General features: G+C 41.6%; 1 protein-coding gene across 1 annotated transcript; it reads left to right on the forward strand.

The window, feature by feature from the left end:
* Positions 1–9,004: 9,004 nt before the first annotated feature.
* Positions 9,005–99,746, forward strand: BTC (betacellulin). Its single transcript, XM_002919148.4, has 9 exons — positions 9,005–9,194; positions 10,609–10,712; positions 28,929–29,017; positions 54,403–55,001; positions 80,305–80,403; positions 88,857–88,974; positions 93,782–93,928; positions 96,555–96,665; positions 98,064–99,746. The coding sequence occupies exons 1-8, from the start codon at positions 9,005–9,007 to the stop codon at positions 96,661–96,663; spliced, it is 1,455 nt and encodes a 484-aa protein (XP_002919194.3). The 3' UTR covers positions 96,664–96,665; positions 98,064–99,746.
* Positions 99,747–144,179: the final 44,433 nt, after the last annotated feature.

Consider the following 144,179-nt stretch of genomic DNA (forward strand, 5'->3'; position numbering starts at 1 on the left):
CTCTTGTCTGGTCATTTTTAGGAATTCAATAAATACTCATCGGCTATTTTATGTATTGGTGCTATTTTCTTTTACCTAAGTAAAACATTCTCAAAATAGCATTTGCTGGGAGATACAATTTAATGCATAAATATTCACTTTACACATAGCTTTTTGGGAATGTAACACAAAGTTCTGTTGTCGTAAAGATCTTTAAGATGTGGATGGAGTATATCAGTGCCAGAGTTACAGAGAATCAAGGACAGAAGAATTTGCTTTTCAAAGTCAGATCTTGAAATCTCATGAGTTCTGACTTCAAATAGAGTTTTAACCTTTAAGAAATTGCTCCAACTATCCTTTCTGCTTAAAGTACTTGGCTACTTCCGAAGTTTATAATTCATCAAAATTCTGGGGAACTTGTTTCCTTCTCTTTTTTGATCAAGAAAACTATGCAAAAAAAAAATGATTGTTCACTTAAGTGTGTTGAGCCTGAATTGTTGGCCTAGAATTTCAGATATTAGAAGCCCACAATTTAGAAGTAAGAAGCAAAATACATTTAAGTGGGTCTATTCCCAGGCTTTATAAATTGAGGAATAAAGTGAGAAAAAAACATAGACTCAGAAGATATGTTAATATAATACATCCTATTTATCGAGTCCCTATTGTTTGTTTTTCTCATCGCACAGTTGGTTATGCATATAAATACCATCTAAAGCAGTCCTTTACCCTAAGTTCTTATCGCTCTAATTAACAATGCCACCAATGGAACTGTCTGTGATGATGGAGAAGCCCCGTATCTGAGCCATCCAACATGGTAGCCACATGCGACTGTGAAGGACTTGAAAGGTGGCCACTGCAACTGAAGAATTGAATTTTTAGTTTTATTTAATTTTAATCAATTTCAACTTAGCCGCGTGCAGTTAGTGGTTACTGTAACTGATAGCACAGCCCTAGTCCATTAACTGGTTTTTATTATTTTCATAGTACTAAGCACGAACTGCAATTATCTTTCTAACTTATTTGTTTCCTTATTGTCTATCTTCTCTTCACTAGATTGTAAGATAGAGACTCTCTGTCTTCTCAGCCGTATCTTTATTACCTAGAGCAGAGCTTGGTATATAGTAAGAGCTCCAATTATTTATTGAAAGTATACACAACATTATTGTTATGCAGTGGTATTGTTAGGCGTGCTCTACAGCTGATTAGGGGCAAAGACGGAACACGCTTGTGGAAGTTGGCAGGGCTTTGAACCCTAGACTATCCGATTCGAGCTCAGAATCCTTCCTCTCTACCAATTGGCCACAACTGCGTTCATGACCTTGCTTCAGACCCCTGACAGCTGAGCCCCAAGGATGGAAACTGTTTGGATTGGATTAACGCCAAAAGCTAAGTAGTCCCTTATCCGCTTTGGTTGCTGGCATTCAGTCTAGGAATCTTTCAGGCCTTTGGGTTAAGGTGCTGTCCCAGAAATTCAAATGTACATATATTACCACTGAGGGATAATATTCCAACCTAGGATTTCCCAGAGTGTTCGTACTAGTTAAGGGTTCTGTTGCTCTTTGAGATGTTATGAATCGCTCCGCTCAGGGAGGCAGTGGTTCTGGAAATGTGTTCTTCCTAAAATGCATTTACAATACACATGTAAGATATAAATAAAATACATTTTCTGGCCGTTCTCATAATTTTGAGATAAACTGCTTAGGAAAAAAATGAGTCAAAGGTCCTAAGAAGCTACATGGAGGAACCCCTGAGTTTGGCCAGCGCACTGATGCACGCTGAGGACTTACTAATAAATCTTCATGGTACCGTAGACTATCAGTTTAGATTGCTTGCCTGTATTGCCTGATGAGGTAAACTTACAACACATTTGTAATATTACTGTGTTTACTTTTTGTTAAACACTCATACTATACAAATGTATTTTTTGGTATATATCTGCGAGAGAAACTTTAAACAAAGAACATTCAAACTGATTCAAATGAGCTAAATCTTTCAAAGAGAAAGCAAACAATTGGAACCTCTGCTTTCTTTTAAAAATATTTCATATATATATTTATTATTGAAGTATAGTTGAGATACAATGTTACATTAGTTTTGGATGTGCAACTTAGTGATTCAACAATTCCGTACATCACTTAGCACTCAGCACGATAAGTATAGTCACCCTCTGTCACCACACGAAATTGCAGTATCATTGACCACATTCTCTAAGCTGTACTTTCCGTCTCCATGACTTAATTATTTTATAACTGGAGGTCTCTTAATCACCTTTAACTATTTCACCCATCCTCCCATACACCTCCCCTCTGGCAACTACCAGTTTGTTCTCTGCATTTAAAAGTCTGTTTGGGGGCATCTGGATGGCTCGGTTGAACGTTTGCTTTAGGCTTGGGTCATGATCTCGGGGTCCTGGGATCGAGTCTGGCATTGGGCTCCCTGCTCACAGGGAAACTGCTTCTCCCCCCCTCCCTGCTTGTGCTTTCTCTTGCTATCTCTCTCGCAAATAAATAAATAAATAAATAAATAAATAAAATCTTTAAAAAAAGAGTCTGTTTTATTCTTTGTTTGTTTCTTAGGTTCCACATACATGTGAAATCACATGATACTTGTCTTTCTCTCTGGCTTATTTTACTCAGCATTATACTCTCTAGCTCCATCCATGCTGTTGTAAATGGCAAGATTTTGTTCTTTTTTATGGCTGAGTAATATTCCATAGCGTATGTCTACCTCTGCTTTCTTTAAAAAAATGAGAAGTGTGCTTTACAAGATGAAATGAAGACTTTATTCAATGGCCAAATGCAAGACTACCTGAACCCTGAGAAGCCTCAGTTTTATGTTAACTTTGCTGCAGTATTTTCATTTCCATAGGACGTTCTCATGAAAACAAAATAGAGTTAGGGCTAGGTCTGATACATGCTCAGACAGGGCAATAGCACTTCTAATATTACATAATATGTAACTGCCACAAAATACTGTTTGCATTAAAAAATAACAAAACTAAAAAATTAATGTTTTAACTTGATATATATTGTCTTTTTTGTTAAAAGCATCTATATTATTTAATGTTTATTACATTTAATATGTTAAGTAGTTGATATAAGTTTAATATAAATATAAAATAAATAATTTTATATATTTTATTGGGTTTTTTGTTCTGTTATAAATAAATGCATATGAACTAATTTTACTCATTTCTTAAGGTTTCAAATAAAGCATATCTTTGACCATTTTGCCATCCTTTAATCCTAGTGTGCATTCCATCTTACAAGCCCCTTTTGGTGTTTTGTCAGTACATTAACAGTTTTAAAGTGTTTGATAAGAAGCTTTGCTTTAGCCCTGTGATGTCTAGTAATTCAACAGCCCATATCAGGATTGCTGCTAGCTTTCTCTTGTCAGGAAGCATGACTCCCCGACCAGGATGAGTCTGTTTGGCTGAGAATGAGAGGAAATTAACTAGCAAGCCCTGATTATGGGGGACAGGCCTTGGTGGCATTTCCCAGGGGGGGCCTAGGATGCTAAGTGGGCACATGTGGACACCTGAGGGAGGGCTACAGAGAGAAGTCTGATCTGGCCTAGGTCCTTACCCCCTTGTGAAGTGGCAAGGAGCACATCCAGGCTTGGGGTCATGGGGTGCTAGAGTGGAATATATTACACGAGGTCCTCAGGTGGGGGCTGGCCATCAGTCAAAATTCTTAGAGTGTGTGATGGGTGAAGCAAGAAAAACCAAATTCAATAAGGTCAAAGCTTGGGGTGATTGGGTGGCTCAGTCAGTTAAGTGTCTAACTCTCGGTTTTGGCTCAGGTCATGATCTCAGGATCCTGGAATCGAGCCCCATGTTGGGCGTTGCACTCAGGGAGGAGTCTCTTTGTGATTCTCTCCCTCTCCTTCTCCCTCCCCCTCTGCTCCTCTCCCTGCTCTCTCTCTCTCTCTGTCTCTCAAATGAATAAATAAATAAATAAATAAATAAATAAATAAATAAAATCTTTAAAACAAAGGTCAAAGGTAAGACCCCCAAATTAGAGAGAGCCAAAAGTGAGGCAATTCAATGTAATGAGAGCAAGTTTAGAAATAAAACAGCTTGAAGCTAGTTGGATAAGTGCGCAGGCTTGGGGTGTAATATTTTAACTTGAAATAAAGATGTAGAAAATGGCAGTATTGGAATTTGAACCAACCCCAGGATTTAAGTTCTTTCTCCTCTTCTCATTGTAGAGTTCAAATTCTTTCTCTTTTTCCCACTAAAGGAACCTCATTGAGGCTTACTTGCCTTTTGTATATAATGCTGATAACAGTAGTCTCTATCTTGTAGGACAACAGTGAGGATTAAATGATTATAAAGCCATAAATCAGGGGCGCTTCGGTGGCTCAGTTGGTTAAGTGGTTGCCTTCGGCTCAGGTCAAGATTCCAGGGTCCTGGGGTTAAGTCCTGCATTGGGCTCCTTGTTCAGAAGGGAGTCTGCCTCTCCCTCTCCCTCTGCCTGCTGCTCTGCCTGCTTATGTTCTCTCTCTCTGTCAAAGAAATAAATAAAATCTTTAAAAAAATTTTTTTAAAAAGCCACAAATCATTTGGACCCACATCTGTACAGGTGGTTCTCCATGAATATGGGCTGTTATTACTAAAACAAGGAAAGTTCTGGGTTGTGACCATGAATGGAGCTAGAAGAAGGTAGGATACTGCCGTAGCACCCGTGCGTTTTGGAATCAGTTTTGGAAAGTTACTCAACCCCGGTCTTCATTACTAACACAGAGATAATACCTCCCTCCTTCATTTGCTGTGTAAGTGAAGGTCAGTGATGCCTGTAAAGGCTCAGCAGGCTGCTGCCTGTTGCGAGGTCGAATATCCCTACGTGAGGGCCCATGGCCTGATGACATTGGCTATTAGCTCTAGCGTGGGTGGGCTTAAATATAAAGGATGAAGTCAACACTTCACAACTGTGGCACAGAGCAACACTTGTCAACACAAGTGTTGTGTTGGAAGTCTGTGGCTTGGAAAACTTGCTTTTCAAAGTGCTTCCTGACAATAAGCCAGTGCCCTACAAATGTATCAGATACTTAAGATTGCTAAGGGTAAGATAGCCTCTCATTATTGGACCTGTATTCCTACCACCCCACCTTGATGCAGTCTTCACATTCATTCGGGCTGCATAAAAATAACAATAACACATATTATCAAGGTCACACTTAGGGAGGCCTTCCAGCAGTGTTATAGTTTATTTCAAGTTCCTCAAAAAGGCTGATTTTTATAAAAAATGAGTGGTGGAGACATATGGTCTCTTCCTTTTGATGAGTGCTATTTTTCATTTCTATTTATTTTTGGAAGTTCATGACTTAAAAGGACCTAATTAGTTGGAAAGAAATCATATGCAAAAGTGATGAACAGTTTGCTGGAGACAAAAGTCTTTGTGGTGAATTAAGGGGAAAGAGATGTTATGTTAGACATCAAACTTTAGAACTTTTGCATCTGTGGAAGACACACAGAACTCTACCTTCGTGTACGTAAGAAAATAGAAAATTATAAAGGGTGTGCCATTAGTATACCAGCCCTGGTTGAGGAAATTCACTTGATCCTTTGGATGTTTTCAAATATCCAGCTTGCATATATTTTCTGTTTTTTGATTGTGTATCTAAATCATTGGCTTGAATATTGTCAGTGTCATGACAGCCTTAGAAATAAATTATTGATTTCTTTTTCATGTGCCATAGTTTAATGGTTTAGAATTGATTTCTTTAAGGACTTAAAAAATCATTTTTAAAAAATACCTTTTTCCAAAAAAACCTCATAAACAATGTAAATTAAAGTCATTTTGGGGGCTTTGTAATGTGTCCACCCAACTCGGCAGAACTACATTTCCCAGAACTTGCTGTCATTTATGTCTCTGTTAAGGGGGTGCGAGGCAGAGTCTTGCGTGCATGCAGAGAACCGAAGAAAGCAGCAGCCGTGTCATAGCTCACAGCACTGATGCTGATCCCAGGATTCATCCTTGGTGGGGGCAATAGGTGGGCTTGAACTGTCCCACTGCCCCCCACATCCTCAGATGGCTTCCCAGGCTCCTGGGCTAGTATATGTGTTTAAACCTGTGACGAAGGGCTCTGATTTCTGTAGGACACCTTTGCACAAAAATCAGATGCAAAAAGGTGTCAGTCAGTCCAGGATTCTAGTCTGTTCTCCACCTTACATTCATCTTGCATTCTGACTGCCAGGTTAAAGTCTCATAACAAATCCGTGTGTGTGTGTGTGTATGTGTGTGTGTGTGTGTGCGCAGCATTTACATATATATGGAGAATATATATTTTATATAATTATATATGGAGAATATATATATATATATTTTCCTAGTAAATCTGTTACTCTGTTTGAACCCTCATTGAGTCAGCCCTCCTTGACCCACCCGGGTCCTTCTCCAGAGATACCCACCCTTTCTAATGTGCCATGATCTAGATTTTTTCTGTGCACATAACTAAACATCACAGAGCACACACATGTGTGCCAGGTGCTTCCATTTAATTTAGAAAAAAAAAATGGTGGCTCAGCCGCCTCTCTTCAAGTGTCCTTTCATTGACATCAAGCTGTGCTTATAATTTCTCACTTTTGTTTGCTGAGCTGACAGTGATATTTCTCTTTTTGTTAGCAGTTAGTCTAACTAAGGTTTTCTGTTAGTAACTTAGTTAAAATCTCTCTTCCATTGTTTATTCAGTGACTTCTGCAACCATGGAAAACCAGAGGTCATCTGGATTCCTAGTGAGATTCAAAACTCTCATGCATCTGTCAGCATTCTCTTTTCGCCTAGTGGTTTATAGGACTCCTCTTCACCTTCGGGTTTTGCATTTCCCAGTCCACTTTGTTAGGTCGAGGGTGAACATTCCTAATTTTAGACCAGGAAAAAGCAGTCATTCTTATGTTTCTCACTTTCTTTGATTTATATTGCTTCCCATTCGGTCAGCCTCAATGGAGGTCCATGGTTTGGGGGCAAAATAAAATTACATTATTGAAAATCTAAATTACGTAAGGCATAGTAGTATTGTGGGGAAACATAAGAAATTGTAAGAAATAATCTCTCTTTTCTAGTTTATGATATAGTTAGGAAGATAGGCATACTTATATAAAAACCTAACTCCTAACAAAAGACTTACATGGCAGCTCAAAAAGCTGATGAGATGTCACAAGAGAGTATATAATGAATTGTTACATTAGAGCAGAAGATTTGGAGAAGTTGTCTTCAACTGGTGTTGGGCTGGGGGCTGGCAAAGGGGGATGAGACAGAATAAGGGGAGAAGCTTCTTCCAAGCTCTTCAACTGCCGTTCCTCTTTCCCAGCCTAACCAAGAGGCACTGGTTGAAAGAGAAGTACGTCAAATATTTTGTCCCTTTTTCTATTATTACTATTTTTTTTAGCAAACCAAATTTCTCCCTTTGAATTATTTCTCACCACTGCTCCGTTTCCCTCTATAGCCTCCTCCTGCCTCCTGGGTCTTTTCTCATTTGCTGAAACCCCAAAGAGCACGAGTTTTGAAACTACTTTATTCCACAATAAGTTATCAATCTGTTTGCTTTCTTCTAATTGTATTCTCTTCGTCATGATTATTTTTAAGCTTACTATTGATGCCAAAAATATGTAATGTATGAACTATGTATTTTTATGCAAAAATATGTATACAGAAATTTTGATTTAATTATTTCTGGAGGGTAGCCATGACAATATTTTTTAGGTCCCTACGTGACTTTTATATGCAGGCAGGACTGAGAACCAGTATCCTAAGCACTCCTTGAGAAAGCTGGACCTGACTATTATTGGCTGTTTACATACCTCTTACCTTATTTCCCCAATTAGATCATAACCTTGTCAAGGGAGGGATCCAAGTCTTGTTCATCTTCGTGATTAATGTCTGTACTTAGGGAAAAGGGAGCTACTTGATTAATTCAGGTCTATCATCTATTACCCATGATTCCAAAATCTCAAAGCTCTGAAAATGGAAAAATGTTTCTTAACTCATTTGGGAACAAAATCTGATCTCAACTAAGATATGGACTATTTATATCCCACTTTGTATGGTTATTTGTTTATCTCGCTGTAGGGTGTTAATGTATTTGATTATGGGGTGCTGCCCCAGACTTTTCTGGGAGTGTTGCATATTTTAATACACACACACACACACACACACACACACACACACACACACACATACTGAGCCTCCAAAAAAATTTTGAATTCTGAAATATATCTGACCCCAGGGTTTCCGAGAAGATATTGTAGAGCAGTATTTATTAATGTTCTACCTGGGGATTTAAGAAAGCTGAGATCTTGAGAGATAGGGTAGAATTTAGAATTTAGGCCAGTGCTTCTCAGAACTGAGAGACTAACCTGTGCAGCTTTTAAAACCTAGCAGTGCCCTGGTTCCACTGCCAGAGATTCTGGTGCAACGGATCTGGCGTCAGATCTTTTGTAAACTTTCCAGGTTCTTCTGTTGTGTAGCCAGAGTTGAGCACCAGTGATAGATTATAATACTCGGTTGGGTGCTTGCACACCCTTCCCTTAATCTGAGGTACTTTTTGAATGGCATACAGGTCTTCGGAGATATGCCTCCACCCCTCCACATGGTTAACACGAGCCACTGTCATCCGCAGGAGAGTGTTGAAGTCCTCGGTGGCATCTGCCTGGAAAACATGGGAGAACCACTGATCGAGATATCAAAATAGGGGTAGGGAAGTTCTAGATCCTGAGGCTGGCGTGGATAAAGGGACAAGGACAGGAAAACAGAAAGGACGGAATAGAAAATAGCTTGGATTGACTCAAGGATAGAGCTGGAGGATTATTTAGGTCTTCAATATTAGGACTTTGTATGCTTATTACATGGTCACTAGAATACTTAGATACCTTAAAATGGCCTTTGCCATAGTCACTATTTACATTTTTTTCATTCCTCTGCTTTCTGGCAGTAAACGGGGGTCCCATTTTCAGAGTTCCTGTAGCAATGCTTTCTGTTTCCATGGTGGTCCCAGTGCAAGCGTCTCCGTTACCAGGTGCGGCATCATGATGAAATGCTGTGAGAATTCAGCACGGACGAGGGGGAATTATGCACCGGAGAGGGTGGGGGAGGTGTCTGTGTTGGGTTATAAGTGTGCGGCATGCCAAGGAACACAAGAAGCTATCACACATAAAGCTCTCCTTGGCACGCTGGCCGCTTTCCACCTTTGCGCTTCATGGGTGGAACGTCATTCCTGTGAGCTGTATTGGACACCCACCCTCTTTTAATTCACAGTGGCATGTCAGAGCCGTAAATCATAAGCTTTAAAAACCAGCCTCAGTCATGACCAATGAGTTGGGTTATGTACTGTACATTAGGAACACAGTCAAGCTGTACATACCTCCTGATGGTGGGCAAAAAAAAGAAAACCTGCAAGGAAGATGTCACCTCCCTTTTTGGAATCTTCAAGCAGCGAATAAATGCTGGTCAAAGCAAACAAAGGTGCTTGGCTCAGAGTAAATGCTCAAACACGTTGGCTGTTGCCATTGTTCCTGGTATTGCTGTTGCCGTTCATGGAGGAGTTGGGGAGGCGGGTGGTCTGAGCGGCAGCACTTGATGTCTTGGAGAGTTGACAAAGTGCTCTTCTCAAGTGAGACCAGACCCTCCCCATGGCTGTCACGTTTCTTCGCTCCAGTTTGCCATGGCATCCCCATCCGTTCTCAACTTGGGACTGAGTACATGACCAGGCCTCGCTTAGGCAGGGATGCCTGTGTATTGAAACTTGAGTAGGTTGGTGTTGGTGATTTGAGACGAATGCATCTATAAGACGCACCTTGGTTTGGAGGAAAGGGTCCAGAATCAGGAGTTAAAAGAACCACATTCTTGTTTGAGTTCTGCTGCAGACTAGAGTTGCAGGCATGGGCAGGTGGCTTCGGAGCCTGGGGTCATTCCTTATGGCAAATGGAAAAATCACCTAGACGACTGCTATCATCCTAACCATCTCTAAAGCTATTCAACTATGAGTTCAAAGAAAGCCAAGACGGAACTTAAATGGGAGACTTTGAGGGTTTGCTACCCGAAAGCCTACCCCAGGGGTTGGCAAGTTGTGACTTGAAGTACAAATTCAGATTGCCATCTGTGTTTGTATGAACTGAGAGCTAAGAAAGTTTTATTTTTGTTTTGTTTTGTGTTTTCTTATGACTTTAAATGATTATATTTTACATGGTTACGTAAGTACCTACATTATATCCTCAATTTTGCCTCTTGGTTGCAAGGCCTAAAATATTAGTATCTAGCCCAGTACATTTTTCTAACTCCTGCATTATTCACACCCTACATAAGAAGTTAAAATAAAAATCCTTGTGATGACGTTGTGAGGTCCAAAGAGAAGTTCCATTCCACCCCTCTCTTCAGGATGGACGACTATCTTATATTCTCCAATAAGTTAAATTAATTGTTCTTTGTTTTTTTTTTTAAATTAGTGCTTTAAAAAGCATTACACTGTTATTTTTTCAGAGAATAGCAACCATTTTTATATGTAGTTATCAACCATTCCAAGTCATACGCTTTCTGTTTGACTCTTTAAATTGGCCATGGTCTCAATCTTTTTGTTTCTTTTTTGGCCATCTAAGCAGGACATATTTTTTTTCTTTTTTCATGATTTATGTAGCACAGCTCTCTTCTTCTGGAAAAAGCCAACACAATCCATTCTGCTGTGGAAACTTCCGTGTGGAGATGGACACCACGCCACTTCCAATTCTGATGAAGGTGAAGGTAAGAGTGTGGTGCTGTCCGTGGCCCTGTCTCCAGCCTGGGGGTGAGGCCGCCCTAGCGGTGTAGAGGATGACGGGGACACAGAGAAGACCCAGGATGAATGAGCCACAAAGAAGGAGAGACAAGCTGGCAGTGTTGGGCCCCTGTTTCATACACTGTCCTGTTTGTGTACAGGAGCCCCAATATCCCCCTTTCGTTCAGCTTGGCTCACCATGAGTCTGTCACTTGTGGCCAGAGTTGTTCTTGCCTGGGAAGACAACACTTTTGTCTCAGAATGTGAACCTTAGAGCCTCAGAATGCGACCTTATTTGGAAATAGGGTCTTTGCAAATGTGATTACTTATGGATCTTGAGAAGAAATTATCCTGGACTTAGGGTGGGCCCTAAATCCAATGACAAATGTCCTTATGAGATGTCCTCTCCTTAGAGGACAGACTGACACAGGATAGAAGGAGACCATGTGAAGACGGAGGCAGAGGTTAGACTGATGCTGCCACAAGCCACTGGACTCCAGAAGCCGCCAGAAGCTGGAAGGAGCAAGGAGGGATCTGCTGTTAGAGCCTCTGGGGGCTCTGTCGACACCCTGATTTCAGACTTCTGGCGTCTTGAACTGAGAGAATAAATTTCTGTTGTTCCAAGCCCCCCAGTTTGTACTCCTTAGAAATTGACACACTCTTCTCGTATGTCGTCAGAGAGAACAGAAGCATCTCTTGCTTTCCTTAGTAGGTAATGCCTCATCCGTGTTACAGCAGCCGTCCTGCCACGGCAAGCTCCCCCCCCCCCCCCCCTTTGGNCCCCCCACTTTCGGCCAGAGTGTGTCTTCCCAACGATGGAGAGACTGCACTGTCCCGTGGATCCGCCCGCTCTGCTAGCATAGAGACTGGTCCCTCCCTGGTGGCCAATAAAGCTGTGTTGCCTGAGGGAACGAACGAACCAGTAAAGATGGCCGTCACTGCCCTGAGCATCAAGGGAGCGACGTACGGACGCGAGACTTCTCTGACAGTTTAAAAGCCAGGATAGAGGAAAGACAAACTGAAGGCAGATATCCTGTAGCCGAGTTCATGAAAACACGCTAAGGGGGACTGCGGGACAGGCCAAGGGTGTGTTCAGTTCCTAAGGCTCTCTACGCCCGCCCCTCCCTCTGGCCCAGTATCCGCTCTGGGATCAGACTGGTTCCTCCATCCGCCTGGCTCTGCCGCTCGTGAAGCTGTATGACTCTCTCAGCCAGTTTCCTCAGCGGGACCTGGTTTTTAGGGGTCTTATGTGGGTCAAATGACGTAGTACGTGTAAAGTGAGTGGACAGTGCCACACACCAAGCAGGTGCTCAGAAACTGTTAGCTGGAGATTACTGTTATTACTGTTATCGTTCCAGGCCTTTCTCTCCAGGCACCGGTGCTTGTTTCCACAGAACACTCCGCTGTCACCTTGAACATGACACTTCTAAAAGCCAACATTACCTCCCTCCCCAAACTGGCTCACTCTTTATCTTAGAGTGTGTCTTTGCCCAGCCAGCCCTGCTTAAAACCTTAAAGCTGTGCTTGACTTCTTGTCATGTGAAAACACCAGCAAATTCTGCGTGAAGTCTTTCCACTTGTCCTTTCCTGCTGGTTCCTCAACAACTTAATTCAAAGTAGAGAGTCACCAGCAACTCACACAGGACTCAGAGTGTCTGTACTCCCTAAGATGGCTATAAGTCATGGTTAAAATTGTGTGGGGGTGTGTGTGTGTGTGTGTGAGTGTGTGTGTGTGTGTGCGCGCATGTGAATATAGGTACAAATCTGTGAACGTAATATATATATGAATAGTGCTGTTTCTTATGTAACATGTTCCTGGAAATCCTCAATATTTAAGATTTTAATTTGCTTCTGTTCTAAAGCGAAGACCATTATAATTTAGAATTCAGGTGTTATTTTATAAGGTGTCAATATGTGAGAACCATGTCTTCTATTTCTCTTGCCTCCCATTGAGTAAATAGTAGTGCTGGGAATATTCTAGGGGGTTATTCAGTTATTCCAGGGCCCAAACTCTAGGGAAGCCCCCTCCATGTCTCTGACCTGCAGTCCCACCTCCAACACACCAGCTAGTCTTGCCAGTTCAACCTATAAATGCGTCAGGTGAAGTCACATGTCCCCTCCCCACAGCTATCCTCTGGTCCCATCACTGTCACTCATGCCTTGCCTAGACTACTGGAAACATCTCTTCATGGTAGCCTTCCCCACACATGCCTCTCATTCTATTCTTCACACAGCATCCAGCAGAATCTTTTCTTATGATTTAAAATTTTTTTAAATTTATGTGTTCATTATTATGTTCGGTTAGCCAACATATGGTACATTATTAGTTTTGGATGTAGTGTTCAACGATTCATCAGTTGCGAGCAGGATCTTTTAAAAGCACAAAACCTTAGAAGACGTTTCACACTTGAACTCCTCACGGGGTCTAACGTAATTTCTCTCTGACCTTGGGTGTAAGGATTCTTCCCACCGTGTGTTCTGCTCTAGCTTTCATTCAATGTTTTTTTATTCCACAAATATTTGAGCTAGGCTCTGTCGTATCAGTCACATTTCTGCCGCAGAAATGCTGGGTCACCCCTCCACCTCCCAAAATCTTAGTGGCTTAAAACGAAAACTTTTTTTCTTGCCTTTGGTCTCATGGGTTGGTTGGGCAGCCCTGTTTTCAGGCTTCGGGTCAGGTTCGGGTATGTTCCATGAGCCTCTCGTTCTCAGAGCAGTGGCCACCCGAAGCTGCCACCTTCTGATGACAGATGGCAGGAACACTAAAGACCAAGCCAAACCATACAGGACGTGCAAAACTTCTGGACAGATGTGATTTTATTACAACCACTCCCATACCCTTGCGCCAAAAGCAAAATGCACACCCAAGCCTACTGTTGGTTGAGGGGCATAAACGGCCCATAGTGGAAGCCTAGCGAGGGTGGGGAAGGAAGAAAAATGGTAACAGCTACCACTCTCTCTAGCTGTCGGCCTCGGGGACTTTGCTGCTGCTACTACTCCTGTCTGGGCTGCTTTTCGACCGGATTTCATGTCTTCACTTTATCCAGGTCTTTGTTCAAATATTACCGCATCAGAGAAATCTTCCTTGACCTTCCCTGAGATAGAGTCCCAGAAACCCAGTCATTCTCTAATACTTATCCTGTTTTATTTTCTACTTAGCACTCATCTCCCCCTGAAACGCTGTCCTGTATTTCTGTATCTGTTCTTCTCTTTGGTGCACATGCTCATCTCCGTGAGGGCAGGGGCTGGTCGATCCCTGTATCTGCATCCCCAGCAGGTGCAATCTTGTGTAATAAGTATTGGTGAGATTAAGCAAATTAAACAGTACAATGATTGCTTTTCTTTTCATGGAAGGAAGATTAATTGAATGGGTAAAATTACCAACAGAACTTATCATGCCAGGAAGATTATATAATTTTTTCTTTTATGTTGAAATCTGTGTGTGTTTGTGTGTGTGTGTGCATGCACGTGTGTGTTTGTTTCTGCTTTTATTGGAAGTTTACTTTACTGCATTTACATTTCCATATGGACTTAGATGTCCTAGTTTTAGATATGCCTAATTAATAGAAAATTTGCAATTCTGCAAGTCCTAAAGATATTTTACAATATTTGTCCTCCCAATCAGAAGATCACCCTTCTGATCTCCTCATTTTCCTCAAGTGAGACTTACATTCTCCTAGACTAAAACTCGAGAATTACACTTGACATTTAATTTTCTTTTTTTCCTCCTCATTTAATGAATGCCTGGGCGTGTAGACTTGCTACTTCAACATCTCTCACACACTCTTCCTTTCTTTCCTATTTGTATTGCTGTCTCTGAGTTTCAGACTTCTCTCTTATCCTGAACAGCAAGATCTCAACCGATTTGGCTTATCTCTCTCTCTTTTTTTTTTTTAAGATTTAATTTTTTTACCTGACAGAGAGAGAGACAGCCAGCGAGAGAGGGAACACAAGCAGGGGGAGTGGGAGAGGAAGAAGCAGGCTCATAGCAGAGGAGCCTGATGTGGGGCTTGATCCCAGGACCCTGGGATCACGCCCTGAGCCCAAGGCAGAGGCTTAACGACTGAGCCACACAGGCACCCCTGATTTGGCTTATCTCTATATGTTGTGTATGTTATGTGCTAGAACTCTTATCCTAAGGGGAAGCTCTGATTACATGACTCCTATATTTAAAAACACTCAGTTCCTTCTAGTTGCAAACCATATTCAGAAAAAAAAAAAAAAAACCTATGTAGAGAATGTAGGTTTGCTGCTAGCTTAATACATGGCATTCTTCTCTGCCCCTCCAAAAAAAAAAACTAGAGAATTATTTGTTTTAGATAAAACAAAAATCAGTGATCAACTCTTCACAGAAAGCTTTAAAAATTATTTGTCGTTTATCTGAAATTCTAATTTAACTGTGTGGCTTGTATTTTTAGTTGTCAAATCTGGCAACTCTACTTTGAAGGCAAAAGCAAGACACCCTTCAAGAATTCACGCCTGGGTGACTTAGTTGGCTAAGCGTCTGCCTTCGGCTCAGGTCATGATCTCAGGGTCCTGGAATCAAACCCCACATCATGCTCCCTGCTCAGTGGGGAGCCTGCTTCTCCCCCTGCCTCTGCCACTCCCCGTGCTTGTGCTCTCACTCTCTGTCAAATAAATAAATAAAATATTTTTTTAAAAAGAATTCTTTAAAAAAAATAAAACACAGACAAACAAAAAGCATACAGATCTATCATAAAATTCTCATAATTATTTGATTTCCAAATTATTCATCACAGCCTTAATATTTATCCCACTGAATTATACACATGACAGGTTTTTGTTAATGGACATCTGAGTAACACACTGTGGAAATGCTGGTGGTAAGCACTGTCAGCTTGGTCTTTTGCATTGTACAACCAATTCAGAGTTAGTAATGCCTCCTGGGAATTCAAAGTTGCTCCTAGAATAAGTAAAATAAGTAAAAATGGTCTTATGCCACCACACAGTGTCTTTCTTATCAAATCCTTCCAGAACCACGGAAATGGAACATTCACGTATATCGTTCCCATTTTGCACATGGCAGACGCCCAAGGAATCAGAAGGAAGCATGGATGTCTGGCTTAATCCAGCCTTCAGAGGCTTCCAAGCACATTGCTTCACAGACCATGCAACGGGTACTCAAAGCATAAAGTGTGTTCACTGAAGGGAATGGACAACAGTGACAAAACAACAAAGCCTGCCGTTTATATGCTGCTGACAAACTTGAGCTCATTTGATCCTCATAAAACCCGTGTGATGTAGGTATTTTTTTGCAGAGGAGGGAATTGAATTCAAAATGGGAGAAATATCGTTAAAAAGTCGTTGGAATAAAAGCCTATATTACTTTGTGAGGCAAAGCAATTAAGTGACGAGCACTAATTTCCTTGAAGCTGACGTAACCTGCCCCCTATATAATAATGCCAGTGACGCAGCTTCAGGGCCTAGATGGAAGATGTCCAACTTTTTAATTTGCCAATGAGGAGTAACTGAGAAAATTACACTGACCTAATTTTTTTTTTTGCAATATGGACGTTGAGATACAACTAGTGTGTTTTGGGGGTGCTTTACTCCTGTCTAATAATAATACTAGTACCCAGTTTTTGGGCACCTCCATGTCCAGACACTGGCAGGTGCTTTATAACAAGTTATCAGAGTAAGTCTAGAAGGTAGGTAATACTCATCACTCCTACATTAAATGCTCACTACCTTAGCCAGCATGCTCCATTTCATCAGCTGCATAGAAATAATGGGTCAAATCTCTTTTGTTTCCCAAAGTAGTCACTGTCGCAGCCAAGTATTAGGAAGCTCACTTGTGATCGTTTGACCCTCCGTCTCCATGGCCCTGCTGTCCTTTCCCACTAGCCTTACTTGGTTTAAAGGTCAATCCAATATTCATAGACCAGGCAGAAGGAGAAAGTTGCCAAGCCTTGGTGATGCACAAGCAGCAATGTTTCTGTTCCAACCGCATGGGACCGACGTTGTTGAACTCTGGTCCTGATCGGTCCCATGTGCAGACGTCCATTCTGTGACCAAGCTCTTGTTGACCCAGATGTATGTTCAGCCTGTGGTTTTGCCTGTGCTTGGTTTACAGAGCTCTGTTCACACTTAAATCTTTGGCCGGTGTTCCTCATGTTACAGTGTCATGTCAGGATGGCTAGCTAGCTGATTTGTAGAGGTTTCCAAACCCAACTACGTACTGTGCTGGAATCAGTCTCTTCTATAAAGCCTATGGCCTTATGTTCATCCTGGATCACCAGGCTGGACTCACCTCTCCTTCCTGGTGAGTTGTCCTCACCTCTCCTTGGGGTCTCCACCTGCCAGTAGGCCTCTTGGTCAGAGACACGCTGTGCTATCTGACGGATTTTCCTAACTCAAATTCTTGGGGAGTGGGGTTGTTCATTCATTCATGTATTCATTTACCCATGGAACAAATATTCATCACACACTTACTATGGGCCGGGCACTGTTCTTATCAATGAACCAAATTAAGTCTGTCTTCATTGACATATTCTGAGCAAAAGTGGAAAATAAATAAAAATTGAGTATATAGAATGTCAGATTGTCATATATGCTATGGAGAATAATAAAGCAGGTGCTGGAGGACGAGATGGGGGCTGGGGGTGGTTGCTATTTTAAATAGAATGACCAGTGCAGGACTCATGGAGGAGATGTTTTATGAAATGTTTAAAGGGGTGGGGGGAGTTAGGAATATAGTTATTCTGGGCAGAGGGAACAGAAGGAACAGAAGCCCTGTGGTGTGAATGTGCTCTGTGTGTTCTGGGAAGAGCAAGGAGGCCAGGTGGCTGGAGCAGAGATGGTTGGAGTGGGGTAGAGGTGAGAATAAAGGTGTAATGGGGAGGGAGGAGGGAGCCAGGCTGCAGGAGGGCACAAGAGTTTTAAGGATTTTGGATATTACTCAGGGTGAATTGGGAAGCCACTGGAGGGATCTGAGCCAGAAAGACTGATCTGACTTAAGTTTCAACAGGGTCACATTGGATTCTAGTGGGAAAGAGACTGCAAGAGAATATAAACAATTAAAGAAAAAGACTAGACTTCTCGTTAAACCCTGTAGATGAAATTTGTGCAAATATCTTGGATCTCTCCTGAAATATCACTAAAATGAAAGCATAAAGGTAAAGCAATTATAAACTCATAGGGGAAAGAGAGTGAGAGACAAAAAAGAGAGAAACTATCTGTATCGTCTATCTATCTATCTATCATCTATCTGTCTATCATCTATCTGTTTATCATCTATCTATCATCTATCTATCTATCTATCAATCATCTATCTGTCTATCATCTATCTATCTATCTATCTATCTATCTATCTATCTAGTCATCTCTCTATAAAGCAGGTAGAGCAGGGCTACCAGGCACTCTTCTTTGCAGTGAATGAAACAGTATTTCTGCTTTCATCAACTTTTGTTTGAGAAAGGGTGGGAAATTAATTTTTTTAAAAAAAGTAAATATAGATCAGATCTTGTAGCTTAGCATCTTGCTGAGGAGGCTGAAGACCAGGAAGCCTGTTCACTCCAGAGAACCGCAGAGGGGCTCACGAGGTGCAGGAACTAGTTACCGCAGAAGATTGTGGCAAGCAGAAGGTTGCAAAGAGGGGGCGTTGATTGCAGGACTCTCTATGGCTAGGAGGTTAGAGAGGGCATCCTGGCCATGGGAGATAGAGCCTGTGCTCGCCTCTGCAGGCTGTTGCAGTGGAAGGTTGGGGTACAGAGAATTCCTGGCAGAGGGAGAAATGTGAGCCGAGTCCCAGAAAGAGAAAAGAGTTTGAAGACCTCTTACATGTTCAATATGTCTTGCCTAGTGTGTGTGTCGGGGAAGGATATGGGGTTGGCAGGGGAGAGGGACGATGGGGGGTGGGGGACCAGGCATGGGATGAGGCTCCAGAGGCTGTGCGGGTCAAATCAAGGGGAGGCAGGCACACCATTTCAGGAGTGAATGGAAAGCCCTGGAAGGGTTTTCAGAAGAATGATATGGTCAGATTTTAGGAAGTTGGCTTTAGTCTACGCAAATCCTGGGGAGTGGGTTTCAACAGGGCAAGATGAGGAGCCAGGATGGATTGAGAGAAATTGCAATTATCTAGCCGAGAGCCTGAGCTGGGGAGAGGTCATAGCCCTGGGCGAACTTGCTGAGTGAGTGGCCATAAACAGCAGTGTGGCGGCCGGGCAGGGTGGACCTAGCTTCAAACCCCGGCTCTGCCGCTTACTACCTGTGTCTATGTGGCCTCGGGCAAGTAACTAGCTTTCTATCACTCCGTAGATGATCCTTTCGTATTCGCTGTTTTGATCTCCGCCAGCCTCAGCCTGCCTGCTCTGTCGGCACAAGTTCTGCTGATGTTTCGTGTTTCCCCAAGAGCCTGAACACCCCACACACCTGTTCGCTCTTTAAATCCAGGCTCGAGGAGAGGCTGTGCGAGTCACATGGCTTTCTGACCAAGCCTTCCTTTTCTTTCTCCTTAAAGATCCTTTGTAATGAAATCCTTAGAACTTCATTTTTTAGAGTGGTTTTTTTTTTTTTTTGATGCTACCCTTTAGAATATCTAGTCTCTGTTCTTTAAGTTTTTTTGAACTTGTTGATATGTACTTCTGAGAGCCTCAGCAGGCTGCAATCCTGGGCGCACATACATGGACTCACTCTCTAAATGACTCATGGATCCCTAGACACCAGCAGCTTGTATACTTCCTCTTCACCACAGGCCAGAAGACTGGACCAGGGTGAGAGAGCGTTGGGTAGGAACTGAGGACTCTGAGTGTAGTGGGAAAGAGGGGCAAGAGATGTGATTTCAAGGAACACCCAGCATAAGCTCATGATGGGGCATACTGTGCACACATGTGTGTGCTAATGAGTATGTATGTACATGCATGTTCTTCCAAGTATGTGCATGACCATCTGTGCCAGTGTGGGTTAATGTAAAGGTCAGTCTTGCCTGCTGATCCAGGACTTGACTTATAGGCTGAAACTCTACATTGGTCCACATGCTCTCAAATATTAGTACGTGTACGTGATGTAAATGGTACCTCCTTAGATGTGTCATAATTGCGCAGTGCACAACCTGAACATATGCACTGGAAGGGGTGGCTAGTTTTTCAACATATTCAGGTAAGAGTCTTAACAAGTAAGCTTTTGGGTATGCCAAGTTTGGTACTTAGGATATCATACCTTAGAAATGAAAACTTACCTAATATGTCTCTTCAGTGATGGCAGATTAGATCTGTCAGCCTGTAAAGAGCACATAGGGCTCTTTTTCTCTCCTTGTATATCTTTGTAGTGTGTATTTTCCCAATTGTGTTTAGAAATTTTCAGAACTGGACAATCCCAGAGGCACTTACCCAGGAATAGCCCACATTTTTTTTAAATAATAATTTTTTATTATGTTAGTCACCATACAGTACATCCTTTCAGAACTGGACAATCTCAGAGGCACTTACCCAGGAATAGCCCACATTTCTGACTCTAAGTGACAGCAATCAGAAAGGGCCTATCACTCCTAACAAAAAGTATGGATAATACCCTGGCACCACGGCACTTTGCCCAGCCTCCTTGGCTGAGATAACTCAATCTTGGACATTATTGCTCAGTGCATTTCCCTCTGGGCCATTCGCAAGGTCTACACCTCTCAGGTGTAGTCGGTTGCCTTCTGAAATGACTGTCACCCTGGAAGCATAAAATAGTTAATAACACACACCATCCCATACGCTATTCAAGTCAGTCTGACTTTAATTATTTCTCCTGGGATGAGCTCAAGGGTTCAGAGATTCTCAGAAATTGTGGAATAAGACTGTGACTTAATACGCAGCCAGACAGGGTGTGATGGATCCCCAGTAGGGCTTAGCAGCTGTGGCCCATCCACATCGAAGCAGGGGTGTACACAGATGTCGCCATGGTGACCTCCACAACTCAGAGGGTGTGGGAATTAAGGGATTCCCAGGAGAACACTGCAGTTTCTCTCATTAGGCCCCTGTAACCTGGCACTCACAGGCTTTCAAATATAAGTTGCACCAATTAAGATTTCTGAAATCTGGTTCTCTCGTACTCGCACGCTGCAACTATGTGAATGTTAGCAGAGGAGCTTTTGTGCATGAGTGCACATATGTGTACATGTTATGAAAATGTGATGGGAATTTTATAGTGTTTGTGTGAATGTCTCACAAGACATAACATGACCCGTGTGTTCCATCTTATCTACATTTCCTAGGATTGTACCAGTTTCCGTGGTACCCAGTTCATTTCCAAAAGTTCAAAATTTTTTTTCCTCTTTATGCTCTATTACTTCCTTGTGATAATAATCTTGATTGTTAGGGGTGCCTGGGTGGCTCAGTCGTTAAGCGTCTGCCTTTGGCTCAGGGCATGATCCCACAATCCTGGGATCGAGCCCCACATCAGGCTCCTCCACTGGGAGCCTGCTTCTCCCACTCCCCCTGCTTGTGTTCCCTCTCTCGCTGGCTGTCTCTCTCTCTGTCATATAAATAAATAAAATTTAAAAAAAATAATAATATTGATGTTAGTGTCTAAATTTTAATAATAATTTAATTGATTTATTTAACAGGAATTATGGAATACCCACTCTGTGTGTAGAATTATGCTTTATGGCTAGACCTCATTTATGAAAAAATGATATGGAAAGAGAATTAATTTCTATTGAAGCTATGATATTTAGTGTTCCTTGTGCAGTTTCATCATTTAAGATCTCTATCTTGAAAAATCAAAGGGTCTGATTTAGTAATGCAGATATACAGAAACAATGTAAGTTAATTGGTAAAGTTTGCAAACGAAGAATATTCTTTAACTGGTTGACAATAAGATCAATTATTCAAAAAACTCATTCATTCATTCAACACATATTTATTGAATCATCAATTAATCAAAAAACTCATTCATTCATTCAACACATATTTATTGAATATGCAGTCTGGGCAAGTTGGCTCCTGGGCATACAATGTTGAATGAAACAATTGGAGACCCTGTTTTCATGAGCTTATGGTCTAGTGGAGGAGGGAGACAAATGCATAAAATAACATGAATATATAATTGCAACTTGAAAAATACATGCAAGAATTAAATAAGACAGTGTGATAAAGAATAGCTGGAAGGTTACTGAAATGTACATGAAATATTGAATGCAATCGCATGTATGATTAAGAATATAGCACACACAGAGACTTCTCTCTGGGGTGGAGTAAAAGGAGAATTTTACATTTGTATGTTAGTGACATGTGCCTGGCTAAGATGATGGTCAACTATATTCAGGACCTGAGGATTTAGTATTTGAATGACATAGGAAGATAAAGGAGGAGGGGACTCTAAGACCAAAATGAATTTTATTTTCTCATCCTGGAAGTGAGAGAAAACTATGAGGGAGGTGGGGACACTGTTGAAAATGAGTCTAGCTTTATCAAAGATGCTGGAGAATCACAGAGTTAGTGTTTTTGTGGGACTGATTCCTAGGTCAAAAGAAAAAAAGAGAAGTTGACATTTATCGAACACCCACCAGGTACCAGGCACTTTTCACATTTATCACTTTTCACATTTATCTCATTTATGCATGGGTATTGTTTCTATTTGGGAGATTAGGAATCGAGGCACAGGAGATTAAGTAATTTGCTCAAATTCTTACAGCCAGTGAGTAAAGAATCTGGAATCTAACTCTTGGTCTGCCTGACTTCACAATTTTCTAGTCTACATTGTATTTTTTTTCTTTTACCACCTCTATGCTCTCTAAGCCACAAACAAGCACAATCCCATTTATAATTTATAAAACCAATTTATGTTTATGTCTTTTACATGAAACATTTTATTTACATTTGTATATTTCTCTGTAGTTTAACAGTAGGTACTCTAACAGTCCAATATAACTATTTTAGAGTATCTTTAGAAAACTTAGGATATAAAATGTAGAAAAAGACTGTGTTCGGGGATTAGTCAATCTATATTGTAAATATATCAATTTGCCCAAAATGAATCTATAAATTCAATGTAATTCCAATCATAATACCAGTAGCATCTATTTTAAAGGAAGTTGAGTAATTCTAAAATTTATGTGGATGAATAAAGGTCTACAAATAACTAAGAAAAACTAAAGAGCACAGATTCATCTTCCGAGTTGTACTTTATAACTAGTGTGATGCTAATGTAGGAATCGAGTCCAAAAACAGATCCATCTTTATGTGGATATTTATTATATATCAGGGATGGTATCACAAATCAGGACAAATTGGCTACGTATATGGAGAGAAATAAAGTTGGTTTCCTTACACAGCATTAAAGAAATGGATTCAAGATTTAATTCTGAAAGAGAAAGCTACAGGAGCACCTGACTGGCTCAGCCCATAAAGCATGTGACTCTTGATATCGGGGTTGTGAGTTAGACACCCACACTGGGTATAGTTACTTAAAAAAAAGAGATAGAGAAAGCTACAAAATTCTTGTTAATCTCATGAAAGGTTAAGTGTCTAAGTAAGACCTTAGGAGTTCAAACACTAAAGGCAATCAAAACAAAACAAAAACAAAGAACGCCCCAAACACAATGAAAAAAACAAAATTACATACAAATTATGTAAATTTGACTACATAAAGCAATTTTAAATATTTGTGTACAATGTGGAACCCAAAGACAACATCTGGAAAACATGTTGGAAAGGAATATTCCAATACTGATATATATTTTGTATACAGAAGAAGCTTACACAGGTGTAAGGTGACCTCTCATTACGGTTTTGATTAGCAAATCAACAAAAAGGAAGAAAATTTAAAAGAAAAATGGCAGAGGTTATGAAGAGGCTATCCATTCAGCTGATAAATACATCAAGAAGTGCTCCACCTCACTATTAGTCAAGAAAATGCTAATTGAATAGCAAAGAAATAGCACTTTTCACCCCACAATTTTGTCAAGAATTAGAAAGTTAGACAATATGAAGTGCTTGCAAAGATGTGGAGAAAATACAGCCCTCCGGCACTGTGGTGGGAGTGACAGCTTGTGCCAGCATTCTGGAGAGCAATCTAGCTGTGCTTTGTAAAACTTTATGTGAAAATACCCTCTGACCCAGCAATCTCACATCTGGGCATATAACCCAAAGAAATCCCTCCCACAGATCTGTAATTCCACTCTTAGCTACGTAGAGAACAAAAACGTGTACATATGTTCACCAAAAGATTTACACAAGAAGTTTGTATAGGGGTGCCTGGGTGGCTCAGTCAGTTAAGCATCTGCCTTCAGCTCAGGTCACGATCCCAGGCCCTGGGATCGAGCCCCGCACCAGGTTCCCTGCTCAGTAAGGAATCTGCCTCTCCCTCTCTGTCTCCCTCCTCTTGTGCTCTTTCTCTCTCTCAAATAAATAAAATCTTTAAAAAATTTTTCTAAAGTTAAAAAAAGAGTGTTCCTATAGACACGATACCTAATAACCAAAATAATAAATACATCTGATGACAGAACAGATAAATAAATACAGTAAGATAAAATAAATCATGATATATTCCTACAATAGAATACTGTACAACAATGAGAATAAACTACAAGTACAGACAATAGTAAGGATGTTCTCATCCTTAAACCTCATGTTGAGGGAAAGAAGGAAGAATCATAAGAGTATGTACAACATGGTTTGATTTGAAAAGGTCCAAAAGCAGACAAAATTAATCTGTGGTGTTAAAAATCAAGATAGTGGTTACTCTTGCTTGCGGAGAGCAGTGCCTGGAAGGAGGCACCCATGCGGCTTCTGGGGGTGCTGGAAATGCCCCATTTCTTGATCTGGATGCTGGATGTGGGTGTGCTCGTTTTGGAGAATTCATGAGCTGTAGGTCTATAACATGCATACTTGTCAGCTAAGTATGTTGCACTTGAATAAAATTTGTATTAAAAAATAAATACATGCACAAAACAACACTGTATCATTTTCAAGTATATATAACAGTCTAGGTAACCATTGCATAAAGAATTGGTTTTAAAATGCTGATAATTTCCAATGATGTTGAGTTGAAAATTATATAGAAAATACACTAATATTGACATCTCATAGGTGGGGAGAGAAATGGCAGTAGGGATAAGCCTACTAATTTCAGGCCCTGGAACACAGCAGGAAACAAGGAAAACACAGCCCCTGCCATCAAAGACCCAAGAATCTTTCTTGTTGAGAGACAGGCATTTAACAGATGCCCAACTAATAATGACTTAAAATTCTGGTAAATGCTACAGAAAAAAAGAAAGGAATAATTAGGGAGGACAGAAACTGCAAAACAAGGTTCCCTTCTTCAGTAGACCCGGAGGAGCTAAGTCTACAGAGTCGGAGAATAAGGTGACCAGGAAATGGAGTCAGACTGTCCTTTACCAATATGGCAAAATTACAGGATTTGTATGTGAGAGTGGGAGTGAGTCGGGAACCCCATTCTCAGTAGTCAAACAAGGGATAGATCATCTCCTTTTAAATGAGATGGCATTTCTACTCCCACTCCCTCCTAACTCCCAGGAGTGTTATAGACACAGCAGGGCAAGTTATATGATCACAGGATATAAAAACTTGAGATTCCCTCACCAAATGGGATTTCCATGCCCCTTATTTCATACAATATTAGATGTCTGCCTATTTGTTTTACCAATTGGGGAAAATGACCTGAAATGTACTTGAGAGTGGGAGTGAGTGAGGAGAGAGTGGGAGTGGAAATGCCATCTCATTTAAAAGGAGATGATCTCTCCCTTATTTGACTGCTGAGTCTGATAAGCATAGTAAACTGTTTAAATATTGTTAAAGGGACAAATCGTCAGAAATTACCAGAATTTTCTAATAAATTTTCAAGCTATGCAATATGATACAGATGACCAGTCTTCTCAAAGCAACTGAAAGACTTAGGAGTTCTTAGGAAATATTAGACATAAGGACTGATTTCAACGTTAAATATTTTTTTTATCTCCTCTGTGTATGCCTTATGGACTTATGCTATAAAATAGACCTGACCTGTGGCTATGATCTCAAAATTGGATCAGACACAAAGACATACAAGACAACCACATTTCGTTTAGGAATACAGATTTTTTTTTAAACTAAGTTTTAAAAATACAGAGACTTCATTAAAATAGGGTCCTTGGAAGAATTTTATCTTGACATCTATGGGTCTGTTTCACCTGCAACATTAATGGAATGAAAATCCAAAGCCATTACAAATGACTATCACACAAAGTGTGATACGTGTGAGTAATACTTAACAGACTGTTTCTGGAGAGATCTCATGGGTTGTTAAGCACTGATATGATTAACAGCATCCAAAACAGGTACTTAGCTTTTCCTGTTTAGAAACAGAATTTCTATCTAGTTAGGCGGGAGTGGCCAGTCTAATGTGTACTGAAGCTTCGGAAGGAGAGTGAGTGGGTAGAATGGATCTGGCTTCTATCTAGTTCTGTCATTCTGGGCTCGTAGGCAAGGGCATTAACCTTGCGGTGAACTGGTCTCGCCTTGAGGGGACACTGCTCGGATGGTCTGCTCATTTCAACAGGCACCCTCTTTCCCTAGTGGCTATTATACTTTGAGTTGGCTTCCTCAATTACTTCTTTTCCAGTACCGGGGTAGCTACCAAACCGAATGAGCTGTGTGAATGCTGCTTCATGAACATGAACCTGGGACAAAGAAGGGACTGTCCTTGGAGGTATTTCACCTTGCTTGCTGAGATCTCGAGGAAGACATCCTACTCCTTAACAGAATGCACCTCCTGATAGAGCCAAGGGGAAGGGCCCTCAGATCTCTCTCTTCAGGAAGGAGTTTGCCTTCCAGCCGAAGGGAGGGCAGGTAGCTGACAGCCTCCAGCTGCAGCCCTTTCAGAATATACCGAAGCCTTGAAGCTGAGGCCACGCTCTTTCCGGGCAGGCCCCAGTCAGTGAGTAACCAGAGTGGGGTTCCTGGGGCCTTGCCATTTCTGCACAGTGGGTTCAGAATGACCCGTTGGATTGCTGGAGACCTGCATTGCAGGCTGAGGCTCTCCCTGTCCAAATCTGCTTCCTCCTCCCTTTCCTTTTACAGGTGACAGGTCAAGGTCAACCTGTGGTTGAAAGACTCTTCCTGCCCTGCTTCTTCTTCCCTCTTTTGTCTTTTGTGATGGTTAGTTGGAAAGTGGGGGTGGGGTGCAGGGAGAATGCCCTTGCTTTCCCCTCAGCCTCCATAACCGTGAGAAATAAATTTCTCTTGTTTCTAAGCCAGGCGGTTGATGGTATTTTGTTATTGCAGCCTGAACAGACTAAGACACTTTTCGAGGGCGTTCTCCCCTCTCCCACCTTTCCAATAAGCCTCTTGCATTTCTAAATTTGTGTTAGCGTCTGCTATCTGGAGAACCTAGACTGACATTCCTTTCTAGGGACTAACTGGTAGGTCTACTGGATTTCATGTTTTTCTCCATGGGGATCTGTGTCATCACCAAACACACACACACACACACACACACACACACACACACACCCCAAATAAAACCCAAAGTAAAGTGCTTTTCCCATTATAGTGCATCTTGTTCATCACCTTATTTTTGCGGTGGTTTTGATAATATCCATCTTCGTTTTAATATATTCTCATTACAAGTGACAAATCTCAACACTAGAAGCTTTTTACTTGTAATTTTAGACTGTTTCTGATTGGTCTCAATCTCATGCTAACATCATTAAAGACAGTGGCTCTGGGAAGGAGTAGATCGAAGAGGGGCTGTGGTCCAGGCGGTCCTGCAGTCTTGAGGACTTTTGTTTTTGTTTGTTCTTTTTTTAAGTTGGCTCCACACCATGTGGAGCCCAATGCGGGGCTTGAACTCACGACCTTGAGATCAAGACCTGAGCTGAGATCAAGAGTCAGATGTTTAACCAACTGAGCCACCCAGGCGCCTCCAGTCTTGAGTTCCAATCCCCACTCTATTGCCCACTGTGTGTGAGACCTTGAGTTATTTGACATCTTTGAGCCTCAGATTCCCTCTTCTGTAAAACAAGGGTAATATAATTTATAATGTTGTTGGCAAGCTCTCAAAGCTATATACAGTGATTGGCACACTACTAATATTATGACTCTGGGAAGGTTTCCGTACCATGCTGACGTCATCGAGGATGAGCTGTTTTTGATAACAATTAGGGCCTTTGTTACAGTTCAACTTGTACTAGAAGTTTTTTGAATTTTGCCTATTATATTTCTCCCTCTAAGTCTTGGGGCCTGTCTCATTTTTGGACCTGTAACCAAAGAACTTCATATAAGAGAAGAAATTGAAAAAAGCCCTGATTTGTTTCTTTGTGTGATATTATCACTCTCATTTATTTTTGCAACCTTAACCTGAACAAGTGGAGTCATGCAATGGAGATTTCTGGGCAAAAGTTAAACATTCACCTGACTAAACATAGGGATTTGGTTAATAGTCAATGAAAAATAGGTAAATGTTCCACAGAGGGATAGACCCCAGCCCTTAGAGACATATTTTCAAAATTAAATCTTGGTAGGCTTGTTGAATCACTATGTTGTACACCTGAAACCAATGTAACATTGTGTGTCAGCTAAACTTCTATAAGAAAAAATAATAATAATTAAATCTTCCAGAGTGAGAGAAAGAAATATTGCCCCAGCATTGAGAGCAGGCCTGGCACCCATCACTAGGTTTGGTTGCTCTCCTGCTGAATAATTTCATAGAACACCAACATCAGACAGGCCACTCTGTGACTGTCATGGATCCAGACAACAAGACAACTCCATAATCACATCTGAACACTGTGAAATCATGAACACTGTCCAAACCACAAAAACGGCCCAACGTCGCCCCCATTCTGCCTAAGATGAGTGGCTGCTGGATCCTTACCAAACACAGCATCAGCCTAGCTCTACTCCCCCCTCTCTAGATAAGATTTATTAAGAGATCCAATCCTAGATTTATATCCACTTCCTGACAGCGCTCAATCTAAAGCAAAGCCCTATTTCCTTAAGCCCTCCCCAAAAGTATCTTCACATAAAGTCTGACTCCTATAATAAGTCCTTCCCAACACTTACTGAGATGTCCATGGTGTCCAGTCTTCCTGGCTGTGGAGTTAACAAACCCAACTTGTTCAACCACATGTGTTCTTGCTGGTCTTCAGCCAGAGGACGTTGTTAATAGTGTTCTAGTAGGTAACTTACCAATGAGATTACTGTGTCCCCTGCATCCATTCATTCGTTCATTCATGCATATATTCATTCCACGAACATTTTTAGAGCACCTTCTTTGTGCTGGAGCTTCTGCCGGACATTGAGGAATTTCAGATGGATTATATGCTGCTGGCCATGGAGGCTGTCGCAGCGAGGTGAGAACTACTGTGTACGACATAGCAGGGATATGTCACCAGCTGTTGCACAAGGACCTCTGGTCCTCCCCACGGCCCTCCTGGCTAAGAGTCATTTCAGTCCTACTGATGAGAAAACTCAGGTGCAGAAGGGTCACATAAACACTGCTAGAAAGAGGCAGAAGCAGGATTTACATAGCTCCAAAGTCCACGTACTCTTTCTTTCTAACAGGCTACAGAAAGAGAGGGTTACCCGGTGCAACAGGAATGAAGCAACCAGTTAGTGACTATTAGTTTGAGAGAGGAATTCCCAGAGAAACATATTTGGAATGGTGTTTTATTGTATTTATTGTATTTAAAATGATAAAGTCACTATCATGATTATAGGAAGATCACTTATAGTTCCTAACACAAAGCCTGTTGTTCCCTTCATAAATTAACTTCTGGTCTTTTTTATATGCATAATTACTATGTTTGGCTCTGATCAGTATACATGTTTGTGTCTTATCGGCCTAACTCTGAAGACAGAGCAGTTGCCAGGCCAGCTACGGTGGTGGCTGTGGTTGGAGTGGACGGACAGGTAGGAGGGGCAGGCAGATGGCGGGAACCATGGATGCAAGGACATGTGAAGATGCTAGAAGTTAAGACATAATCGCCTTGAGCCTCATCAATAACAGTGTCCTTTCTTAAAGTACACTAGAGTGAAATGAAAATCTGTTGAATACAGAGAGAGGTACAGTAAAAACAAAGAGAAGGGACTTGGCCAACAAGGAGATCAGAACCAGAAACGAAGGTGTTGATGTTAATTCTGCATCACGCAGGTAGAGACACTTTCCCCAGGTGAGCTGCATACTAGGCTGGAAGAGGGGGTGGCTCGCCCTATCATCGATCTCTCATGGCTTGGATCGAAGATCCCTCAGGGTTGTCCCACCACCTTGCAGTGACCCCAGCTCGGTAAGTGACCTCCCAACTTGTTCCTCTGATTCCAAGGAAGCTGACGGATGGTTATGCATTTCCAGTATTTTGGATCTGACGTCCTGTGTAGATTAAAGCAAGTCACTCATCCATTCTCCGCGGCACTCGTTCCTACAGCAAGGGCAATAGTGTGTGCCTCGCTCACGGAGCTGCTGTGAGAATCAGGTCAGAAACCTCGAACAGCTCCGTCAGAGTCAGGTCATCCCTCTGAAAACGTTGCAAGACTTTTCATTATTCCTTTACAGTGACCCAATTAAAAATACCTGTTTTCTAGCAGTCCTTTAAAGAGTGACTCTGAGGGGGGCATTTCGGGCACCAAGTGGAGGTGTAGAGAGCTTGAGCTCCCAGAACGCGCGCTATGCACGGAACTGCCTTGTTCCACTCAAATAAGATTGGCCACATGTAAAATGCCACAAAAATGATGCCCCAAACTGTCTTTCTTTATGGGGAGAGGATGTATATGTGTTCAGGACTCTGAAGTCTTGTGATACAACTTGCTGCTGCCACACATCCCCTTTCTGTGCAGTTAATGCTAATGATTTCATAACGCATTAGTCAGCACGGGCGGGCAGAACGGAACACCACAGACTGGGGGCTTACACAACACACATTCATTTTCTCCCAGTTCTGGAAGCTGGGACGTCCAAGAGCCAGATCCAGCTGACTGGATTTCTAGCAAGGGCCCCCTTTGTGGTCATGTCCTCACAGGGCAGAGAAGAAGAGGGAGAGAGGCAGGAGGCGGGGAAAGGGAGAGCGTGGACACGAGTGAGCATGCGCTCTGGTGTCTCTTCTCAGAAGAGCGTTAATCCCATCATGCAGGCCCACCCTCATGATCTCATCGGACCCTAATTACCTCCCAAAGGCTGCGTTCCAAATAACATCACATTGGGGTTAGGGCTTCCACACTGGAATTTGGAGGGGGGCAAACATTCAGTCCATAACACAGAGTCCCATCTCTTTTGCATCTGAAACTGTAGACTGTATGTTTTACCCATGCAGAGTGCAGGGGGGTGGGGGGGTGGAGCGTTTTAACAAGTCTGCAGAAGAGAATGCTGTTTGAGCTTTCTTATTTGTTAGTCTTAAATCCAAAGAATGCATAGGGCCACAGACTCTGAAGCTGTGCCAGCTTTCGTGTGGGCCTTTTGTGAATATTTCATAAGCCGTCATAGTGCCATGGGCAGTGATAAGACTGTTGGGCCAGAGGTGAGAGCATTACTGTCTAACTTGATTCCTGCTTTATTCCTGGAATCAGGGCAGGCTTTAGCAGCTAGATAGAAGGCAAAAGGTGAAGAAAAGGCAGAAGAAAATTGAGCCTCTCAAAGACCTCCTAGAAATAATATGATTATTCTGGCCAAACCACATTCTCTTTAAACTCTGCAACTCTGAGTCAAAAGTTTCAAAGGAAACTTAGTTTAGATTTTCTTTATTTTTTTATTTTTAAAATTTAAAAAATTAAATGTTAAATATCCACCACCATTCTGTTCTCTTTTCATGACTTTGTTTTTTTTTAAAATTCCACATATAAGTGATATCATATAGTACTTGTCTTTCTCTGAACTATTTCATTTAATGTAATGTTCCCAGGGTTCATCCACGTTCTTGCAAATGGCAGGAGGTTCTCTTTTCTCACGACTGAATAATGTTCCATTGTAAACATATGCCACACGTCCTATACCCGTTCATCTGTAGATGAGCACTTTGATTGCCTCCACATGTTGGCTTTTGTGAATAGGGCTGCAATAGACATGGGAATACACATCTCTCTTTGAGATCCTGTCTTCGTTTCCTTTGAGTCTATATCCAGAAGTGGAATTGCTGGATCATATAGTAGATCGACTTTATTTTTCTGAGGAAACTCCATGTTGTTTTCCATTAAATTATGTGCATAATCTTGATTGTAATATGCTAATTAGTGATTTTGCTGAAATAAAGGTAAACAAGGAAAAATAATCTTAAAGAATGGACATTAATCATTTACAAATGATTAAGTATAGAACTCATGGTGGTATAAATTATTAAATATATACATATACATAATGTATTAATCATTTATAAATCACGTGTGTCTATTTTATTACTCAACCACACATCACGAGGCCACCCGCACTAGGCCACTATTAACAGAACACCTGGGCTTGTGCAGTAGCAATTCAGCTCAGTTATTCCCAGGGAGATACAGAGCAGAGCTTCACATGACTGCTTATTTTGTTGTTCATGAATGCATATTTGTTAAGATGGGACAATAGAACATATTTTTTGAACAGTCTTTTGGCTTGAGTTCTAGTTTATAATATTTAGATATATGGTATGGGGCCTCTACTTTTATTCTTGCTCTGGGCCTAATCATTGCTTGGGCAGACTAGTGGGACCCTGTTTCTGTCTCTAAAGAACTCCTAGCTCCAATCCTCAATTTTTCTCCAATTATGTGTCAGTTCTTCTCTTTCCTTCACCATCTATTCCTATTAGCATCCCTGGTTTTCAACCAGCAGGAAGCCATTCTAACAAGGCTAGCACTGGGTCTACTCCTACCACCTCTGGTAGCTTCCATACCCCTTGGTCAGTGATGCTGGTCCTCTGACCACTGCTGCCTACTGCAGAGTTGTGAGGCTTTATCTTGGAGGGCCAAGCCACGGAGAATCATGTTGGGACTGTGTATGTGTGTGTGCGCGCGCACACATGCACGTATCTGTGTTGGGATGGGGATGGGCATGGAATAAAGGTGAGACTAAAGAAAGGACAATGAAGAGGAAGAGTGGAAATACGATGTACATGTGTACAGAATGATAGGTATGGGTATTTGTGTTAAAATTTCAAAAAGAAAGCCAATGATGAGCACAGGGTTCTGAGGGTAATAACAAAGGTGGCAGCGAAAACCATTTCTTCATCAGTAGTTGTGGGAAGCTTACTTTCCAAACTAGAGATATTCAAAATCAGAATTTTTTTAACTTATGTAAACCAATTAGCCTTAATGAATAAATCAGAATTTTACTTATTTTTTTAGCCAAACCTAGATAGATTCATTAAGAGGATATAATATGGCTTTCTGAAACTTTGACTCCCACTTGGCTCTCCTCTGTTTACTTCAGGCTAAGCTTCTCAATGAGTGAAACACAATCAATTGGCCAAGCTAACTATGGCCTCCTGAGTCCAAATGTCTTTTGACAATAAAGAGGTAACGGGGAGTTCTGGCAATGGCTCAAGTCTTCAGAAAGGTATCAATGGGAATAAAGGCAGTTAAAGATGAAAGGAAATTCCAACATCCTCTCCTTAATAATTGTAGTCCTAGGGGCGCCTGGGTGGCTCAGTTGGTTAAGCCTCTGACTCTTGATTTTGGCTCATCTCATGATCTCATGGGTTGTGAAATTCAGCCCCATGCATCAGGCTCCACAGGGAGTCTGCTAGAAGATTCTCTCCCTCTGCCCCTCCCCCCACTCATGCACATGCACTTGCATGATCCCTCTCTTTCTAAAATAAACAAATAAATCTTTAAAAAAAAACAATAGTAGTCCCAGAATCAGCAGCCTGCTTTACAAACAAAAATAGGGAGAAATAAAATGAGAAAAGAGTTCAGGGGAACAACAGAATCAAGAGACAGGATACAAAGCAAGGGGCTGGGGAAGCTTCATATGTTGTCACTCTAATGATTGTGACTCCAGTGAGAGGCCAATTAGAATACCAGGATCCCAAGAAAATGCAGTAGGATGATTTTGTTGCAAACCATAATTAATTCATAATTTGCAATTCCTGCCTAAGAAAGGAGACATTGTGAGAGTGAATCGAGATCTCTCCTAGTGTGCTCTGAGAACCAGAATCTAACACCTGCCTCGGAATCACCTGGGCGCTTGTGAGACGGTTGCTTCCTAGGCCTCACTGGAGACCTACTGGAGCAGAAGCTCTGAGATCAGGCCTGGGGGAATGAAGTTGAAACAAACTCCTTTGTAGGTCCATATGCACAATGAAGTTTGAGAATGACTGACTTAGAAGATAAGTAAGAATACACATTTTCTTTTATCCCTTATCCCAACTTGTGTTTTGACTGATGAGGAATGAAGTAACACTGAAAGTTTCCAGGGGGAACTCAGAAAATCTCTGTAAAACAAAAGCTTGCTTTCTTAGTGCGTCACCAAATGAGCCAACAGCCAGTGTGGCAGGAGGGTTGGACGTCCTCGCTGACATGACCCCATGACCTAACCTCGTTGGGAATTTGGAGAATTGCAAATTGCAGAAATTTGTTAACCTTATATGTATAGAAGGGGAATGAATGTAAATAAGATATGATGAGGTATTTCTTTAAAATGATGTAATGCTCTGAATCTGTGATGTTTGGATAAGGTAAGTACAGTGATTCTTAACTATTCATTGAAGCTGGACTGGCTGAGCAAAGGCTACATAACAGGATATTAAAATAGAAGCATCAGCTAACCATGGGACTTGTGAGAGAGAACACTGATCTGAAATTGAAAAATATAGGTGTCCAAGAATCAGTTGACTTATAACAAGAGAAAAGAGGATTTGGGGAAGAGGACTTTTTGGAGAGGGCTGTTTGTGTGCTGTGTCTTACCTTTCTCTAAAGGGAAAGGATGGGTGGGGTTTCCCCTTCATCTCAGCTGAAAAGGAGGTACCCTAAGGAGGTCACTGAGAGCTCCTTGAGATCATTGTGAGTTGCTGGCAGTTTGAGGGGTTCACCGTGACTATGTGGGAATCCTACCTGAAGAAACAAAGGGCAAAATTGTAGCTGCTGATGGGTGGGCTGATGGATCAGTGTCTTGGGATTGACCTGCCCCCTCAGGGTTGCAGTGGAAAGATACCTGCATGTCTCCTTTTTGTCAAATGTGAACAGCAGACAGTGTATTCCACACAGTGAAAATGTTGGACTATAGTTGTCTCGGTTCCAGAAAACCCCCTGGATGGACAAACAAGGCTCAGCACAGAGAAGCCAAGGATATAGTCAAAATCCTAGGATCTAGGCAACAGGGTGAAATAGGGACATACTCAAAAGAATCAAGGGAACTTCAGAAAGACCACCTGGTAATGGAAGGTTCCTGAACAATAAGTGAATGTGCTCATCAAAGGAGAGGCTAGCTCTAATTATCTGCCAGGCTCTGAAAGTTCTAGGCTAGCTTACGATAGTGCCACTCCAATAAGAACTGTCCTGCTTCCCTTCCCTTTCTCCCCTCTCACTCTCCCACACCCCTGTCACCAACCTCAGAGGCATCAGAGACACCAGCTGGCTGATGAGGGAGAATACAGAGAAAGGGAGAAGAAGCCAACCACACTCTCCTTCCCACTTTCAGCTTTGCTCCTGGCAGCAGGACCCGGCTGGGGAGGAAAGGGGAAGTCTTACCTTTGAATGAGGATCGGGTGTCCTGACTCGGAATGGAGACTTTTCAACTTTAAGTAACCCCATTTAAAAATCTTTAAAGGTATTTAAAGGTACAAAAACAAAGAATCTTCTGAGTTTTCATCCAGGAACAAGGAAAAAATAACAATAATAAAACAACAACCAAATAAGGACTGGCGGAGACAAAAAATAAAGTTGCTTTGTGTTCCATGAGGTGTTCTTGACCAGTGTACTAGTTATACTTGGTTAGTGAAGCTCTGGAGGTCTCAGGCCTTGGCTGTAATTTGAACAACTTTTTTTTCAATTTCTTAATGGTAGCCTTTTTGCTTGGTTGCTCAGGCTAAAAACCTGGAACTAAGGAAGATTCAGGCTCTATAGACCCTGAAGTCCTAGGGGTCGCTTTGAAGGCAAGGATTATAAAGTGACAAGGATGAAATTTCTAGGACCAGTCTCAAACGCCTGGAAAGTGTCCTTGCAGGTGAGCGGCCTGGAAGCGCGAGCATCTTTACCGTCATGGGGTAGCAACCTCTCTCTAAAAGTCAGCTTTTCTCCCTCCTGTCCCATCATCCAAACTCTTAAGTCCAGTGAGCTCTACTTTTAAAATATGTCCCAAATCCCATTCTATCACAATATGTCTCTAACTCTAGGCCGCACCATCATTTCTCACCTGGACTAACTTCTCACCTCTAACTTGTCTTTGGGAGTCCTTTGCACGTTCAATAGTCCAAGTGACCTTGTGAAAAGATAAATGAGATGCTCATATCATTTCTCTACTGCAATGGATTCCTATCGAATTTTGAAGGAAACCCTAAATCCCATATGGTTCCCATGTCTTACGGGACACTCTGTGATCTGGCCTATGACTGTTTTCTGACTTCGTCATCTGTCATTCTACCAATTACTTACGATGCTCCTGCCATAGTGGTATTCTTTAACTTTTTTTTTTTTTTTAAGGTAGGCTCCACACCCAGCAGGGAGCCCAAGGCAGGGCTTGAACTCACAACTCTGAGATTAAGACCTGAGCTGAGATCAAGAGTCAGATGCTCAACTGACTGAGCCATACAGGTGCCATCTGCCACAGCGGCATTCTTGTTCCTCATCACACCAAGCCATTCCCACTCCAGGGTCTTTGCATTTGCTGTTTCCTCTGCCCGAAATATCCTTCTCTTATTTTGTCTTCTAGTTTGCATTTCAGATTTCACCTCCTTAGAGAAGCCTCCCCTGAGCACCCTACCTAAAAAAGCCCAAACACACACCCACACACATATGCATGCACACACATGCACGTACACACTACAACCTGATTTCAATCTCTACTTCCTAATGCTGCTTTAATTTCTTCACAGCACATAACACGGTTCACAAGTGTATTAATTGCTTCAAGTTCATTGTAGATCTCCCTTACTCCCCTCTGGGGCAAATACTTCATCTCACTTAATGCTGCGTCCACGCTTGACTAGAATGATGTTCCAGCACACAGAGAATGCTCAAACATACATGAGAAATTAATGAATACAAGTCTTAAATATATTCTGAGATGGAGACTTTCTGCGAATGCAGAAGACCTCTCTTCTAGCAATCTATTCTGGGAAATTTCACTGCAACAAGAACATGTTCGAATTCTTCCCTCTTAAATTAGAGGCATCCAGAGGTTAATGTAGAGAGCATGGAACTTGGGGTTCCATCCACAAAGATTCAAAAATGAGTGAAACTCAGCCTCTCTCTCTTTCTCTCTCCCTCTCTCTCTCTCTTTTTTTTTTTTTTTACAGAGTTTATATTCTAAATAGGTATAGATTCTCCTTTCAAAATGTCCAAGTCCTGAGGGAACTTGGTGGAGACCAGACCTACTAGTCAGCTAGAATTTGTCTGGTGCCTCTGGCCAGAGTACAATTTAATGGCCCTCCAGGTCTAAAGGATGCCCTAAATAGAAGATTGTTGTGCCTACATCTTCCTGAACCTCCCTTATGACAATTGGGAGTGTGCGATGTTGCTAGAAAGAGCACAGAGCCACAGAAGGACGAGCTTCCTTCCTGCTGCTGCCAGGCGCTGAGAAATCCTAGTGCAGTCAACAAGGGAGCCACATCTATTGAGTGGCTACTGGGCGGAGCAAAGGGGAAGAATATTGAATTCTGTGATTTCTCCCTGTGACGATTCACCCTGTTCATAGCGAGACACTCTCATATCATAACATCTGCATTCTTGATGGGCTAACCAAAGTCCTACGCATGCCAAGGAAATACATGGAAAAGGGGGCCAGCATAAGATTGTACTAGTCTGGGTTCTCCAGAGAAACAGAACCAGTGGTATTTATTTTAAGGACTTGGCCAGCACACACAATTGGGGAGGCCAAGAAATCCCATCGTCTGATGTCTACAAGCTGGAGAACCAGGAGAGCCAGCTGTGTGGTTCCAGTCTAAGTGTAGGAGAAGACTGATGTCCTAGCTCAAAAACAGTCAAGCAGAGAGCAAATTTTCCCTCACCCTTCCTTTTGTTCTATTTAGGCCTCCAGTGGGTTGGATGATGCCCACCCACATTAGGGAGGGCAATCTGCTTTACTCAATCTACCGATTCCAATGTTAATCTCATTCAGAAACACCTACAGACACACCCAGAGGCACAGTCAAGTTGACACATGAAATTAGCCTTCACAAAAAATTGAGGTGGAGACTTCGTGAAGAAAATTTCAAGGAGGGTTTTGAAAGAAGAGAGACTTTCCCAAAGAAAAGTGATGGAGGATTCTCTCTGCCTTTAACGTCTTTCAAGAGTTGCTTCCTACTCCTGGTTGTGTGAAGTCCTTCCATGGGAAAACTTCCCTAATCCTTACCATGGATAACTGGCCCACTCCCTGCCCAGTGCTTCCTCTGTACCTTATTTATAGCTTTTCTGTATATTGCTAAGTGTGCCATTTCACTATTGCACTTTTACGTGGCTCTGTACTCCATTGAAACTGTGAGGTTTTTACAGGCCTCCCGGATTTCCCGCAGGATATGGCCCATGGCAAGTACTCAGTGTGAGCCACAAAAGTGCGGCCAACAAGTCAGGACCAGAGATTGCAGGTGCACGTGTGTAGAGTTAAAGAATGGGGTCCTGGCCACTCTGTCTGCTTGATGTGCCTCAGGATATGTGTCTGGGTTTGAATTGGGGCTGGGACCTTTACCAACGGGTTGGACAAACTTACTTAATTCTCTGTGCTTCACTTTTCTCACCTGCCAAATAGAGAAGAATCATAGTATCTGCCTTTATAGGATTGTATGACTTCAGCCTGGAATGAGTTAATAATATGTGAAGAGTAGTGCGTGGCTGGAACATAGTACAAAATTAATTCATTTCAGCCCCCAGGGTTATTCTTGTTATTGTCACTATTATTCTATTCATCGTACTTGACAAAAACCATTGATTTATTTTTCTGTTCTTTAACCACACTCTATACATTCTGAGAGCAGAGTCTTATTTCATATGCCATGCCCAAAGCCTTGCAATGTACCTGGCACATAGCGGGTACTTTCCTCCTGATTGCTGAATGAATTAATTCAATGGATGTGAGTATGAAGGAAGTGTCCGGGAAGAGGATAGAGGATTCTCCTGGTCTGCTTATGCTGCAGATGCGTGTTTGGCTGGAAAGCGTGGGGTGGAGGAAACAGAGCTGGGCCCAGGGTGGGTTATAACATGCTCAGCAAGATAAACTGAGAGCACAGACCACATTTTGGAGAGAACTTTCAGCAGCAGCCCTGTGGGCTTTTCTTATTCCCTGTCTCTTGGCCTGCAATTTGAAGTTTAACTGACCTTCACGCACAAAATCCTAGTAATGAATTCAACTCATCTTTGAACAGAAGGTGATAAAAGTAATACCGCGCATCGGGAAAGTAGGGGAATTAATGAAGTAATTAACCTTAGTCAGCATGTTATGTGACCCTGGCCCAAGGAACAGATAACAAAACGGGAAAATGCCTGAGCCGAAAGACGGTTTATGATCAGTGGAAAAAGGGAGGATACTTGAAAGCCATAGTTAAAGGCCAGCAGCAGCAAAAGCTTTATGGGGCCAGGGCTCAGGGATTGCCCCCACTGAAAGGTTGTGTGTTGAACTTTGGGCTGATGGCGTATGGGGCGTTGCAAGGGCGATTTTGATGAAGGAAAAGTAACAGTTCTTCTTCTTTTTTTTTTTTTTTCCTTTTCTTCTTTCTTTCTCCTTTACTCTCTGTCTCTCTCTCTGGCTTCTCATCTGTTCCTGCCTCAGCATTTTCTTAGCTTCTACTATTGGGAGCCCCTTGGAGTCATCCCCTCCTGTGTGATTGCCCATCCCCTGGCCCCCACTCTTCAAGAGAAACAGCCTGGAGTTAATGCAATTCAGGAAAGATCTAGAGATCCAGGGGGTCCAGTAGGACCCTTCCTTGATCACCATGCCTCCATCCGCAGCTATGAAGGACTCTGTGTGCTCCTGGTCAGACCCCTGCCTTCTGTCCACGTTCAGTACCCTTTGCCTCACCTCCCTTAACATCCTTGAAAGCATCATCCCTAGTCTGGTGTTCGATGCACAGAGGCAGAATAAACTGACCTGGAGGTGCTTTACTTTCTAACCCACCCTCTGCTATTAGACGGATTAGAACGAGCAGAATCCAATGGACATTTCCCCTCCTTCCTATGAACATACAACAGTCTGTATTGAGTATCTGTGACCCATAGGACCTGGTTTGCACTGTGCAATGAGTGGGAGCTCCAGTGGTTCAGTGCAAGTGCCACGATCTGGCAGAGAGCAGGGCTGGAGGCACAGTGTCGGCCGGATGGTCAGAGCATTTTGTGCTGACGAAGAAGTCTGGACTGACCTCTGGCAGTGGGGAAATCCCGCAGCGTATTCAGTAGGGTACTAAGCGTCTGCTCATATATTTAGTCACTGTTTCATAAGATACATGTGGGATTTTTTCCTTTTAATATTTTATTTATTTATTTAACAGAGACAGCCAGCAAGAGAGGGAACACAAGCAGGGGGAGTGGGAGAGGGAGAAGCAGGCTTCCAGCGGAGGAGCCCGATGTGGGGCTCCATCTCAGAATGCCGGGATCATGCCCTGAGCTGAAGGCAGACACTTAATGACTGAGCCACCCAGGCACCCCAAAATACATGTGTTTTGAAAGTGTTACCTGCCAGGTATTTTTCCAAGCATTCGGGTATTTTTCCAAGCGTACAATTTTTCCAAGCATTCGGGGCATATCAATAAACTAAGGGATAAAAATCTTTGTCCCTGTGGGGTTTAGTTTCTACTGGTGGGAAACAGTAGGTATGGAGGGCAGAAGGAACTCCAGTTCACCGGCCCCACTCCAGCTGAGGGCAGGCCAGGCACGTGTGAAGAATCTGGCAGGCCTGAGGGGCTGGGGTTAAGTAAACGAGGAGCAGAGTAGGGGGAGATGAGGTCAGGGAAGTAACTGGAAGAGGGTCATGGGCTCTGCAGGGCCTTACTGACCACTGTAAGGACTTAGGTTTATATTGTAGTGAGATGAGCAGCCATTAGAGAGAGACTGAGTGAGAGGGTGGGGGGGGGCAGGAAGAGAGAGGGAGAGAGTGCATGCAAGCATGAGCGAGAGAGAGCAGAGGGTGACATGACCCAACTTAAAATTCAAAGGGCTCATTCAGCTCCTGAGCTAAGCACAGACTGCTGTGTAGGGTCCGGAGTAGAAGAAGGGAGAACAGTAAAGAGGCTGTTGGAATAATCTAGATGAGCGATGATGGTGGTTTGGACCAGAAGGGTAACAATGAGATGACGAGTGCTGGATTCTGGATATATCCAGATTTTTATTGTAGAATTATCCATTTTAGTGTAGAGGATAAAATGTTACATGGGGTTAACATTTACTGAGTGCTTATTATGTGCCAGATGCCAGTCTAAACATTTCCCATGTGTTGACTCCTTTATTTTCCACATCCATCCATTGAAAGAGGAATCATTATTATTCTCCACTTTCCATGTGAGGGGACTGAATCAGAGAAATAATAGGGGGTTGGGAAAATCAGAAGATTATTCCAGGCACAAGATGATAAGGGTCTGGAGTTAATGCTATAGCTTTGGAAATGAAGCAGGAAATCAGGCTATGAAGTGGGGGAGGGGAGAGAAGATCATATTGTCCATCTTTAGTTATTTTATTTCTTTCTTCCTGAGCAGGGCGTTGCATAAGTGACCATTAAGATGGTGCAGACAGCTTGAATCTCTTCTCTGGACAAAAGACTTTTGGAAACCTTTTTTTCTGTAAACCCAGAGAGACATTTATTGTTTGCAGAGCTATCATGTTGATTCATGGGGGAAAAGCATTTTCGACGATAATAAAGCAGATAGTTGAAAATAACTGCAGTGTAAATACATCTCTACACTGAGAGAGATGATGGAAATGTAAAAATTGAGAGGGTTGAGGGAAGTTTTTTATAGTAAGTGTTTTAATTTCTTTCCCATACCATTTTCTGCTAAGTGAATTTCTAAAGGAGGGGTCTAATTTCTTTCTTGTGCCAGGAATGACAGGCAATGACAATTTGCAAGTCTGGGCTGACTTGAAATGGGTCTTATGAATGAAGTTGTCAGCACGAAGGTGGCAGAAGGAGAAAGCGTGCTAGATCATGTTTTGGATTCAGTAGAAAAAGACCTTGATTCTAGCTCGAGTGCTGGGGCTTGCCTTTGAAAACTTCCTTCTGTCTTATTTATAAAACAAAACCCACAAGGACAGCAGTAGGAATGGATGCTTCCAGGGCTTTTTGAAGATGAAAAAGACGTGAAATAAATGAAAGGTACATAATGAAAAACGAAAATCTCCTATTAGGAACCTTTGAAGGGAGAGAGTTAAAGTTATTTACTCACTCGAGGGGATTTTTCTGCTGCATTTACCATCTTGACAGTTTGCCCAAAGAAAGGGATACGGCAGTTAGAAGTTATTAAGATTTGCAAACGTCATTTGTCATCACAGCTGGAGACTCAGTAAAAGCGTCTCAGTCTAGACTGCACTTCAAGTCTTGCCCTTCGTCTTCTCTGGGCATCGGCTGTAGTTACAAAGACTCCTTCCTTTAGATTTCTTTGTTCGAGGGAATGTGGACTGTGTTTTAGTGCAATCCATGTTCCTACAGCTGTGTGAAATCTCCATTTTGTGTCCTCAGGCATTCTTGAGAATATATTCCAGATAGCTTAAAGATGGTGATTTGGGCTGTGTCAAAAAGTAGCCTATGTAACTCACATTGAAATGACTGGATAATCGACCTTACCTTGGACTTGTTGATAGGCTACGAATGCAGAAATTGTTCAGTTGTGTCACTGCTGAGACCAAACGGACCAGGATTTGTAATAAATACAGTTCACTATTTATTTTTCTATTTCTATGGGAGCAGGTGAGCATATAAATATTATGGGTCATAAACCAAAAGTACTCGTCTTAAATTAAATGGCAACTTGGAGATAGTCTAGAAGATGGGGAATTCTTAGCCATGTATATGCTAATTCACTTTTTAAATTATTTTTTTAAATGTCTAGTTTCATGGCAGCTTTAAGTGGAAATGGTTTCTTAGTCTGGTCATTTTAAACCGCGTTGAAAGAAGAAATCTTGACACGTTGTATTCACGTTTTATGGCCAAAAAAGTCTGTTTAAGGTCATCTTGTCTTGGAATCTCAGCACCTCCAGGTTAGGAGTGAGATGAAATTATTTGAATTTCCTTTTCAATACACAGCATGAGCATTTCCAGTGCCAGGAACTCATTATTTCCCAGAGGAATCTATTCTTTCATTAGAATTTTAGACAGATCTTCTTTCTATTGAATCCAAATTCATCTGCCTCTAACCCTTGGGTCCTTGTTGCCACCACCGGGACTGAGCAGTACGAATATAATTATTTTCTATGTGACAACTCTTCAAATATTTGAGGAAATCTATCATGCAAGCTCCCTTCCCCACCTCCCTCCTTGCCTCTGTCCTCTCTGCTTAAGGCTGAACAACCTGGAAAGGACTGTTATTTATGAAACAGAGGCAAGAACTCTCACCAGTCTGGTTAAGTTTAGCATCCTACCATCTAGGCGATGTACGTTCTTCCCTTTTGGGATCATTATAAATATATTGCCTTATCTCAGTCTTTTGGAACTGATTTCACATAGATTGCTAATAGCTCATGCTCTCCTGTCCCCGAGCCCTGTGTCTTGGAATATAATTCATACAAATCAAGACACTTGAATTCATCAAAGGATTGGGGAACTCTTTTAAAATCTCTATATTGGCTTTGGTGTTTTTTCCTTTTTACATTTTATTTTATTGTGGTGAGAACACAACAGGAGATTTACCCTCTTAACAAAATTTCAAGTGTACCGTGTATTATCGTCGGCTGTAGATACAATGTTGTACAACCGATCTCTAGAGTGTATTTATCATGATTAACTGAAGCTTTATGCCGGTTGATTAGTAACTCCTCATTTCTCCCTCAGCCTGGCCCCTGGCAATCACCACTCCACTCCTTGATTCTATGAACTTGACTATTTTAGATGCCTCCTATGAATGGAATCATGCAGTATTTGTCTTTCTGTGGCTGGCTTAGTTCTGTTAGCATTATGTCCTCAAGGTGTATCCATGTTGTTGCATAGTACAGAAACTCACACCTGTCAGGAGGGCGATTATCTGAAAAACAGAAGACAATTATCATTAATGAGGACGTGGAAACACTGAAACCCTTGCATGGTGTTGGTGGAATGTACAAAAGTGCAGCCAGTACGGAAAATGATATGGGAGGTCCTCAAAAAACTAAAAATAGAACTACTGTATGATCCTGCAATCTCACTTTTGAGTATTAATCCAAAAAAATTGAAATGAGGACCTCAAAGGGATAGTAGCACTCGTATCTATATTCACTGCATGTCTGTTCACAACAGCCAGGATGTGGAAAGAACCTAAATGTCCATCTACGGACAAATGGGCAAAGAAAATGTGGTACATACATATCAATGGGATACCATTCAGCCTTTAAAAAGAAGGAAATGCTTCATTCATCTCGGATTTTGATACCTCTTCAAATACCCTCTCTGCTTCTTTTGTTCTTCTTGGCAGAAAAATTAAATCACAACGAAAGTACAAACTTTTAAAAATGTGCGTTTGTGGTGAGCATAGCTAAGGTATAGACATGCCAAATCACTACATGGCACACCTAAACTGAGGTAGCATCGAGACTCAGTTTTTTAAAAAGCTTTAAAAAATGTGCACGCATGTGTGCATGCGTGTGCGTGTGTGTGCGCGCGCGTGTGTGTGCATGCGTGCACACACGTGTGTGCGTGTTCGTGCGTGTGTGCGTGCGTGTGTGCGTGTGTGCGTGTGCGTGTCTGTGTGCGTGTGCGTGTGTGTGTGTGATATGTTGCATCACTGGTACAGAGCAACCAGTCATGCTCCTGTTTGCTATTTTCATTATGAACATAATTAGGGCAAAATTTTCATGGTCCTAAGTCATTTCCTTTTCTTTTTTTTTTTTTTTAAAGATTTTATTTATTTATTAGACAGAGAGCGAGAGAGCACAAGCACTGGGAGCAGGAGGTAGAGACAGAGGGAGAAGCAGACTCCCCACTGAGCAGGGAGCCCGATGTGGGACTCGATCCCCATGACGTGAACCGAAGGCAGACGCTTCACCGACTGAGCCACCCAGGCGCCCCCCAAATCATTTTCATATGTCTCAGCCTCTTCAGAAGCTGTTGTCACAGGTCTGTGACAGTCGTTCTTATCTAAACTTGACTATGGCTTTCCCTCCAGCTTTTCCAGACTTAACTGAAATTGTTAATAAATATATAATTGGAGTCACCTTTTTTGAGAGCTTTTAACTCTTTTAAATCATTCACTCTTTTTAGCTTCTCAAGCCTTATAAATATGCCTGTTTGTCTCCGACATGCCTTTGAAAGCCTGTCTTCTTTCAACGGGGGTCACGTAGCTGACGCTAGTCTTTCTCCGTGTGGCCGTAACTAGTGCCGGGGTTGCTTAGTCATTTTCCTCCTATGTTTTATTTTGTTTTGACTTTACAACCAATTTCACCTTGTGAGTTAGAATTACACACCAAGCAGCAATCCCTGCTGTCTCTTCCTCTATATTTTGAAGAGATACAATTTTTTCGGGAAGTCAAGTGAAGAACTCATTAGATACGCTGTTGTTCCCAAATGAGACTTCCAGCAGGCGGCTAGAGGACAGACTTCCCCACCACCACTATTTGAGCTGCTTCAAGTCCCAGTCAGTGGTTTACTGTTCTGGGTCATTGGCACTGAGGAATGCTCTCAGGACTCAGAAATTGATCATATCATAGCATCGCTCTGCCGCAAATCGGCTATGTGACTTGGGGCAACTTATTTAACTTCTGTGTTTCCATTTCCTTATCAGAAATGAGGATGACAGTAATCCATAATTCACAATACATTTGGTGAACATTTAAGAAGTTGGTGTACCTAAAATGCTTAGAACCGTGCCTGGTGCACAGTAAGCATGACTAAGTGTTCATTGCTGCTCTTATTCTAGCAGAGGGATGAGGCACTTATGGGAAGGGGACCTATGGAATAACTAGGGCCCACAGGAACATTCGTCTTGTCCAGAATGAGTGTACCCACAGAGGGGTAAAAAAATGCTACAGGCAGGACGCCCTCATATCGTATATGTTTATTTGGGTAATCCCAGCACTTCCTCACATCATGCCTAGTACAAGGTAGGCATTCAATATCTATTTGACGATCTGGAATATAGGGATGAGAGCAGAAAAAGTTTTTTTGGAAATTTTGCCGTTATATGGATTAGAAAAATTTTCTCTATCTGGCCAATTGTTTGCAAGATATTCCCACAAAAATGTTAACTTCCATTCCTCTCTCTCCCCTTTGCGTACCATTAATGCCTTCCACCAGGCTTCAGCAGCTCCGCTTTGAGGACTTGAGATTCCCACAGAGGTATAAACGTCTACCTCCTCTTCTAACAAACCTGCTTGTTTTTGCTATCCCAAGCCGTGACTGCTGTAATTGCGCCAAATCTGGGGAGAGCGTGGAAGCCACCTTGAGTAGCATCATCATGGTTAATATTAAGTACGTACTATGTGCCAGGCACCATGCACATGCCTTGTATGAAATCTCCCATCTAAGCCTCATAGGAACCTGTGAGCAGGTTCTGCTGTAATTTTCAACTTATTATTATTTTCCAAACTTTGGGTTTGGAAAAGTTAAGTTACTAGCCCAAAGTCACATAGCTGATAAGGGACCGTGCTAAGATTTGAACTAAGGTTGTATCCTTTCTTAAGATTTAAATTTCAAGACTGCAGTATTCCTCACTTTAACTTTTAAGCTTTTTTTTTTTTTCTGCTTATAACATTAGCACATATAAGGCAATGTGGTCTAAAAACTCTTCCAAATTATTTTTCTCACGGAATTTCTTGTAACTCTGATGGATTAAATGTTGGTCACTTGCATTCATCTCCAGCGGATGCCCTGCACATCCCTCTGTCCTGCATTCCAAAGGAGGAATGTTAAGGTGAGTCGAAGATACAGTGGAATCCCCCAACATTCACAAGTGAGGCACCATGCTATGAGGTGAAGATTTGAGTTGGAGGAGCAATGGATCAATGGTGTTGTTTCTTTCTTGGTACTCTGTATGAGTTTGGAGAAGACTTGGAGGTATTGCAAGACCAAGATAGGGTACAGAGGAAAGGAGGTAGCCAGGCAAGACCAGCTTTGCCCTACATCTGGGGGAAATGGCTTTCTTGACCCTGAGCTTGTTCTCCTTCCTTCCTCTTGAAAACTCTCTGATAAAATTCAAAGGGCAGGATCAGGATGTGACCTAGAGAACAGGTACGAAAAAGACGGTTCTATCTATCATCTTTTAGATTCACTGTGCCTGGTTCATAGTAAGCTCCCCAGGAAAATGTACTAACAGAGTAATCAAATGATGAATTAATTATTGCAACAATTCAGTTGACCAGGAGTTTGTTGACACTTAATAAACTTTCCTATATTTCCGCACTTAAATTTTTATAGTAGGTTTCTTTTTCTTGAGAACGAATCTAGAAGCTGGAAGGCATAATAAACTTTCTGGATTTTTCTTACAGGGTTTTCAGAACCTTTGCATCCTAATGGAAGAAGAATTAGTCATTGAGATTATTCCTGGAAACTCCTCTGAATTTTAGTTATCTGTATTTAGATTATCTCAAACCCAGATTTACTCAGCTTTGCAGAGTCCTACCTTTTTGCTGTAGTCTCTAAAGTTGGTCCAAGATTTCGAAGAAGGTTAAATGCTTTTCTGCTGTGGTTGCAGTGGTAGGCTATCATACCACCAATACACACCTCCTGCGTCCAGGCTCAGGTGAAGGAGGAGAGCTTATCAAGGCCAGCAAGATTCCACCGTCTGTCAGGATATGTGTCACCACCCCCAGAATGCAAATATGGAATTACCTATATCATGTCCCCTTTGATTTTATTGTGCCTGCACAGCTTGCAAATGAAGAGAGAAGCCTGGTCTTATGTTAGAAAAGTCTGGAATTCTAAACCACAGGCTCTGAGAGGCCTATTTATGTCCCATCCTGTCTCTGTGCTCATGAGCAAGTCATTTAACTCACTTTAGCCTTAGATTTTTATCTTTAAGATGAGAGAAGTAACACCTCACAGGGTTATGATGGAAATTAAATGAGAAAATATAACAATAGATTCTTTGTGTATTATCTACACAGAGGAGGCTTTATGAAATTAGGAGCAGATGTTCGCACCGTTACAATGCTCATCTTAATCAAGTTTTACCTGAGTGAGTAGAGGGCAGAGGAGAAAGGCCTGTTCTCCCCAGGTTCAGCTGTACCCCAGGTAGAGTGTGGAGTTACCTGGGTTTGCATTTCCAATGAAATTCTGTAGCTCTTTCTGCTGGTGGGGGACTGGAAGAAAGGTCACCCTCCAGGCCAAAGTGGACCATAAACAAAATGGAGAAGGGTAAGCGAAGATTGTCTTGGGTCTCCCTCTCCTGAGCTTTTACTGGGATCTCTCTCCCTTCTATTATTCCTTTGCCATGACAGGCTGACCTAATTTTGAGACTAACATCCCAACCAGTAGTCTTTAATGATGCTTTATGAAGCAATCAGAAATTACTTGTCATATCTCATCTTTTATACGAAATTAGTTCATTGAAACTAAGATGATGGTAAATGGTGTTAATGCCTCAATGCGTTAGCTTTCTCAGACAACAACCTTGAACTTTTTATAAGCCTCTCCAGCAATTTTATTTACTGGAGAAAATAATTTTGATAAAGGAGAATTTTAACAAACCATTTGAGTGCTCAGCTGGGGAGCCCTGAAGTCACACAGCTGAGTCACCAGCATATTTGCTAAAGCAGAGCTGTTCCAGACTAGAGGGCACGGAGAAGGTGACGAGTGTGAGTCCAGGGCTGCCTGAGTGGTGCAGTCGGTCTGACTCTTGGTTTCGGCTCAGGTCCCGATCTCAGGGTCCTGAAATGGAGCCCCGAAATGGAGCTGGCAGTGTCTGCTTGAGATCCTCTCTCCCCCTGTCCCTCCATCCCTCCCCCTGCTTGCTCTCTCTCAAATGAATAAATAAATCTTTAAATAAAGTAAAATAAAATAAAAATGTCCTTAAAAATAATTTTGAGTCCAAAATGCAGTATTTTATTTAATATAAAATGCCATTGATAAGATGCACCATTATTTTATAATTAAGAATTCTTTTAATTAAAAAAATTTAAACCATGACCAATGATTTCTTATTACTTAGACTTTTAATTTTACTCTAGTTGAAAGAGATATATTAGACTTATTTAGACATCGATTCTTGGTTTATATGTTATATATATACAATTATCACTATTTATATATTAGTATTATGTATGCATAAAAAGGAACAAATGATAAGTGAAATAAATTCATTACTATCTTTCTAAGACTTTTTCAATTCTAAGCCCTACTTTTCTTAGCCACTTTTAACTTTGAAATCATTGGTATTTTTTGTCTTTCCACACATTATTTTCCTTTCTGCATTTGAAAGTGTTGGTGATGTCGCATTACTTAAAAGGGTGTTCCCCTTCGCTCTACAGGATTTTCTTCTGAGGCTTTGCGACTATACACGAGCCATGGCAACTTCACTGTGACAACCGCCCAACAGCAGCAAAGGACCAGCCCGGTGGCAAAGACAGGAAAGCATCAAAACACTATGCAGCTTCGGACTGATAAATTCTAAATTCATTATGATTGTTAGGGGTAAAGGTTTACATTTTCAATATGAATTTTTTCAGTGTATGAAGCTAAAACAAGAAATAATCATAGTACTTCACGCTTGTGTCTAACTTCATAGTTGTCAAAGCATTTTCACACTCATTATCTGATTAAAATTTCAGCCTGGAACCAAGGTTAGCAAGAGTACCATTTTCTCTGGTGGTAGATAATGTCTTACAAAACAGTAAATCCATGTGATTATCCTGCATGTATGTGTTCACGCATGTATTCTTTCTCATTTCATTTGCTGGCTGTGGCAGAGACTGTCTGTCCGCCAAAATCCAGTCTTCTCTTTCTCCAGAGCACAAAATCTCAACGCAACAAATTTAAAGAGAGATGTTCACCTCATTTTCTTTGCATAGGTGGATTATAATTCCTTGAGTCTCAAAAATAACTGTCTGTGTGGACCATCATTAGGTGGTAATACTGAAGACAAAATTATGAACGACCTCTGGTAGTCATTAGTAGAGACAATAAAAACTTTCAATATACCAGGAACGGAAGACAAAAAAAGCAGAATATTCTGCAGGCATGATATATTTCCTGCTAAGTCACTTGGGAACATTTTGCATCAGTTTAAACATGGTGTATTTTTTAAAGATTTTTTATTTATTTGAGAAAGAGAGAGAGGAAGACCATGCAGGGGGTGGGGCAGAGGGAGAGGGAGAAGAGACTCCCCACTGAGTACAGAGCCAGACTTGGGGCTCCATCCCAGGAGCTTGAGATCATGACCTGAGCAGAAGTAGACGCATAACTGACTGAGCCACCCAGGCGCCCCCGGTTTTAACATTTTTAAATGCTGTATTTACAAAAAAATTGTAGGTATATATTACAGGGTTAAAGAAACATTTCAGAAAAAAATTATACTATGAGTAATATAAAAGCAATTTAAAGCTATCATTAAAAGAACACACATGGTTATCTCTGAGAAAAACTTGAACACCAAGAATTATGAGGTTAGGACATAACTGAATTGTTTGTGGGAATCATAAAAGCCACTAAATTATATGGAGGTTAATAACAAATATACTGATATTTCTACCTTAAAACAGAGGAAAGGTGAAGAATGTTCATGGTGCAAGGATAGATGTCACCTTCCGTACTAATCCACCCCTTGAAAATACCATTCTGCTTCCATGAAAGATCTTTTAAAATAATTATTTGAAACTTAAGTCTCCTCTCCTTCCCAGTTTTGCTGCTTCTGACTTCTTACTCTCTCCCTTTTCTTTCCTAAGGAGGTTGAATGAGGATCTAAAGCTTGGAGGATTTATATTCTACTTACGTTGTTATAAGCTCATTGAACATTAATTTCTTTGACTTAAAAGATTAATTTATTTCTTTGGACTCTGGAAAACTAGATAGCTCATTTATTTAGACCTTCAAAACATAGTACTTCTGTTTATTGTTTAATAAATTACCACACTCTGGGTTATATGTCATCTTGGTCTCTAAAGAGACTTGAAGGAGAGACGAGGGATGAAAAGGATGGAGAAGAAGGTGAGAAGGGTGTAAGGGAGTATGAAGAAGCAGACAGTGCCCAAATCCATGGAATTTTAGGCTCAGCGTTTCTTTCCCATCAGGGCTTTGAGGGGTGCTGTCTCCTTCCCTCCACCATAACTCTTAGTAAGAGAGGGCTAGTGAAGGAAGCCAGTTCCTACTTTCTGTGTACCTATAAATAGGTTTTAATAGTAATAGGACAGCTGTAATGCACTGAATAATCTCTAATATGCAGGATCCTTGCCTTAGAGACATATATCATTGGGAATCATAAAAATGGCAAATCAATACCATCACGTTTTATTGATGAGGACACTGGGCTCAGAAAGGTGAGTCATTTGTGACCCAGGCATTTGGTGACACAGCTCCAATTTGAACACAACGAACAGACTCCAAAACCAGTTGTACTTAATATTCCACCTCTGTCGTCCTGCCCAGAGGAGTGTCTGGGACCACGTAGGAGGGGATGAAGCCATGATCGTGGATTTATTGGGTTGGGATATCTAGGGCCTTGCCATATTACAGCATTAAAAATATGCCACTTAAGTGTGTGCCTACTTAGTCTATACTAGGGCCAGCACGAAAGCCCAGATTAAAAAAAAAGAAAAAGCAGAAGTTATCTTTTGGGTGTGTATATGAATATGGGTAAAGAAAAAGATCACAATGATGAGGTAAAACTAGTAGATAAAACATTAGAGAGAAGATTGTGTCTCAGATTTATTGGATTTGTATTAAGCTGCCATTTAAAAAATATGGCAACTCAAACAGATCAAAGAAAAAGGGATCCTTCGGAAAGGTGGGTGGGGGATGGATGAAATAGGTGATAGGGTTTGAAGAGTGCTCTTTTCAGGATGAACACCCGGTGATGTCTGGAAGTGTTGAATCACTACGCTGTACACCAGAAGCTCATAGAACACTGTATGTTATCTATCCTGGGATTAAAATAATGAACTTAATTTTTAAAAGGATACTGAAAGACCGAAGAAGAAGGTATAATAAAACAGATTAGGAAAAAAAACCCCAATAATCTCCTCCTCCCAGAAAAACTAGATTGTAAAACGAAATCACCGGAATATGGCTTTCGGGTGGTGATTATCCCTGGTTTTCCTTAGAGACTAGTTCAGTGATGTCCAGTGGAATATTTGAAAGCTCTCCACATACATCATACTACCAATTTTTAATAATCTACAATGCAAAATGTTTATCATTATTCCAAGGTATTATGTTTTAAAGGGTTTTTTGCCATTCATATTTCTTTTCATTCACTCACTCTTCCGGAATTAAATAATATTAATGACCACTCTGAAGTCTTCAACGGCAGTTTGGAGAATACGGGCTGACGTAGAGTGAACACATTCCGAAGTTTTCCTTTCTGCCACCACACATGTGTCTGCTTATGTGTTGTGTCCCACAAATAACCACAAGCCTTTATTGTCCCGTCCAGAGGCTGGGAGGAGTTCTCCAGCCAGAGGCTGCTCTGTGTGGGAGAAGACGCGTGCTGTAAAGGCCTCCAAAGGAATCCACTCAAGCTTCATACTGCATTTGGGAGGTCTGGTTTTACCTGCCTAAAGCTGGCACAGGCAAGACATCATCAAGCAATCCCTTGGCTGGGGAGACTGGGGATACCAGTCCTACCTTGTGAGTTTGGTGCAGTTTTGACCCACTCTTTTCTTAGTAACAGCACAGCTTAAAATCTAAAGCATTGAGACACACCCCAGTTCCCCGAATGAGGCCACAGAAAGGTCAAACTCTTGCCAAGTTTGTAGCTGGATCACAGATTTACCTTCCTCCATGAGTGAATGCATTGAGAGAGAGAGAGAGAAAGATGGTGAAGAGGAGGAGGAAGAAGAAAGGAAAAAAGGAAGGGGGGGAGGGAAGGAAGGAAGGAAGGAAGGAAGGAAGGAAGGAAGGAAGGAAGGAAGGAAGGAAAAAGAAAGTGGCTTGACCTTGAAGAGATTGGACCTCCAGTGCCAGGAAATTTGGAAGTCATATTCTCCAGAGTACTTATTTTATTTCTGGCATTAAATAAAGCCCTTAGGGAAGGCTATTAATTTATCTCTATATTAATTTACACTCGTTCATACTCTAGTGGCCTGAAAAAGTTACTTTACCATTTGAATGGCATGAATGATGAACATTTACATCAAGTCCCAGCACTCTGGGACACTCAACAAACATTTAGCCTTTTTTTTTTTTTTTTTTTTTTTTTTTTTGGGGTNTTTTTTTTTTTTTTGCTTAGGTGTGTTTTATTTTTTTATTAGTATCAATGGAAAAGGAAAATAAAATAGTGATGTTCTGCTGTGGATAGCAGGACAGCTCCTTGATACGGTACCATCTCAGAGCCGAAAGATACTTTAACATAGGGCCCTGGAGGGAGGACAGAATATCAGAAAAGAAAAGGGGGGGATGTGGGGGGAGTTTGTGGGGGGAGATGATGCCAAATCCCTTGCCTTCTCTACACCTTCCCTTTTTATTTGGGATGCAGTAACCTTCTATCCCACAACCTTAGATCTCTCTAAACCCCATGCCTGCTGTATGGAAGCTTTATGAGCTTTATGAGTGGGGGCTAGAATGGGATTCTGAAAATTAACTGCTGATTTTTATTCCCCTGGATATATCAGTTGCCTGGGACACTAAAATAATATGAATTGGTTTTGAAATGAAATGTCACTTGTGGAAGAAAAGTGCCCAACAATTTGGTTAATTTAAACAATGGGGAGGAAGGGACAGACATCTGAACTACATTTCATAGGCTAAGGAATGTTTATCAGACTTTTGGACACTACAGAAATACAACTCTGCACTGAGGGGACCCTGTGGTTACACAGTGATCTTGCAAGAGGAATAGAGACCAGCATGAAGACCACTGTACCCTTTAGTTATTTTGGAGGCAAATATATTAATCACATAAGGGAACATTGGATGTTGCTTCTTGTCTTTGGAAGCTGTGAGGGTGCCCATGTTTTCCAGAAAATGCTTGGCACAGAACCATCGGATCTCACCTCTCCATACAGAGGAAGGGTGATGAAGTAGAGACCGTGCTTGGCAAGCCACAGGCAAAAAGCATTCTTCTTATTTTTATAGATCCAACGCAGTACGTGAGTTTTTGAAATGAAGGAGAATGCAATGAATCAAGGAGTAAATGGATACATAAGAGAACAAATGAAGTTTCCAACTGTAGCTCTTGGCAAGGGAAACTCCCAGATATTCAACAAATTATAAATGTAAAAGAAAGGCTTGAAAATTGTCAGATGCCTAAGGTTAACCACACTGAATGTCGGCTCTAGTCCCTCGGAGACACCAACAGTTGGGTTGGAATGAGGAAAGCTAGATTTCAGGGCACGCGTGGGGCTCTGATGCTCCCTCCGTGCGTTGCAGGAGCTTAGAGGAGCTTAGAGCCCGCTTCTCGAAGTACTGCCCGCAGGCCCAGCCCCGAACCACCCCTCCGCGGGCATCCGCGGACATTCCCTCCGCTCCCCACCTACCTGGCTTACTCCCCAAAGGGGAGGGAAGCGGAGTCAGGTGCGACCCAGCAGGGGGAGTGGGTGAGCTGGCCCGAGGGCAGCCCGAATGTGTCCTTGAGTGTGGGTGTGGGTGTGGGGCGATTTGGGTGGAACAGCGTGGAGGCTACCACGCCGGAGTCCCGCGCCTCGCCGGTGGGGTGTGTGCAGAAAGAGCCAGGATAAATAGGAGGCTCCCTCCTCCCTGCCATACTCCCGGAGCCGGCCGCCCGCCCGCCCCGGGTGTTTGGCTGCCCAGAGGCCCGGGTGCCAGCCTGAGAAGTAGTTTCGTTTCCGGACGGCCCGAGAGAGTAGTTTCCAGGCCCGCCCTCGGGCGCCAGTGGCCCGGGAAGGGGCGCAGGAGGAGGCGGGAGACTCGTCCAGGGGCTGTCCGGCCCCGCAGCGTGGGGTTGATGGACGGGGCCGCCCCGGGCAGCGGCGTCAGCTCCCTGCCACTGCTCCTGGCCCTCGCCCTGGGTAAGTGGCGCGCCGGGCATTAGAGCCCCAGGAGGAAAGTCTGCGCTGGAGTGGCAGGGAGGGCGAACCCCGATCCGCGCGGGCATCCGGACCCCAGGGCGCGCTGGGGCTGGCAGGGCCCAGGCGGAGCTCTTTGATCCTTGGGCGAGCGCGAGGTTAACGTTTCGACACTTGGCGCCTAGGGCTGCACCTGTTGGGGCTGCCTGAGGGCGGAAGGGATCCCGCGGCCCGACTGCTGGCGCAGGTGTCCGCGAGTGAGGGGCGTGGGAGGGGAGCCCACCGAAGAAGGAGCAGGGGAGACTGGGCGGGGCAGGACAGCTCGGGGCAGGCAGAAGAGAGGGAACTCCCTGGCTTAGGATGGGGCCCGGGAGTGCTGAGCATGGTGGAGAGCAATTTGCGGGGTGTGTGTGCACCCTGGGTGTGTGTGCGAGATAGGGGGGTGATTCCTGGAGGCCGGGAATGGATTAAGATTCCTGGCCCTGGTCAGGGCAGTGGGGAGGGGCTGGAGAAAAATAGAAGACAACTTTTGAGACCTTAGTCCCGGCTGCTGATAGGGACAGGGAAATAACATATTTTACTGAGGGCACTAACTAAGCAATGCAGAGATATTTTACTTGGAACGTATTATTTCCTATTTTAAGATGAAATGGGAGAGGGAAAACTTTCCTTCATTGAGAAAAAGTAAACTTGGACTGTTAGTTCAGGAGCACTGGGTGCGGTCCCGGCCTGAGGGCGGTGTGGTGGGACTGGAGGCGCAGGATGCCTGGGTCCGCTAGAGGCTCTCCTCACTTCCTTGGGAGACAGTGTTGGCAGAGAGCGCTGGAACGCAGGTGCTGGGGAAAGTTCTTGCAGCTGGATGTGGGAAGGGACCAAGGCATGTAGGTGGGAAAGTCCTACTACATCAAGACATCCTCTCTGAATCGTGGTCATTTTGAGGGAGGGAGAAGGAGGGGGCAGCAATATTTTGTAGTCTTAGCTCGGCTGAGGGTAGAGACACCCGGGCTTGAGGGGTTAAAGTGGGAGGAGGGGAGTCTCCACAGCTTAAATGTCTCCATGATATCACCTCTACCTTCAATCCTGGGAAAGGCTGGACTTCTCACCCCGTGGGGAAAGAGGTGGAATCTACACAGGCACTGTCATTTGGCTATGGTCCCTGGAGTCCCAGAGGTGGCTGAAAATGCGTCATGACCTTGTCGGAAGTGGATCTGACTGAGGGGCATGACTAGAGAGATGGGACTGATTTAAGAAACCCAGCAGAGGAAGAAGTGAGTGACAATGTGGTAGGGGCATCACACAGAGTCTGAAGATGATCAGTGGGCAGAGAGAGTTAGGTCCGGAAACAGGGCTGCTGCTTTGGGTAGCATTCCTTGGATGAAGCAGGCGTTTCCTTCCTCCACCTTGTCTGGACAGTCCAACAAAGTATTGACGGAAAACCTGCTAGAGTCAGCAAGATGTTAGATTATATGGGGATGCGAGTGGGAAGAGGGCTCAAGAGATTCCTAGACATGAGTCCTGCCTTAAAGATGTTATGTTGAGGGACGACTGGGTGGCTCAGTGGGTTAAGCGTCTGCTTTCGGCTCAGGTCATGATCTCGGGGGGGCAGGGAGGTGTCCTGGGAAGAAGCCCTGTATCGGGCTCCCTGCTCAGTGAAGAGTCTGCTTCTGCCTCTCCCCTCCGCTTGCGCGCACTCTCTCTCTGTCTCTCTCAAATAAATAAATAAAATCTTTTAAAAAGAAGGGTGTTATTCTGAATTTGGGAATGTAAGACTAGCCAATAAGAAACAATAAGAGAAACATTCCTAAAACCAAAGAAGGGCTGGCTCGCCAGGGAGGAATGGAGCAGCGGGGAAAGCTGCATGAGGGACCTGAGTGGGGGCCTTGATGCTTGGGTAGCATTTGAAATAGGCAGGGGAGGCCAATGATAAAGCCACTGTGGGCCGAGGGGACGGAGCTAGGGGCCAGAGGACCTGATTGTCTCAGGTGTAATCCAGGTCCTAAGAACTCAGTAAGGCCTAGATTAGGGCACCGTGCCAGCAGATGTGTCATGGTAGAAGTGACTATTCCAGGTTGATAGACATTCTTCCCCTTTTACCATCACGTAGTGCTTTATTTTTTCCTCAAAACTTGTCACAAGGCAGAAATGAAAAGACAAAACAAAACTCTAATCCAGTGCTGTCACACACTCGAGGTAACCTGATCGTGCAACTGCCCTGTTGAATGTTGGGCTTAGGGAACCGAACTGGGTCTCCAGATCTCCTCAAAGCACCACTGCAGGCAAAATTCCAAGGGATGTGAATTGTTGGCATCAGTGTTCCCATAAAGTGGGTCTATTTCTCTCACACATGCTTGACTTTTCAGTCCATTCCTAATTTAAATCTCATACTAAATGTTATTTACTTTTTGAAGAAAATGTGAGCAATGCACTGTGTGCTGCACTGATGTGTGTGCGTATGTGACAGGGGGAGGGGTGCAGGGGGGGAGGTGCCTTGAGAACAGGCATGGAGCACACATGAGGCCTGCTTCCAGCCCTGCCATTCTGTGACTCTGAGATGTCTGTAAGTTACAACTTCCTGGACATTGTTTTTCTCATTTGTAAAATGAAGGAGCTGCTTTTGAGGAGCCTAAGGTCATTAGCAACTTGACGTTGTACTCATCTTTAACTAACATTGCCACTGGGAAGTGCCACAGAGACTTTTGTACAACACTATGTAACTCTCATTTACTTTGTAATGAGATCTTTGTTTCATGCAAACTTTGTCATTACAGAGAGAACCATAGATGCTTATTTCTTTGAGAAATATGGTAAAGAGGCCATAACTTTGGGGCCCCTGGGTGGCTCGGCCGGATAGGCATCCAACTCTTGATTTCAGCTCAGGTCATGAGCACATGGTTGTGGGATCAAGGCCCCACTTTCAGTTCCAGGCTTAGCATGGAGTCTGCTTGAGATTCTCTCTCCCACTCCCTCTGCCCCTACCCCAGTTCCTGTGCTCTTGCCTGCGCTCTCTCTCTCTCTTTAGGGTTGCCTGGGTGGCTCAGTCGGCTAAGCGGCTGCCTTCAGCTCAGGTCATGGTCCCAGGGTCCTAGGATCGAGCCCAGCATCGGGCTCCCTGCTCAGGGGGGAGTCTGCTTCTCCTTCTTCCTCTGCCGCTCCCCTCTGCTGGTGCTCTCTCTCTCTCTCTCAAATGAATAAAGAAAATCTATAAAATAAAGTAAAATAAAATAAGTAAATATTTTTTAAAAGAGGCAATAACTTGGCTTAATGTAGTTTTTTATCTCAAAGAAATCAGATTATTTTTTTTGATTCTGTTTTTTGATTTCTCCCTCTCATCCAATTGCTGTATAAAACTAAAACGGAAATCAAAACCAGTGAAAAAGGTAAAAACAGTGCTACCTTTTAAAAAATGAGTTAGTTTTAAGATTAAAAATATGTTCCCCTCCTTATTAAAATTGAAAACATGAGTATTTGTGAGTTGGTCTTTGGGAGGTGTTTAAATTCCGCCTGAGACTACGAGTGCGCTCACGTGGACATCCAGCTTCCAAGTTACCAGGCGGGTAGGCGGCAGCAGCAACAGTCCCATTGTACAAATGGAGTAACCGAAGCCCCAAATGCTGAGAGATTTTAAGCTTTGCCTCTGCAGTTATACTTCTGGCTTAGAAGAGCAGGAGGAGTGTTTTTTTCCTCTTCAAAATCCCAGGTTTTGCACATAAACAGCTGTTACAAATTGATTTTTGCTATTGCTCCATTCTCGGTTGCTGTGTGGAAATTCCCAAATAATTCTGGAAGATCCCACCACTTGCAAGCATGCTTTGTTATGTCCAACTGGAGGTGTCCCGCTGATGCTCTGGTCTGCTCATGTCTGTGCTGAAGTCAAAGGTCCTGAGGACAGAGAGTCCCTATGTCTGTCCCGGGGTCTCTGCAGACACTGCTCACCCCAGGACCCCCGAGCTCCTCAAGTCCTCAGAGAGCCCAGTGCAAGAGCCTCATCTTGTTTTTTCTCACCCTTTTATTGTAGTCAGCTCATGTCAGGACATAGACACGAGTGTCACGAGGAGGACAGTCGGGGGGACAGTCAGAGGGACAGGCACCACGCTGTACCTCGAATCAGCTCTCTGAACCATGGACCGTGCTTGTGAACTCTCCACTAGGATTAGCGTCTCCCAAGGAGGGGCCAGACAAGCCAGAATCCAGGCTACATGCCCTGACCCTGATCCTGATACACTTCCCAAGTTGCCATGACAGAACCCTGGGTCCACAAACAATCTGTAGACCAGGGGGTCGGGGTCAGGAGGGCACCAAGGTAAAAAGGGAAGAGGAGAGCCATCTGATTAAAATGGGCATGCTTTGTAATGCTAATAACAGCTAGCTTTCCCAGGCATATTTGTGTCTTAAAGAAGGAAGCTTTGTAGCTTAAATGAATCTCTAATTGTTAAAATTTAAAGAAATGAGATTTTTTTTAGATGGTTGGAGAGAGAGGGGGTATTTAATCTTAATTCAGATCACCTAGGCAATAACCTACCTTTATCAGCAAGGTCAATTCCAATAGCCACGAAGTACTTGTATTTATTCCTTACATTTTTTTGAGGGTATGTAGTATGTTATTTACCTGACCTGTAGAGTAGAGGCACTGATTCCAAAATGGTGATGAAAAGTATAACCGAAGTATAACAATGTTTGTGTTCAGACTTTTTTGTTTAAAAGTGCCTGAGTTGGGGCGCCTGGGTGGCTCAGTCATTAAGCATCTGCCTTCGGCTCAGGTCATAATCCCAGGGTCCTGGAATCGAGCTCCTTGTTGAGCCCCATTTTGAGCCCCGTGTTGAGCCCCACATCGGGCTCCCGGCTCAGCAGAGAGCCTGCTTCTCTCTCCCTCTCCCACTCCCCCTGCTTGTGTTCCCTCTGTCTCTCTCTCTCTCTCTCTCTGTCAAATAAATAAATAAAAATCTTTAATAAAAAAAAAAGTGCCTGCATTGATAGTATAATACGATGTTATTAATATAACATTTTCCTCATTGCAAAGTCTTGGGTTTTTTCATTCATTTAGCTTTATTTACTTTTTTGGGGTGGGGGATGCATAAAGAGTGCCTGGCACGTAGTAGGAGCTTAAAACATATTAGTTAATTGGCTGAATGAGTGCAAGTTTGTGACAATGTCCAGTCATTTAAAAAAACAGCAGATTTGGGAAAGAAAACAGCTCTAGTTCTTGTTGCCAAAACATGCACACGATTGGAGATGTAGAGAGACGTGCTGTTTCATAGTTTTTTACTTGGGACTAGCTTGCAGCAATGCTAGAGGTCCTTTCCCCAAAGGCTTTTGTTTCGCAAGTAGTAAGCTTACTTCTGTTTCTTCTGTTCTGTACGGGGGATTCAGACTGCTCCTTGTCTCTCAGGGTTTGCTTCAAGGGCGGATCTCATCAGTCACAATAGGGGCTTTTAAAATAAAGTGTTTAAAGGGCGGCATACTGTATGGTGACTAACATAACCTAATAAAAAATTATTTAAAAAAATGAAAAAAATAATAAAATGAGTCTCTTGCACAGCAAAAAAATAAATAAATAAAAAATAAAGGGTGGCAGGAAGGGCACTGGATTCAGGGCATTCTCCAAGGGGTCATTAAAAACCCTTTGAATTCTATGAGGTGTGAGGTAATTTGCTGTCTTGTTTGATTATAACTTTCCTTTTTTTTTTCAGCTATTCTTCTTTTTTTGATTTTTTTAAATTTAAATGCAATTAATTAACATATAGTGAATTACTAGTTTCAGAGGTAGAGGTCAGTGATTCATCAGTCATATAACACCCAGTGCTCATTACATCATGTGCCCCCTTAATGATGATTATAACTTTTTCTAATATACGCATGTTTCATTAGCTGGGAGTAACCGAGTTGCTATGTTCGTGGTTTCTATTTAGTATTAAATGGAATAAAAACCTGTGGCGGATCCCCTAGAAGTTGAGACAGTTTGGCTGTGGAGGCTGACCGCAGTCTGACTTGTTAGTGTCGAAGAATCCCTAACTAATCTAACATTATATGTAAATATTTCATGGCCATCAGTGGTCTGGATTTCTTGATGGTTAGACTGAAGCATGTGCACAGACCCATGTCCCCCTGCCTAGGGGTGAGTCACATGGTCCAGGCCTTTCTGGAGCAGGAGAGGACAGCTTGCCTGCACCTCTTACTCCTGGAAGCCCAGTCCGAAGGCCAGGAAATTGTCATCAGGGCTGAATGAGGCACCCTTAGGAGATGCAGACTTGACTTTTTCATGACCACCTTCCCACTGAGATGTCATTCTGAGTTTCTGACACTTGGCTGGTCCCATCTCCTAGGATGACTGACACAAGATGTTGCTGATGACACAAGAAGATCCTTGCTTGACCTTTGCTATGGAGTCTCAATGTAACCCTTTACATTTGGGGGACCTTTACAATTGAGAAAGCATTTTCATATCATTATCTCATTTGATCTTCACACCCAAAATAGTAAGAGAGCAGTTATGTCGTATGCATGCCAGGCACTGTTCTAAGAACCTAATAACTCATTGTATCCATTAGACACTATCCATCTAACACACATGCTAGACATCATTATCATGTTTATGTAGGAGGATGTGAACTCAAAGGCATTGAGTAACTTGTCTAAGGTTCTGGCTTTATGAGCATGAACTGTGAAGATGAGGTAATGGAGCCTGGATCATAGTAGATAAATTCTTGTTGCTGAACCAGGTAGACAAGGGAAGATGGGCATACACCATTGCCTTGAAGAGAGACCCACTTCTTCTGACTTATTGAAAAAGCACTGAGCTCATCCTAGTTGTTTCCTACCAGCTTTGCTTTCCCTGACGCCGACCCGTATATTTGTGGCATCCCCAGCTCTGGATATGCCTCAGGTTCTTGGATTCCTGGCTCTTCGTCCCAGCCAGGACACGTGCCTACTTATATCCCAGGTGCAGGCCATCCCAGCCAATAGCGAACCGTTGGTGGGATGATGTTCCTGAGAGGACCCACAGGCCTATGAACGAGAATGGCTAAAACCAGCATATCCTGAGGCAAGATGATGTTGTGGTCAAGAGCATGGACTCTGAGCTAGGCTATGTCTAGGCATGACTGCCCTCGTGCTATGACTTACTAACTCCTTGATCTTGGGCAAATCTTTTAAACCCCTTTGGCCTCAATTTCTTCAACTATAAAGCCGGTAGTAATAGAACGAAAGCTATTGCATGCATTAGATTAGTTACAGCACAAAGCACTTCAAATGTGCCTGGAACATAGTAAGGTCTGGATAAACATGAGCTATTATAATAGGATATAATAGAAGGAATCATTAATTATGATCAGTGTATTTTTAAACTTATGGATACTTTGATTCTGAGTTCTTCCTTAATATAACCAGGGTCTATCAATTGATAGAAAAACGTTCTCTTCCCTTTATTTCTCGAATTTCTGCTCCCACTAGCTATGAAAGAGGAAATAGATAAAAATTCTCAAAAGAGTTCTATTTGACTGGTTTCGTTAGAAAGGAACAAATGTGAAAAATAACCCTGCAAAAGCAAAATGCATATCTGCTTTCTAAAAACATCTCTATAGATCTTCTTCATCTGCCAATTTCGATCCTAGTTTTAGGCAGTGAAGAGCTCTCAGCCCTTGCCTGGCAGTGCCAGCAAAACCCAACATCTTAAGGTTGGACCAGACACAAAAGTCAGCCTGCACTAGCAGAGAAAAATAAAACACTTAGGATATAATTTTAATATTTGAGGCAATCTCATCAACTTATTTGAATTAAACAAATAATTATCTTAATTAAAAAGAAGTAAAACTATCATTATGGAAAAATGAATAATGACACACCGTCAAAATTTGTTTCTAAAAACCAGAAAAATGGAAAAATAAACAGAAATTGTTTTGGAGAGTTTTCTTATGACAAAATAGCATTTTTTTCAGATTATAAAGAGTAGACAGCCATGCATAAATGTTGTTGTTCCATAATACTGTCTTGTAACATCAAGAAAGTTATTTAATCTCCTCGTGCTGCATTGTCTCATCTAGACAATGGTATCAGTGATAATAATGCCTATCATCTGGGGACATAAGATTGTTTGGAGGATAAAATGAGATAACCCAGGAAAAGATTTTAGCAGAATAATTGGCTACTAAGTGTTTAATATATTATTAATATTCTCACCTTTGTGAATATGTAGATAATTTAAAATTATTTCATAGGTATTGACAAAAAGGAGAAAGAGAGTGATTGCATTCCTTACTCCACTTGGAGTGTTGGTGTTTGTGCTTTGATCAAAGGAAATGGCTGTAAGATTCACCACTGGAAGTAAAGGGAAAAAAGCAGGAATCTGCTCTATCGTAACCATGCTTTCAATAATGCCTTCAACTGTTCCATTAGAATGTAAGTTCCATGATGGCAGAGATTTTTGTCTGATTTATTTACAGCTCTATTCCCAGGGCCTAGAACAGTGCTCGTACATAATAAGTGCTCAATAAACACTTGTTCAATAAATGAATCTGAGTGCATATCGCACAGGAGTCCTCCTAGACCAGTAGCTTCTCATAGTCAGTCACAAAGATCGCAGTGTAACTTTGCATACACCAAACACGCGCAAACACACACACAGCCTACTTTCCATAATCAAAAACAAAGAACCCTCAAATTTCCCAATAACTCTTTATACTCCATCTTTAATACGTCTGAATTTGCAAAAAAAATGACTTATTTTAGGTAGTTCTTCACTTAGTTGGTAGCTGTGCCGGCTTTTACTGAGGAGGCTGACGTGATAGAATGAGATTTGCTCCTGAAATTTAGGTATTGACTGTCACCACCAGCAGCAAAACACGAACTCATCCAAACACAAGACACTCTTGCCCATGGCATAGTGTCAGGGGTGGGCTGTTGGAAAGTTGTCTTTATTTCTAAAACACGTAATAATAAGGAAGACATATCTAAAATTGTTTGCTATTTTAACGTGTGTCTAATACTATTATAAAGTGTAATACTGTGCTTAACATTAAGGAGAATTGTCTAAGTATGTCATCGTCTTTTCAAAAAAAGTTTGCGTTATATTGAGCAAAAATGTTTATCAGAAATGAAACATTGTATAGTAGTTGAATACCTCCCAGTTCAAGTTACATAGTAAAAACTAAATATGACCTCAGAAGGAGAATTTGTTATGGGCTGGAGTGATTGGGGAAAAAAGCAAACAAACACATCAAGGAAAGAGGGACTTGAGTTAGTTTTCCATGAGGGCGGTGGAGGAAACAATAGGAGAAAAATTAGAAGGCGGACGAATTAGTAATGACCTTCCCTTTGCATGTGCAGCAGAGAGTGAGCAGACCCACGTGCCTAGAACAAGGAGGTAATTTTGTGTGGTATCAAGGGAAGTATTGACTGGCTAAGGACCTGGTTTCCAGAATGAGAACATTAGTCAGGATCCTGATTTCTTGATGCATTGCCACCTTCACAGGGTTTCTTCGAAATTAGAGCCAGGACATTTTGTAATTTAGACAAATGCATGAATTAGTTATAGGTTAAGACTTGACTTTGAAAAATGTTATATGGTCTCCTACCTGTGGGGCTTGTTTGAATACTGGGGAAATATCCAGATTCCATTTTACTGCGTGCCCTGTAGCTTGATGAAGAGCCGGCCTCACCCTTGCTTAAGTCCAGATTACAGGCTAACCCGAGTGGTTTGCTTCATGGCTCTAACCGTGTCCTTCTAGGCTTTCCGAGGCTGGGGGGGCTCCTAATCACAAGGTGGCTCCAGGCCTATCTTTGAGTAGCAATTGCATTTGGAGAAAGAGACTAATCCAAGAGGACCAATTCAAGAGAATTAATTCCTGACCACAGAGAAAAACAGAAGGAAACGAATTTAATGAACTTTATTGTTCTCAGGGACTCCGGCCCCCACCCACTTTCTGTGACAGCGCCATTCTCTAACCTTAAAGACATCATTTTGTCCCTAACTCAGGTCAGAGGGCCTCCTTCTTGGGAGTGTAATATTAATGGATAATGGGTAGCTATTGTAGTATTTTCAATAGGGGATTAATACAGGGAATGAAGTGGCTTGTTTTGTTTTGTTTTTTTAGAGAGAGCAGGGGGTGGGACAGTGGAGGGGCAGAGGGAGAAGGAGAGAGAATCTTAAGGAGGCTCCACACCCAGCGCAGAACCTGACAGGGGGCTCGATCTCACAACTCTGAGATCATGACCTGAGCCAAAATCAAGCTTAATCCACTGAGCCACCCAGGCGCCCCAGGGAATGCCGTGGTTTTAAGATTGGTTTTTATGTACAGAATGGATCAGATGAGGAGGGATGAGTGAGAGCAAATAAAGAGAAAGCTGAAGTTCTAGGCTAAAAAGTAGCCTAGAAAGTCTGGACCAGGCAATGGAGAGGAAGGAATAAATCCAATAAATACTTCTAATTAAGATTTTATGGGATGTAAAGACAAGTCAAGTGTAGGTAAGAAAGGGGAAAGAGGAATTAAAGCTGTCTCCAAGACGGCTAACCTGAGAGAGCAAAAGAATTTATGGTGCCCTATGTGAAAGAAAGCTGCTTTTTTCTTTTGGTGGGGATATAAAATGCTCTTGAGACATTCAAATGTCTCATGAGCACTTGGAAATATGGAAGTTGACTTCAAAGTAGAGCAGTGGACTCCAAATCTGATTGCTCTCCCAAGAAATGTAAAAAGTACAAATTATCAGGCCTCTCCCCAGACCTGCTAAAGTCTGGTTGAGGTTTCCCCATGAATATAAATTTTTAAAGACCTTTCAGGAGAAAAAACTTACAGAGTAACTGCAAATAATATATGTAGCTACTCCCCCATGCAAGAGGTCCTTCTGAGTGTAGGCCAGTTTCCAAAGAATAGAGTATGAACAGGAAAAAGAAAATGGTAACTTTACAGTGCAAAAAGCTGGCACACACTACCTTAACTAAGTGGCCAAGGTCAACATTACCGATGATGTCACGTAGATATCATGCTCCCCTCATGTAATGTGATGAGGGGAAGACTTCTTTTCTGTAGAGTTTGCTCCTAAAACTCACAACCCCGGTCCAATCGTTATAAAAGTATCACACAAACCCAAAACTGAAAGACATTCTACCAAATACCTGATCAGTACACATCAAATTTGTCAGTGAAATCATAAAAGAAAAAAACAAAGAAAAACCCAACACGGAAAGACTGAGAACCCATCGCAGACCAGAGGAGACTAGAAATCCTGACCCAGAGAAAGAAAGCACATTGATGGAAAATTGATGGAATTAAAATGAAGTCTTGAGTTTAGTCAACAGTAATGTACCAATGTTGGTTCTTCATTTTGGTAACGGTGCCACAGTAATGTAAGATGGCAACATCAGAGGAAAGGAAAGTGGGTGAGGAGGGTGCAGGAATGCTCTGTATTTTGCAACTGTTCTATAAATCTAAAATTATCACAAAATAAAAAGTTTTGGGGCGCCTGGGTGGCTCAGTCGTTAAGTGTCTGCCTTCAGCTCAGGGCGTGATCCCGGAGTCCTGGGATCAAGCCCCACATCAGGCTCCTCTGCTGGGACCCTGCTTCTTCCTCTCCCACTCCCCCTGCCTGTGTTCCCTCTCTCACTGGCTGTCTCTTTCTCTGTCAAATAAATAAATAAAATCTTTAAAAAAAATAAAAAATAAATAAAAAAATTAAAAGTTTAGTACAAAAAGGCCTGATGGGAGGTCCTAATGGCTAGCCAGTTTGGACAAACACCTGGTTAGAAAATAGGGCTGAAAATAGAAAGTAATCATTTAGAAGATTGTAATTTCAGAATCTACCACAGAGCCTAGTGATAAATTCTAAGTAAATATTTATTTAAATGCTGAGACCATGGGTGTTTTGTGACACGGAATGGCATTATAAAAAAAGATACCAAGGCAAAATCATAGGGATAGAAAGTAGAACGGTGGTTGGCAGGGGCTGGGAGAGGAGGGAATGGAGAGTTACTGCTTTGTGCGTATAGCGTTTCAGTTTTACAAGATGAAGCGTTCCAGAGATGGGTGATGGTGATGGTTGTATAACAGTGTGAATGTGCTTAATACTGCTGCACTGTGCATTTAAAGAGGGTTAAGGTAAGAAATTTTGTGTCATGTGTGTTTTACCACAATAAAAGCATTTGAAAAAAAAAGAAGGCTGAGAGTAGAGTGTTGGTGGCACCCATATATGTGGTGTGGGAGGCAGAAAAAGAGCTGGCAGAGTTAAGTGAAGAGGGAAGGACAAGTGGGGAAAGTGAGAATGGGGGTGGAGTTTAGACGGGAAATCGGGGAAAGGGCAACCATATCAAATACTTCAGAGGGAGGAGGCTGAAGCTCAAAGAGGCCACTGGTGGGTGAGCTGTGAGGAAATCACTGGGGTTCTGCTAACTGAAGAAGACACACACACACGCACGCACGCACATGCACACACACACACACGACTGAGAGCATAGAAGTTGGAGTGGCGGGTAGAGAAGAGAAAATTTTGGTTTATGAGAGCCAACTCCCAAGCATTGAAAATTTGTCTCAACAAGGGTTTCCTCTGTGTAGTTCAGAGGGTACAGCGTGCATTAATGTACTCAAATTCCAAGAAGGCAGCTCTCACCTTAATTTTCTCCCAAGTAGAGCTTTGGAAAAAATGGAATCAGCAGCTTGGGATGTGGTGAGCTTCCCATGCCTGGACATGTTTATGGTCTGGTGGTACTTCCGGAAGTTGTGTAAAGTGGTTCCTGAGTTGGATAGAAGGTGTGCCGAATGACGAGCGAGAGCTCTTGTGTCTCTACACACACAGCATGGCATTACTGCAGCCTGGGAATGCTTTGGAGTTTGGAAGACACTGTCGGCTCACCTCTGTGGGAAGAAAAGAAGAGGCAGGGAACTTGAGATCTTGTGAACCAATGGTGAAGAATTTTGAAAAGTAATTTGAGTTTTTCCTTCCTAAACTGTACGCAGTGTCCTTGTCTTCTCTGAATGAGATATCGAAGTTAACATCACCAATGATGTCATGTGGATATCACGTATTCCTCACATGACGTGATAAGACGGTATCTTGGGATTTGGTATCGATCCCATGCCCTGGGCTCAGGTTTGACCTTCTATTTTACCATTTATTAGGATAATAACTTAGCAGTGGGGATTCGATTATAAATTGAAAAAAAACCCTGGTGTAACTATAATTGATAAATGATATTGACGAAAGTTTCAAATGTGATTATTGATTATTTCAGGAGATACGTTTTCAACATTACCATACTTTGATAGAAAACTTCTATGAGAAAATTCTCTTATCACTTTTATATACATGACAATTGTCCTGAAATGGAGGGTAAGATGAGTGATTGAATGTGTGATTTAGATGCTAGACGAAACTACACCCAAGAATAATATCTATGGAACATAAGAACTAGGAAGATCGGTAGGGGAAGAAAGGGATAAAGAAAGGGGGGGGTAATTAGAAGGGGGAATGAAGCATGAGAGACTATGGACTATGCGAAACAAACTGAGGGCTTCAGAGGGGAGGAGGGTGGGGGAATGGGATAGACTGGTGTTGGGTAGTAAGGAGGGCACGTATTGCGTGGTGCACTGGGTGTTATACGCAACTAATGAATCATCGAACTTTACATCAGAAACCAGGGATGTACTGTATGGTGACTAACATAATATAATAAAAAAAATTAAAATAAAAAAAATAAGCTACAATTCCCATTTGCCTTTGCAGAAGCACGACAAAGGAAACACATCCTTTTCGCTCTTAGTGATTTCTACCCAACAGTATTCACCACTGTTAAATACTTAAGTGGTTTTCTAGACTAGTCAGATTCTTTATTCGGAATCTGTCTTTGGGATGTGGCAAACAGACATTGCAGAGTTTCAACTGGAAATATGTGGTGTGACCATGTCTCAGTGTGTCTTATTTTCATAGGTCACACAGGAAAATCAACTGAATGATTTCACAGTCACACCACACATATCAAGAAGGCCCTTGTTCTTAATACTCTGCATAATTCTTCACTCAGCGGGACAGCTTTACTCAGTATCTTCCAAACACACTAGGCTCATTTCTATGTCATTGCCTTTGATCCAGTTTCATTTCCCACCTCTGTGAAACTTTTCCCTATGGTTTCTCCAGCTCAACATATTGCTGCTTTTTGGGATTCCAATAGAATCTATTTTCTATATACCTGACACTTAAAATATACTGCCACATATTTCTTTCTTTCTACTTCAGGTCTCTGCAAATAGCTTTGTTGATAAAGATAATAATGAATTAATGTTAAGTTGGATTGGCTTTCCCTAGCTCATTTTAAAAGCCTAAGTTCTGGGGCTTTTTCAGGTTGGGTAAGCATCTACTCTTAAATTCTATGTTCTTTCCCTTACCATTATTAAAATTTGATGACTGTTTCCTCATGGGTCAGAGACTGTGTTATCAGTAAATCCAGAGGCCAACTTCACATTTTCTCCTCATTTTGCAATCGGATAATCCTCCCTGATAACAAATTGTTCTTTTGCTTGGTTCCTTTCTCCTCCTCTCTATGAACTATTATGGAAATTCAGTGAGCCCAGAGCTTTTCATTTAAAGTATTATAATGTCTGACTGTCTGGAATGGTCTTATCATAAAGGAATGGGAATCAAGAAGTCAAGTTTTGACAACTGATGATTTCTAGGAAACTGGCTCTAGGTTATTATGGGGTTCCCATTCAATTTAGTCATTGTTGTCACAGATTTAATAACGGTCATGGTGAGAAAAAAAAAGAGGTTGATTTACTGGCAAAGGCATTATTGTAGTGTTGACAGTTTTCAGATATATGAGTTAGTTTATGTAGGACAGGTGGTTCAATTACTTCCCTCTCTGGGCTTTAAAAGTATAAGATTGTGGAGTACTTTTATAAGTTAAAAAAGTGTTATCCATCATTCTTAGCCTTTCTTAAACACCAAGATACTGTTTCTACCTTTTGGGATAAAATTTTACATGGGAAGAGGAAAGAGGTCCTATGTTACTTTCCTGATTTGAAAGAACATAAACTGTGAAGACCCCCTTATTTTTTTCTGTCCTGTCTCTACTTCCCTTCCAAGCCTTGGAACTCCAGAAGCCTGTCTTTGAGTTTGATAGTATAGGCAGTTTTCCAAGTGATATGATTTGAGAGACCTTGGAAAAGTCCCTCCTTGTCTTAGAACATGGCTGTCCATGAGATGTCCTGATGCCTCAAATGCTCATTAGACCAGGGCACAAACAATATGCCCCTCTGAAGAGCCCTTTGACTGCTTCCTTTGTCTCTGCTCAGCTCCCTACCCATACTGGGTTGCCCCTTGTTTTGGACTTGGATAACACCATGTCCAGGGCATGAGTTCTGGCCTCTCATTCAGCAAAGGGCCAAAGACTAAGGCCATTAGCACCCATTACTGGAATTTTGTCCAGGAAATGGGTGATAAAAGTGATTGGGGCAGACATATTTCTCCTTCATTCTTTCTTCCATGAACTACTTAAAGATGGAGGGGTTTTTTGGGTTCTAAAATGCTTTATATAGCTTATGTATGAGCAAATGTGTTGCCTGAGCAAAGTCTGGTGTCTCTTTGTGGTGCACTTTGGAGCTGCATCTGCGTGATGGGTACATACATTGCATTGCTTTGCCTTTTCCTTTGCTTCATTTCTCTTTTTTCCCCTCATTCTTGTGACCCCAGAGCTTGGACCTTCCAAATAAAGTGATAATCCCTTCATATATATCTCAGGTTCTGCTTTCTAGAAGACCCAGGTTGAAACACTTGAGTTTATAGAGTATTTGAGTTAAGTAATTTCTCTCCTTGCACATCTGCTTTGAAAGCAAACGCATTTGGAAAGGAAATTATATTTAAAAGTTGTCTTCTATTTAGGGGAATGTCAAGGCAGTACAAAGATACTGGTTTATAGGAGGGCAAAACAATAATGAAAAAAAATGGGAAAGGAGTTAACCAAAATAGATGGAAGAGAATGCTAATGTCAGACTTCCCCTATTTTAGTTTTTGTCTCCATCAACCACAAGCCCACAATGGTAAACATCATTCCATTCCCTAATATTTTTTTCAACTGTATGCTGTTTTTTTCTTTTTCTTTCTTTCTTTCTTTCTTTCTTTCTTTCTTTCTTTCTTTGAGAGAGAGAGAGAATGAGAGCGGGAGAGAGTGAGCACAAACAGTGGGGGAGGGGCAGAGGGAGACTGAGAGAATCTTTTTTTTTTTTTTAAAGGTTTTATTTATTTATTTGACAGAGACAGCCAGTGAGAGAGGGAACACAAGCAGGGGGAGTGGGAGAGGAAGAAGCAGGCTCCCAGCGGAGGAGCCTGATGTGGGGCTCCATCCCACAACGCTGGGATCACGCCCTGAGCCAAAGGCAGACGCTTAGGGAATAAGCCACCCAGGCGCTCCTTCAACTGCATGTTAGCTATCATCTCTTTTTGGACTTAGAAAATGCTATTGTATAGTACGTATATTCAGGATTCTGTGTTTCTTTTGGACAATGAAGATACAATGAAAAAATCCCCCAGATCCTTACAGTTTTTACCCTGAATGTTGATTAAAATTTAAAACCTTTATTAACTTTATTTTTCTAAAATTAGAGATATGATTTATAATCCTCTTGGTTGTTAGACAGCATCATCCAAGATCTGACTTAATGTACTGTGTTTATATCATTGAATCACTTAACCAACCCACTGAATCAGTAACCCTGTCAGACATACACAGTACGCTGAGTCACTGGCAGAACTGTCCTGAGAATACAAAGAACCATACAAGAACCATATTTCTCTTCGTCAATGGAGGCGCATTAGTTTCAAATGTCTTTTAAAAGTGCTGGAGAGAAAGAGCACGTGGGAAGCCGACAAACCATTTTGCTTCACTAAGTGCATGCACATAGGCACACTGTAGGAATGTGGTATGTATATGCATATGTATTTATCTTTCATACTTTATTTCACGGCCGTATTTTACACATGGATCAAATCACAGCATAAATGTAGAAATTTGTCAATATCCACTTAGGAAAATGATAATCTACTGTTTTCCCAGAGGAATTAGCATCCTTTTTTACTTCAGGTCTTTTAGAGCTGCTAAAGTGTCGAGTACCTGCCCTGCGCCAGGCATCACCAAGGTCAATAATTCATAATTTACTTTTTCTCTTTTTTAAAGCATGTAGCTAGATCTCTACCATGTACCTGACTTATGTTGGGCCTCAGTTTACAGATGGGGACCCTGAATTTCAATGTGGAGTGACTTAATCATCATCACAAAGCTAGCGATTAGAAGGTACAACCAGGATACAAATCTGGTGCCCTTTGACTCCCAGTTTATCCTTTTCCCGCTAATCTATAGTGCTTTTCTCTAATACAAATAGAATTGTAGGGACTTGACTATGAGATAGTCTTCCAATTTCTGCTTGTATTCGTAGATTAATAAATTCTCCTTTGATTTACAGCTGGATTTTCTAGCGGGACATGGAGTGTGGTTCAAATCCTAAAATGAGATTGATACGATATCATAAGAAATCATTGGATTGGGTAGATACAAGTAGAAGTTAAGATATCGAAGAAGATGTCCTAAGTCATCAGAATACAAACGAATGGCTATTTTTGGATAATGTTACATTTATTTTTAAAATATAAAATGCACTTGGCTGTAAAAATGGAAAATTCAGCTCAGAGATGAGGCAAATACAGCATACATAAGTGTTTAAGTTGGTCATATTTGATCTTTTTAAATAGTTGACCCAGCTGGTGTACAACTTACCTCAGCATTTAGCAGCTAACTGTGAGACAGCAGGTCATGCTCCTTGTCAGGCTGGATCTCTTTCAATGCTTCTGTTGTTCCCAATGACCTCATTCTCCATGCTGGCTGACAGGGATAATACTTTTAATAAATCCTGTAATTTTTAATTTGAGCATCTCATAAATGGAGCTTTGACTCATGAAAGTAGAATTGGGTTTCTTTCCTTTTTTGTCTCTAGTTTTATGAGTATAGTTGATATTTAAAAACCACCACCAGAAATGGAGACTCAATTTCCCATCACTTAGCAAACACAACTAATCTAACATTATCTTGTTTTATTTTGTTTTTATTGTTTTAATGCATCTTTCAGAAATTCTGCAGGTCGCATGAAGTAGGTTGAATGAAAGAATAAGAAAACAAAAAGATTGTGAAATAGTTGACCGATAGGTGAAATCTAATACCATTTTTAAAGGGACATTTGAAGTGTCTAAAATCATTTTTTTAGGTGAAAAACAAAAGTGAAACAAAGCAAAGCAACAACAAAAAAGAACAAATAAACCCATCAATACACTGCTTCTTAGTAGTACAAGAGATACAGGGATTTCTTTTTATGATAAACTGACTAAAACCCCAGTGTTTAATCAGACAGCCCAAACGGCTGCTGCGCTATGGAACTGTGTTACCAGAACTATGGTGTCCACAATGTGGGGGACGAGAGCCCCATTTTATTCTGTCTTTGCCAGAGCATGTGAAATGGCACCTTGTTTTGACCTTACCTTGTCAGACCCAGCCTGACAAGGATTATGAGGGTCTTGATGATGACAGGTAAAAGGTGGTTGAAGGAACTAGGATGTTCTGCCTGAAGAAGAGGAATCCTTTCAGGAAAACTTGATGCTGGCTTCAAATATATGAGAATCTGTCATGGGAAAGAGAGATTAGACTTCTTCCAGGTGATTCCAATGAACAGAGTAAAATTATGGGAAGGCAAAAAACAGTTTAATGTGAAGACGTATTTATAGAGCTTTAGAAATAAATGCTTAATAATCCTTTTGAATGAATGAATGGCTGCAATTGAAAGAATGAGTAGAAGGTCTCACTGAAATGGAACACCTTAGAAGAGAGTGATGACTGTATACTGAAATTTTAAAGGCAGGCTTGATGAACTCTCACAGAGGATGATTTCAGGGGAGTTGAGAGTTGGTTGGTAGGATATTTTAATGCCTCTAAGGTTCTTACTAATTCTGCAATTTAATAAAATTTGTGACTCTTCCGAATGAAAATCTTATTATGTTTTCCACATCTCTACCATATTTTCTTTCATTTTCTCTAAAGTGTAATCCATACTTTCTCTGATAAAGATAATGATTATTTTAATAACATCTTTTAAATAAATTCTTTTACTGTATTATTTCATTTGATTTTCATGAACCAGATTATGGGATGGGCAGGGAACCTATGATTCTAATTTTTCATGAGGAAAAATGTCAGGATGGATTGTTAATTAGCTCGAGGTCTCACAGTGAATTAATGACTGAGTTCGATGATCCTTCCACAAGACAATGAAACTTTCCAGAAGAAATTTTTTAAGAAATTTGAGACTTTGAGGCTGTGTGACTGATTTATATTAAAATGAAACACATTTTCAAAATTAAAGCTATGTTTTGGACAAAAAATATTAAAACAGGTTGGAGAGAATTGCATTCAATTCAAAATTGAAATGAAAGCTATGTTTTGGACAAAAAATATTAAAACAGGTTGGAGAGAATTGCAATGGTTTTCAACCAGGTCAATTTTCCTCTCAGGGATATTTAGCAATGGTGGGAGATATTTTTGATTGTGACAATTCAGAAGTAGGGGGAGTGGTGGGGGAGGATGCTACCAGCATTTGGAGGGTAAAAACCAGGGCTAATCGTTATCCTACAATACATAGCCTCCCGTAACACAGAATTATCCAGCCACAAATGTCAATAGTGTGAAAGTTGAGAAACCTTTGGATGTTTTGCATTCATTTTAAGCCAGAACTTGGATTCCTTTGAAAAATGAGGTGAGGTGTATAGAATGTAAATACCTTTAAGCTCTTATTTTCTAAAGACCTTTCATTCACTGAAAATAAAGTTACATTTGCCAAATTGCTAGCTTTGACTGTAAAGTATGGTACATTGCCAAAGAGGCCCTGCCTTTCAGGCGACACTTTGTAACTTTTTCAGCGTCTACTGGTAGCCCATCCTTTGCCTCTTTCCTATAGCTTTGGCTTCTTTCTGTAAATTTTCTCTCACATGAAAACAAAAACAAAAACAGCTCCCCTTTTTTCTTTATCTATTCACTAATCTTTCCCCTCACTTTGTTAGTTGGACATCATTGAAGAGTAATTTGCAATCATTTGCATACTTCTCATGCCACTGATATTTCTCCCTAACGTTTGTCTTCTGGTGTCCCATATATCTGGTTGGTACCGCAATCCAGCCAGTCACTCAAGCCGCAAACTCTGGAGTCATTCTAGACTTCTTTTTTCTCACTTCCCACTCTACCCCAGCAGCCACCAAGTCTTATATTTTACTTTGTGAATATCTCTCATATTCATTTCTTCTTCTTCATACCCAGTGCCACCATCTTGGTTTAGGTGTGTCTGAATCACCTATGCAGGTGTTCAAGTAACCTTTTCAAACAAACACACAACAAATAAACAAAAAGATTATGTTGTTTCTCACTTAAAGCTTTTCAGTGACCCCAAATTAGGTGCCTAACAGGATCCAAAGTAATTAACAGGGTCATATGTTACATCCTTGCCCCCCAGCCTCCTCTCCATCACAATCCCCACTCACCCTCTGGACAAACTAGACAAGTTGTATTACTTATACTGTGTCCTTTTACAAACTGTCCCTTTTGTTTAGAACGCCTTAGTTAATTACAACTTTATCCTTTTCTTAAAAGATAATTTTATTTTTTTTTAAGTTTTATTTGTTTTTTTGAGAGAGAGAGACCACGAAAAGGGATAGGTTCAGAGGGAGAAGCAGACTCCCCACCCAGCAGGGAGCCGGAAGTGGGACTTGATCCCTGGACTCAAGGATCATGACCTGAGCCAAAGGCAGTCACTTAACCAGCTGAGCCACCCAGGTGCCCTAATTTTATTTTTAATAAAGTAGAAAATATTCATAGGTTTTTAAAAATCCAATGGTACTAAAAGGTTTATAACAACAAACAGCAGATCTTGGCACCATGGCTTGCTTTCTCTACACCTTCTGGAAACACCACTTCTGACTATTTTAAGTGTTTCTTCTGTATTTACCTCCATCTTGCTAAATAACTTGCTTGTAATGCTATTTGTTGACTTGTCAAGTTCAGATTTTACTTATTGAGTTTCTCTTCCCTCATAATTTCAGTATATTACCATAGGGGTGATACTCAAAATATTTAAGAACCAGCACAGCAAAGATACTAATTAATCACCCCAGCTTCCCCCAAATGGTGTTCGTGGGCTAATTCCTGGCCCTGATTTTATGACAATTTTTAATATAATAATTTAAATTATCAGTATTTACATGATTATTATCATATAAATATTGTCTACTGCTGAAACAAATAACATCAATGATTATGTTATCTTGTTTACACAATTTTTATTTTCTAGAAGTTATTAATTGATGTTTTAAAAGTCATTTCTTCCTGATTAAAAACTCCCACAGTCCTCCCCTTCCCTATCAAGTCTTTGCGCTAGGTAGAGTTCATTCTCCATCCCGTGTCTCCTCTGCTGTTGTCCTTACTAACTACACTACACCTTAAAGATTTGTGTGTCTACCTTCCTTACCAGAATGCAAGCTCCTTAAGCTCGGTGATGATATCTGTTATCTCCGATCCTTCAGTGCCTTGAATCATGGTATTCAATAAATACTTATTGAATTATGGGTGGAACAAGAATGTCTTTCCTCTTTGAAGCAGCCTTCAGTATTGCGTAAATGGTTTTGTGAGCATTTCTGTGATTTCTTTTTTTTTTTTAAAGATTTTATTTATTTATTCGACAGAGACAGCCAACGAGAGAGGGAACACAAGCAGGGGGAGTGGGAGAGGAAGAAGCAGGTTCATAGCGGAGGAGCCTGATGTGAGGCTCGATCCCACAACGCCAGGATCACGCCCTGAGCCGAGGGCAGACGCTTAACCGCTGTGCCACCCAGGCGCCCCGCATTTCTGTGATTTCTGAGTCGCTTCGTACAGATCACAAACTGAAGTGCCTGTCAGGGTCTAGGCAGTTAAAGTAGATGAGCACTGCAAGTCTGATGGGGTCTGTGGCATTAAGGGGTCACCTGCTACTTAGCTGTGCCCAGGTGTTGCCAGGAAGGTGCTTCAGACCTGTGTTGCCAGACCTTCTGCTTTTTCAGTGGAAGCAGAAAAACCCCGGTGTAATATGAGCTGTCATGATTCAATTTTTTAAAACCATGCAGATCAAGAAAATGGTTCTTCAGGATGGATTTGGTTCATGGCTCCAGCTTGTGACTATAACCTGAAGTTTGTGGGTGGGCAGAATAACGCATGCTACCCCAGTGCCTTGAGCTTGGTGCTTGGTTTGCCTGACCTTGCCTCCTCCCTAGGGGTCCTGTCCAGGGCTCTCCCCAGTAGCATCCTTTCACCAGCAGACACCAGCACGTGGAGTGAGTCTTAGCGGAAGAGGGTCTGGGCACAGGCCCCAGCCTGCCAGAATGCTTGAAGGCCCCGGGCAGGGTTTCGGTAGAATCAGGGTTCCCTCTGTTAGGTGGAAGTCTAGAATGATGGGTTAAATTATAAGTGATCGTAGAAAGGAGTCTGAGTAGGCTAAAAATTATATACTAGGTGCCAAGCCATGTGCCTTTTCTTATGTTACCTAATTTTACTCTTAAAATAACCTCAAGAAGGAGATATTGTCATCCCCAGTTTGCAGATCTTGAATCTTTATAAGATGTAGAGTTGTTTGTAAAATTCCCACCATTAGAACAGATCAACTCCAGAATTAAGTCCTCCCGATTCTGCTCATGGAGAAAGCTCACCTACGGGAATTTAAAAATGAACTAAACCTATTTTATAATAATAAAGAAATTGATTGATATTTTCCACTAGAAACGGATACTGGGATTTTTTAATCTGAGAGTTGTTTTGTTCTTTTATAGATTGGTTCGTTCGTTCTCTTGACATTTGTTGAATATCTATTGTGTTTTGTGTTAGTTACCAGGATTACAAAGATGAATAAATATACAAACAACGTGCTTGGAAAGTCCTAAATGATTATATGTTTCTCGTTTGTTATAAGTGTCAAAGGAGGGTGACAAGTATTGGATAAAAGATATGAAAAATCTAGAAATTGGGTGGCCAAACTGTGTGTGTGTGTGTGTTTTAATTGGGGAGACACTCCTTTTTTTTTTATTGTTGTAACAAATAAAATAAGCTACTAGAAAATTAGAAAGTGCAAATAAGGAAAATTAAGAAAGAAGTCTCCTAACCAATGTGAGCAACTCTCTATCTACTTAGCTACCCACCTTTTTGATTATCTATCTGTAGGGACATTTTTTACACTTATCACACACAGATGCAGACAGACACACAGATCACACTACACTATTACTCTATGGCCTATCTCTCTTACTTGGGAATATATCAAAATGTTCTATTACTGTTTGAATTCTGCCTGGATAGTATTTTATTGCATGAAAATAGTTCCATGTATTTAATCAACTCTAACTTGTTAGGTATTTAGGGACTTTCCAATTTTTTATAACCCATGTCATGTAGAGAATTTTGCAGCTAAATCTTTTTATGTATCTTGGATTATTTCCTTCAGAATAATTACTAGAAATGTAATGACTGCATTTAAGCATTTGTCTATATTTTTTAGTTTTTTTGCTTTTAGCACATACAGTTCTAAATTGTCCTCCAGTAAAGTAGTGCTAATTTACCCATCACCAGTGGATTTGAGTTTCTATTTCTATTCACTGTTTTCAATGCAAGTTACCGCCTTTTCTTTTTTGAACCCTTTCTAATTAGATAGCTAGAAAAGAGTCTTTATATTGAAAAATTCTTTTTGAAAACTCTTTTGGCCTTTGCACTTGCTTGATACTATTGTCTTCTGGCGCAGCAGTCTTACTTCGTGTTATGGTTAATTGGTTAGCTGATGGCCTGTCTTACTAGCTTTGGAGCACTTTGGGGGTAGAGTCTGTCCTATCTGTGTGTTTCTGGATGCTCATGGATGTTTTTTGAACTGACTTGAATTAGAGAGCATACATAGTTTAGAAACCATTGGCTAGATAGATAAATGTCAATATACCCAGTGGGCAAGTTACATGATTCCTGCCGGTTACATAATAATGAGTAATTTAAGTGAGCATTGATTACATGCCAGCACTGTGTTGTTTTGTATATTTACCTGACTGAATTCTCACAGCAATGCTCTGAAGAAGAGATAATAATAATCTCCATTTTGCCAATGAGGAAATTAAGAGGTTATGAAATTTGCCCAAGGTGCATGACTGTAAAGTGGCAAAAACAGGTCATGAACTCAGGTCTAGCTAACTCCCAAGCCACATCGTCTCTCTCCATCTGCCCTCCCTTACCTTCTCCTGCCCTCTCCAACTTCTTATTATAGACATTTATATATATATATGAAAGTGGAGAGAAGAGCGTAATAAACCTCGGTAGAGCCACTGCCCATCTTCAACAATTATCGATATGTGGTCAATCTCGTTGCATCTGTAAGTTTCTCTCAGCACCTTGCCCCCATCTTCCCTTGTGGGATTATTTTAAATTAAATCTCCGATACATTAATTTCATTGATAAGTATTTAAATTTATATCTTTAAGACATATAGACTCTGTTTTTTAACCTGAACCACAATATGATTATCACACTTTAAATTACCTGTAACAATTCCTTAATTTTATCTCATGTCTAGTCAGGGTGTTTCTCAGATTAACTCATTAGTGACTTTTTACAGCTGATTTGTTTGAATCAGGTCCACACAAGGACGACCCATTGTGTTCTAAGCTGTTCTAACCACAACACGTATTCCCTTCACCCCCATACCTTTCCATGAGGTCTGTCCTCAGCAACAGGGATACTTAGCTGAGGGAAGCTACAATTTTCAAATAATTCCCACGAATTGAATATCTAGTTCACATATCCCCAGAAGGATGTACCAACAATAGTTAATACCCGAGAAACATCAAGTCTGTACACAAAGGAGGGGGTATGTTGTCACGTGGGTTTGTCACCCATTCTCTCCGGAAATTCGTCAGTGTATTTGTGTAGCGGCTGAGAACTCTATTTCTCTGCTTCTGGGATGTCTCCATCACAAGCTATGGCCAAGTCTCTTCATTCAAGATGCATAGTTACATGTAAGTGATGCTGGCTTGAAAATTCTGCCTTTGGCATTGAGCTTCAGAAATTAGACTTGCAGGCCTGTGTACCCACCCCCACCCCCACCCCCCTTGCTGTGGGAGGATGCCTTGGAAATGGAAGTCACAGGCTTGTTATTTTCGTAAATGGGTCATGACTTCGGTAGAGTACTTTGCATTGAGGAAATTTTCAAGTGTTCATGCTTGTTTTGGTTCTGTTTTGAACTCGAAGGTCTAGTGATCCTCCACGGTGTTGTGGCAGATGGGAATTCAACCAGAAGTCCCGAAAAGGATGGCCTTCTCTGTGGAGATCCTGGGGAAAACTGCGCAGGTAATGCATTTGTGATGCATTTGCATTTTATCAGCCTCGTGTTCAATTTTGGAAAGTTGATTTCCTCAATTTTAATTTGTAATACTAGAGTAATCATAAAACTAGGTAGTTTTTTTTCAGCACATACTAATGTCCCAGGCTCTCTGCCAAGTGTTTTATGTATAGTAATGCCTTCACTCCTCACAAGGGCCCTCTCAGCTGGATAGTATTTTTGACTTTATTTCAAGGTGAAGCCCAGAAAGATCAAGTAACTTGCCGAAGGTTACAGGGCAGGTAAATTACAAATCTGGGATTCACATTCAGGTCTTTCTGATTCCAGTGCTTCCATTTTTAATAATTACACTCTTTTAGGTGTCACAGGTGTGTGCTTCAGACTGTAGCATGGAATATCTTGGACTAGATTCATAAAAAAATTGGCATATTCTATTCAAATTATAATTTTTTCTATTCCACGACTTCAAAGAAGGGAAGAAGGCAATGACTTTTACATATTTTTACCTTAGAGATGCTTGATTCATTATTCTCAAAGCTGTTAGTCCAAAGCAGGGATGAGCCTCGGTAAAGGGCCAGATAATAAGTATTTTAGGTCTTGTGGGCCATGCAGGCTTTTTATAGCCAATCAACTTGGCTATGGTACTGTGAAAGCAGCCATAGACACTTTGCAAACGAGTGGCATTAGATGTATTTCAATACGACTTTATTTAGAGAAACAGGCTGTGGGCCACATTTGGCCCCTGGACCATAGTTTGCTGACCCCTCATCTGTCCTTTACAGATTGAACAGTCTGGTCTTCTGCAGGGGTTGTTCATGGTTTAAAACAAAACAAAGGCCAATTCTAAAAGTAGGTTGGAGAGAGCTTACTGTATTCCCGGGAAACTTTTTGGAGCTGGGGGGGTAGTGACTTGGTGTTAAGTACTCCTTTCCTAGCACCCTGGAGAAGTCATAACTGAGCCAGGAAAATGTTGTCCTAATGTGAGTCATCAGTTCCAGCCCAGTCTTCCTCTTTCTTCCCTCATACTAGTAGGTGGCCTGGAAAGTGCCCACAGGCTGTGGAATCCATTGGTGTCTTAGGTCATGCTTGTGTGAGCCTTGTCACTCATGTAGAGAGAAGAATAAGGCCAATTTTGTGTGTTTGTGTGCTTTTCTTCAGTTGAGTTTTAAATATCTTCAATGATAGCATTTTCACATTTCCTTTGGGGGATTATTCCATCATCCAGTGATCGACAATGTTAAAAAACCTGCCTCATCATTATCCTAAATGTGTTGCCCGTTTTTTTATTTTAATAAGAATGTTTCACATGAGATTTACCCTTTTAACGAAATTTTAAGTATACAGTATAAGATTGTTAACCATAGACAAGATGTTGTATGGTACATCTCCAGAAATTATTTGTCTTGCATAACCCAAACTGCATACCCATTAAACAACAACTCCTCATTTCCCCCCACACACCCACCCCCTAGCCCATGGCAACCACCATTCTACTCTCAGCTTCCATGTATTTGGCTATTTAGATACCTTTTATAAGTAGAATCCTGTGGTATTTGTTCTTCTATAACTGGCTTACTTCACTTAGCATAATGCTCTCAAGGTCCATCTGTGTTGCTGCAGATGGCAAAATTTCCTGCTTTTTTGAGGCTGAATAATATTCCATTGTTTGTATAAACCACATTGTCTTCATCCATTCATGTGTTGATCGATATTTAGGTTGTTTCTACATCTTGGCTGTTGTGAATAGTGCTGCAATAAACATGGGAGTGTGTGTGACGTTCTGATTTCAATTCTTTTGGATAAATACGCAGAGGTTGGATTGTTGGGTTATATGGTAGTTCTGTTTTTGAGGGTTTTTTTGTTTTTTTTTTTTAAAGAAAACTCCATACTATTTCTCATAGCAGGTATAGGCTGTCTTTTCAGTCTATTGATTTTTTCTTTCCCGTGCAGAAGATTGCTAATGTGTTTAAGGTCACACAGTAAGCGGAATAGCCTGACACGAGTTTGGAGAGACTGGCTCCAGAATGTGTATTGTTAATCACCATGCTAAACGGCAAGAATCACGTGGAAAGATCACAATGCTGACTATACGAAGAAAATTCTGAAAAATAATCCTTGAAAGTAAAGCCCAAAAGCGACAAAATATTCTTGAAAAGGAATTAATGTGGAGCGGGAACATTTTGTTTTTATTGACTGCGTGACCTTGGGCAAGTCACTTAAGCTCTTAGACATCAGTTTGCAACCTGTAAAATGAAGAAATGAATCAGTTGTTCTTTAGGAGCTGTTCTTGTTTCTAAATGATTTTATAATTTTATTTTCAAATAGCCCCAATCTCTAAGTATTTCGTTTTTAGTTTGTCCTTTTCTGTTTTGAGTAAGGACTGTATTCATTCCTACCAATACCTCCCTGTACCTGCAATGCAGCAGGCCCTGTTCTAGGTACCCCAGATGCAACAATGAACAACATAGTCAAAGACGAGGTCGGGGAGGTAATGGGAAAGAGAGGTAATGGGTAAGTCATGTAGACCCTTGCTGGGGACTATAAAACCTTCAGCTTTGAGTTTTAATAGCATCACTCTGCTGTCTGTGTGCAGACAAGACAGTTAAGAGGGGACAGACAGAAGCAGGGAGACTAGTTAGAAGTTGTTGCCATGGAGACTACTTCCGGTCTAGAGATAAATGCCAGGCTTAGACCAAGGGAGGAGAGATGGAGGGATGATTCTGCATATATTTTGAATAAAACCAATAGAATTTGCTGACGAATTGGATGTAGCATAAAAGAGAAAGAAGTCAAAGTGACTCTAACATATTTGGTCTGAATCACAGAAAGAATGTAGGTATCATTTACTGAGATGAGGAAAGACCAGATTTGAGGGGGGAAATCAGGTGTTCCATTTGGGTAGTGTTAATTTCAAATGCCAGTTAGACAACCAAGTGGAGACGCTCACTGAACTGTTGGACATTGAAGGAAGAGATCTGGGATGGATACATAAATTTGGGATTGTGACCATAGAGGCATTCAAAGCCAGGAAATGCCCAGAAAGGGAGTGTAGAGAGAAGAGATGAAAAAGCACTGAGTCCGGATGCATTACAAAATTTGGAGGCTGGGGGACATGGGAAAAGAACCAGTAAAGGAGACCGAGCAAAGAAGGCATTATATACACCAGAATCCCATAGCGTGCACTCTCGAAAGCAAAAGAAATACAAGTTTTCTTCCTGTTCATTTTTCTTTGTCTGACCCCCACCCCCCCCCGCTGTGAATAATTTTAAGCATGCAAATACACTCACACATCAACACTACATTCTTTTTTCTTCTTTTAAAGGGATAGAATGAAAAAGGACAGCTCTAAGCGAAGGCCCACTCCTGTAAGCTGAGAAATCATTGGCCTAGCCCTCCTGGTTCAAAAACATGCCAACCTGTTCTGATTAGCTTCCTGCATAAGCATACTCTAGTAACTCTGGAGGGTTAACAAGTACATCTGTGAGACTTATTTTTCTTTTCCTGGAGTCACCAACTCTTTTACATTTCTGTAGGAAATGGCGTTGGATGTGACATAAATGGGAATCCTCAGATAAGAGAGATTTTCAAATTTCGCACTTCTTCAAGGACAGTGTGAATTTATATTCAGATAAGAAGGAAAATTAACTTAGAAAATGTAAAACTTTCTTCCTCACCTCCTGTCTTAAGAAGGTTGTAAAAGGAGGAAACCCCTATTGGGAAGTTGCCAGGAAGCCAAGGACTGGAAGTTTAAAGGCTTAGACCCGACTTCATAGACTAAGAAGAAACTTCTCTGCAAACTTCAACTGTGACCACTTAAACTTTTCTGTGCTCTAGCCGCTCCCTTTTTAAGGCCAGGTATCTATGTGAGAAGATAAATTTATAGGTATTTGTTTTACTCCCTCTCTCTCGTTAACAGTGATGGGATTTTATCTCAAAATTAGGCCCTCCTTTTAAGTCTTGCACAGAGATTTAACTACGTATTTAACTAGGGGGTTAGAGATACTATGAGATTATCACAGTGTAATGAGAATTACATAAAATATATTACCCTTCGAGTTGATTTTATAAAAGCTGCTGATATTAATATCATTTATAAAATCATTAAATAGATTTGTAATGAGCACAACTGGAAGAACTAAGTGAATGTTTTATGAAAAATAAAGCTAATGCATCAATTCTGAGGAGTTTTAAACACAAAAGCATCACAAGACCTGTTTGGGTTTGAGAATAAGAATCATTTACAAGAAAGACCAGGGAACTGTGCTATTTAATCAAAGCAGCCATCGAACTGAGAGAAATTCCATATTGAAACTAAGTCATCTGAGTGTGCGCCAAATTCCTTTACTTTCGTTTGACCCAAGAGAATCTATCACATCTCATCTAACTATTCATGTGATCCAAGGAAGGTGACCACTTCTTGTCTGTCTGCCCATATGTTGGAAAAAAGATGTTCTTACTTAGAATTAGATATTGTCATATACCTCCCTGCAGTAACCCTCGTATTTTCTTATTTAATTGGCTTTAGAATCTTTGGAATACGGCCTCTCAAGAAGAGATTGAGATATGTTACTTGGGGAACTTATCGGCTTAGGAGCTTGTGTTGTGGTTTTTCAGTGCAATTTTGTGGGACATACTCATTCCCAGAGAATGTTTTGGTTTTGTGAATGTGAGCTGGAAAACAGTAAGGTGGGAGGGAAAAAAGATCAATTAAGTTCCACCACCCCCGGTATCAGGGAAATTTTCATGTTAGGTTTCCAAGACCAGGTCATTCACTTCCCAACAAAGAGACACAATACATGGGACGAATCATTCTTTTGCCCTAGGATTAACTTTTCCTTCTTGATAAACATCTCCGGAATGGAAAGGCAGGCCTTGCCATCCCCTGCTCTGTGTCATCAGGTCTCAAGATAGGCAGAAAATGGTAGATTTCACAGTTGTTCAATTTTCAGATAATGTGAGCTTGATGAGTAATAGATGAAGGCAACTGGGATTGAAGTTGCGTTTTTGTGGGGTTTTTTATAATAAGCTTTTAATTATGTTATGTTAGTCACCATACTGAAGGTGCGTTTTGAAAGGGGGTATGTTGATAAGCCTTCTCATTTCCGTCATAGAGAAGAGATGATCCCATCTGCTTGGGGAGCTGGGGGGAGCGCGTGTGATGTATTTTTCTCCGGTTTTTAAAGTTCCATCGAGAAATCACTGGACATTTTCTGCTGGGTGGCATGGAAGGGTTTTTAAATCCAAATAATGCTGGGAATATCGAAGATCATGTTTATTTGGCAAAGGAGAGAGCTCTGTGAATGATCCAAACAGCGCCTGGCAACCATTTCCCTGGCACAGACGGGGGTGTGCTGCTTGGATGGGCCGAGGCTGGTCAAGTCACTGCCCCCAGCAGCTGCTGGTCAAGGCGCTCTTTGGTATCTTGCTCTGTATGGTGTTTATTGAAAGACTGGCTACATTTAAGGGGGCGTAACAACTAGAGGAAGTAGACAAGCTCAGGATATGAGCCATATGGCTTATGCTTAAAGTCAGGTATGCGTTGCAAAGTAGGAAGGACCTTTCTGGAGCTCAGCAGACCTGTCACTAAGTCTCATTGCTTCTTAAATTCACCTCTTAGACCTCCATGCCCCTGCTGCAGGCCCAGTCACACATTTGCATGGTTCAGGCAATCGTTTTCTCCTTGCTCCCAGCCTTTTCTTACTCTAATCCAATTTGCAGCTTCCTACCTAATACACTGATTTCAATGCTAAACTCAAAAAGTGTAGTTCTTACATATACCATTTAATCCATAAGAACCTTCTTCAGCTCTCCCCTGCCTTGTATTTCAAGTGTAAAACCCCTCAGCCTATTGACATTTGAGGTCCTAACTTCCATTCACCGCTGTCCTCCCTACCATGTCCCTTACATCTCTGTTAAATCCGCTTCCTGCGCCTACACGATCAGGCTTGCGTATTCCTGACCCTGAGCTTTTTTTTGCCTCTAACATTCTCCACAACTGAATTGCTTGCTTACTTCCTCCTAAAAAACAATCCATATTTTCCAGAACTTTTCCTTCATTAGATAAACACTCTTTGTAATGATACCAGATTTCTCTTAGAATTGCCAAGATTTTCAAGATTCTAGTATCCACTCAGCTACTGAGGACTTGATTGTCCAGGGTCCTCTGCTTGCAACTTGCGTGTGAGTTCTTATCTGAGCTCCGCAACGGCCCTTTAACGTAGGTGCTCTTCTCTTCAGTGTGCAGGTGGGGAAACTGAGGCTCAGGCAGCTTCGAAATCCTGGATATGCCCAGACTCATGCAGCTAAGGAAAGGCAGAGCTGAAAATGAAACACTGATTTGCTTCCTCCTAATCTGGTCTTCTTTCTTTCCACTGTTTCCAGCGTGCCACAACTGTTTATATGTGGTTACTAGGGCTGTTCTTAATGATGCGTTCTTATTATCATCTTTAATGTGTTCTATTATACCAATTTAGATAGACAAGATATGCTTTACTCTTTTGATGTTTTCCAGGGCTAACTACAGGGCTCTGGAAATAGAAAGCACTCATGAAAGTTGACCAATAAGTGTATTTGCCAAAGCATACAGACCTTTGTTTTTGAGACACTTTGCAGTTATTTCTGGAAGAAATTTCAGTAAGAGTCCCATTGACTGGCATGCGTGGGAGCAAATGTTCTGGCATGTACAAGCTGTCAGCATAGCTGGTAATCAAGTCACCAACCAGAACCAGGTCAGCCCGTTCCTCAGCAACGTTCTGCCACCCCCTGAAACTTTGTGACCTGGCATCACAGGAATTTGCTGTGTATAGAGCATCCAAAGTTCTTGGCAAGTCCTCTCCCTGGTGGCCCTGGGCAATTATATGTACTCATTTTTTAATATTAATTAAGAAGTTTTAGGAGTCATTACTATTAATGTCACTGAGATGCCAGGTGCCACCCTAGACCTGGTGTGAAATGCCCTTCTTAAGTGAACATCGCGATCTTTCTGGCTCCATTGGTGTCTGAGTCCTGTAAACTGGTGGTCACACCACGAATGTGGAAAAGTCCAACCCTGGGCAGGAGCTGGCTAGTGAGCTGTAGTCTCTGGGTGTGGGCACACGTCTGGTGTGACTCAGCACATGGAACAGCAAGTCAGTTTCTCTGTACTCTTTCTCTTGTCAATCCTTATTTATTAAAACCTTCTACATGTGAGCGAGGGAGAGATTGTTACATATTCCTGTTGTCAGGTAAAAAATGAGGCAATGAAAACCCTAAAAGGTAAGATAAGGAAGTTGGAGCAGGATCGAAATCCTGGATATGAAGCTTCCAGTATTTTCTTTCTTCAGGGCGAGAGAAACCATTCAGGGGCTAAACGAGAGGGAGAATCTCTCATTCAGGCAGTCATGACTTCTGGGTGCGGCAGGCCAAGAGCAGATGACAGCTACCTGCCGAACATCTGGCTTGGCTGAGCGCCAGGGTGGAGTGGTCATGGACTCTGGGGCAAGACCTACTGGGTCTGAGTCTCGCTTCTGCCACTTACCGCTGTGTGATCTTGGAAGGTGACTTAGCCTCTGTGTGTTATTCTTTGTTCATCCGTAAATGGGAGATTAGAATGATGCTGTCCTCACAAGGCTGTCATAAGCATTAAGTTAATGTATATTACCATATATATGTATAGTATATGACCAGAATCCAACAGTCGGTAACCAACAGTCGGTAAGTGCTATGCGCATATGAAAGGAAAAGAAGGAAAGGAAGGGAAAGGAGAGAGGAGAGGAGAGGAAAAGAAAAGGAAAGGAAAGGAAAGAAAAGAAAAAAAAGAAAAGAAAAGAAAAGAAAAGAAAGAAAGAAAAAAAAGAAAAGAAAAGAAAAGAAAAGAAAAGAAAAGAAAAGAAAAAAGAAAGGGGGAAAAATAGTCCTTTCTTTAATGGAAAGAAAAATGGCTCTGATAAGCTTCTCAGAAAGAGCAGCCTTCTCTCATCACAGCTATGCTTCACCCTTTGAGCAACATCAAGGCTTCTGAGAGGCGGGCTGGACACAAATCTTTTTTTTTTTTTTTTAAGATTTTATTTATTTATCTGACAGAGAGAGACAGCCAGTGAGAAAGGGAACACAAGCAGGGGGAGTGGGAGAGGAAGAAGCAGGCTCATAGCAGAGGAGCCTGATGTGGGGCTCGATCCTAGAACGCCGCCATCACGCCCTGAGCCGAAGGCAGACGCTTAAGGACTGCGCCACCCAGGCGCCCCTGGACACAAATCTTAATTAAAATATGCAACATTCCTACCAAGATCCCCAAGTCCCTATCTCTAGAGCTATTTGGGGACCCCAAACGTCTGGCTTTTTTTCCCAGTGTGGAGACAATCAGAGAAACGAGAAATTGGAGTATACTCTATAGAAAAGCCGCCGCGAAGAGAGGAATAGGACTTTAGGCGCGAACGTGTATGTGAAGTCAGTGGACTGACGGGGGCTTTTTCTCATTTGGCAGCTACCACCACGCAGTCGAAGCGGAGAGGCCACTTCTCGCGCTGCCCCAAGCAGTACAAGCACTACTGCATCAAAGGGCGATGTCGCTTCGTGGTGGCCGAGCAGACGCCGTCCTGCGTGTAAGTGGAGCCCCGAGCAGCGGGCAGAGGGCTGCACAAGGGGGCCGGCCTGGGACGTGACGGCACTGGAAAGTCTGCGCTGGCCAAGCCCTCTGTCGGGACACTGGTCCCCTGGTCCTGTCCCCGGCCACTTTGGGCAGCTTCTTAAGGAGAAACTGACGCCCACTGTCCTCCTGAAATAGGAGCCTGCGAGAGCCCAGAGCCGCTCCCAGGCTGTGTCCTCTGCTGCCTTCCGCAAGCAGAACTTTCCGTCTAGGGTGAAGCATGCTTTCCGGCTCCATGAGCCTCCCAGTGGTTCCAATGGAAGCGAATTCTTCTGGCACGTGCGAGGTGGTTAATGGAAATATGAAGAATTTCCTGCCAAATTAAAAGCTACTTTTGCAGGTGTCAGCTAGGAAATGAGCCTGTCCATAAGCAGAGATTTGCGAGGCCTGTTTGTTACGAGGGTATGGGAAAAAAACTGCTTTTTCCACCGCGTAGGAGATTGAGTCCAAGTTTAATTTTATTCAGGCATAAACAACTTTTTTGCATTTAAAAAAATATTTATTTTCCAAAGAGACGTCGCTCTAAGTGCGCTCTGAGACCCTTCCCGATGGATGAGCAAGATGATTTTTTAAGTATAATTTTGACCTAAAGGTCATAGGATGTTTATGTTTTCATGTGTAGTTGCCCAGTATATGCGTTTTTTTTTCTCATAAGTGTCTCAGAACAGTGATTCCAAACGATAATTTAGTGGAACATTTAAGGGTCATGGACTTCATCAAAATTTAATTATGATTAAATCTAATTAAAAAATAAATACACGATAATACTTAGAGGGGCATAAGAATTATTAATGTAAGGAAATAAAAAAATGTGTGTGTGTTTGTGTGTGTTGGGAAAGAAGAGAGCTGATTTTCTTTTTTATTTCCTCTAATTGTTCACTGGCTTAGGAGAATATATTGAGTTTTAAAAATATTTATTTTTATTTTTTATTTCTTTAGAGAAAGAGAGAGGTTGTGAATGCTCGTGCAAGCATGGTGGTTTTGGGGGGGGGGCCGGGTGGGAATCAGGAATCTTAAGGAGGCTCCACACCCAGAGCAGAGCCACACCCGGGGTCCAATGTCATGACCTTGAGATCATGACCTGAGCCGAAAACTGACTGAGCCCCCCAGGCATCCCGAGTTTTAAAAATAATAATGCCCTTTAACCCAATGCATTTTTCTAACTTGTCCCTCTGTCTACAGATTTATTGTTCTTTAATATTGCTGCCTATTAAAATGAAAACACAACATGTGAATCTACCTGCCTAAGATCAATACGCAGCTCGTCACCTTCAGCGTGAGGTTAAAACTCATTTCCATGGCCTGCCTAAGCTCCTGTGATCCTGGTTTACCCTTCTAGCCATCTCTCTCACTGGATCCCCAAATGTTCGCTGAAATCCTACATTCCTTTTCATGCTTTATCACACAAGCTCCCACAGTCCCGAAAGCTTATCGTTACTGATGTTTGAGATGCAACTCAGACATCAGCTCCTCCTGGACCCCTGCTTTGGCGTTGACTTCGCTCTTCTCGGACACACACTCAGGTGTGTTGGATGTCCTTTCTCTGAGATCCAGTCACCCTCCTATGAACACTCTTTTCTTCTGGAGCATAGCTATTGGTTTCCTTGAGTGTCCCTTCCATATCTCTGAGCACCTAAAGGGTGGGGGTCGTGGCTTATTCACTTGTTGTGTACCAGTGCCAAGTACAGGGTCAGAATTTAATAGGTGTTCTGGAAACGACTGGTGAAAAAGTAAGTAAGTCTTCCTGGCACGGGCCATCTAATTCTATGCTAACTGTCAAAACCAAGGCCTTACCCTGGGCCAGGAACAGCTTCTTAGCGGTTAAATGCTGCAGAATCAATGGGAAGCCAAAGAGCAGAGGAGTCAAGACACAGATTTTGGAGTCATAGAGACCAAAGTTAAGATTTTGTTTGCACCAATTGTAAGCACTGCTAGCAGTGGGTCAATTACCTTTCCTGAGCCTCAGTTTTATTATCTATCAAAGGGAATAGTAATAGCTCCCTCTCCAGTGTTGAAAATAAAGCAATATGTTAAGCAAAAATACTTATTATAGTACCCGGCACAGAGTCGATGTTCCATAAATTGTACCGCTGAGGTGAGTGGGACATATTTGACCCGCGCCTGACCTGTTCAGTGACTTGGCATAGCATAGATTCAGGCGAAACTGTCTTGCTATGGGTGACTCTGCTACCCTGAAAAACCAGATGTACCCCCTTTTGCTTGGAATTACTGGAGTTGTGAACTCCTGTTTTTACATTAAAAAAAAAAAGTTGTGTTTCCAATAACTCAAATCCCCTTAGTCTTCTCAGTATTTTCTCAGAATGGGGATGATTTGTTTCCAGACACATACTTTTTATTTATTTATGCAGCACAGTTCATGTAAGCAGTGCTGCGTGTGCTTGGGCCATAAACTTGAGAGGCAAGCTTCCCAAGTTTGAATCCCAGCCCCACTCAATTTCTCTGTACCTCCGTTTCTCCATCAGTAGAATGGGTTAATAAGGGCACCTATCTCAGAAGATGTTATAAGGGTCAATTGAGTTAATGGCTACAAATCTCTTATAACAGCGTCTGCTGATTATTTCAGAACACTGATCCCAAATCTGATTTGTCAGAGTCCTGAAGGGTCACGGGCATCTTTAAAAATTATTTCACATTTTGTAAGATGCTTATTAAATAAAAACTAATTTTTTCAGTTCTTCAGCATTTGATAAATATCTACTAGGACCTGGCCCTCTTGACCCCTTCCTCTCCCATTGAAATGGCCATCAGCTGAGATGTTATTGGTGTACTGAGAAGGGAATTAGCTGAGAGCCACTGTAACTGGCTACGGCAAGGTCTGACCTTCTTGCATGGCTTCGTTAGGTTATAACTTGCAGGAAGTGCTGCTTATGGAGAAATTCAATTATAGCATGGTTAAGCCACCGAACCCAGGACTTACCGTTCTAAAAGGGCAGCAAGTAACGGCTGTGTATTTTAAGGGCAAAGTTATTGTTTAAAAATGCCATATTCAGTAAATTTGTTAGAGAAATAAGCTAATCGGAAAAGACTATTAATTATGACCTTAAAAAACTCTTTAAAAAATCTCCCTCCCACACATGCAATTAAAAGTGATTTTCCCCTCCAGTTCCTGTCCTATGTGCAAGAGCCTTTTGATATTTCAAGATATTTCTAAGGTCTCTTCCTGTGATTTTCACCTTGTGATGAAGATGCCTAGCTATCTTGCAGGAAGCAATTTTCCCTCATACATCCTTGGGGTCCTTTTGCAATAGATGCCATTAGCTATCTCTTCGCTTTTGCTTGTACTGAGCATCGCCTTTCAATTGATGGTTGTGACCGAGCTGGGTTTATTGTTGTTGTTGTTTCAAGCATTATATCAGTTATAATGTTGGCATTCAGGGATCTCCTTACTTGTGCAAGATAGGCTATGTGGGAATTAACTGCCTCGCTCCTGTCAAACATAACCTATAGAATGGCCTGGCAAATAGATCCTTTCTTGAAAAAAGAAAAACAGAACAAAACAAAACAAAACAATTGCGTTTACAGAGAAATCTTTCCGAGAAGCAGAATTCCATCTTTTTGAGATTTATGTATTTTATGTAATTGTATGTATTTTGAGATTTATGTAAAAAGAGACCAGAATCTCTTTAGTTGTGAATGAGTCCGAGGGGTCGAAAGGGCAAATGCTTGTTGATGCCAAGGTACTGATGTCATGACATATGTTTTCAGGTTTGAAGTGTCCTCAGACAAACTTCTTGGGCACATTTGGAGCATCTAACGTGGTTCAGAGAATACTATGGCTCGTCCCCAAATCCCTGAGCCTTTAGCTTGCTGTTGCTCAGACGGGCCCTTGGCTTGGTCAAAGGGAACCTGCTGTGTTGGGGTAAATCCTGAGGCTGCGTTGATAAACAGTTGAGAGACTGAGGGAAGTGAATGTCCCCCTTGACTGGTTGCTGTCTGGTCGCTGCACTTTATGAGGGCCACGGAGGGCCACGGAGGGCCACGGAGAAAGGGGCCATTTACAGGACAGTGGAGGGCATGGTGTATGCTTCTGAAAATGGACCCCTGAGCATCAGATAAAGGAGCTGGAGAGGACAAGACTCACTGTGTTTTGGGGGGATGTGGTTGGAGAGGTGGTGAAGAGAAGAGCATCCCCTCATCTGTGGCCACTTCGAGTGGCAGAGTCAGAACCGGTGGGTGGAAGTTAAGAGAGAGAGAGGGGAATCCTGTTGGATCACATTTATGGAGCTTTCTATGTGTTCGGCATTGGTCTATGAACTTTCACACACATCACCTCGTTGGATCATATAAAACAGTGAAATTCTTAAATAATTTGTAGCAAGAGAACTCAGGCGTGTTGAGTGCCCTACAATGAAATGGGAAGTCCTGGGGATTTTGAATTCCTTGTCATGGTCGTATCTAAGTGCTTGGGAAGGCTGCAGAGGGAATTTTACCATCCCCTCTCTTTCAAGCTTGGAACCTAAAATTTTAAACTAAGTTTTAGTAAATTGCCATCATCTCTGTTTATTTTTATTGGCCATATTGTTAATGTTCAAGTGATGACAGGTTTTCAGCAAAGCAAAGAAAGTGAAATTACTTGTGAACACAGTGGCGTTCAGCTTAATTTGAAAAAAATATATATTTTAAAGGAAATGCGCCCTTTACTAATTCCCGTTAATGACAACAGTGTTGGTTTCTTCATAACAAGAAATGGTAGAGATTCTTCAAAGTCTGGCACTGTTTACCTTTTTGTTTTATTTTTCCAGCTGTGATGAAGGCTACACTGGGGCGAGATGTGAGAGAGTTGACTTGTTTTACCTCAGAGGAGATAGAGGGCAGATTCTGGTGATTTGTTTGATAGCTGTTATGGTCATTTTTATCATATTGGTGGTCGGTGTCTGCACGTGCTGTCAGTAAGTATTTTTTAAATTTAATTTTAAGTAAATCTGAGAAATTGTATTTTGCTGTCTCTTTTCTTCTTTTCTTCCTTCCTTCCTCTTTCTTCTTTCCTTTTTGCTATGATTTAAATAAATCACTTTTTGAGGTTTGCCATCACTTTTATTGAAGTATCCACTTATAATAAAACACATGATGCATAGTTTTTGTCATTTTGCTGAGCATAATTATTATAATTAAAAATAAAATGTGTATAAATCTCTTGATTAAAACAAGAAGGTAGACAAAAAGTGTGAAGGTGATCAAAGGTATAAACTTTCAGTTGTAAGATAAGTAAGTCCCTGGGACGTCACGTACATCGTGGCAACTGTAGTTAACAATACTCTGTTGTATATTTGCAAGTTGCTAAGGGAGAAGATCTTAAAAGTTCTCATCACAAGAAAAAAACTTTTGGGACTATGTATGCTTACCGATGTTAACTAACCTTACTTTGGTGATCATTTTGCAGTATATACATATATTGAATCATTATGCTGTATATGGAAACTAATACAGTGTTCTGTGTCAATTATATCTTAATAAAAAAGCCAATTATGGAGTCTTAAAGTCAGTCATATTTTATGTGGGTTTTTTAGTAGGCTCACTAAGACTTTTTTTTATCTTAAATTGTACCATGATGCAGTAACTTAGGAAGGTAGGAACAAACACACAGAAATATTTTTTTCCCCTAGGCCACAATAAAATAATGGATTTTATTTACAAAAGATGATTACACTGTTTTTCCTGTTTTAAGGATTTTTTATTTTTTTGATGGAAAGAGAGAGAGAGAGAGCACAAGCAGGGGAAGCAGCAGGCAGAGGGAGAGGGAGAAGCAGGCTCCCCACTGAGCAGGGAGCCTGATGTGGGGCTCCATCCCAGGACCCTGGGATCATGACCTGAGCTGAAGGCAGACGCTTAACTGACTGAGCTGTCCAGGGGCTCTTTTTCCTGTTTTTACTTTTCATTATGTATCACAACTTTGAGAATCAAGAAACACCTTGATTTTTCTTTTTTTCTCTGACACAGAGTGTTTTGGTATAATTCTTAAGTTCGTTTCTTTTGTAAAGTTATCAAAATTTGTATCAGACGAGGACTCCAACAGAATACAGTAAAAAGATATTTTTTAAAGTGCTATATTTTGGGGGCGCCTGGGTGGCTCAGTCGGTTAAGCATCTGCCTTCTGCTCAGGTCATGATCTTGGGGTCCTGGGATCGAGCCCCTTGGTGGGTAGCCTGCTTCTCCCTCTCCCTCTGCCTGCCGCTCCCCTTGCTTGTGCTCTCTCTTTCTCTGTCAAATGAAAAAATAAAATCTTAAAAAAAAAAAAAGAAAAAGTGCTATATTGTTGTCTTGAGAAGCTAGTCTAGCCTCCTAAACTGCTACATTTACTTTTGGGCTACGGTACACACCCAAACAGGATGTCTCATGTCTCCTTTCTTCACAAAAAAACGTTAGAGTAGCTACCAGAAGTCTAGAATCTTTTATTTTTATCCCAGTCTGTCATTAAATATCTTTGAGACCTTGGACAAACTTCTTAACATCTTTTTTGTTTTAAGATTTATTTATTTATTGGAGAGGAGAGAGAACACAAGAGTGGGGCGAGGGGCAGAAGGAGAAGCAGGCTCCCCACTGAGCAGGGAGCCCAACTCGGGGCTCATCCCTGGACTCCAGGCTCATGACCTGAGCCGAAGGCAGACGTTCAGCTGACTGAGACTGAGCCACCTAGGCGCCCCTTCTTAACATCTTTAAACTGGCATTTTATTTTCTGTAAAACAGGATTCTTTTTTCTTTTTTTTAAAGATTTTATTTATTTGACCGAGAGAGAGAGACAGCAAGAGAGGGAACACAAGGGGGGGGTGGGAGAGGGAGAAGCAGGCCTCCTGCTGAGCAGGGAGCCCGATGCGGGGCTTGATCCCAGAACGCTGGCATCATGACCTGAGCCGAAGGAAGGCAGATGCTTAACGACTGAGCCACCCAGGTGCCCCTGAAACAGGATGATTAAACCAGAAAATCTGGAAGATTCCTTGTAGCTATAGAATGGAAAGATATTTAAAATTTTTTTACCTGCCTCATGGCAAAAAGGAGTTTTTATAATACCAGTTTTGGGGCAGAGCTGAGAAATGGCCTATTTTATCACATCAATTTTGAATTATGCTTTTAAGAAACTGGACTGCAGTCCAGAGTATCTGACACTTTTTTAAATGTATCTGTAAGCTTAATTAACATATCCATAGGCTACCCTCACTCTCTTGGTTTTCTTATGTCTGTTTCCAATTTGTACTATTTCTTATTCACACACTAAACAATGCTTATTGGTAAAATAACTTGTCCTGAAAACGTTTCTTGGCTAACCAAGCTTCATCAACAACCAGGTACCATAGTCTTTCTATTTAGGTAACTCTACTCTAGTCACCTGTTTGGCCTATTGTGGCTATCATTTGAGCCTGGAGAAAGAGATAGGTTAAGGGAGAACCTATAATATTTAAGAAAAAAGGAACCTACACACTTTTACCCATCTAGAAATAAGAACACAGGCCCTTTTGATGTTGATTTTGTGTTCACATGAACTAATGGACCACGCTAATGTCTGACACATTGTTTTCCAAGTCCTCTTCAGAAGCGTCGTAAAAGAAGGAAGAAGGAAGAAGAAATGGAAACTCTGGGTAAAGATATAACTCCAATAAATGAAGATATTCAAGAGACTAGTATTGCTTAATAGTAAGTGTGATGAATTTGATAGATGCAATACTCTTCAGGTGACAGTTACCTGGTGAAATGGGGCTTAACTTTGTCTAGTAAATCAATGATCGGAATTTGATTACGCTTAGAAACATCTAAAAGTAAATTGATTTTTTTCATAGACTCCAAAGCTATTAAATAAAAGACTTTCTCATATCTTTCTTTTGCGTGTTACCACATTGAGAGGCATGTGAAGAGAGGACTTTCATATACTTTTTCTGGTGTGCTGAGATCAACCTGCTTTCTAATTCTACATGGTTGTGGTGGTTATATATACCTTTTCTTCCTCGTTTTTGGGCACAAGGAAGAGTTATTTTAGTTTATACATCTCACATTGAAAAAAAATAACAATAGCATGTTTTAATAATAACCACATTTACTGCACATTTATGCTATGCCAAACAGAGTTGTAAGCTCTTTAAGTGTTTTTTTCAATTAGGATCCCAGCAGGACCCGACAAGGAGATTTTGACAAGGGACTGGGAGGGCGGGGTTGGGGAATCCACAGGAACTTTGAGGCTCCTGCAGTCTAACCCTGGCAGGAGGCTGTTCCCCTCCCATGCCTGGAAGGGCTGGGGAAGGTTACTTCGGCACTGAGAGGCTGGCCGCCAGAGGGCCTATACGCTGTGGGAGCCCTGTCTGTGGATGGAAGTAGCCACTGCTGGAACCAAAACAAGGAAGAGGAGGAAAGGCAGAAAAAACGCCCCAAACTTTCTCACCTCCTGCCTTCAGATCTTCAACAGGCGCCTCCCATTAGCCAAACCCAACCAGCAACCAGCAACTGGGAGGCAGGGGAGCCCTTGTGATGTCTCAGCCTCCTCCCCCTGGAGTGCGGGGGTGGGGAGGGCAGGGAGCAGAGAAAGGCTCCAAGGGGGCAAGCGGAGGAAGAGGGCTAGTATCATCAGCTAGCTGGCTGTGAGAGCGGCAAACCCAATCAGACTGATTTAAAACAAAGGCCATGCTTTGGCTCACGTGAGCTGGCAGTCTAGAGGGAAGGTAGTCTACACACCTGGGTGAACCAGAGGCCGCCACACCGGGAAACATTATTTCTCTTTTTCTGCTCACATATCAAAGAGTTGGCTTCATCCTTGGCTAGTTCCTCTAAGTCACAACAGCAGCAGTGAGCCACATGCTTCCTTGTTCACCTCCAGCAAGAGAGAGCAGTGACCCTCCTAGCTCCGCCAGCAGTAGAAAGAATCTCGTTTCCCAGAAACACCCAGCAGACGCATGGGGTATGGCACCTGCTTATCGAGAAATTATAACTAATCATTAATGAACTGAAGTAAAAAATGCTGGCTCTAGATTTTTTTTTTTTTTTTTTAGTTTGCATAGTACATTTCTTTTAACCAGCTTGCTGTCTTTTTCCTTATTCCTACAGGCTGCGAAGTTACCTCCAGGCTCGTGGCAAGCTGCAAAATGCCTTGCTCATTTGAAAATGGACAGAATGTGTCTCAGGAAAATAGCCAGGAGAAATGAATTTTAAATGATGTATTTACTTTTTGTTTGTAATGTTAGTCTGTGTTTTCTACTATTTTAATAATAATAAGTAATTGTATTATTGTTCGGTAATTGGGAAAAGGCACTCAAGAAATTGTAATAATTTCCACTTAAAGTTTTGTTACCTGGATTACTAGTCAAACAAAAAAGGAAAGTGAAAAGGAGTTTAGATTTTAGGAGCTGAATTAATAATGAAGTTACCATTTATCCAGCACTTACCATGGACCAAGAGTTTAAAGTTTAACTCTACAGTTACCCCTTGGTAGAGCTGGAATTGGAACCAAGATTTCCCCAATTTCAGTTTGTGTTCTTAACTATCATTTTTGTTGATCAGAGTGGGTGCAACCCAACTCACTAATATAACCCAAGACTTTATACTGAACTGTGTTTTGCCATGACTCTGAGATGCTGGGGCTATTTTCCTGCAGAAACTCAGATTGGCGAGTCCTGGATATATGTTACTCTTATCATCATGTTTTCTGCAGCATTGACTTCCGTTATGTTTCCTTGCTCCTTTATAAATTCTCCATGGCATGAATAAATTCTTACATTAGTGAAGCAAACAGATTTGCCCCATAGCTAGGGTAATGAATAAAGATGGGAGGTAAATGCCCGAGAGTCTTTACGGTGCACTAAGTGTTCACGCGCTCATTAAGGGATAAATGATAGCGCTGGAAGAAGAGGCTGTTTATTCCAGGGCAAAGGTCAGTGAGACGACAGCAGAGCCCAGGGGCACACTGTTTGTGGCCATATCCTCATTTTTGTTCTTCTGAAAAACATTACCTGTGATTGCTCTCAAGTGGATGTTGATGCAATGAAATCATGACCATAAGCCTCTATTACTTGGGATCATCTTGCCAAGTGTTCCTTTGACTCCATCACATATTCCATAAAGACTCTTTTAAAACTGAAAAAGCTAAACCTACATTTAGCCAATATTCCACAGAATATGAAACTTTCTACATTGACTAGGTGGGTAATTTACGAAAACGAATGGAAGATGTCCCCAGATTGCTGCACTTTGACTGTTGTGATGTTAGCCAAGTGGCTTTTATTCCAGAATCCTAGCAGATTTTACTTTGCAGTGTAGACTTCATGCACAAAGTTAAGTGGAGAATTCAGACCAAAGATGAAGTTGGATGTCACCTTCTATCACACATCGTGTTTTGAGTGAGAATGAAGCTGTCTTCACAGAAATAGCTCATTAAATATATTAAGAGCTAAGCCAAACAGCTAATCATCTTCTAAATCTATTTTTCCTTCTGACTTAATAGCCGTCCTTGAAACAGTATTATATCCAACAGATTCCTGCTGCATATGCTTTATTTTCAAATGTCTTCTTCTGGGCTCATTTATGCCCTTGCTTTTTCTTTAATACCAAAGTGCTTGAAACAAAAACTTGTTACAGCATTTAAAAACAAAACAAAATGCTGTAAATGTTTCTTCTTCCCTGAACTGATGTTGGTTGACCAATGGAATCTCTCAAGCCAAGTCAGGCTTGGGAATTTTGTTTTGATCCAAAAATGTAAATGGTGTCTCTTAAAATTTGGGAGGTCTGATATCAAGGAAGAACTTTATCTTTTAAAAATGTATTTTATAATTGTTTTGCATGTTCTAAATGATGTTGTTTATGTAAACTATCAACATTATCATATAATAAAATAAATTTATTTTTAAAACAAAGCAAGCATATTTATTTGGAAATTTTTTCGGTACTATGAATTATTAAGAGAAAGAAATTTGCGGATTATTGCTTTAAAAATTTTATATTTTATAGAGACTACCATTCATATATTTGAAATAGTCCAGTTTGATCATAGGTTTTTCTTAGAAACTAATGAATTTGAAAGTGTGGTGGACACCTATGAGATTGTGCAATAGCCTGGCCATATTTCTGAACCCCACCAATAGCTGCATTTGTTTGGTCCAAGGTGAGCACTTCATGAAGTTGAGTTAATTAGTGTCATTTCTAGGGGGACTGTGAACCTGAACAGAAGTTAATCTTTCTGGGTTCTTGGGACATAAAAATGTGTGTTTTGAAGTTACTGTGGCCATGTTTTGCTGCACGTGGCCCAGGAAAGCAAAAGAAGCTGGTAGAGGAGAACAGAGACGAGACTCAAGCTTTCTGATAATCTGAGTGCTCATTATGTGTAGTTCTCAAAGTTTAGCTCGTTCTGTTCCTGTCTGTGGGCTCTACAAGACATATAGTCAGTATAATAAATACTTCATCGGGCTTAAGCTAGTTCTATTTGGATTTCTGGAACCTGGAATCAAGGTCCTGGCCAACTCTGGTGCATCATGAGATTTTGGACAAGTTTTCTTTTCTTTTCTTTTCTTTTCTTTTCTTTTCTTTTCTTTTCTTTTCTTTTCTTTTCTTTTCTTTTCTTTCTTTCTTTTCTTTTCTTTTCTTCTTTTCTTTTCTTTTCTTTTTTCTTTTCTTTTTCTTTCTTTCTTTCCTTCTTTCTTTCTTTTTCTTTCTTTTAAATTTTATTTATTTATTTGAAAGAGAGAGCATGACCAGGGAGAGGGGGAGTGGGAGAGGGAGAAGCAGGCTCCCCACTGAGCAGGGAACCCAGTGCTGGGTTTGATCCCAGGACCCTGGAATCATGACCTGAGCCAAAGGCAGATGCTGAACTGACTGAGCCACCCAGGCACCCCTGGAGAAGTTTCTTAAAACAGAAATGGCATCCTCTATGACACAGAATATCAAGTTGTGCTTTTCAAATAGGGGCTTCCATGTAGGAGAGGAACATTTCTAGCAACAATATTCTGTCTTCACCATAGAGTCATTCTAAACGATGGTTTCAGGGGCATGGAATTCAGCAAGCATTGGCCGTATACCTACTGTTCTAGGCATGGTGTCACCCACTATGACAAATGTTAGGCAGGAATAAGACCTGGCTCCTTAGGAAACTTACAGTTTAGTGGGAGAAGCAGCTATTCACTGATCATTTCAATACAATTTGGTGCTCTGGGAGAGGTTCAAGGTATGTGAGATCCCAGAAAAGGATGACTAAACCAGCTTAGAACGCATTGTGGAAGGCTCCTGAAGGATGTTACATCTGAACTGATGACGGGCCCTGAGAAATAAAGGTCTTTGCCTCAAATTCTGGGCCAGGTCAGGTGTTTCTTGGATCCGAGTCAAATTCTATAGAATTTCTTGGAAAGCTCTAGCAGTAAGGAACAGGGACTAAGAGAAAAGAACAAATCAAGGCTCTATTCTTTCTTCCAGAATGTCCTGGGCATGATATGATAGAGTACACGGACATGTGAGCTGACAGGTGAGATATTCCTGGTTGCAATGATGCTATATTAAGTGATGGGCTGAAACGGGGATGAACTTTTGATTTCCTTCCTGAAGTGGATTACGTGGGCCTTTCACATTTCCCACTTCATATAATTGCCCATGGAGTAGGCAAGTTATGCAGAGAATGGGGTAAAATGCCCTGGGTCACGTATAACTTGTTATTTGGACAAGGCTCTGGTTAGTGCAAAATTTTGTGAAGGAAGCCCAGGACGTATTTCAGTGCCATGGCTTTAAGACCAAGCTGCTGCCTCAACGAGAGGCATTTCAGTATGTTCATCTTAGTATGTTCTGCAAATATTGTGTTATGAGAGCCTAAACATGTTGGGGCACTGCTATCATTCATTTATTCAAACATATTTAGTAAGTACTTACTAAGTGCCAAGTATCTTAGGTGCTTAGGTTACATCAGTGAAGAAAATGGTTAAAACAAAATCTGTGACCTCATGGAGCTTATATTCCTGGGTATAATCTTTCACAGCATGGAATTTAAGACAAGGCTTACCCAAGAAGTTATGTTATCCAAAGGACGCTATCGTTAGACTTTCAATCTCTGCCACTGACTTGGAGCATGGAACTCAAGGTGAGCGCTCACAGAAGAACTCATTCCATGGAAGGATTAGCAGATTTCCCTTGATCTCCAGATAATTTACCTATTTTATTAGTGACTACGAAGAGCAAAAAAAAAAAGTAAAACCAGGTTTCTTTGGTGTAGAAATCTTGGTTTATGCTTTTTTTTTTTTTTTTTGTCGTGGTTAATGAATAGGGCACTACATCTGGGCATCTGTTCTTCTTCAAAGAACCGTCTGTGCTTCAGAGAATTTTTCTGAAAAGGAACCTGTTCCCATGTGATCATCTTTGGCCTCTGAGCGTTAATGCCAGAACATAACGTGCAAATACTTTATTCTTGCCTGTTTGCTAATGTTACTGAGTTCTGGGAATGTGTATCTTATAATAACATCTAGTTGGCGCTTCTGTAAACTAATTCTTCCCCAGGATCTTTCAGCTATTGGTGTTTGAAGTCATCTGAAATTCTGTATTAGGAAACTAAATAAACTGTATAACCTCAAAAACTATATCAACGATTATTCTGGGGAGCTAATTTAGGAGGAACGTTTCTGCTTTTGAAAATTTCAAAATGTGGATCTCCAGATACGTTTAGCCAATAATTTCAGTCAGTACTTGTATTATAAAAACAATGGTAACCAAACATGTTTTTAAGACTTTCCTCCATGTTTTACTTTGCTTACTCAAGTTTAAGTTACACAAAAGTGAATGTGCAACAGAGGTACCTTGAGAGCAGTTTTCTTTTTTCTTCTCCTTTGGTCTATTTAAAAGAAGTCAAACAAACAAAATTCTTCACAAACACAGAGCTTAATATTGCTCGCTGATGCAAGTGTAATCATATTTGTAAGATGTGTGCAGAATAATAAAATATTCCGAAACCCTATGATCCAAGCTGGCTAACGATTTTTCATATGCTTGGTTTTAGTAATAAGTGAGAAAGACCTGTATCTGACTTACCCTGTAAAACGATTTTTGAAATACTGCAATGTGTAAACTAATTTTGATAAACTTGTTTCTAGCATATTCTTTTTTATTTTTTTAATTATTTTTATTATTTTTTAAAGATTTTATTTATTTATTTGACAGAGACAGACAGCCAGCGAGAGAGAGAACACAAGCAGGGGGAGTGGGAGAAGAAGAAGCAGGCTTCCAGTGGAGAAGCCTGATGTGGGGCTGGATCCCAGAACGCCGGGATCACGCCCTGAGCCGAAGGCGGACTCTTAACGACTGCGCCACCCAGGTGCCCCTAGCATATTCTTTTTTAACACCTAAAAACATTTGTTTACTCAATGAACCAGAACTAGCAATTCTTTAAAAAAACATCATGTACGCAGTGTTTTTTTGTTTGTTGGTTGGTTTTTGTTTGTTTCACCCTTAAAGATAATCTAGTCTCGGGTACTGGACCTCCACCCCTCTGCTTCCTAACTCTGAGCTTCGAAATATCTGGACTTTTAACCAACCAGTGCTCCTGATCAGTCTCTCAATGGCATAGGGATGGGGAAACTGTTCAAATGCAAAGGTTACGAGCAAAGGATCTTGTTCAGACAGCCCTGGGCTTCACTCCTAGGTATCTCACTTACGGTGAGGCCCTGGGCAGTTTGCTTCACCCTCCTAATGTTCTCATCAACATGGTGAAAATAAACAATAAATAGGGTGCGCTGAGAGGATTCGATGAGATAATGCAAACAAAGTGCTTAGCTCCACACCTGGAATATTTTAAACACCCTCCAGGTCAGGGTTCACTTAATGTTAGTCGTTATTAGTATGATCAATAATAATAGTGACAATGGCGATGATGTTCTCAAAATACTGTTTGGCAAACAAGGAAGTTTTTGCTGAAGTTAAGTCACTGCCCTGATGCAGCGAAGGCTTCTCTATTTTTCAGGATTCATGCCTCTGGAAAGGTGTGTCTTTTTGCTCTTGTCTGAAGGAGCCATGAGCTACGGTGAGGTGAAGAATTTCAACTCAGGGACTGGCCCGATGAAACTGCCTCATTTCTCTCCCTAGATTTTTTCCTTTCTCCCTCCTTGAAAGTACCCAATGAGAAAAATTAAAGAATTATTACAATGCTGGTGAAAATACTTCAAGGCCTAATAATTTTTAAATGGTGCTGGACTTCACTCCTCGCACACTGGTCATCACTGGAAGTGTTAAAAATAGCTTGGGTCGGGGACTGGGAATAACCTGTCGGGACTGCTGTTCACCATGTGCTTGCACAGGAAAATTTTTTATACCCATTTCCTTGACAACAGCCCTGACACTCAGGAAGTTGAATACCCTGACAGATCATACTACCGGTAAATGCTTGCCATCTGTCTCTTAACTTTAGTGTCTCAGATCTTGGAAGAAAAGTACACTGCAATTATCTACCTTTCAAATGGAAAGAGACAGAAATGTATTGTTCTGGACTCTGCCAGCTGGCTAACTAAATGATTACTAAGACTACGGTTGACAAATCTTTGAAACATTTTAAAAAAGTAAGCAACTGAACAGGAAGACAAATGAGAAGACTCTGTAGTGACCAGATGATTCAGGGTTTTTTTGTTTGTTTTTAAAATTCAACCTTTCATCCAACTTTATCAGGCTTAGTTATTCTTTCTTAAGTTAAAATATCTGAAAATAGGAGAAAAGGACTTGGAGTAAAACACATATTGATTGAGCAATATGGCGCACACATTAACTTAACATAGGCATACCGTGCTCTTAGTGGGGCCATTTCATTTGGTGGGGCCAAAATAATTTTTCCAACCACAAAAGATATGAAGAGGTAAACAGCCTGTGAAGTATTTGGCTATTCCTAAAGCTTTTATAATTAGTAAAATTTGTACAAAATGATGTAATTTTAAGATTTTTTTTGATAACTAAAATTAATTCCACATTGCCTAAGTCTCTTGAATTCAATGGAACTTCATCAATTTAAACCCCACTAAACCAAAATTTGGAACCATTCAGTCATGGACTAGGCAGATGTTTACCTTCATGAGAACGAAGAAATAGCATTTCGTAGAAACCACAGAGGAGATATCAGATATCAGTGTTATAAGTTTCTCCAATACATGAACATTACACCTGTACAGCAGCATCTCATATTTTTTTTGTGGTAAGATTATCACCTCCTGTGACATCAGTTATATGTTTAAAATGAAACCCACCATTTTTGTAAACTACCTTCAGATCCTAATTCAATTGTTTAAATACTACCGAAAGCTGACAATGGCTCCACATACAAAAGTGTCTTAAGTGCAGGGAGAGCGGAGAGGAGAACAAGAGACGGAGTATTTTTCAAGGAGGAGAAAAGACATACACACAAATAGCTATAAGAAAAATCAGAATAAATTCATTCATTTGTCCAATGAATAGTCAACATGTGCTATATGCATAGCATAGTGCCAAGTGCTCAGGATAAAAGGATGAATGGACTAGACTTAGACCATGTCCTCATGAATTTTGTTCTCTAGCAGAGAGGATGAGTTTTACATGTACAAAGAATGCCTTGCTAGTTTGTACTAGGGATTGTAGTGGTTAGGGAAGACTCAGAAAAGGTGGCCTTTATCTCGGCCTGGAAAAATGAGTGGGATGTGGTAGGCAAGTGTAGGTGAGAAGACATTCCTATAGGGAGGTTCAAGCTGAGACCAAACTAACCTTTTTCCAGCTGGGTCACTGTCTGTGTGGAGATGCTCCAAGTAAGCTTAGCAGACCACCTGGAAGAGGTGGCTGGCCAGCCCATGACCAGGAGTTGGGGGACACTCGCCTACTTTTCCTGAAAGCCAATGTGTACTATATTGTGGACCCATTCCATCGCTGAAGAGACTTTGGCAATTGTCCCCAGACTGTTCAAGCTAAGAACAGGTAGGGAGGAAGTTGGCCTCATATAAGGGCCATCCCAGGACTTCAGAGGGTCTTCCAGTCCCTAAGATCTTCCTCTCTACTTCCCCTCACAGCATTCTCCCTCAGGTCTGCTCTCCCCTCCCAGTCCCTGGATCCCGCTCCTCCTTGATCAGATCTCAGTCTCCTCAGGTCCTTCTGGGGTCTCAGAGTTTAGCAGCCTTAGCCATAGAATGCCTGTGTCTTTTCATAAGAAAGGATGGGTTTTGTCTCAGGGTCTGCTGGCTTCTTTCCTACCCTCTCCTCAGGCAAGGTGGAGAAAAAGAGAGGATTTCTGCTATTTCCCTATTAAGTATCTAAATAAGCTAACCTTGTCAGGAGAAGAATTTATTCTCTACCATCCCCCTCCCAAAGAAATGAGTCCCTTTTATTATGAAATTTTTATGTTATTTTTGAAAATGAACAACTTGGCATTATTATGCTAGACAAGCATTTCCGCCTACCACCTGTAGCCCTTAAGTTACGTCACAAAGCTTTCTCTCTTTAATAAGGAGCACCTTATGGTTATCTCAGGGTGGTGGTATCGAGCCCCAAGTCAGGCTCTGTGCTCAGCAAGGAGTCTGCTTAAGATTCTCTCTCTCTCTCCCTCTGCCCCTCCCCCTCTCCCCTGTGTGCACGTGCGCACACACACTCTCTTTGTCTCAAATACATACATACATACATACATAAATCTTAAAAAATAATAAATAGAGAGCACCTTAGGAAAGGGGAGAGGGAAGTCTTCGGTTTACCTCACTGCAGGTGAGGTCTGTGCCCCAAGGGGGAGAGGAGTTGGATGTTTCTATGGGTAAGAGATCAATGGGATGGATGGGAGATCAATACGTGAGAGAGCAGAACAAAGAGTTCCACTTGAAGAGAGCAACCATATGGACAAGATCACACACGTTTGCGAATGGGGGCACATATGGAGAAAGCTGTATGCGACAATGTTGTGAGATAAGTGAAAGACACCCAGTCAAATTTGAATTTCAGATAAGCAAAAAATAACATTTTCACATAAATATTTCCAAACATGCTCTCTAGGTGGGCATTCTGTATTTATTTGCTAAGTCTGACAACCCTAGTGTGGAAGAATGGAGCATGGGGCATTGAGGGGAATACACTTGAAGAGGAGGTTGTCAGGTAGGGACAGGACAAGATAATACTGCACCTGCCATGTCGTGCTAAGAATTCTTGGGCTTCACTGGATGGGAAGGACAAAACGTTTTGCGCAAGTGACACGGTAAGACATATCACTTAGGAAGATGATTCTGCAGGCATTGTGAATAGCATATTGGAAAGTTGAGAGCTGAAGGACAAGAGAAATGACAGGAGCTGGAATGGAGAGGTATAAATATTAAGGCTGTGATACACTCAGGGCATTTGGTAAGAGAATCAACATGATCTCGTGGTCTGTTGAATTTGGGGATGCGAGAGAAGGAAGAGGCAGAGAGGACTGAAAGCTCCACACAGACAATCAGGCAGCTCTTGGTGTGATTAGTTGAAATCTGGATTGAGGAGGGGAGCAGGCAGGGGTGGAGGCTTGGGCAGAAGCAGTTAAGACGGCAACTTCAGTTTAAAAAAAATAGATTGAAGACTCAGGGAACATCTTCATAGAAGAGCCAGCAAACAGCGGGGAATGTAGACCTGAAGTTCACGGCAAGTCCAGGTCAAGAAAAAGATGAGCCTCAAGCAGGAGAAAGACATCACGAAAGAACAGCTCCAGGAAGCGTCGTCCGAGAGCGCTGGAGACGGACTGAGGAGCACAGATGCTGGGGTCCTGAAGAGAAGCTCGCATGTTGATTTATAGTAGCTCGAGCTGCAGTAATAACGTAAACATGGAAATGGAGAGATAAGGGGTGAAACCTAGATCCACCTGGCATTAGATTTGGCCTTAGAAGCAGTTGGGGACAGATGAGACAGGGAGGAGACAGAGGTGCCATTGATTCTGTGAGCAAGGGAGACTGGGATGTAGAAATGCCTTGTTCATGACAGCAAGGGCAAAGGGAGACTGGCGCTGAAGTTAGGGAGAGAAGACAGCTTCCACCGTGTGTTCACTGAGTTTCAGATTGCTTATGGGACATCTCAGCTAAGGTGTCTTGCTAGTGGGGGCAATATAAAAATTATACACAAGGTTTGCGCTTAAGATTTTGCCAAGGTAAAATCACAAGTGATTGGTATTTCTGAAGCTATGAATACGGAGTGGCAGTCTTAGCTCTCAGAGGTGCTGTGGAATCCTTGAAAAGAAATGCAAATTTGAGTGTTTTAGTAGAAAAATGCCACTCACGCTCCAAATTGGTTGTGCAGGGAAAAAAAATCCAATAAATTAATTTGGTTCATTGCTAATTAGTTTTTCTCTCCTGAATACTTATATGCTAGTAAGTGAGAAAACAAACTAATTAAATGTCCAATCTGGTTTAAATTTAGCCCAGCTGAGTAACGTAAAGAACTCCATCCAGAAATTTCCTGGACCCCTTGGAATACAAGCTCAGGCTCTCCGAGGCCCTCCATCTCCTCCTGTTTCTCCCACTAAGGTGGTGTGCAGGCGATGAGGAAGGGGACTTTGGCCTCATGTAGGTCCTTGGATTGTTCCAGCAGGTGGCCCGTGTTGTCTTGGGGGCACACTCCTGCCTCCTTGCTGTGTGTTCTGCTAGCCTCAGAGGCTGAGTTCTGAGGCAGGTGACTGGAGATGGGGGGAGAACAAAGAAAGTGCATTGTAAAGAAATCCAAGGGGAAAGAGGAAGGAAATAAGCAGGAGTGGCTGACCCGTGGTAGCATCTGCACAGGGATGAAGCTAAGAAAACGTCAGGTTTCAACCAGTCAGAGCAAGGATCGCGTCTTTCCATAATATAGGAAGTTGCCTTTTCAACCCATGTGCAGGGGGCCCATTCAGAGCAAGGTTTGTAAGGGTCAGCTCTTAGTAGATGACTGAAAGTCTACGCACAACTGTGTACCCAGCCCGGTTGTTGAACTCAAATAAAGCACCTAGGAAGAAGAGCGGGACTCAGGCATTAGTGGTCATGGAGGCCGTTGTGGGGTAAGGTGGTGAATATAATTGTGAATCATAAGAGGTTTTTGTAAAGGCTAAGATGTTTTAGTAAAGGCTAAGATGTTTTATACATACTTGGCTGAAAGCCTAGTTTGGGGCATCTGACAAGTCAAGGCGACTGGGTCTGTAAGTTTAGTACAGGCTTATTGTTACAAAGTCTCTGATTTAACTGGTGGACCTGGAACCTCTCTGCATGGTTATATTATATCAAACGATATGACACGTGGTGGTCCTCATGGAGTCTGGGAAAGAAGAAAATGAGTAGCAAGAATTGGTCAATGTTTACCCAGCACTGCCCCAGGTCAGGCTTCCAGGGCATTCTACCTGTGTGTGCTGGGTTATCTGCTGCAATCTCAGCATTCTCACCTCCTTTTCTACGCTCCTCTCCCCATTGCAGGGCAGAGACCTGGGATCCTGTGTTCCAGAATCCCTTTCCTCTTACAGTTCCAGGTGAGAGTCTTTCAACCCTCACAAAATTTGCAAGGTGAAAGAAAAGAGAAGCTGTCTTTCTTTGGTGGTATAAGCCGATGTCTGGTCAGATGATAGATATAAGGTTTGCAGAGTTTTTCAGGTGCATTCCCGGGAATTGCATGCTTCTAGCCATAGCTTTCCTGACCTTTGATTCCCCGGCTCTTCCGATGGTTGTATAGGTTTCTAATTCCCTACACTAAAATTCTTCTGTGTGGAAACCCGGGGAGATTCTATTTCTCTGATGGAACCAGACAGAGGCACTGGGGCTGCTGCAACCCTCAGAAATACCAATTTCCTTTTGCTTTCATTATGAATACTACTAATAATTTAATTATTAATATTACTTCCCAGATACATTGATGCCAAGAAGGGGCTACCCGAGTACCTTAGGTCCAGCTCACCTAAAAGCAGGCCTTGACATGAGTGCTTGGGTGCACCTGTGTATTTGGGAACTAACTCCAGGATACATAAGTGAAGAAATGGGGCAAATGAAGCAGGAAGAGAGAGAAGCTCCAGAAGGGGCATGTCAGGGAGGGAATTACTGCTGTGGACAGCTGAGCTTCATCCTACTTGGGTCCATCTGAGGAACGACATAGAATGCCCCTCCGGAGTGTTCCACCAGGGTTTGGGTGAAGATGGAGTTTCCATCCACAGCCAGCAGCCTTTCACTGACGGAGGGTTACCTCTGGAAATGGCACTGCATCCCCTGTACTTTGGGGCTGTCCTGCTCACAGGTAGGGGAATCCTCCCTCAGGTTGGAGAAAGCCCTCAGGATGAGAAGCAGAGATTTGGAAGCACTGGAAGTGGGTGGGCTGCATTTCTAAATCTGTGGCACTGACTTCTGGCCGTGGCGGTGGTGTTGGGATGTGGCTTCCCTGTGCAGTCATCCAAGCCTCTCTCTTCTGCCTCTGCCTTCAGTTCGGTGCGGATCCCAGGACTCTGGAGTCGAGTCCCGCATGGGGCTATCTGGTCAGCAAGGAGCTTGCCTCTCCCCCTGCTCCTGCTTTCTCTCTTTCTCTCAAATAAATAAATAAGATCTTAAAAAAAAAAAAAAGAATCGAGTTGGTGTTACTAGAGGAAATCCACACACCACACTTGTGTTTATTCCCTTCCTCCTTCCCTTCCCCCACCCCTCTCAGCTCTCTCTCCTCTTCCTCCTCCTCCTCTTCTTATAACAGATTCGATTTTGGTTTAATTCATCTTTCAGATGATGCCTACCATAAAGTTTTAAGATATTAATTTGGTCATTTTTAAAGAATTTAGCCTGAGAGTGCCTGCAAAATAAAACAAGATACCTTCTTCTAAATGACCTCTCTCCAGATTGCTTTTCCCCCACCCCTGGGCTGAGCAAAAGCAATCACCTGCCTTCAGTGAATACACACAGAACTGCCCAATAAAGATGAGTTGCCATGGAAACTGAGCCAAAAGAGAATAGAAAGATGAGGCTGAATATTAAGGATTTGTTTGGCCTTAGTGACTTTTCCCCTCCAGATCTGAAATTGTTCGGTCTGTGAAAACATAAACCACACAGTTCCCTGTTAGAGACAGACTAAGTGAGTCCTAAAGCTACCACCAAGTTTCTGAGCATTTTTAGTGCCTTTCACCAGCTTCTCCTATACCTCTTTGCCCCTTTTCCAGGGCCTCCTAAAAAAGCAATTGCAAATGACCCCTGGTGGCAGCATGTGCCCGTGGGAGTGGCATGGTGGCCAGGCCCAGGGATTCGGAATCCGACAGACCTGGAGAGTGTGCTTCCCAGCTGTGCAGTGGTATCTCCCAGCCGCATTTGACCCTGGAGACTCTTATTCCATAAGGCTCTCTTGACAACTAATTTTGTAAGTAGAAAAGCTCGCGTTTGTCTTTAAGAGCTGAAGAGTGAGTCAAAGCGTTTTCCCTCAGCACATCTAACTGCTCGGATTCAAATGGGAGACGTAGTTCCTGTAATAAGGATAATTTTCTTAGTGCTATAGTTAAAATATTCTGACCCAAGTCCCTCAGAGGGACAAGAATTCCCATCAATTTCTTCACAGCTCAGGCATTCATCAGGAAATGCATCTTTATGGATTTGGGAAGAACCAAGGGACATGACTACCAGCGGCCAGATTATTATGTCAAGAGTTCTTCCTTGAGATTCCAAGAAGGCAATTTTTTTTTTTTAAGATTTTATTTATTTATTTGACAGAGATAGAGACAGCCAGCGAGAGAGGGAACACAAGCAGGGGGGAGTGGGAGAGGAAGAAGCAGGCTCATAGCAGAGGAGCCTGATGTGGGGCTCGATCATAACGCCGGGATCACGCCCTGAGCCGAAGGCAGACGCTTAACCGCTGTGCCACCCAGGCGCCCCTCAAGAAGGCAATTTTTACTCGAGCTTGGGGAGGCCTCATGAAGTGAGGTGAGAATCAGAAATTGTGTGCTTGAGTTTCAGTTTGTGGAGCTGGTTAGCTAAGTACACCTGGACAGACACTTACGTTTTTTGAGTCTCAATTTCCCTAAAAGCCATAGAATAATTCTAAATGCCTCATTGGGCTGTTGCAAGGTTTCTTTATTCCTAATAGAAGCTGACATTCATGTAACATGTATTATGTACCAAGAATTTTGTCATGCCTCACACAAGAACTCAGGGGGTCCTCCAACAACCCTACGGGCAGGTACTTACTATTATCCTGTGAGGGGAACTGAAGGACAGGAGGCGAACATCTTGTCCAAGGACAGGCAGCTAGTTGAGTGGCCAAGCCAGGATTCAAACTCAGAAAGTGTGGCTCCAGGCTGTTATGGCCACCAGAAAATACTTAGTAAGTACTAACTATGTCCTAGATACTGTGTTAAGCACTTGACAGATAAAGTCTAACTCATTGCTCGCTAGAAGTCTATGATACAGGCCCTATTACTGTCCCTGCCGTGCAGAGACAGAAATAGATACAGAGCCTAAGTTCAAGGGTCTTGCCCAAAGCCCTACCATTCATGGGCAGAAACATTCCTTTTTCTCATAATATTCTCCTTCCAACACCTATCTTCTCCTTTCTCTAAATCTTTATATACATGTTGCTTCTTCTGGTAGTCTTCCCTGAGCCCCCACGTAGGCTAAGCTTTCTTTTATACGCACTTGTAGTAAGCTGTGTATTTACCTTTGTAGTAGTGACTAGAATCTTGTTCAGTTGTCTTTACGTAGCTATTCGGTTGTAACTGTCTCTCCTACCAGCAGGGACAGGGACTGCATCTATCTAGCATGGTATCCCTAGCACCTTGCACACAGTAGGTACGCACCAAATATTGAATAAATTAATGCATCCCTAAACTTGTTGGGTTGATGTTAATAAACATCAGTGCATGAAATGGACAAAGAGAAGAATGAAATTGCCGAATGAAATGATGAAAAGCAGTTTCATGCATTCATTCAGTCTTTCACCAGGCGCCTACTGTGCACCATATCTGAGCGAAGGAAAATGACATGTGATTCCATTAGGGGGATTGACATCGCAACTTAAAAATTGGCTTTCTAAGGCATTCGCTATACTTGAGAGCTCTAACTAAAAGGCTCAGTGATTAGGAAGGAACTCAATAAAATCGAAATAAAGTGTTATCTGGGCAGTAATTTCACAGTAAATTTGGTTTAATAAAAATTTCACATGAATCATTTTTTAATTGACACTCGAACACTGTGAACTCTTTGGAAGACAAATGTCAAGGAAATAAACGTTATGCATTGCTAATTTTAAATGCACTTGCAATACGGTGTCTAATCTAAAGGAAGTACTTTTATCTGATTTTTGCAATTTATTATCCTTTCCTGCTTTTCATTATAGCTGTTCATAAGCTTTTTTCTTGCCTTCTGATATAAAATTCTTTCTTTGTTCCTACTGAAGGAGCCCTTTAAGAATAAGGCAAAATTAATTAATTAAACTAGTCTCAAAATGTCTTCACACTTAGAGTCTGATTCATTTAAATCACCTTTTTAAATAAACCATTTCTTAGAACAAAATAGAGATTTACAGGGAAATTGTGAAGATAGTGCAGAGAATTCTCCTGCATTCACACTCGGTTTCTCCTATTATTAACGTCTTATATTAGCATGGTACAATTGTTATAATTAATGAACCAATATTAAAATGTTCTTATTAACCAAAGACCATACTTTATTCAGATTTCCTTAGTTTTTGCCAAATTCCCGTCCAGGATGCCACACTATATTTTGTCTTCATGTTTTCTTAGGTTTCTCTTGGTCGGGACAGTTTTTCAGCCTTTCCTTGTTGTTGATGACCTGGAATACTTTGAGGAGTAAAGGTGTTTTGTAAAATCCCTTTTGATATGTCTGCTGTTTTTTTATCATGATTAGACTATTGTGGGTTATTAGGAGGAAAACCACAGAGGTATACTGCCATTTTTATTATATCATGTCAAGGATACATACTATCAACATGATTTATCAGTCTTGATGTTGACCTTGAGCATCTGGCCGAGGCAGTGTTTGTTACCTTTCTCCATGGTAAAGCGACTCTTTTTTTTCACAATGTATTTTGTAGAAGGAAGTTACTATATACATTCCACACATAAAGAGTGGGAAGTTACGCTCCATCAACTTGAGGGTGGAATGTCTGCACAAATTGTTTGACATTCTTCTGCATGGAGACTTGTCCTTTCTTCCTTCCTCCCTTTCTTTCTTTTCTTTCTTTCCTTTTCTTTCTTTCTTTCTTTCTTTCTTTCTTTCTTTCTTTCTTTCTTTCTTTTTCTTTCTTTCTTTCACTATTTATTTATATTAGTATGGATTCATGGATATTTATTTTATGCTTTGGGTTATAATCCAGCACTAATTATTTTATTGCTTATGTTGTCTCCACTCTGGCCATGGGAGCTCTTTCAGTTGACACCTGTGTCCCTTCAACATATTTCCATCATTGCGGGGTCTTTTGTCTATTCATAAGTTTTTGAAAGACAAGCTCTATGTAAATCTCATTTTTAATTCAGCACATTGTGTTTCTGTCCCCATCCCTATCTTTGTCTCCCTCTCTCTCTTTTCCTCTCTCTTCTCTTTCTCATTTCTTTTTTCTTTTAAAGATTTTTTTTTTCATTCGACAGAGATAGAGACAGCCAAAGAGAGAGGGAACACAAGCAGGGGGAGTGGGAGAGGAAGAAGCAGGCTCATAGCGGAGGAGCCTGATGTGGGGCTCGATCCCATAACACCAGGATCACGCCCTGAGCCGAAGGCAGACGCTTAACCGCTGTGCCACCCAGCCGCCCCTTTTTTAAGATTTTATTTATTTGACAGAGAGAGAGAGAGATAGGAAGAGAGGGAACACAAGCAGAGGGAGTGGGAGAGGGAGAACCAGGCTTTCTGCTGAGCAGGAAGCCCAATGAGGGGCTCCATCCCAGGACCCTGGGATCATGACCTGAGCCGAAGGCAGACCCTTAACAACTGAGCCATCCAGGAGCCCCATTCTTTCTCATTTTTTTATTCATTGTGGTCTGAAAATAAGAAAGAATATACGATCTCAAATTTTGCTATTTGAAGGTAAATTAATTCTCCTTGGAGCTTAGCTTAGCCAGGGGTTCTCAAATGTTAGTGTGCAAAAGAATAACCTGGAGAGCTTGTTAAAATGCCAGCCAACAGTTTGATTTTTTAGGTAAAGGAAGGGGCAGGTTAAGATTCTGTGTAACAGGTACCCCCAGGAAATGATAATGGAGCTCTTTGAGGGCTTTGCTTTGAAAAGCAGTGAACCCGAGGGCAGATAGCTGTTCTGATAACACACATTTTTTTTCCTAGTGGCTTGTCATACTATTTGATCATATATACCCACTATTTGTGATAAAAGGGGTATAGATTTGAGGATTTTCCAGCACAATAACTGCTTTGCCATCGGAAAGACCCTAGAAGAGTCAAGATCTATGCTTAGAGCTAGTTTTACATTTTAGCGTTTGAGTTCATATAAGGTCTCACTGTTTTTCCTGCTCAGTATAGAGTGTTTAGGACCTCACAACAGCATTTTAGGTCTGGGAGCGGACTGAGGGATCATCAGCTCTGGTCTTCTCTTCTCCTAGGGCACAGAAAAGAAACTGCGAGCCCTGGAGGACTGGATTGTCCAAGTTCACGTGCTTCTTGGTGGTGGAGCTAGGTCTGAAAATGGTCTTCCCGGAGATTGCTCCATCAAGATAGACATAATTGAACATAATCGGTTTGGTAGGTTTTTATGAAATAGACAACTTTGGATTACTCTTTCTGTTTTTATATTTTTATATCAAGGTACACTGCATCTGGGTTTTAGGATTATAGCTTTTTTAGTTATAAAAGTATGTGGTGTAAAATATCTGTGTTGCCCGTTTGAAGTTCTCTGTTTAACTATTTTTAAATTGAGTTTTAAAAATATTAAAACTGGCACTTAGTTCTTGGCTTGGCCAAACTTAATCTGAGTCAGGTCGGCTTCTAAAACGATACAAGCAACTAGAAATAGAAGGATTAGGACTTGGAAAGTGAAAGAGCCGGCAAGGTCTCAAGGCAGAGGTGTTTCTGGGGAAAACCCTTGTTTAATTAATTAATCAGGCAGCATTGTGATGACACAGATGGAGACACAGTTCATACCCACGTTAGGACGCTTCATAAAACGGAACTAGCTGGCAGAAGAAAGACCACCTGGTTGACTGTTTCCCTGAGTGAAAGTGACCCTAATTCTAGATGCATCTGAAGCTGTGAGGTAACATTTTTGTGGTTGTTTAAAGAACTCTGGACTAGAATTGAGCCTTGGCTTTGCCCCCTGACCCCTGTGTGACCATGCGCCCCGCTCGTTACTTACTTCTCGTTTTCTCAGTTTCCTTAACTGTAAATTGAGGAGATTGGTTTCCATACTGTTCATTAACCCGTCATATTTAAAGGTGCGGCGATTATGGACCATCACCAATAAATAACACGAAAAGTGAATTCTTATCTCCCTCTCTCTCTTTTGTATTTTTCCATTCTGGAACTTCCATTTGGCTTTCAGAATACTTAGTTATTTGTTTTTTAAGATTTTACTTATTTATTTGAGAGAGAGAAATGAAGGAGAGAGAGAGGGAGAGAGAGCGAGCAAGCACATAGCCAGGGAAGAGGCAGAGGAAGAAGCAGGCTCACTGCTGAGCCAGGAGCCTGATGTGGGGCTCGATCTTAGGACCCTGGGATCATGACCTGAGTCAAAAGCAGATGCTTAACAGACTGAGCCACCCACACGTCCCACAGAATACTTTGTTATTTGAACTGGGAAGGAGTTTCAGGTCATTCTCCCTTCACATTTGTAACTTATTTGATGATCTACTGAATGCCGCTTTATAAATTAAGTGCTCCGGACTGCAGGGCTGGCTGACACCTGTAAGCTGGAAAAGAGATGGCATCTCAAGACGTGTTATTTCCTGTCATGGCCACATACCAGAGGGGTGTGTGTGTGTTGTGTGTGTGTGTGTGTTGTGTGTGTGTTGTGTGTGTGTTGTGTGTGTGTGTTGTGTGTGTGTATGTGTGCGTGTGGTGTGTGTGTTTTGTGTGTGTGTGTTGTGTGTGTGTGTTGTGTGTGTGTGTGTTTTGTGTGTGTGTGTGTGAAGAGGTTGTTGAGTAGAATTTAGAAGCAGATCCTCTCTCTATCTGTATTTATAGGTCTATGTCTATTTCTCTCTATAAATACATATCTATTTCTATCTATTCTCTATAGAGAGATAGAGATTAGCTATAGAAATATTTATTTTGTGTATCTAAATATAAATATATACTTATGTTTATAGATGATAATTATACTACCATTAATATATTTAATAATAAGTATATTAAATATAAACATATATTTCTCCTCCTGGGATTGATCCATCAGTACATCTATTTATCCCTCTATCATCTAGCTAGCTAGCTACCTAGCTGTATCCCCGGAAGAGAAAAATATAAATCAAACAGATGGGAATGCCCCTGTCCAGAATGTGTCATACAGGAAGGTGGGCAAAAATCTTCTGTATTTTCCTGGTGTGGTGATGCAATTAACTCATAGATGTATGATGTGATGTGGGCCAGTGGGCAGTGGTCAAGAAAGAATTCTTGAGACATTTTCCATGCAAAAGGTATTTTTATTAAAGCACAGGGACAGGAGCCCTGGACAGGAAGACCTGCCCGAACTTGGGTTAGGAGGAGCCACTTTTAAGTTGGTTGGTGGCGGGGAGGCTAGAGATAAAGGAAGTTTCCAAAAGGCTTTTTGTATGTTAAAGAAGACTAACAGGATCCTGGAGGTCTGGCTATTGTCAAACTAAGGTTGCTTTTTGCCTCCAGCAAAGCATTAACTTTAAGGCAGCCAGTGAGTTCTTTGTGGAATGTCCCACTGGCCTGTCCCTAGTACCTGTCTGTGGGCTGCAAGTTGTTAGAAATGTAATTTTACCTACATTTCTTTTGCCTTTGTTCTCCTCTTCACTTGAGTCTTCCCTCCCTCCCTGCATCTCTGGATGGTTCTGTGTTTTGTGATTAAGAACCTAGAGGACATGAGGCAGGAGAAGGAGGGTGGGATGGGATTAAGCCAAGGAAGGAATTCTCCCGGGGGCTTGGGTGAGAGACTCACAGCAGGCAGAAGGGCAGACAGATGAGACTCCGAAGAAAAGGTGCGCTGAGACACATGGTCACTGTTTCATATTCCCTCCCCATGATTTGTGAAAGCCAATTACTTCAAAACTTTTTTTTTTTTTTTTTGCTTCTGAAAGCTGTTTTGGACAGCAATGCTGCCTGGCAACCGACCTACAAGACCAAAGGCTCATTAAGTATCACAACAGTTCAACTCTGAGGAGAGAACCCCAGGGCCTGCTGGGGAAGTATGAAGGGGAACTTGGGACTTGACTGTTTTGCTCTCTTGAAGTCAGCTTTAAGGCCCCTGACATGATGTTCAAAAGACTGGGGGCAGTACTCAGGGGGCACAGATGAGAAACCCGTGGGGGTGGGGCCTGTCTGTGCACCTGCCTGCCATGGAGAAGGCTCCACAGACATCTTTTTGGAATGAGTAAGTGTCGAACGAACAGGAGAATCTGCGTATGCAGGGTCTGGTTTAGGTCACTGATTCCTATTTAGTGAGAGGCATTAAACTAGAGAATGGTTCTCTGAACAAGTCCTAGAAGAATGTGTCCTAAGTTATTTGAGAGGGAGAAAGTAGTAAGATAGGTAAGGTGTTTGGGATTGAGAAAAATATTAAAATTATGTGGGAAAATACAGGTGTCGATCATGGGAGTAGGTTTCTTTCCATTTACTCACTTATAGCTTGTATATTCTGAATAGAAAAAAGAGAGGGAAGGAACTGCATGCGTCTGAGGTCATCGATTTCATCTGTGAAAAGGAAAGAATACTGTCTGTCTTGTAATGTTGTCGTGAGGACTAGAGGTGATGGATGTTGATGTAAAGAATTGATAGGCCCAGACATTGTAAAATGCTAAAACAACACGTTTTATTATTATAGCTACCATTATAGCTGCGATCAGCCAGTCCCATTTTTCAAATCTTCAACAAACAATACCACCCCCCCCCATCCTACTTTTTTCTAGCAAAGTTTTATCTGGGTTGGTGCACCTACCAGATAAATGCTGTAGGCTGGGGACCCCAGGCTGCCCCTGAGGCACATGCTCAGAGCCCTCCAGACTCCTCCAAGTGCAGCCTGGAAACCACCGAGCCAGTCCCAGGCCACATTCACGGCTGTGGGAAACCAGTGCCGGAGGCATCATGATTTACAGGCTCACAGACCCAGTTCTCTCCCGAAGCATCTGAGTCAGGGAAATGGTTTTTCTCAGAGCAGGGTGAAAAAAAACATTGTTACACGATCAGGATTTCTGTGATCCCCAGAAAAATGCTTAACTTTTTTTTTTTTTCCTTTTTTCTCACTATGCTTGGCTGTTTCTCTTCTCACCCTTCCCTACTTCCTTTAGTAATTAGTTTTGGAAAGAAATCACTCACATAATGAAAATGATCTAGAAACTCACATTAAAAAATAGATATATATATGTAGCCAACAGGGATATGTGTGATTCACAGTTGCTTTAAACCTACAGAAATTTTTTTGCACAAATTAATAGCAACTTTTAATAAACAGACCTTACTGTTCACCGCTAAAAATATTCCAGTCAGTCTTTAGTTGAAAAGAAAGCTATGATAGGAATCTATCCCCATGGCAACAGGACTTTTCAGAGTAGTTTATGCTACAACAGCGATCTGTGACAGATTTTGAAGATGTTTGAGGGTTTGTTTTTCAAGACTACCTTGGTGAGAGGGAAGGAATAGAAAGGACAGAAAGCAGAGTATGTGGATTCTGAATTATCGGCTGGGGGAGCCGTAACTTCATGATATTCAGACGTGAACTTAAAAGGTGCTCATGATGATAGAACCAAAAGTCTTTAGGAAGGTAAATCACCTCCTCCGTAGGTAAGCTGCCAAGCCTCGTGGCTTAGCCTCTGCCTGAGTAGGAGACCACATGCAAGGGCTCGATAAGAATAATACAGGTTTGTGGTTATTTAGAATTCATCTCGAGTCTAAACAAGTTTACTTGGACCATCTCACAAGTCAAAGGGAGACTAAGAATTAGTCTCAAGGAAAAAGATGTTGCTGTATAAATGGCAGGTTTCATTAGAAAGTGTGTTTCAGGGCTAGCTCGTGCCATTTCACCATGACAGAGACCTTCCTAAGCCATCATGTAAGGTGCCCTTCGCAGCCCCAGTGAGTCTCAAGAGGAGACACGCAGAGTCAAGAGGGGGGCTCATCTTGTGTACCCAGGCTCGTTTTCGGGTGACCATTGGACCAGGTCTGGGACTCAGGCAATGCCAAGGAGGTGACTTTGATGGCAAATAAACACCAAAGCCAGGAAACCAGAGCCCAGCTTCTATTTTAGAATATAAACACAAATTGAACACAACTCAAGGCACCCCTTTATTCCTACTATTTTCTGGGTTTGAAGGTGAGTATCTCATATTGTTGAAAATTTCAAGATGTACAAAAATGTATGAGGGAAACATCATCCATTATCCAGCCAGAGGTGATGTCAATCTGATTTTGACATTATTCTGCTGCACCAGAGACAGAGAGAAGAGAGGAGCAAATCAAAGTCAGGTTGCCGGCCCCTTGGTGTATAGATGAGAACTGTAGTCAGGAGGGTCGGCCAGTGCTGAGCTCACACAGCCAAGTGCACCAAAGCTCACAGACTGCTCATCCACAATGTTCTGCCCAGCACCACGCTGCCTCTCATGTTCAATTATTTTATCTTCTAAGTATTTCGGGGAAAACATTAAATCTTCCAATCCTCAAGATTTCTCAGTGAACAACAGCTTTGCAGAAAGCAAACATCTATTTGGAGTTACAGTCAAAGCCTGAGCTAACTGGGATTACCTAAATGCATTTGATAACTAGGACAGAGTCTTTATAAAAAAACTTAATGGTAAAGCTGGACAAAAAAAATTATTCACCTACAAAGTACTTTTATTTTTTTCTCCAGCTTTGTGCTTGATCTCCTAAATTTGGCGTTTGAGAGGAAGGGGAATGGATCTGCAGTTTAATAATAAAATAGCCTTTAATCCCAATTACTTAGGCTGGGAGATGTCACAAGAGCAGTTCTGAGGAATTAGGGACCCACAAATCCAGAAACATTTTTTATTTCAAAGATTCCATTCTTCACCATATCAAATATGTTAAAATGCACCCACTTTGCATATTACAAGTTATTTGGGGCTATAACATGCATGAAAGGTCTTTCATAAAGTTGAGTGCTGGTAAGGATGCATGGTCTTAGGATATCAACTTTGCCATGGTTTATATAAGCTGAGCTGTAGATGGCAGGCTGGCGTACATCTTCATCTCCTACAGCTGCTGTGACTAACTGGACCACTTAAAACAGTAGAAATGTATTCTTTCTCAGTTGTTGAAATCTGTTTTGCTGGGTTAAGATCAAGGTGTTGGCAGGGTCATGCTCCCTTTGGAGACTCTGGAGAAGAATCCTTTCTTGCCTCTTCCCACTTCTGTAGGTAGCCAGCACTCCTTGGCTTGCGGCAACATCGCTCCATCTCTCTCTCCGTTTTCACTGTTTTCACTGTGCACTCTTCTCTCGGTGTGTAATCTCCTTCTGCCTCTCTCTTATAAGGACACTAGTGATGGCATTTAAGGTCCACCCAGACAATCCAGGATTATCTCATCTCCAAACCCTTAACTTGATCACATCTGCAAAGATCCTTTTTCTAGATAAGGTAACACTTACAGTCTTCTAGAGATTCTGATATCTTTGGGGCTGTCATTCACCCCCCTCTAGTGCACAATATTACATTTTGTAGCTCTTCAGCTAAGCTTTTAGCAATTTTGATTTAGTAAGATTTTTATGTTTATGTGTTGGTACCATTATAATTTTTCTGGTCTCAAACCTTTGTGTGGTCCCTCCAGAGGGTCTAGCTTTGGGCACCTTGCTCCTACTGGATAAAAGTCCAGGAGAGAGACTTTCTCCCAGTCTACAGCTAAGTCGGTCAATAGGAATCCTCTTTGCCACCGTAACTGGAGCAGGCATTTTTTGAAGAGGCGTTTTGCTAGGAAGCAATGGCAAAGGAAGAGACACCATTGTCCAGGGTCCTTGGATGTCATGTTTCTGAAGCAGCAAATAAGAGAAATACAGAGAGTAGTAAAGCACCCGATGCTATCTAAAGTCCAGGCAGAGAAGCACTAGACTTTAAATACCAAACTTGAATCACCTGGCTTCGTTTGCTGGCTCTCAGGAACTGCTGCTAGGCACCCTGGTGGGCCCTTTTCCAGAATGAGTTCTAGTAGTTACTGCACCTCTTCAAATGAGATATCAGGGGCGCCTGGGTGGCGGAGCGGTAACGCGTCTGCCTTCAGCTCAGGGCGTGATCCCGGCGTTCTGGGATCGAGCCCCACGTCAGGCTCCCTCTGCTATGAGCCTGCTTCTTCCTCTCCCACTTCCCCCTTGTGTTCCCTCTCTCACTGGCTGTCTCTATCTCTGTCGAATAAATAAATAAAATCTTTAAAAAAAAAATGAGATATCAGCTTCCCCTTATAGAAGAGGAAAATTGGGTGCAGAGAGACTAAGTCATTTGCCCAAAGTTACCAAGAAAGTAGGTAGCAGAGTGAGAATTTGTACCTAGGTCTAGCTACAGAGTTCCATTTCTCATCTGTGTGCCGAGCTGTAGCATTTCTGAAGCAAGAACAAGAGTGCCTAAAACCTATGACAAAGAAGTACAAACATAGCCCAAAGGACAACGGGGCTGGAGGCAGGACATAGACTTGACCTCTGGCGCTCCAAATCAGTCTTTGTTTCTCTCCTGGGATGGTGAAAACAATAGTTGACAGTATTCCTTGTACTAGTGGTGTGTGTGTGTGTGTGTATTTGCCATTTGCTAAACTGTGTATAACTGATTCCATACCATGGGTTCTAGTCTTTGCAACTAAATGTTTTTTGTGGTCTTTAGTCCTTAAATGTCTTGAATTAAACAAAACAAAACAAAAAAATCCCCAAACTTCCTCAGATAGTGTTAATACCCAAACTTGATGGATTCAATTAACAGTAAGAGTCGTTAACGCTGTGCCCAGAGCAGATGAACCAGGAAGTTCAAGTTCTTCACAGAGGGACACATTGGGGCTGTGTTCAATAATTCTGCTTCTGTCTCTGTTATTGTCAGTTAGTATCATTTATTCAATATTCCTTTAATGCTTGCAATTTAAATTTGTATTTACTTTAAAAGGCAACTCTATCACATAATTGGAAAATCGTTATCACCCACTAGAAATATGAATGCAATGAGAAGGAAACTATTTCTGAATTTTAGCTCTACAGCTGCCTAAGAAGCAGGTTACCTGGCTTGCTGTGTTATTGTCAGAAGGGAAGTTTAGCAAATACTATATAATGTCACTCCTTTGTGGAATTTGAGAAATAAAATAAATGAACAAAGGAAAAAGAGAAAGAAACAAACCAAGAAACAGACTCTTAACTCTACAGAACAAACTGATGGTCACCAAGGGGGGGTGGCCTGTGGGGTCGGGGAAATAGGTGATGAGGATTAAACTGTGCACATATCATGCTGAAAAAAATAAATAAATAAAATTTTTAGAAAGAAAAGAAAAAAAAAGGGAAGATTAGCAAGGGTTAGAGAGCTGGAAGTGCACACTGGCTTTAACCTTAGACTTCCTCCTTGACAAAATTGAGAACGGAATGAGACCTGAGAAGGAGGTAACTTCCTCACCTCTAGGAGATTCAGTGGGATTATGGGCATGTACATGAGCTGTCTGAACACATCTTACTGCCCCCGGGACTGCCCTCCCTTCTTGTGGTTTAAGGCCTGAAACTGAGGTTTGATGTTACCTGCTGCTTTGACATCTGAAACTGGAGGGCCTTGAATGGCTTACCCACAAGTTCCCCTCCCTTACTTTACCTTGTGGATAAAGTCCCCTGCCCAAACAACCCTCCTTATCACCATGATCAGGCACAGTGCCTGCTTATCCCTTAATCTCAGACTCCAGTTCCCTGACTACCTATAAGATATAACCAGCCAGTTGCATCCTTCCGTAGGAGCCAGTGGTCACCTCACACTTTTGCTCCAGCAAACCTGCCTTTCAAAATCCCTGTTTGTTCATTTTGTTCCTGAGTCAAACCCTCCAGAGTGGCACGCGGTGTCCTCTTCCCTCAGGTTGTGGGTATATGACTAAAAAACTGCTGGGAGCTCATCTATCCAGTGTCAGGTGTCTTGCGTTTGACCGTCATGATAATCCTAGGGAGGGAATCTTTTCCTCACCAATGAAGAGGAGGTGATCAAAACACCCTTCATTATGGGCAACACTACCACCCTATTGAACGGTATCCAAGTGTATTCTCTTATTTATAAGAGCCTATTTATAAGAGCCTACTCTCTCCTTAAAGAATCATCAGGCCATCATAGAATAGACAGACATGCTGCAGGTGTCTTTCACATAGTAAGTCCTTGAGATGAGGGAAATAGTCTTTTGTCTCCTTAAGAGTCTTCACGTAACCTTATGAAGAGGACAGTGCGCTTGGTTTGATACATAGTTCTTATCCACAAGGGCAGACACGGGGACCTTTTTACATCAAATTCTCTTTCCTGATGGTCCAGCCAAGGCAGCTTGCACGCCTATTATCACACTGCTTAGCACTCAAGATGCTTATTTTCCAAAGATGACAGATAAAATGCTAAAAGTTGTATAAAGTGGTGGTAAGAACACAGAGTCTAGAAGTTCAAATACTTATCATTTATTTGCTGTGTAAGTTTAGGTAAGTTACTGAAACTCTCTGAGCCTTGGTTTCCTTACTAACAATTTTCTTCAGGGGATGGCAGTGCATCTTAAGTGAGTGACATATAAAGAACTCAGAGTAGTAGCTGGAATACAGGAAGTGTTTTAAAAAGTGTTAGCTTTTCTTATTAGCGAAGAAGCAACCCACTTTACCTTTAATATGCGGGCCCATAATGACTTTCAAAAAAGTCATCCATGGGGCACCTGGGTGGCTCAGTCAGTTAAGCGCCTAACTCTTGATCTCAGCTCAGGTCTCCATCTCTTAATTGTGAGTTCAAGTCCCACACTGGGCACCATGCTGGGTGTGGAGTCAACTTTAAAAAAAAAAAGTCATCTGGGTAGTAAGAATCTAAGGAACAAGGACACTGGACATACGTGTTTTGATGGAAATACAGACACAGAGTATATATGAAACTGGTGAACAATTCAGGTGAGGCTTATATTAGCATGAAGCCTCTGGTTACTCAGTGAGGGAAGAAAGAATATTAAACAGGCAGGAAAGAGGTGTGAAAATAAGCTTTACTGTTCTTATTTTGAGGGAGGATGGCTTACCATTCCACATGTTGGGTGCTGAAGAAATGCTGTTTGTTGGCACTGTGAGAGGTTGGTAGGACACTGTGCTTTCTTCCTTCCTGAAGCACGACTGTGTCCTCCCTTGCTTTGTAGTTCCTTCTGTACATATCTTTTTCTACAGTTTTTAAACTCTTTGAGGGCAAGAATTATACTTGTTCATCTTTTTTATTCCCCACTGAGCATAGCACAGTGACACAAAGAATGGAGATGATTGAGTATCGGTCAAATTCATTGCTTTGGGTATCATCAGGGACACAAATTGAGCTGATGTCATGAAGACACTCAAAAATACAGTGTCTCAAACAAAACGAGGCTTATTTTTCTCTCCTATAACACCGTGGAAGCAGGTGGCCTTCCTCCATGATGTCATTCAAGGACCCAAGATCCTTTATCTTGTGGCTTTACAACCCCCTCAGAATTTGACGTCATCTGCATGGTCAAAGTTGTTCAATCCAAAGGAAGAAGAAAAGAGTAGTAGAGGGTATGCAGCTTCCTTTGGGGGCTAACTTCCACTCATACTCCACTTGCCAGCACTTGGGTATGTGACCCCACCTAGATGAGAGAAGTAGTCTATAGGTGGGCAGTCATTTGCTCACCCAATGGGAAAGAAAAGGAAGAAGGGGATGATATTTGGAGACAATTAGCAGGCTCTGGACATTTTGTTAATTCTGGAATATTGACTCAACACCTGCTCTTAGGAATGGAGATTTAGATGAGGTGGGAGAGGATAAGAATCTTGGCTCCATCTCCCTCTTGTCATGGGGATGCTTGGCACACCTAGCCCTCTGAACGAGGCCATCTGTGACTGACACCTCATTTTCCTAGGAAATCACAGGACTTTGGGAGGTTTTTGGTCTGAGGTCAAATGGCCTGTATCAACTATAGTTGGAAAGCATTTTTCTTCCTGGGGAAGAAAAATGTAAAGGGAATTGGGAGCTATAATTACATGTAAAGCATGGTATGTTCTTTTAAAATTAAATGTGCATATTTTGGTTTCTGATACGGTTCTACCAAATATAGAAAACATTTCAGAATTCTTTGAGAGCAATCCTAGCTTGGAATGTGAATGTCGACTTGAGAAATCGTTTACAGAACCAATAGACAGACACATAAATGCAAACGAGGCTTTCTAATTTGGGAGTTTTCCATTTTTGAGTCACAAAAACTTTTTAATTAAACAATATTGAAGGATTAATCATATGATAAAACTTTTTCTGATGTGAATGGTCAAAATCGATGGCAATAAATCCAACAGTCTGCATTTGAGGACAATCCATGACTGTTACGATAGATGGATGGAGGTTTTAGGGTTGGGATAACTTCTCTTTTCTTTTCCTTCATGCCTCTTATGTGAGTCATGGCAATTCAAATGTAATCCAGCCTACCTACATGTTGCCATGAGAACTTTCTTTTCTTTTTTTCTTAGCTCCTTAATCACACTTGGGAATAATTGCTTTAATATAATCTTTAAATGGAAGTATAATTATTGAGTTAGGGGAACAGGAAAGAACTGGTTTCAGAAGTAATGTTCTCATAAAATGTTACCCTATTTTTAAAAAAATCCAGTAATAGATCCCCCACCCACCATAGCACTAACCAGTTTTAAAGAATACCCCATGAAGCCTAAGGGTACGCTTTCACAGAATCTCTTCTATGTGAGTTAGAGCGTGGAATGCTTAAACTGGAGTACTTTTGTTCACTCTGATATGGTTCCTCCATGTATGTGCCACAAGTATAGGCATCAAGGTATATGACAGCTAATTTTATGTGTTAACTTGAGTGGGCCATGGGGGGGGCCTACATTAAACATTGTTTCTGAGTGTGTCTGTGAGGGTGTTTTCAGATGAGATTAGCATTTGAACTGGTGGATTCAGTCAAGTGGATTGTCTTCTCTACTGTCTGTAGGTGGGCATCATCTACTCTCTTGAGGGCCGGAACACAACAAAAGATGGAGGAAGGAGGAATTTTCCTCTTTTTTTCCTGACTTGCTACTTGAACTGGGACAGCTCATCTCATCTTCTCTTGCCCTTGGGCTGGGACTTAGATCATCAGTTCCCTTGGTTCTCAGGCCTTCGGATTCAGACTGAACTAACTCCTGGCTTTCCTGGGTCTCTAGTTTGTAGATGGCAGATTGTGGGAATTCTTTACCTCCATCATTGTGTGATCTAAGTCCTTATAACAAATCTCTATCTATCTATCATCTATCTATCTATCATCTATCTATCTATCTATCTATCTATCTATCTATCTATCTATCTATCTATCATCTATCTATCTATCTATATTATCTATCTATCATCTATCTATTATCTATCATCTATCTATCTATCTATCTATCTATCTATCTATCTATCTATCTATCATCTATCTATCCTGTTACTCTTGAGAGTAACTTGCTTGAGCAATACAAGCAGATTATGGTTCACAACTCTGAAGCCTACCACTGAGATCACAGGGTGTGGACAGGAAGCTGTTCCCCTTGGTAAGAACTGCTGTATTTCCACAAAGCTGTCTTTCCCCTCTGAGGGCAGCCTTTGATGGCAACAATGGAAGTCCTGCTTGTCCAGATCTTAGGATGGATGCTTCACATTACTGAAGTTTTAACTCTTCTTGGAAAAGCCTCCTGTGATTACCTTTACCAAAAGTCACTCCACCTTCCCCCCATTTACTCTCTGCCATCACATTTAATTGTCCCCTCTCTCTCTGCTCCCACTAGACCATGCACTCCATAATAGCAAGACCAAATCTATAGGTCACAGCTATGTCTCCTGTGCCTAGAACAGCGCCTGGCACTGATCAGATGTACCGTAACTGTCAGCCAAATAAATGAATGATCCCTGATTATGATTTATGCCTTGACTGAGTGATTTATAGTTCATTAAGTCTTCAAAATAGAAAGTATAGTTTTCATAAATAGTGAATCCACTATTTAGGAAGTTCTGGTAATAAAGCAGAGGCTCAGAGAGTTTCGTTAATATTCTCAGGTCATGTAGTTAGGATTTATGGAGCTGGCATCACAGCCACATCATCCCTAGCCAGGGGCCTCTTCTCTTTCAGTTCCTGCAAGTGGCCTAGCAATCTGATGAGAACCCAGTGGGGTAAGATATGTGAAACTGCCTTGGAAAATACAAAGGATTATGAGGTAGTGATATTTACTGTTTTTTGAGTTTATGTTTTTTTCATTGGTGGCAATAGTTACTCGATAACAAAGCATTTTCAGCCTCTGAGTAGAATTCAGATGCTGTCAGGGTGCTCATTAGAAAGAACTCTACTGACAGAATGACTTTTCAAAGCAATGCGACTCAGAGGAAAGTGTAAGAATAAAGAATGAAATTTAGGATATTTATTTCCTTGATCATCATTTGAAAATACATATTTTATATTTTGAAATCATCACAGACTTACAGAAAAGTTGAAAGGAAATAGAAAATTTGCAAGGAAAATACCTGTGGAGAAAAAAGAGAACTTTCTCCCTGAATCATTTAGAGGGAGTTTCCAAACTGATATCCCATCATCCCCAAATATGTTCGTGTTTAGTTCGTACAAACAAGGCTATTTCCCATATAACCAGAATACGACTATTGAAATGAGGCATTGATATCCGTACATTGTTTCCATCTAATTCTCAGATCCCATTCAAGTTTCTAATGCCCCCCTAATGATTTGATAATTTATAGTTGTGTTCTTCTTGCATTTCCCAAATGTCCTAGAAAAGCAACCATTGTCCAAATAAGTTACAAATAACCACTATTTTTCATAGCAAATTAGTTTTGACCTCTTTGCCACTTTATATAGTCACTTAAATACATGGAATGATATTCTAGTGGTTTTAATATTCTTTAATTTATTCCTTAATATATTTTTACTGTTTTGACAGAACTGAAAGAGTCCATACTCACTAGGAGCTTGTCTGTTTGGAACTCATGTGAGAATCTTCTTCAGATTATCTTTAAACTGAGGTTTCTATCTTCTCCTCAAAAGACTTCTGCCAGGGGGCTCCTGGGTGGCTCAGTCGCTTAAGCATGTGCCTTCAGCTCAGGTCAAGATCCCAGGGTTCTGGGATCGATCGAGTCCTGTGTCCGGCTTCCTGCTCAGTGGCAAGTCTGCTTCTCCCTCTCCCTCTGCCTCTCCGCCCCGCTTGTGCATGCGTGTGCTGTCTCGCTCTCAAATAAATAAATAAAATCTTAAAAAAGAAAAAAAAAACAGTTCTGCTAATGCGGTAGGCTAATCTGGGCTGGGCTTCTTGCTCCAGAGCAACCAGAGGAATCCAGGCCCCACCCCGCCTTACGCCTTCACCTGCCCCTCTCCCCAGCTGGTCACGTGCCCAGTCGGCCTCGTTTTTAGCGCACAGTGTGTTTCCCTGAGCTGTGAGGCAATCTTAGAACAGTCCGGCTCTCCGGGTAAACTGCAGGAATGCAGCTCTGTTACTTAATATGAGGCACAGGAGCTTAACACGTTCCTACCCACTCCACACAAGTAAACAATTGTACTGAGACAAAAGTGTTAATTGTGTTTTTCTGATGATGTAAATAATGTATAGTAGTTAAAACTTATTTAGAGGGTTTGGAAAAGAAAAATAAATAAAGAAATAGATAGGTAAAATTATTCATTAAACATGACCTTATGAACAGAAATACATTCTATCTATAACCTGTTTTTTTTTTATTCAGTTAGCAATGCTATTAACTATTTCCTGGATTATTGATATTTTATACAACTGAATTTCCCAAAGTTTATGCTAGTAAACCTAGTGCATTGAGATGGGCAATGAAACAGACTCCTGTGGTTAAGTTTAGTATAAGCAGTACGTTATACATCCTTAAATAAAGTAAGCTGTTTAATCTGATTTAAACTTGTTTCCCAAACCCTTTGACCATGGGACATTTTAAAAATTAAAATCTATTAGCATACTTTGATAAATAATCTTCTTTCTATATCATGTGCCTTATGGCTGTAGAGCATTTCATTACATTATATCAGTTATGAATTAACTCCGATCCAAATGGCAGAAAATTCAATCAAATTAATTTCACCAAATAAGAGTTTATTTTTCTCATACAATGAGAAGCTTAGATTTGGAATAGCAGCTTAACAATGTAATAGAGGCTCCCTCTCTCTTCCCATTTCATCCTTCTTGAATTTCATCTTCATGTTGTAAAAGGGCTGCTACAGCTCCAGGCATTTTACATGTAGTCTAAGCAAGAAGAAAAAAAGAAGGCGTCAGCAAAAAAGAAGGAAGGGCTAAAGAAACTGGCAGCCAAGTCTGTTCCTTAAAAAAACCAATCATATTTCTTTGATGTCTCACAAGTAACTCCCACTCACACCTCATGGGTCAGCTCTGGGTTGCTTGGTTACCCCAAGCCACAAGCATGTCTGAGAAAATGGGTGTTTCAGCTTTCCAGCCTCAGTGGTAGCGGAGGTCAAGAGGAAGGGCATGGTGAATAGTCTCCAGCTAGATAATCCAAAATATTTACCCATTCCTTTGGCTAACTAACATCCACAGAGGCCCTTCTGCCTCATCACTGAACACGCTCTCCCTGTGGAGAGCACGCCAGGGTCTCGTCCAGTTACCACATCCGGCTTAAGGTTCAGGACCTTCTCCCTCAGGCCTGAACATAGCTCACGCTCTAGTGACTCATAACTAAAGTGATACATTATCCATTTTCAACATACACAATACACAATGATGGAAAAAGAACTTTCACATTGAAAGATATGATAGCGGCCAACAAAGATCCATCTTTGGTTCATAGAAAATACCAAATCTTGCTGACGAAGAATCGCAAAGACTGCGTGACCAAGAAGGGACTGTACTTCTAATAAACCAAACTGGCAGTTCCAAGCTCTTCCCCAGTGAGGATTCTCATTATTCATTATTCTCCATTAACACAGTCAAGACGCCCTTCTTGGAGACCGCTCGTCTTTTTTAGCTCCCTTCGGGTGGTACACATTTGGGGACCCTGACCTTGCTTTACAGGTTAAACACTCACAGGCCTTGTCAGCCAAGCCTGCCGTCCACTTGCCACCACTACTCCTGAAATATTCAGTAGCCCTCTTGTCAATTTTCTCTGGGTCAATTTCCTGTGTGAAACATCACAGCCAAAGAGCTTGCTCCTCATGGGAGACCTCTGTGGTCTGCCCATACTCTTCTTTCTGAGATGACAGAGCTTTTGCCTTAGGACAGTGGGGAAAAGAGTCTCTCCTGGTGTGCTTGGTGTCCTCTGAGAATCTCTGCAGATTCACTCTGTCTTCACAAATGCCTTTTTTTTAAAGATTTTATTTATTCATTTGAGAGAGAGAGAGAGTACACGTGTGCACGAGTTGGGGGAGGAGCAGAGGGAGAGAAAGAAGCAGATTCCCCACTGAGCAGGGAGCTTGACCTGGGGCTCGATCCCAGGACCTGCAGATCATGACCTGAGCTGAAGGCAGACGCTTAGCCATCTGAGCCACCCTCACTTCACCTCTGTGAATTCCCTTTTCTCCAGCCCTCCTTTTGAAGGCTGAGTTTGTTCTAATAAAGCCGAGACGGGGTGACGGACTCAGCACTGGGTTTGCTCTCTTTGAATAACCTGTGTGGAAGTTGTAAAGAGTGGATATCCTACAAGAACATAGGAACTTATCAGTAGTGCCCTTAGCTGCAAGGATTTACCCAAAAAAGTGACAAGATGCCTGGATGAGTACCCTTGAACACCCAACTAACACTTATTGAGTGCTTATGATAAGCCAGGCATTGCTCTAAGATATTTCCTAGGTTCTTTCATTTATTTCTCACAGCCTTATGAAGTAGGTACTACTATGATTCCATTGTACAGATGACAGCATCGAGGCTTAGTTAAAGCTCTCAAAGTCACACAGTGAACCAGTGTCTGAGCTGAAAGCCAAAGATGGGCAGTCTAACCTGAGAGTCAGGACGATTAGCCGCTGTGCTGTCTTGATCCTTGTCTAGTTAAGCTCTCCACATTCACTGGGGTTTCTCTGTTAGCTCAAGGGATGCTTCTCCTGCTCAAATCCCATTAAGAAAACCTGGGAAATCATTCTTCTAGATCAGGGGTTGGCAAACTATGCAGCTTATATTTGTGAAAGAGGTTTAATTGGAATGCAGCCTCATCCATCTGTGGTTTATGGCTGTTTTCACACCATAGCTGCTGGGCTGGCTAGTGCCACAGAGGCCGTATAGCCCGCAAAGCCAAAAATATGGCGTATCCGGCTCTTTCCAGGAAAATTGTGCTGACCCTGGCTCTGAATGATTCAGGAAGTTGACTCCAACTCTGCGGATCACGGCACCTGTTGCATCCCTTCAGGTGGTGGAGCTCTTAGCTCCCTGGGGTCTTTGCTGCCCCTTGTGGTCATTATGGATATTAACTGTGCAAACCTAGAAACTCCTCATTTGACTTGAGCAATGGTTATCAGACTTTTAGCAGAACTCGAAGCTGAGAGTTGGGTGTTATTGAATATATGAAATTGCCAATTGACTACTTTTGACCTACCAAAACAGCAATTCCATATATATATATATTTTTTTTTAGATTTTATTTTTAAGTAATCTCTACACCCAACGCAGGACGTGAACTTACAACCCCAAGATCGAAAGCAGCACACTCCACTGACTGACCAAGCAGGTGCTCCAACTCCATATGTTTTAACCAAAATATTATATAGTTTGCAAGTGAAACAGACTTGAGGTTCAAATTTTGCATCCTTGGCTTACCAGGTATCTGACTCTGGAAGATTCATACCTCTCCCAAATCTCTATCTCCTTACTGGGAAACGGAGAACAGTAGCATCTCCCTTTCAGAACTGACATGAGAATTACATGTATTCCACAAAGCACTTAGCACAGTTTCTGCTGGAAATAAGTTCTTAATAATTGGTGGCTATTTTTGTTACTGTTCTTATTATCATTAGCAGTAAGGTGCACACCAGCGGACACTCTTCATGAGATGTTCTGCAGCCTGGACTCACCGTGGGCAATTTACCTGCCTCTGTGTACACAAGTTTCCCCAAAGCCTCCTTGCCACGTATCCCTTCTAGATAGATCCCCCCTCTTCGTCCTGTTTGAAGTTCAGCTTTTGCCCTAAAATACAGGGTATTGAAAAACAGCTTTAGAATTGATGGATCAGGTCATGATATCTCACCAAAACTGACATTCTTTCTATTCCATCTTCCACAGAAGAGGGTTGGGCCTCTTTTCCATAAATGCCTCCCCTCATTCAACCAAAGACTAGAGTTGAAGTCACCTGTCAATGTCCCTCAGTTTATTCACACCTATGAGCCAGAGCCACACCTTCCGTCTGGGGGGCCGTGTTCTACGTGAAGCCTGAAACTGGTATGTCCTGATGAGAGTGGTGATGGTGGACACAGTGGAGGGGAAGGGTGACTTCTATGTGGACTGAAGGACGGGGGATCCAGAATTTAGAATTTGCATGTTAGCTAAGCACAACAGTATCATGTTCATTTAAAAGCAGTAGGCTTTGAAATATTTGGAGAGAAAACTGTGTGATTTAGCAAAATACATTCTATCATTTTGAGGGTATGAAAGTTGATCCTTTTGGTTCTTTGTAAGAAAAACAGTCTGAATGGAAGTGCTGGGGCTGGCAGCCCCCAGAGGAGGAAAGAGTGTCAGCAGCAACAGAGAAGGGGACTGGAGCTATTGAAGCATAGGTTTCAGGGCACCTCATTTGCATGGATACTTGCTGGGATACTGTACAGAATTTTGTATTCATAATTTTGTCATGCTTGCCCTAAAAAGGGTCCTCAGGATAGTATAGGCTTCAGGTCTCCTACAAATTAGTTCTTCCCCAGGAAATAGTGAGAAACAAAGGAAATGGAGAAGGAGGAGGGGCGGGGTAGAAAGGAGGGTGGGGAGGGGGAAGCATTGTTGTTCCTAGCAGCAGGAATGCTGAAGAAAATTTTAAGCACAGGGGGGTAATGTAGAATTTAGGCTGACTGCCTTGCTGGGCTGAGATAGAGATTCCTTCTGTACTCACACTTTTGGTGGCATTTTAGAAACTTCAAGAAGCAGGGAAATGTCTACTTGTTGGTTGACTTGGTGAGGGAAAGGGTCAGGGTGGATGGGAGATGGGATGTAGGGGGGATATCAAGAATTCAGCAATAGATGGGCACAAAATGTGGCTAGGAAAGATTTAAGTCCCCTTCTTCCTCAGAACTTTGGAGAAAATGAATCTTTCCCTGTATGTAGTGGGCGATCTGACTTTATTTATATCTTAAAGAAGATTACTCTTGCAGGATGGAGTACTTTGCAGCCACCTGCATGCCTGACACTTGGGATGCATCTTTAAATACAACATAGGAAAAATGTTTAAGACCCACATTTGGTTTAGTCAAAGGTAAAAGCTATGACTGGATTGGCTAAGCCACCATCAATTGACATTCATGGTGTTAGTCTTTTAGACTGGGGAGGTAATTAGCCTTGGTAGATGGGAATTAATAGAAGATAAGCTGGCTATGAAAAATGAGAAGAATTAAGGCAGGAAACAAAGAGCCCCTAATGTTATCTAAAAAAGAAACCAGTGTTCCCAAGAAAGCTTTAGAATTCACCCTAACACCCTCAATCCAAGTCCATCCCCTACAGAATTAATTATGTCTTCTGTTCTTCCATTACGTTGGGTACAAATGCCTGTTATTGTAAATTGCTTACAGGTAAATCCTCTGCTCTTGAGCAGGAAAGGAAAGTATGGATGTGTCTAGAAAGAGTACATTGCATATGGTAAGCATTTGATACACATGAAGAGGATGGCTGACTAGTGGTTTGTCAACTGCATGTCTTTGGAGCTCCTACATCCTCTATCTCTAGGAGACTCTTCTAACGTTTCTTAGTATCCGTTAAGTGGGTGCCTAAAGCAACAACGGTTTCCCCTGGTAAGCTGAGAGCTTCGGATGTAAACTGCTTCTGAAATGGGCCCCAAATTTTCTTCTATTTTCAATGAAGAGGTGCTGTAGAGATTCCTTTTAAAATGCTCATATTTCACAGGCATTCGCAGATTTCTGACTAAATTGTTGGTGAAATCTCTCCTCTGTAGAAAATCTTTGGGCTGATTTCCAAGCCTCCTTCCCGTGCTGTCGGCCGCCTGGAGTTCTGCCTTCTCTGGTCAGACATTTCCCTAGAGGGCTGCAGTTTTGCCGGCATTCCTCCGAGGACAGAGATGGATGAGGTGTGTGGGTTTGTTGATGTTTCCTTGGTATTTTTAGTCCATGGTTAGCAGAAGTAGAGACAGCAGTGGGTTGGCTTTTTTTTTTTAATATGAAATTTCACATCTTCCCTGTGAAAGTCCCTTTCTTCAGGAAACCCATTTTAACTGGCTGCCCGTGGCCCTGCCTCTGGGATGGCTGCCGGCCTCTGGGCCTGGGTTACCAGGGACCGCCCCACTCCTTAAAAGGTTTGCTGTATAGTCCGTCATAAGAACTGGCCTTAAAGACTATTATTATAAATAATTCAGTTAAACATGTTTCTAAAGGATGTGGATTTTTGTCCATCTTAGGAAGTGCCTGCTACAGGACTTCCCTGGTCGTCTCGGAGCACCGTGTAGAAAGAGCACTTAATTTCGAACATCCAAGCACGTCGTCACTCTCATCCAGCTAACAGATGGCTGCAAAATTGGTTTAAAGTTTCCTCGTTTGAAATAAAGTAAACGTGAGCACACTTCGATGGTGCACAGCTCGACTCTGTGGCTAAATGAAGAAGTTATATATGTATATGTGAGTGTGTGTGCTCCTGTGGATACACACACATAACCTATATATGGATGGAGCATGGCATACGTATGCGTATCTCCAGGTCCATTCAGACGTTTATGCTGGCCTTCCATTCTCACATTCCCACTGCTCTTTTAGGGATCGAGGGCCCCACTCAGCGTTTTATTTCACATGTCATGTGCCATTGAAAAAAGGGTATGGGATTCACACTTTCAGAGCAGTCTGGATCAGCTTTAGCATAGCCTTGGGGCTGGGGAACGTTCCCCTGGATGGTTCATGGGCATTAGTAAGCAACTGACCAGAGGAGGCCCATACCCCAAGGCAAGGAGATAAGAGCTTGTGTGATCTTCTCTGAAAGACCCAAGACCTATATATGGTTGGTCTCCATTGGCCTCATTGGCTTGAGCTGCCAGCAGAGCAGACTCCAGGAGCTGCCTCCTTTATTCCCAAATGGTCCTCCTACATTGCCCTCACCCCTGAGGCAACTCGCCTTCCCTCTCTAGTGGGTGGAGCTCTAGGGTCAGCGAGAGGAAGAGGGCAGAGTGGAATGGGTCCTTCCCTATTTTTTCCCTCATTCTTTTGTTATGGATGCAATCTCTAGGTTTCTTTAAGACTTGCCATTTTGATTACCAGAAGACTGTTTTAGAATAAAGCTATACACACCCTCCCCCTAACTATACAGCTCTTTCTCCCTTTTTTCATTTTTGCTCCAATAATATTACTTTAATTTTAGGCATTGTGAATGCCTCTAAGAGAATAATGGAAAGGTCACATACATGGAAATGAGAAAAGGAAAAGCACAAGAATTAACATATACTGCGTGGTAAATACATTTAAATATATGTTGATTTTAAAATCCAGAGATTATTTTGTAAAATGAGCTCAAAATTAGTGTCTTAAAAAAATTGCTGATTTCTGGCAATATGACAGATTAGATTCTCTGAACAACCTTCTCGCTGAAAACAACACAGGATAAAACAAAAACTAACCATTAAAAAGGTACTGCTGAGCTAGCAAGCAAGTTAAAAATGTACACTCTGAGGCCTGGGTTGAAGACATAGCCTCTAAAGTAGATTTCTGTTTATTTCAAATGGCTACTAGAACAAAGCTTCACAAGGGCAAACATTTTGTCTGTTTTGCTCACTGCTCAATCTTTTCTATTTAGAGCAGAGTGTAGGCAATAGTAGGCAAGTTGTAGGCAATCAAAATAGTTATGGAATCAATGAGTAAAGAAATGCCCAGAAAAGCCAGATTTCTTACTCTTGGATCAGAAGTTTATAGACAAGCAGAGAGAAGGCTAGAATGATCCATGTGGTAAAGAATTGGAGCTGGAACTCTAATTTACATTAATATTGATACGGATGGATACTCATAGAAGTATTTACAGATAAGCTGACGTACATGGATTAGTATACACACATATATTGCCTCACTCTGTGAGCTGAGAGGCCCTGGAGCGATGATACCACACTAGCAACGAGCAGACTCGGAACCTAGACAGTGATTTTTAATGCCGCTCTCCAATAAAAGGATCTGGGGCATCTTGGAGAAACGATTGATCCTAGGACCAGGGCAGGAAATACAGAAGATGACCCTGTTGCTTCTTGTCGTGCTAGAGAATAAGGAAGTGCTAACCCAACAACATTAACAAGTGCTAACCCCACAATGATGGGGGGTCTGTCAAAGGGGGACAGGAGCCTACTGAAAGAGCTCCCCATGGTCAAAGCTGGAATAATTTGATACAAAAAATAAAGTACTATTGGATTATAATGCAAAGTATAAAATGTATATTCATTAACCCAAACTGATATAAATAAACAAAAGAATGAGTGAATAAATAAATGGGAGAGACGAGGCAAAAATACCAGGGGGAAGAATTTCAAGTATATCATGTAGATACTCTGCCCCGTGGAGCGCACTCCTTAAATATGGGCTATTCTAGTGACTTCATTTTGCGGAGCTGCACAGTGAAGAAAACTGACAAGTATTACCTCAGCCAGGTAAGCAAGGTTATCATCATCAGGGATAAGTAGTGTTGATGGTATATACCCTAGATGGAATGTGATGCGAACAATATTTTATCTTTGTGGTCTGCTTAGCTCCAACCCATCATTCCAGGCTAACCATGAGAAAAGCCTAGGATAAATGCCAATGGAATGGTGTTCTACAAAATATCTGAGCAGTAATCTCTAACACTGTCAGGTCACCCAAAGCAAGGTAATGTCGGAGAAACTGTGACAATCAGGAGGAGCCTAAGGACACACAATGACACAATGTAATGGTCTGTAGATGGGATCTTAGAACAGAAAAAGGACATTGGGTAAAAATGGAGGAAATCTGAATGACCTAGGGACCCTAGTTAATAGTAACACACCAGTGGTTGTTCCCAAATTGTGATAAATGTATCGGAATAATGCAAGATGTTAACAAGAGGGGAAAGAGGGTGCAAGACGCATGGGAACTCTCTCTATCCTCTTTGCAAATTTCCTGTGTGTCTAAAACTATAAAATAAAACACTTATTTAAAAAGAGACCAAAGAAAAATACTTTTTAAATGGACAAAATGAAACTGCAGTGTCTAGGTATGCACATTTAGTGATACAACTATATTAAAAACAAGAAAAAGTTTACAATAAACAGGACAGTGGTAGCTTTCGAAGGGAAGGAGTGGTCTGTGATTGGGAAGTGGCATTTAGTTCTCTCAATAGCTTTATGAGGTAGGTACTAAGAGTGCCTCAATTTTAAACAGAAAGGAGAGGAACGACCACAAAACTGGCGTGCGGAGGAGTTGTGTTTCAGACACAGACAGCTTGACTCGGGAGCCTGACCTCTTGGCTGAGGCCTCGTCTGTCTAAAGCTCTGTGTACATAGATTGTAGAAATTAAAAAATAAAATTAAGATATAGGTTACCCTCTATTTTTTTCTTTTTTTTTTAAAGATTTTATTTATTTATTTGATAGAGATAGAGACAGCCAGCGAGAGAGGGAACACAAGCAGGGGGAGTGGGAGAGGAAGAAGCAGGCTCATATCAGAGGAGCCTGATGTGGGGCTCGATCCCATAACGCCAAGATCACGCCCTGAGCCGAAGGCAGACGCCTAACCGCTGTGCCACCCAGGCTCCCCTCTATTTTTTTTTTCTTTCTTAACTACAAATACATTTCAGGAAATTATTTGCTAACTGGTTGCAGAAGATTTTTGTCTTTTAAAGTTACTAATTAGCATTGGTAGGGACTGTTGAATTTGTCTAGAAGGCTAGAAACAAAAGATAACAATAAATGAGAATACGAACAGCTGGGAGAAAAGCTAGTGGTGGAAATCCTCAAGGATTAGAGATGGGTGCATTTCTTCTAGGGGCACGTAGGTTGCTTCTGTCTTTTGGTTATCGCACATGAGTCTGCTGTGCGCGTGGATGCACGAATATCTGCATGGGATCCTGCTTTCAAGCCTCCTGGGTACACGTCCAGAAGAGGAATTTCAGGATCATTTGATAATTCAACATTTAATTTTTTGAGGAACTTCCATATTGTCTCCCATGATGGCTGCACCATTTTACAATCTCGTCTTGTGCCAACAGTGCACAAGGCTTCCAATTTCTCCACATCCTTGCCAACACTGTAAAATAACAGCCATACGAATGGATGTGAATTGGTATTACATCGTGGTTTTGCTTTGTATTTTCCTAATCATTAGTGGTGTTGAGCATCTTTTCATGTACCTTTTGGTCATTTGTCTATCTTCTTTGGAGAAATATCTATTCAAGTCCTTCACCCACGTTTTAATGAGGCTGCTTGTTTTTCTGTTACTGAGTTGTAGGAGTTCTTTATATAGTCTGGATATTAACCCCTTATCAAATATGTGATTTGCAAATATTTTCTTCCATTCTGTGAGTTGTCTTCTTACTTGTTGGTTGTATCCCTGCCCAACAGATTCTTGACACAGATGCACAATTCCATGGAGGAAGGAGAGCCTTTTCAACAATGATGCTGGAACAATTCAATATTTATAGGACACACACACACAAAAAGTACCTCAACTTAAGTCTCACGTCTTATACAAAAATTAACTCAAAATGAATCACAGGCTTAACTGTTAATCATAAAACTATAAAATGTTTAGGGAAAAAAAACAGGAGAAAATCTTTGGGGTTTAGGGCTAGGCAATAAGTTATTAGACTTGATGCCAAAAGCATAGTTCATCAAAGATTAAATTGATAAATGTGGCTTCATCAAAATTTAAAACTTTTACTCTGTAAAGACCCTGTTAAGAGAATGAAACACAAACTATAGATGGAGAGAAAAGATTTGCAAACCACATATCTGACAAAGGACTAGTGTCTAGGATCTACAACTCTCAAACTCAGTAATTAAAAAAAACAATCTGATTAAGAAGTGGGTTGAAGAAATGAAGAGACATTTTACTGAAGGGAATAAGAGCAGACAATCACATTCAAAGATGTTCAACACCATTTGCCATCAGTTAATTGCAAAACTAAACCACAGTGCAATGTCATTACTCACCTAACAGAATGGCTAAAATAAAAACTAGTGACAGTATTAAACGCTGACAAGGGTGCATAGAAACTGGACCGCTCATACATTGCTAGTGGGAATGGAAGATGGTAGAGCCACTTGGGAACACAGTTTGGTAGTTTCTTAAAAAGCTAAACATGTGCTTACCATACAACCCAGAAGATGCACTCCTGGGCATTTATCCTAAAGAGATAAAAACTGATGTTCACACAAAAATCTGCACAGTGATGTTTATTGAAGCTTTATTTTCAACAGCCCCGAACTGGAAACAATCCAGCTGTCGTTCACTAGGTAAATGGTTCAAGAAACGGAGGTCTAGCCCTATCAGGGAATACTATTCAGCAATAAAAAGGAACAAACTGGTATGCATAAAATCTGGATGATTCTCCAGATGATTATGCTGAGTGAAAAAAAAAAAGCCAATTCCAAAAGGCTACATACTGAATGATTCCATTTATACAATCACATTCTTGAAATGACAAAACTCTAGAAATGTAGAAAGATTAGTGGCTTCCAGGGAGTAGGTGGGGGCTGGAGGGCAAGGCTTGTGGCTCTGAAAGGGCAAAATGAGGTATCTCTGTGATAAAAAATTTTCTGTATTCTTACTGCAGCAATCTTAATACTCTGGTTGTGATATTATCCTGTAGTTTTGTAAGATATCACCATTGATGGAAACTGAGTAAGCAGTACAGAGAATTTCTCTGCATTATTTCTTCTAACTGCATGTCAATTTATAATTATCTCAAAATAAAAAGTTTGGTTAAAAAAAATAAAGCAGTTTGTGAAAATGGAGGGTGGCTTACTATTTTTTAAGATTTATTTATTTATTTGAGAGAGAGAGTGAGTGGGGGGAAGGGCAGAAGGAGAGGGAGAGGGAGAGAGAATCCCAAGCAGAATCTTTGATGAACACAGAGCCTGATGTGGGGCTCTTATGACCCTGAGATCATCCCTGTGCCAAAACCAAGAGTCGAACGCTTAACCAACTGAGCCACCCAGGCACCCCAAGGATGGCTTACTTTTTAATGTCTTAAGTTGCCAGCAATAAGAAGATGAATGGCAAACGTGTCTAGTGGCTTTGATTCTGGGATGGGATGTTAACATTAATTTCAGATTAAATGTTTCACATGGTAAAACCTACTTGAAGTGTATAGATTTAAAAGGCATTGAGAGGACTCATATCACTCAACTTTAGACTCATGAATTAGGTAGATCCAAACGCCCTCTAGGGAGTAAAACATAGATGGGAAATGGTCCAAAAGCTAGACAGCGAGTCTCCTACCCTGAAGAACTTGGACTTCACCACAAGAGGGCATGATGATTCCAGCTATTCCATGGGTAAAAGGGAACAGGTCGAGAGGACCTTGAAACAAACAAATGAAAAATAGAGATCGAAGGAAACGATGCCATTTTATAAATTACCTTTGTAACTGAGTGCTTACGGGGAAGGGGTATATTTGTGCAGTTTTTTTAACTACTGAAAATCCGTCGATGAAAGTTGGTCATTACTGGGCAAGTCAAGGAAACGGAAGCAGATCATAAAAGGTGAATTGGAGAAGCTGGTTCTGATTGGGACCTGGTCTCTGAAGGACCCCACAGAGCCTCTGTCCCTTGCTTCCTGTGGAGATGCTTCTCCCACAGCAGCTCACACATACACAGGTACTTGGAAGCACTGACCCAAATAGCTATCAGCTATCTAACTGTGTAGAAGGCTGACTTCCCGTGCTTTATGGGCACGTCTACAAAGAAAATTATCTTAAAGAGAACCTATCCGAAACCTTCGGCCACAAAAGTTAGGGGGTTGTTAAAAAAAAAAAAAAAGGTCAGGGATGAGAGGGGGTGTTGGCCAGGTGGCTATGAGATTGGTGATGATCTTTCTTTTTAGAATGTCTGTCCCTATGAGAACAGGGGCCATGACTGTTTTATTCTCTAAGCACCTGGAACAATCCTGATTCTTCGTAAGCATTCAACCATTTAAAAAAATATCTAATAATTAGTTCACTAACCAACTAACTTTTAAGTAAGTAAATAATAACAAGAGCATTGGATTCGGAATTGTGGGTTCCCAATTTCATTTTCCCACTAATTAGTTGTGGGGGTTTTGACACATAACTTTTACTTCCTGTCCTTCTCTTCCTTCACTTAAAGGTACTCTTTAAGGTAACCCTGTGCCCTGAAATTCCAGGATGCCTAAAACACAGAGCCATCTCTGACAGCATAGTACTTCTATTTCTTTGCATTTATATCCAGACATTATAAATCAATAAATTTACATGCCTCTTCTGGATATATCTAGATAACTGCAGACTTTCCTTCTCTCCCTCCCTCCCTCTCTTCTTTCATTAAAATTGTACGGGTCACCCTCTACCTGCCTAGTATTGTGCCAGGCACTTGGGAGACAAAGATAAACCAGACATTCCCTCTGCTCGCCAGAATCTCATAAACTGAAAAGGAAGGCAAAATATACACAAATGGAGGCTCCTGGGTAGTGCAGTTGTTAAGCGTCTGCCTTTGGCTCAGGGCGTGATCCCAGAGTTCCGGGATCGAGCCGCACATCGGGCTCCTCCGGGGGAGCCTGCTTCTTCCTCTCCCACTCCCCTGCTGTGTTCCCTCTCTCGCTGGCTGTCTCTCTGTCAAATAAATAAATAAAATCTTTAAAAAATATATAGACAAATGATTTAAAATTTAGTTTGAAAGTGCCTAAGTGGAAATGTGTTCAATATACAAGGGCGAGTCACCCTACGTAGAGGAGTGGTGACTGGGGGGGAGATCGCATGGCGTTACCTTTTCAGAATGCTGCACTCCTGGAGGAAAGGCCACCACCGTAGATGTGGAGGGTGACGTTGATAAAAATCAACGCTGAGTAACCAGTCCACTGGCCCGTTGACTCGGAAGTCCTTGATGATATTTATCATTGTAGTTTGGGTGGAAAGGCTGGCACAGACCAGGATGCCGTGAATTGAGGGGTGATTAGAAGGGGTGGAAGAGATCATCTGTTGTGCTGGCTTCTCTTTTGGAAAGTTTGAGAAGGAGAGGAAATAACTAGATCAGGAAAAGGAGACAGAGAGAGACTTGAGGATGCAGAAAGCCTCGGCAGTGTTGAGGAATGAGCCAGGAGAGCCCAGCGGGCTAGAGTTAATTATGGTGGTGAAGTTGTGTGAGAGCTTTCGCCTCTTCATACGGAAGTTGCGAAGGAATGAGACCCACACTGCAGCTCAGTCTAAGGAGGGAGCTCATCTTCCTCAGGGGCAAAGAGGAGGAGGGAGAGAGGACTCCCAGGCTCAGGGGCATTTGTAGAGCATAGTTAGGAGGCAAGGGCGATCTTGACCACCTGTATTCCTTAGTGAAGTAAATGTTAAGGTCATGTGCTGAACTGAAGGGAGCAAAGATTGTGTAGGAGAGTTGAGGCAGTGAAACACTGAAAGGTTCTTTAAACGTGAATGGTATAGCTCAAGTCTATTGGCTGACTAATGCCTGGCAGTTTACAATTACACTGTCAGCTTAATGGGTTGGTTTTGATGATTCCTGCCTTCATCATGGGCTGTTACTAAGCACTAAATTGTGCTTGGGTTTACTCTTATTTCCAAGGCTAATTACTGTTAATACTATTTTGATGTTTTAACCTCTTAATAAGAAAGCATAATAAACAATGATGCTGAGAACAGAAAGCTCAGCACA

Source organism: Ailuropoda melanoleuca, chromosome 11, assembly GCF_002007445.2.
Source record: "Ailuropoda melanoleuca isolate Jingjing chromosome 11, ASM200744v2, whole genome shotgun sequence".
In the NCBI taxonomy this organism is placed as follows: Eukaryota; Metazoa; Chordata; class Mammalia; order Carnivora; family Ursidae; genus Ailuropoda; species Ailuropoda melanoleuca.

What these genes read in the sequence shown, in the direction of transcription:
- BTC (XM_002919148.4), top strand. Translation starts at nt 9,005, where the DNA reads ATGATGAAATGCTGTGAGAATTCAGCACGGACGAGGGGGAATTATGCA. An exon ending in TCCTGGGGAAAACTGCGCAG is followed by an intron (nt 80,404 to 88,856) that starts GTAATGCATTTG and finishes CTCATTTGGCAG; the next exon opens with CTACCACCACGCAGTCGAAG. An exon ending in GGTGTCTGCACGTGCTGTCA is followed by an intron (nt 93,929 to 96,554) that starts GTAAGTATTTTT and finishes TTGTTTTCCAAG; the next exon opens with TCCTCTTCAGAAGCGTCGTA.